Raw genomic sequence first — 142,202 nt, 5'->3', positions numbered from 1 at the left:
ACAGGTTTCTGATACAAGGCCCATCTGTAGCCTCCTTAGCATTATGTTTACCCCTGGAAAAGAACAGCCAAGAACATTTAATTTGTTTTAACAAGAATAACTGTTATTAAATGTGACATAAAAATGCAAATAACAAAACGTCAATATATACAATAGCATGTCCAGTGTCCAGTATGCATCAGTTTCACTATTCATGTTGACGTCTGGTAAATTCACATTGTCATCTCTATCATGCAATTCAATTGTTCAGTTTCAGTTTGTTCTAAAACTGGCTTTACATTTTTTTTTTGCTTACACACCATTGTGTTTTAGTTGAAGGCTCCACCCTTCTCATGAATATTGATGAGTTACCATTTAGTGGCAAAATGCATAGAAATATTCATACATTTTTTTGTAGCAGTAGATGGCAGCAGACTAATTTTCCAAGTATTGTTCACTATACATGCAAACAATATACCTTAACTCGAGATGTTTGGGCTTAACCATACTTACATAGAATTCCAAGCCAGAGAGAAGGTCGGGGTTAGCAGCAAAGAGGAGAAGTAAAATGGCCACTGTGGTGTCACGGTTTTCAAAAATAAAGGCAGAAATGTGGGTTCCTTAACAATGTCTACAACAAGATGAAATCAAAATAATGACAATTTATTTCTAAATAACAAAATCACAAAAATCCAAAATGAAACCTTGAAAATAACAATGATGTCCATATGATGCTCTCTATGGATGTATCCAACAATATTCTCATTAGAAATGTCATAGAAAATGTAACAGTGCTGGGGCATTTAAATCAAGTTTACCGTAACCATATCTGTCATTATTTGGTGTGATTTTGGATCCTCAAAGGCTTCCAGTGTTTATTTCCATCGTTAGGTCTTTTTTCAGCGTTGTTAGATGCATGGCCTCTGAGGTCGGGACCCATGCGCAATCGATGCAATGGGATGCAAATCCATATCTGATATGCAGATACCAAATCTCGTAAGTATTCCAAGTTTACCGTTATGCTCTTTTCTCTTGTGTCACTTCAGTTTTGACTCGGTTTTTCTCTAAACCACAATTATTGTTTCTCTTATTGGGTTTTGATTTCAGTTTGCCTTATTTATTTTTTTGTTTTATTTTTTTACATGCATCTACTGATTTTTGCTGAAAAAGTTTATCTGCCAGTTCGCTAGAATGATACCAATGAACAAGATACATTACACAAGATTCAATAAATTGAAAAATATAATACTTTTATAAGTCATACAATGGAAAAAAAAAGAATATTGGAATCTGTTAGAGCATACCGAAGTTAGAAGACACAATACATGCTTATGGAAATGAATATAAATTGAATATAAAATTCATCCATCCATCCATCCATTTTCCAGCCCGCTGAATCCGAACACAGGGTCACGGGGGTCCGCTGGAGCCAATCCCAGCCAACACAGGGCACAAGGCAGGAATCAATCCTGGGCAGAGCGTGCCAACCCACCGCAGTGAATATAAAATTAAGTTGTAGAAATAATTTATCTAATTTTACACAGTAATTAAGTTTCTTAATTTCATTGTACCATTTTGTGAAGTATTTTTTGTGGTTGTCACCATTTTTTTGTACTGGTTTCCATAGATGCCACCATGTCATTTGTGGCAACAACTCTCTTATTAGTCATGTGGTCCACAACATGTAATGTCATCACACTGCCCCATATAAGATGTCAAAGTGTATAGCCTAATGTTTCATAAAGGAAGGACTCTCATAATTGAATAACTACTGTGCTAATTTATGAACAATTTGTTTATAAAGTTGTTGCCTCTGATTTGACTCTGATCTGACTCTTTGGCGTTGTGTCAATTCTATTTGTAGTTATTAACCCTTGCTTGCCTGACAATACTTTGTAAAACCCCTCTAAACCCAGTTTATACAACACTTCCACCACAAAATTTTCTGGAAATCCATCCTTTATCTTGTCAGGAGGGAGTTACCTTCTCTCCTCACCACTTCCTTCCTCATCATTTCCTGGAAATGCAACCCTCTAGTTTATACTGAACATGTAAACAATACACAGGAAAAAAAACATTAATAACACTAAATTTTGAGTTGTGTAAATTAATTTCTTTTATTATATTAAAATCTGACAAGTACATATACTGCATCTAATAAGAGTATCTCAGTTTTGGAAAGCTGTTTATTCACACATAACTAGAGCTGAGTTCCGAACCCTATCTCAACAACAATGGGCATGCAGCACAAAAATACCACTTACATATATATGCAAAAAGAATCAAATATTTGGACAGTGCGAGAAACAATGGAGATTATAATGCCATTCAGTTCCTAAAAGGACTGTCTAGTCATTTTTAATAATTTAATCAACTTTATCCCTACTAAATTCATCCTTAATTTCTCTTATTCTAAAGTAGGTCAAAGACCCTGAAAAAATGTGCTATCACCCAATAACATTATGAACACAGTCAGAAAGTTAATGACCAAATTCATGGGAAAAAGTCTTCAAAAGATAATCCACAAATAAACTACAATTGATACAGCCATCCTACTTCAGAATGTGCAGAAAGTTTTTGACTATATGAGAAGGAATTTTTTGGGAATTCATGATTTGGAGACATCATTATGAATATGGTTAAGATATTGTTGTCCTCACTACGTGTCTACTCTTAACATTGCTCCATAAGCTCTCACTTGAGCTCCTTGCTATTCACAGCTCACACCAAACCTTATTAACCCAATAACAGCCAATAGTTCATTTCATAAAAGTCCTCACAATGCAGATGAAGTTTTGCTTTTCCTAGGAAATGTTCCACAGACTAACTTTATATTCTCATATTTGAATCCTTTGGTAAACTGTCTGGGTGTAAAATGAGTTGCTCCTGATTGGCTCTGTTCCTATTAAATTCCTCATACACCAGTTCTATCTATCTATCTATCTATCTATCTATCTATCTATCTATCTATCTATCTATCTATCTATCTATCTATCTATCTATCTATAGATGCACCATAGGGCTATTTTGCACTCCTCTCTTTTTCCACATAAAAATTCCTAAATTTGTTTTTCAGAGCAGGATTTGCATTGTTTGCATTTATGTTAATCTGCTCTTTGACTTAATGACCATTTTTTTTCCAGAATATTTCTTTTTTTTGCCATTTTGCAGTGCAAAAGATACAAAAGTTCCCTATCTATTTTTGTAATAAAACATGAAAAAAAGTTAAAAATTGCAGTTATCTATGGGAAGACATGTAATTATTAATTGATACATAATTATCTAAGAAGTCAACAACCTTTAAAATTGCCGATCATGTTGCTCCAAAAAATGCCCTACAAGGTCTTAACCTTCTGATTGACCCGTCACTGAAAGTGCACTTGCTTGGAGGTGCTTAAATAACATATTAAAATCTCATCCACGTCACTGATTGCTTTGATTTTTTTCACAGTTTGTGCAGAATATCGATATGTTTCAGTCTTCCATTGAATTTTGTTGTATATTTTTTAAGTCATTAATATTCTTGTTTTCTAATGAGGTGTACATAACATCAGTGTTTTGAAAACTGCTTTATAATGATGTTGCCTGAAGAAGGGGCCAGAGTTGCCTTGAAAGCTTGCATATTGTAATCTACTCAATTAGCCAATAAAAGGGGTCATTTTGCTTGACTTCTCACTACACACCTAATACTGCAAGTTAAAATAAAGCCATTTATTACTCTACAGTTTATTCTCCCCATTAACATTCTAAGAATTAAAATCATCTGATTATAATCACCATACAGTCTCTACCAAAGGCATTTGTTTCGTGTTTATAAAAATTTTGGCTTTGAGAAATTCTGTCCATGATAGCTGCCATATTATAAGGCCACAATATCAGGCCTTTATGTTTGCTATAATTTTATTAAATGTAAATGGTCTTGCTAAGATGCAATTGTCATTCTATACAAAAAACAATATTATTTAAGTAACACTATATGTTGTTAATATAGTAAAATTATTTTGATTGCTAAAAATAAAAAATGTAACGTAAATCATTATTTTCATATCATTTATGTTTTATAGGGTGTGTTTACTGTGTAGCCTTGAATTTGAGTCTAAATGATTGTGTTGCGCATGCAGATCTGCTTGTTGTATTTCAGAAGGTTTATGATGTCATATTGTATTTTAAATGCTCTAACATGAACAGCAGTGAAATAAGAATGCATAGTAATGTAAATTCTAACCCAAGGTTAGAATGCAAAACTCAATTAGCAACACATTAAAAATTCTTACCTGAATACTATCAATAATGAAAGTAAAATAAATAAATTGTAGTAATATGTAGCTAAGCATAATTATGATATTACAGCAATAACAGAAAGCTGATGGGGATGAGCAGAACACGGAGGGGCAGGTGTTTAACAGGAAGGACAGACAGAACTGAAAAGGGGTGCCGGGGGGTGTTGAAACTCAAGGCCTCTTCATTTGGACGATAAGCCCACCTTAGTGAGGTCATCTGGATTTGTCTGGAAAGCATTCAGGGATGAGGCCTTATTTTAGGAGTGTGTTATAGACCCCCCAATGCAGACAGCAATTTAATTTACTAATATTAACTAACTAACTAACTAACGTAATCAGTGACTGCTTAATAAGCCATCAGTGAGGGGGAGCCTGCCTGCCATTTGTAATAATCTCTATATATAATCTTCATTTGGATCTTGATCTTTGTTTGTCCGCGAATGAATTAGAAGAAGACACACTAGATGGCAGTAGAGAGACAGCTAAAACATAGGCATTGCATTAAGAATCTCCTCCAGGCTTATACTACTGAAGACTGTAGTACTCCAGTCACACCTCAAAACATAGACATTCAAACTAAACAAATTGTTGTGCTTTAAATTAACTAAAGAGATCTTCATTTAGATCTTGATCTTTGTTTGTCCGCGAATTCCACACATGCGTAGACCACCTTCCAGTTTAGTACATTGTTGTTACTCATGGATGTCAACAATGTGCCAGAATAATGAAAGGGGTGGTGGACAGTGTTACGCTGGTTAGCTCCTGAGGCCTACTTAGAGAATGAGATTGCCGAAGATAAAAGGTACGTGCCTACGTAACATATGAATGAAAGATAGACAGTGGGTAAAATGAATGACAACGTAACAGCACGTTCCGGAAATTATTATTGTTACGTTGTAGCCGGCGAGTGCTGCGCATCTCACAGTTGTACCGTGGCTTGCTCACATATCAGTGAAGTGATCCCTACGTATGCTTTAAAGAGCCTGGATACCTATGTGTCCCCCTTTTATAACCATTGCTCCGTGTATATTGCCTTACTCTTTGGATTGCCACAAAGCAACCTGCGAGATTGGAGAAAGGTTGAGAATACATCGTGAGAGGAAACGATAGCGTTGTGAAAACAAGACAGATGGTGAACGGACAGAAGCAGAAATGCTCCTACACCACCACATAATTACGATTTGGAGAGTGATTCTGAGTAGGCCGTTCCTATCGAATCAATATCCAAGGGGTTTTTTTTGTAATTTTGTTTCCCTTATAAAAAATCATAATGCTGTGCGACGAAGGGCTCAGTTCATGACTGGCAGCCGCGTTTAAACAGGAAGCCCTTCAAAGACAACTTTAACATGCGCAACGTAGTTGGGCGCACATGGCTAGTCAGATATATGTTATTGGACCACTGGGGACAGGTGACCAGCATGCCATTTAACTCTCAGTGTTCTGGAAGAGTGAAGAGAAACAGATGTGGCAGAGCATAAAAGGAATAAACTGGAATAAGCTTTTAGGTGTGAAGACAGAGCAGTGGAGCCGCTTTAAAAACATTTACACAGGACGCAGGACAAGTTCATCCCAAAATCTGGAATTAGAAAATATCAAATACTTTCCTGTTTTAAAAAAACAATCTTTGTGGAAGATGGTCTGTGAGTGTCATTACTTCATGTGTAAATTGCATCAAAAGACGTGTCTTAATTTAAAATCAAGAAAAATTCAGCATTTTATCTAATGAATTGTGAATCATTATTAGTGTATATGCTTTATTGAATACTTAATTATTTTTGTCCTGCTTATTCCCTCCCACTCAGTATCAAAAGCACGAGAACTTGTCTTTTCAGCAGTCACAGACAGGGCAGCCAGACTCCACCTGCAGTCACATGTGCTGTTCCAGTTTGAAGGGACACTTAAAATGAACTGTCACAGCAATGTGGTACAAAAATCCATACAGACATATGGGGGACATGAAAATGTGCTAGAGACAGACCTACAAATCAAATAACTGCAAACTGTCAGGAATAAATGGTCAAAATGGGCCACTAGCAGCCCATCGGAATGCCGGACCACAACAGTAGTGTTTGGTCAGTGCTCTGTGATATTCGTCTACCATTTCTGTCTTCTGATTATTGATTTTTGTAAAAAAAAATCACATTGACTGGGAAGGCCTTGGTCTGCTGAGTTTCTGAGCCTACTGTGGGAACAATGGGCTTAAAATAAATGTATAGGAGTGTTAGGAGGGGAGCTGACAACAAACCTGTACAGCTATCTATCTATCTATCTATCTATCTATCTATCTATCTATCTATCTTATTCTCACCACCAATCATATTGACTTAAATATTTGGACATTGATATTTCCCTTTTAATGCATGAAAATCTATGCACCAAAGTTTTGAAAGTTTTAAAGAATCCTTTTCTTTCTGGTTCTCCTTTATTGGCCAGGAACACTGTGTACTTGGAATTGGTCTTCATCGTATTGATACATCATACAAGGACAACAAAGAAGATAAAATATAAAATGATAAAATATAATGCAGCATAACAACAAGGGCAATACAAAAAATAGAGAGATAGTAGGATTAAAATGTCCAGGCTGTCCAGTGTACAGGTTGTGAATGGAACCCGGGCACATACAGGCAGACATGTTGTTTTCCACCACCACACGTTTATTTACAACAATATATACAAGTTAATAAGTGCTCACACAACCCCACAAAGTCCTGGCCACACAATGCCTTCTTCTTCGGGCCACCTCCACTCTCTCTTCCTGGTGTGGCGGAAGTGCTGAGGTCCAGGGCACCCAAGGCATCGGGGCGCCCCCTGGCGGTGACCACTGGCCCCTACAGGTTTGGACTTCCAAGCCCTTAACCCGTGGCCCCCAAAGCAACCAGGGTGGTGGCCCCCACATGATCCCAAGTGGGCGCACACCCTCTTCCAGTCCCTCAAGGCGTCCCGGCCGGGTCGTCGCCCTTGGCATCCCTGACAAGGTATACATAGATACTGAGTTGAAGCTCAGACCTGTTTAGTTAGAATAATTGCATGTGAAACAAAACTGTTTAGGTTTAGCTTTCACTGCAGAAAGATGTTTGCCGGAGGAAAGCCTTTAGAAAAGGTTATGCCTTGGGTGAGTCGGCTCAGCAATGATCTTTGCAGTCCTCTTCCTTACCCTGGACTCATATAGGACTTGAATGTGAGGTAAGTTACAGTCTCCAATCTTCTCACAGGTCCTGATGATGTGCTGCAGGTTGACCTTAGCCTGAACAAAGACAACACCAAACCGGTCAGTTATAGATGAGGTCAGAATGGACTCCATGATGGCTCTGTAGAATTGGACCAGGATTGCTTAAAGAAGATTGAATTTCCTTAGCTGATGCAAAAATATCATTTTCTGATGGACTTTCTTAAAAATACATGTGATGTTATTGTCCTGCTTATGATTTTGTGACAGCACAGTGCCCAGAAACTTAAATCATTCGTTCATCCCAATGGCCGAGTTATTTATAGTAAGTGATAGGTGAGCTGTTGACTGTTTCTTGAAATCTATGGACATCTCCTGACTTGTAGGCATGTAGCAAACCTTCTCGTGGTGCCCCTATTAATCTGCCCTACCAGACTAAGAGACCAGTTGCTACACTACACAGTCCACTGCACTCATCCGGGGGTGGTAAAAGGATAAACCCTCGGTCCTGAAGATGTCCAAGTTTAGAGTTGTTACCTTCAATGCTGAAGGCATGTGTGCCAACAAAGCGCAACTCCTTAAATCACTCAATGCTGATGTTATATGCCTGCAGGAGACCCATAAAACCACTGCACCTCCCACAATTCCAGGAATGGACCTTGTCATCTTCCATCCAACCTCGGTTCATGGAAGTGCGATATATGTCCGGGACAAATCCACCATCCTGGCAAGCAGAGATTTTACAAACGAGGGGATTGAGATACTGGCTGTAGAAATGGAACACCTGAACATCATCTTGGTGTAAAAGCCACCTTCAGCACCATTTAATTGGCCTCAGGCAGTCCAGCTTGAACTAAAAGCTCACCTCATAGTAGGTGACTATAATAGTTACAATACCATCTGGGGATACAATCAAACCAATAAAGATGGTGAAACTGTGGAAGATTGGGCACTTGCACTTGCTAATAACCTCACAATTCTCTACAGCGCTAAAGACAAGCCATCCTTCCAGGTTTTTGCCTCATCAAGAAACTAGCCAAACTTCGAAAAGTCCACCACAAATCCCATACCTAAATCCCAACACAGATCTTAATTGACATCAAGCCCATAATAAGAACAACAACAACATTTATTTATATAGCACATTTTCATACAAAAAATGTAGCTCAAAGTGCTTTACATAATGAAGAATAGAAAAATAAAAGACACAATAAGAAAATAAAATAAGTCAACATTAATTAACATAGAATAAGAGTAAGGTTCGATGGCCAGGAGAACAGAAAAAACAAACAAAAAAAAAACTACAGACGGCTGGAGAAAAATATTAAATCTGCAATGATTCCAGACCATGAGACCGCCCAGTCCCCTCTGGGCATTCTACCTAACATAAATTAAACAGTCCTCTTTATATTTAGGGTTCTCACGGAAGGACTTGATGATGATTGTCATGCAGACTTCTGGCTTTTAGTCCATCAATATTGGAGCATCATGATGCTTTGAGTAGATGGTGGTGGCGCCACCACAAAGAAACTGGAAAAAGAAACAGAAGAGAGAGTAATGGTTAGTATGGATTTTAGAGCCACCATAAATAGTTATTATAATGAATTGAACATAAAGAATATCAGGATTAAATTAAAGTGAAGCTATGAGAAGGCCATGTTAAAGTAATGTGTTTTCAGCAGTTTTTTAAAGTGCTCCACTGTATTAGCCTGGCGAATTCCTATTGGCAGGCTATTCCAGATTTTAGGTGCATAACAGCAGAAGGCCGCCTCACCACTTCTTTTAAGTTTTGCTTTTGGAATTCTAAGGAGATACTCATTTGAGGATCTAAAGTTACAATTTGAAATATAAGGTGTCAGACATTCTGATATATAAGATGGAGAAAGATTATTAAAGGCTTTATAAACCATAAGCAGAATTTTAAAGTCAATTCTGAAAGACACAGGTAACCAGTGTAGTGACATCAAAACTGGAGAAATGTGTTCGGATTTTCTTTTCCTAGTTAGGATTCTAGCAGCTGCATTCTGCACTTGTTGCAAACGATTTATGTCTTTTTTGGGTAGTCCTGAGAGGAGTGCGTTACAGTAATCTAGTCGACTGAAAACAAACACGTGAACTAATTTCTCAGCATCTTTCAATGATATAAGAGGTCTAACCTTAGCTATGTTTCTTAAGTGAAAAAATGCTGTCCTAGTGGTCTGATTAATATGCGATTTAAAATTCAGGTTACAGTCAACGGTTGCCTCTAAGTTTTTTACTTCTGACTTGACTTTTAATCCTAATGCATCAAGTTTATTTCTGATAACCTCATTGTAGCCATTATTGCCAATCACTAAAATTTCAGTTTTCTCTTTATTTAGTTTGAGAAAACTACTATTCATCCATTCAGAAACACAAGTAAGACATTGTGTTAGTGAATCGAGAGAGTCGGTGTCATTAGGTGCTATTGATAAATACAGCTGTGTGTCATCAGCATAGGTAGCTCACGTTGTGCCCTGAGATAATCTGACCTAACGGAAGCATGTAGATTGAGAAGAGCAGCGGACCCAGGATAGAGCCTTGGGAACACCATATAGAATATCATGTATCTTTGAGTTGTAATAACCACGACTAACAAAGAATTTTCTCCCTGCCAGGTAGGATTCAAACCAATTTAGGACCCTGCCAGGGAGGTCCACCCATTGACTAAGGTGATTTCTAAGAATATTGTGATCAATGGTGTCAAATGCGGCACTCAGATCTAAGAGGATGAGAACAGATAAATGGCCTCTGTCTGCATTTACCCGCAAGTCATTTACTACTTTAACAAGTGCAGTTTCTGTGCTGTGATTTGTTCTAAAACCTGACTGAAATTTATCAAGAATAGCATGTTTTTTGAGGTGGTCATTTAACTGCATAATGACTGCCTTCTCTAGAATTTTACTTAAGAAGGGCAGATTAGAGATGGGTCTAAAATTTTCAAAAGCAGAGGGGTCAAGATTATTTTTCTTGAGTAGGGGTTTAACTACAGCAGTCTTAAGACAGTCTGGGAAGACCCCCGTATTTAATGACAAATTTACTATGTCAAGAATATTATCAATTAGCACGCCTGATACTTCTTTGAAAAAACTTGTTGGTATTGGGTCAAGGACGCAGGCGGAGGGTTTCAGTTGAGAGATTATTCTATGTAAATCAGATAAATCTATCCTGGTGAAAGAATTTAATTTTTTTGTAACGGAGTACTGGGGCTTAGGAGGATCCACAGTTTTGGGGAGATATACTATGTTATCTCTAATATCATTAATTTTTTTGATTGAAAAATACAACAATAGCCTCACAGGTTTCACTGGAAGTATTTTGGAGGCATTCCTTTGCGTTACCTGGGTTTAGACGATCAATCATAGAGAATAAGACTCTGGGATTACTAGCATTGTCATTTATAATCTTAGAGAAATAGCAGCGCTTCTCAAGATGGATTGTGTTATTGTATTCTGTTATTTTAGCCTTCAATATCTCATAGTGGATAATCAGACCTAGAGAGACACAATCAAAACCAAGGTTTAACTTTTGGAAAGCCAACTGGGAGAAATTTACAGCAGACCTGGAAGCTAACATCTTAAATATCAGACCCATCGCACAGTGCTATGCAGAGCTCCAGCATACTGTTTGGAAGTGCTCTAAAAGTAACATTCCAAGGGGCTGTAGGAAAGAGTACATCCCAGGCCTCAGTGAAGAAAGCAAGGTTCTTTACAGAGATTACATCCAAGCATATAATGAGGACACGTTTGCTGAGAATACAATAGAGTTAAGTGTTAAGTGGGGAAAGGAAAGATCGGTGGAAGGAAGTCATAATGAACATTGATATAACTAGTAGTAGCAAAAAGGCCTGGGCTACAATTAGTAAACTAAGCTCTGATAAGAAACCTCCCATACATATGGCAGCTGTAACACCTAATGAGGTGGCTTACCAGTTGTTACTCAATGGGAAGCCACCAAGTAAGGAAAAATGTTATCTCAAAAAAATGAAAGAAGACATGGAATGAGTCATGGACACCAGTGACAGCCAGTATGTATAAAGAGAGTAGAATAGTGGGGAGAGGACATATCCCTGCGGTGCACCAGTAGTAAAGGTTAATGGGATAATGAGTTAGTCATGTATGTCTAACTGCACATACGTGGTCTGTCTATTAAATAACAAGTCTGTGTTTCTATCTCTTAAACAACCCAGTGTGAACTGATTATGAGCACTTGCCATGCAGGCTTAAACCCGTCTAAACTTGCACAACAATCAACAACACTTTCTTCCGTTAAGTTGATTGTCAACTACCGTTTAATGCAGTTGTGTTTCCCCTTGTGTGCCAGAATCATACTAAGTTTAAAAGTTGAGCAACGTGTCAATTTGAATTTTTTGGTAAAAATTGAACAAAACACCAATGGAATCTTTTCAAATGCTAACTGAGGCTTATGGGGAAGACTGCATGTCTTGTGCATGTGTTTTTTTTCCTAACTTGAAATCAGCACTTGAAGGAAAACATTTTGAGTCAATGGATGCAGTAAAGTTAAAGTTAAGGACTCTGTTAAATTAAAGACCATTCCTGAGACATTTAAAAAGTATGCATTTTAAAAATATCATTCTTTAGTTTTGGTTTTTATCTCTGAATTTAAATTCAATTCAGTATGCAATGATAGCTGGTATCTGGAAGTTGCACATGCACTACTAGCCCTGCAGATGTAGCTTATGTCAAGGCTACTGGTCCAGTTTGATTGACAGTAAAATGCCATGGAAATGAGATATCTTTGGAATACAGTACACTGTAAAAAAAAAAAATATGATAAAAAGTTCAGCAGCAATGGGCATCAATTAAAAACATTAAAATATTTTTAAACATAAAATACCCCTAAAATCACAGTAATTTCTACATCATTAAGTGGCAAAAGACTGTTAATTCACATAGATAAATTTCTGTTAAATTCTTTTTTCAAATATTAAAAGGTTTGACATATTTCAATGTATTGAAATCCTAAAAGAATGCATATCTTTTGTAAATATATCAATCTGTTAGTATAAATTTATAATACATCTATGTAAAAATATTAAAAATACATTTATATTTACAGAACCCATTCATAATTCTGCATATTTAATTAGATAAAAAGAGGTTCTGAACTTGTAACGTTACTACCAAAAATTGTAAAGATATTCTGGAATGCTCCTTATTTTTCTATCCATTCATTTTAAAACCTACTTACCCTGAGGATGGCATGGGGGGCACAGTGGTAGTGCTGCTGCCTTGCAGAAAGGGGGCCGCGTGTTGTATCCCACTTTCTCCCTGCGTGAAATTTGCATGATTCTCTAGATGCTCCGGTTTCCTCCGACTGTCCAAAGACATGCAGGTCAGGTGAACTGGCGACACAAAATTGGTCCTTGTCTGTGTTTGGTGTGTAGTTGTTTCCTCCTTGTGATTGACTGGCACTCTGTCCTGGGTTTGTTCCTGCCTGCTACCCTAGATAGGCCAATACTGCCTGCAATCAACCCTGGTCTGGATTAAGCAGGTTAGAAAATGACATGTCACTTACCATGAGCAGGAATCCTGGAGCCTATCCCATCAAGATGCAAGATACCTTTATTGTCTCTGTACAATACTATGAGCATCATGTATCAGGTTCAAGGTAAAGCTCCTGGAGGAAACCCACACGGACATGCCAACTCTATGTAGGGAATGCCCGGGACATAAACCCAAGTTCCCACATTGCTAACGGCACTAATCCAGTGCATGTTAAAGAAGACAAATAAGTGTTAGTGGATTGCATATTATTTTTTATTATTTTTCCCATGCCAAATTCTAGACATTCTTAATAAAAAAAAATAAGAAACAGGTCATTGAAATTGATACGCATTCATTGAAAACTTTTTTTTTTCATAATTATAGCAATGCACGGCTTTACAAGATGTGCCACTTTACCCTTCCCACTGCTGGATCTTTTCATATTTTAAATGCGTTCTAATAATTGATTTGGAATCCTGTGGAACTGGACGAGAATGAACTAAGGTGAAGACAAACATGAAACTTAATATGAAGATACTGTAAACAGAAACACACTAGTAAAAAGAGCCTTTTATGCTGTCTGTGATCTGGCAAAAGTGTTCCTCTGGGTGATGATGGGAGTACGTAAGTGACATCTGTCACAGCTGTATGGGGACACTGCCCGGATGGGACGCCTGGACAGTCCCCAACTAGGACAATACTTCTCCTCGGCCACGAGAGGGCAAGCTGCCCGGGTCTATTTGGGGGCCACAAAGACGGAGCTGGGATGCACGTGACAGGACGTGGCCACTGCCAGGGGGCGCCCGGACAGTTGGAGAATCCTGGATGGCAGCACTTCCACCACACCAGGAAGTGCTGCCGGAAATAATTCCAAGAAGGCCCGGAGTGCTTCCAGGTGCTTTCCTGACACTTCCGCCACACCGGGAAGTGACGTCAAGGGGAGCACCTGGGGCTCATCCGGGTCATGATAAAAGGGGCCGCCTCCTTCCAGACATCGAGCCAGAGTTGGGAGGAAGGAGACGAAGCTTGTGAGGAGGAGGAAGGAGGTCAAGAGAGAGAGAGAAAGAGAGAAGAAGAAGAAGAAGAAAAGAGAGTTGTTGAGAGAAGGCATTGTGGTTGCAGTGGGAAAATTAAATAAACAAGTGTGTTTTGGACATCCTGGTGTCGGTCTGTCTGTGTTTGGGGGTACGGTTTCCACACATCTTTATGAGATATCTGCCTGCTTTTTGGGTTTCAGTACTGATTTGAAGTTTTTAAAAACTGTTAATATGTGAAAAGCATGTTTTCTCAACAGAAATTTACCTTGAAAATACAAGGAGTATGTGTGAATGAACAGTCTCTCGCCACTTAAAGATGTAATAGAAATACTTTGATTTTAGGGGTATTTTATGGTTTTTTAAATACAGCAAATGATTGTGATTGTAAGGTTTTTGTTTGGCACCTTGTGCTGCCATAGTTTTTACTGCATTTTTACAATACTGTATTTACTGTATTGTGACAGACCAAATCTGTTAAATAACAAAGAGAATGTTAAACTGCAGGTCAATACTTTTTTAATACAATACACATATCATTTACTTGGAACAACAGGAAAATATTGTACATTTTACTGCAAAAATGTTTTTTTACAGTGTAGTTAAAAAGAACGGTGAAAGACAAACTGCAGTAACAATCAGGATATGAGATGTCTTTTATTATTATAGTGTTTTCTTCTTACTTTTTTTTGCATTTTTCCCTCTATCCTTAAACTTGAATTCTTTCGAAACAATGTGACATTAATGTTTTATATATTGTAGTCAGATCCACAGTGTTGTAGTGCCCTTCATGAAGTTTGGACAAAGACACATTTTTATTGATGTACTCCTTTGCTCCACTGTTTAAAATTGCAAATCAAACAATTCAGACGTGACTAAAGTGCCCATTACAGGCTTTAATTTAAGAGTATATGCATACATTTCAGTGACACCATGTAGAAATAACAACACCTTTTATATGTGGTCCCCCCCCATTTCAGGACACCATAGCATTTTGGGCATAGTAATAGCAGGTATCTTAAAGCAGTCATATTTAGTACGTTGTTGCATATCCCTTACATGCAATGACTGTTTGAAGTCTGCGATTCAGAGACATCACAGGCATTTACTGGAACCTGAGCAGGTAAGATGTTTCAAGACACTTAAGAATTCATTCTGCAACTGCTGTCAGCAGTTCCACCATCAATGAAGGCAAGTGTGCCAGTACCTGTGGCAGCCATAGATAATCAAGCCACCATTTTGATGGATCTTGCCTATTTCCTTTTCGTCTCCACACTCTGCTCTTGCCATCACTTTCATACAGGTTCCTCTTTGCCTTGTCTGTCCAGAAGACCATTTTGTGGTGTCCTGAAATGGGAGGACCATGTATAAAAATTTCATTTTTACATGGTGTGACTGAAATGTATGCAAATACCTTTAAATGAAAGTGTGCCATGTGCAATCTGAATTGTTCAATTTATAATTTTAAACTGTGGAGCAGGGGAGTAAATCAAGGAAAAACTTGTCTTGATTCCAAACATTACGGAAGGCACTGTTGTTAATTAGAACTTGTGCCTAAATTAAACAGTTGTAACTTTTTTTTTTTTTTTTTTGCTTGAAGGCTATATATTATTTAATGGCAATTTGCCATCCCACATTTTTGTATTGTTAAACTGATGAAGTCATAATTTTATATGTGCTATTAGTTCAATGGCAAGAAAACATGAGAGAAAAAAAGTGCTTGCTGGCACTTCCTGCATGTACTGTACAGTATGCTGGGCATGTTAAATCTTTCAGAAAACCCTACACTGGTACAGCAAAACACTGATTTTATCTGTTACATGGGAATATTTGTCCACTGAAAATGACTGCTTTTATAGTGGTCAGTGTTCCGCTTGTGTGATCATGGACGGACTTCCATGGCAAACATATTCATAGCCAGTGCCTATTGATGCTGGTGCCTGCTCCTTTATTTAAAGGACTTTTCATCTAAAGGTTATATGAAAAGAAAATTTCTCCTTGGGGATTAATACAGTGTGCCCATTACCAACTGCCAAAATAAAAGGATGCTTGCTTTAAAGATCTGATGCTGTTATGATTGGCTCAAGCACTTCCACACATGTATCGTGGAAAATAAACCATGTTCAGCAAATGTATAGGTTGACTAGATGGATGTGTTAGGGTATGAATATGTTCAGTTATACATTTGTTTGATTTTTAGGTAACGTGTACAATACGTAAGTAGTGGAATTTGCCAGCAGTCAGCTTTTTCTTGATCCCATCAATTTACAAAGCACTTAACTTGGTGTCTTGCCTAAATGCTTTCTTGTGTGTTTTGTAAATGACAGAATCTATTGTGGACACTATGTAATATAAAAGAGAATGGACTACTTATTATAGTCATTATTCTGGACTTGAAATGTGATAATGACTTTCAGAATACCGTTTGTAAATCACTTCTACTTCTACCCTTTATATTGTCTATGCTGTTCAAGTGTGCGGCCTTACTAGAGTGACTTCTACTGGAGTACTGAAACATGTCAAGACCTGGCAAAGAAGAAATCGTCCATTCTTTGATGTGTATGCATCAGCCTTCTACATCAGCAGTAGACATGATGCAGACGTGAAGACTGAGCTGGAGTGATAAGCAATAAACACACACAAGGCGATGTGTGACATGTAAGCAAGTGTTTGTTCTGCTGTCTCACTTGCAGATTTTTTGCATATATTTGGTATATTGGAGAAAAACTGGAGTTGCAGGAGAAAATAGTCTTCTAACAAGTCTGGTTTATAGTAGAATTGATCAGGACATAAAAAGAGCTAGAGAAAGTAGACGAGTAGTAAAGGGCCTCATGCCCTAGGGCACCCAAGTAGCCAATGAGGCTGGGAAACAAACATACTTTAGTTGAGTTTCCATATTGTGGAGGTTTGTTAGCTGTATCTGTACCTACACTACTCATCTTCTTTTAATAATGTTTTCATGTAGCATTTCACTTTTAAATATAGCATGCCTTATTCCCACAGCCTTTCAATCAAACTAAGGAACCAATACACTTTTTCTCTGAAAACCATTAATGCTGGGGTCCCTGTTTGGCTGGAAATTGCAGTGCATCAAAGTGTGAGTTATCTCATTATACCTGTCATTTGTGGATTTGTTTTTCATAAATTATCTTGAAACCTATTTCTTGATTTAAAATGTTATTAAACCATTATGTTAATTATTCCTGCATGTGCTCTGATTCACCAAACAATTCCAAAGGAGCTGTGCTTTCATTGGCCCAAATGGCCTGCTTATTGTTTAAAAGGAAGAGTTTGTGAAGATTGGTTCTTAACACAAATCAATGGCTATTTGAATGTAAGACTGTAGATCTTTATAAGAAGAACACTTAGCATGGTGATAAAAATGTCAACTCTAAAATGTTCTGTAATGAGATGATATAAGGATGTGAACTTGAAGGACTAAACTGTTTCAAACTGTCTCAAAAGTTTCACTTTAGGCCAGAATAGATGGCATTATTATAACTTCTTTAGAAAGCAGGTTGGCCCTTGTGGTAATACTTTAAGTTGGTTTCAATTATACAAAATAAGGAAAAATTCTTTGTAAGTCTTGGTGACTATATTTCAGATAATAAGCAAAGTAAACTGTATCATTTCTAGGCCATTTATTGTTCACATTTCACATGCTGATTTTTAAGTCACATAATTTTTAAACATAAGATAAAGTACCAGCTACATGTAGCTATACATATCTGTAACACTAGATGATGCAGAAATTAAAAGTTTTACATGCATATAGATGAGCAGTAATGTCTTTAAACAAGGAGGTAGCAGAAACTTAATCTATTGACTACAGCAAGACAAGGGTAAAATTTGATCATCTGGGGCCTCATGTGTAAATGGTGTCTACGCCCGTTTCCATGCTCACTTTGAGATGTATAAAACTAAACTCTGTGTAAAGCCACACACATTTTCACAGCTGCCTCCCCACTTGTGTACACATGTTTCTGCTCGGTTTTGCAAACTGGCGGCACTGAGCGTCAAAGCAGTGCTACTCTTCCTGTGGTCTGCTTTTCTTTTTTAGATTCACATCTATGATGTTGGATTTATCAAATACACAGAAATTAATTGCATATCGTTTTGATTGTAATCATTCTATAGCAATATAATGGTGCACGAAATGGCCAAACTATTCCAACTACCATGGCTGCTTTACCTTTGTTAGAAGACATCGCAAATGGAAGAATTAAAAGAAAGAGTGCATTTATAGATTATGATGACTGGCTTCTAAGTTGATTTCAATTTCCAAGAGTTATCCTCATGGAGCTGTGTGCTGAACTGGCTCCGGCTTTTCAAAGGCAGACTTTGAGGAATTGAGCTCTACTTGCTGCTTTGCAAATTCTGTCCACTGTCAGGTTTTTAGCCACAGGAGCTTTTCAAAGTGAACTTGCTGACTGATCGGGTATTTCTCAGTCACCACTGAGTTGCGCCATGACAGCTGTATAGGATGGTATTATCCGCTTGTCATGCAGATACATAAGATTTCCTTACACTGTGGTTGAACTGGGAAAAATCAATGAGCAATCTGCAACAACATCAGGTTTTCCAAATGTAATCAGAGTTGTTAACAGTATGCACATTGCTATTGTAACGCCGCCGGACAAGTTACATCAGCCAGGGATGAATCACCGAAAGAATGAGAGGGCATTACATCATCTATAGCTGGAGAACCTATTAAAACAGCAGCTATGCACAGTTGCAGGTGCTTTTTTCAATTAGTGCGGAAAAGCAAGCAGTCCTTTTAAGGATAAAAGGCAGAGAATTGATCCATTGTGGCACTTGGTGCCAATGCTACACTGTAAATGCGCCTTCAGAGAATGCCTTTGCTTATGTAAATAATAAGCATTTCAAATCTATTAATGTGCTGCTCTATAGTGCACAGAAAGTGTGTCGCATTGTGCAAGCAGGTAGCATGCCTCATAATGTGGCACACAATTGTGGCTTGCCCGTACCTGAAGAGATGCGGTGTAATGGACACATGATGCTTCAGCAGGGCTTGAATCACAGTGTTTGAGTGACTTTTATTTTAATAAGTTATTGAAGGTCTTTGGTTTACATAAGTAATTGTGCAGTTTTTGCCGGGAATAGGAAAGGAAAATGGCGACATATGGGGTTAACAAACAAGCACCTCTCTGAAAAGTGAACAATGTATTAATTTCTCTGTGTTATATGTAAAACAAAAGTTATAAATGTTTATGTTACATTATTTACATGCTTTTTATTTTGTACTTTGCCTTTATGACTCTTACGGTGTGTTTACGAAACAAGGTCTCGTAAACGGTAATAAATATTCATAAACCATCGGTCTGAGAGTTGACCATCATTCAGCCGGGGTCACTACAGTAAGTGTTTGACCACTCATTGTGTCCTTTTGTCCTGCTGAATTGAGGTCGCGGGTGAAGCGTTGGTGATTCGCACCCATCGTAACAGAAGTTAAAGGTGAAACGATGGTGATTCATCTGATTTGCAATGGAATTTAAAGGTGAAACGGTGACACTCAGTTTCCACTTTACACAGGAAAAGAAAGTACAGTTTAAGAATTTTAATATGAGGACTTCAGCAAGGGATTATTAAATATTAACGGCTGCTGATGAATGGATTTTGGTGCGATGGCCAAATTCAGGCATAAATGGTTATAACGTCACCGTGAGTACTGTTAACATTTTAAAAAAAGAGGCTGTATATATTAGTAAGGTTAAGAGAAAAACGGTTTATATATGTGTGTATATGTATGAAGTGGGATTAATCCTGAACCTTTGATAGAATTTGGCTTTAAGGACTATTCTGTAACCTCTGTTTAAAGGTTTAGTGTTTGCTCTTACAAGGGTACTGTGAATATCTGATTGATTATTGTTCATTTGTAATTTTTTGGACAGTTTCATAGTTAATTCAAAGCTTTTAAAATTGACATAATTTTTTTAACAGTGTTACTAAGAGATATTGATTTCTTTGTATTGTATTGGGTTTATTTGTGTATAGAAGTGTTTTGTTCTCAAACTGAGCGTAAGATGACAGAGCCAGGTCCTATTCTTTCAAGTGTAGGAGCATTGCAGGAGCAGATTGGTATTCTCCAATTAAAGGTTTTAGATGAACATTTAGATAGTTTGCTTCAAAATGAAGAAGAGAGTGCACAGAGAGATTGCTTAGAAGAAGTGATTCAAATTTGTGAAGTGATGCAGACTAGCATTCAACAAAAACTTAAAAGGGCTGACCCTTGTCGCTCTGGTTGTGAATGAAAGCCCACAGAAAAAATGGTTATATTTCAAAGAGAAGAAGATCAAAGGAAGGAAAAAACACTAAACTGTTTGTATGATCAGTGGAAGTAAGAGAACAGCTTAAGATAGACATTACACAAAGCCAACTATCTGTACTGATTGTTGAACTTCAAAAAAGAAAAGATGATGTCATAGCCATTTATGTAGCAATTCGAAATAACATCACACCATCTTCGGATTTAAGACGCAGAGTAGATGCATGTGAAGCAGTGATGGCTGATATTGCCAAAATTTCAGTTTAATGCTGAAAGAGAAAAATGTTGTCTTCGCCAGCTTCTGCATCATGAATATGCTAGATCCATTTATGGCTCTACAGTCTCAAGAGTAAGCAAAAGATCTGGCAACAATTCTTAACTTCATGCTTGGCAGCAAAACGGGCAGATGCTGCAGCAGAGTTAGCAGCAAAGGAAGCTGAATTTACAGTTATGCTGGAAGAAAAGAGACAGCAAGAAAGAAAACGGCAAATAGAAGAACACCAAAGAAGGGAGCTAGAGACCCACAAGTGTGAATTGGAGCGACTGCAAGCTGAAAAGGGTTTGAGAGTAGCATGTGCTAGGCTGGAATTTTACAACCATGAGGCTGCAATAGAGGCCAGCATCCTGCCAATTGACTACAGCATAACAGAACAAAGACACATTCCTGCATCAGTCACCTGTCAGTCCTCCAATGAAGTAACATCTCCTCATGAAAACACAAACTCATTTGTGCAGGCCTTACAAAACATACATAACACTTAATAAGCTTCCAGTGCCAGAGCCATCTGTTTTCAGTGGAGATCCACTTCAATTTATTGAGTAGAAGGCCTCCTTTATATCGCTCATTGATGGAAAGAATGTTTCTTCAGCTCATAAGCTTTACTGATATCCTCTGATGAAGGAAACTCCACTGTAATTATGTGGTTGGACTTAAGTGCAGCATTTGACACCATTGACCATTCTATTTTAAGCACAGGCTAGAAAGTGATGTTGGGCTTACAGGCCCCGTGCTCGCTTGGTTTAGTTCTTATTTATCAAATCGATTCCAATATGTACAAAAATGTGCTGACAGTACTCCATCATTATACACAGAAGTTCAATATGATGTCCCGCAGGGCTCAGTACTGGGACCTTTACTGTTTTCACTTTACATGCTTCCACTGGGATCTCTCATTAGGAAACATAATGTTAATTTTCACTCATATGCAGATGACACCCATTTATACCTTTCATTTAGATGAAATGAAGTTTCTCAAATGTTGTCTTTAATTAGTTGTGTTAGTGAATTAAAGGAGTGGATGAATGAGAACTACTTGTCTTTAAATACGGATAAAACAGAGATATTAATTGTTGGAGGGAATGACGCTCATCACAACAATAATTTGTCATCATTTAACTCAGTTGGAATCCCAATTAATTTTACTGAATCAGTCCGCAATCTAGGAGTTATCTTTGATTCTAGCATGTCATTTAAAGCACATATTACAAAGTTATCCAAAACATGTTTCTTTCATCTTAAAAATGTTAGGAAATTAAGGCGCTTTCTAAATAAACAGGATTCTGAGAAATTAATTCATGCATTTACCTCTAGTAGGATTGACTACTGCAATGCGGTGTTCACTGGATGTTCAAACTGTTCTCTATACAGCCTCCAGTTAATCCAAAATGCGGCTGCAAGAATTATTACAAGAACAAGAAAATATGAACACATAACTCCAGTTCTTAAATCCTTACACTGGCTCCCGGTTAAGTTTAGGGCAGAGTTCAAAATCCTCTTTTTAACATATAAAGCATTAAATGGCCAAGGTCCGGATTACTTGTCTGAACTTATCATGACTTACAAACCTGAGCGCACATTAAGATCTCAAGATGCCGGTCTGCTTATGAGTTCAAGGATTAATAAAATAACAGTGGGAGGTCGAGCTTTTAGTTACAGGGCCCCTAAACTGTGGAATGGTCTGCCTGCTTCTATAAGAAATGCCTGTTCGGTCTCAGCCTTTAAATCCCGGATGAAGACTCACTACTTCAGTTTAGCATATCCTGACTAGAGCTGCTGATTAACTGTACATACTGCATCTCTGTTGTTAGTCATTAGCACTAAAACATAAGTAACACGATAGTTATAATTGAATACTAATCTTCACCTATTTTGTTTCTCTTCTCGGTACTAAAATGTGGCACTTGGTACCATGGCCCACCTGTCAAGTTGTTTTGCCTGCCTATGGTAAAGTCATCCCTGATGGAGGATCGCAGGAATCATGGGAAAGAGGGGTCCTTTCATTGGATTGGCTGGTCCAGTGCTGTTTCAGCCATGGAATGACCAAATGGGGGAGGCAGCTTGATGGATGAGGTCTCCAGGACTCTAAAAATATCCAAATCTTATTATGTGATATCATCTACTGTTAAATTCTGCTCCGTACTTCTAAAATTTTTATTTTTATGCTGTAATGAGGATTTGTTCTGTTCTGTTTATTATATTGTATTGTATTGACCCCCTTCTTTTGACACCCACTGCACGCCCAACCTACCTGGAAAGTGGTCTCTCTTTGAACTGCCTTTCCCAAGGTTTCTTCCATTTTTCCCTATAAGGTTTTTTTTGGGAGTTTTTCCTTGTCTTCTTAGAGAGTCAAGGCTGGGGGGCTGTCAAGAGGCAGGGCCTGTTAAAGCCCGTTACGGCACTTTCTGTGTGATTTTGGGCTATACAGAAATAAACTGTATTGTATTGTATTGTATTACTATCTTAAGAAACACATAGCTGGTCCAGCTTGTAAGATCGTAGATGGAATATTTTACAGAAGTGATGCTGAAGCTTATCAGGATGCTTGGAACAAGCTACATCATTGTTATGGTTAGCCATTTGTCATCCAGAGAGCATTTAGAGAAAAACTGGAAAACTGGCCAAAGATCCAGTCGAAAGATGCTATTGGACTTAGGGATTATTCAGATTTTTTAAATGCTTGTCAGGATGTGATGCCTCATGTTAAGGGTCTTCAGATATTGAATGATTGTGAAGAAAATCTGAAACTTTTACAAAAACCACCTGATTGGGTAACATCTCGGTGGAATCGTCAGGTTACACTAACCCTAAAAGAGACTCAACAGTTTCCAGGTTTTAAGGAATTTGCAGCTTTTCTGTCAACAGAAGCAGAGATTGCTTGTAATCCGATAACCTCTCTTATTGCTCTTTATGCTTCGGAGCATAAGGGTGAGAAAAAATCTCAGAGAAACCAAGAGAAACATGGCCAGTGTCCTTAACACTCAAAGTGTTAGTGAAAACAATGACAGTCAAAGTTTGACTAAAATCAATATATGATCTCAGTGTATGTTCTTCAGTGATGATGGTCATCAGCTCCATAGCTGATTAGGGCTGATGTCCAAGCCTTTCGACGAGCGACAGAATTTTGTGCAAGAAAGGAAACTGTTACAGGTGTTTGATGCCTGGACATAATGTAAAAGAATGCTGTGCTGTTGTCATAACTCCTGTAACCTCTGTAAGAAAAGGCATCCCACATGTCTTCATGATAGTAGCTATGTGCCAAGGGCAAGAACATCAACTTTTGAAACCTCAGATGACGTTAATAGCAATGAAACAACTACTGCAGTACCACTCACTGTGACAGAAGGAAGACAGTCTACAATTACCTCAATGGTTGTGCCAGTCTGTGTGTCATCATGTAGCTGCCCAGATGCTGAAAAACCTGTTTATGCTCTGCTTGATACTCAGAGTGACACAACATTTGTAGACCAAGGCATACGTGATGCACCAGAAGCAGATACATTTCCAGTGAAACTAAAATTGTCTGCAATGATTGGAAGAGACACACTTGTGAAGAGTGAAAAGGTCTTTGGACTTCGTGTGAGAGGTTACAACTTCCAGGTTTAAATTGAGCTTCCTTCTGCATACACTAAAGAGTGCATACCACTAAACTGTTCCCACATTCCTACATGTGAAACAGCACGAAAATGGAACAATTTTGTCAGAAATTGCAAATGAAATCCTGTCACTGCAAGACTGTGAAGCTGATCTTCTTATAGGCTATAACTGCTCAAGAGCATTAATGCCTATGCAAAATAATTGAGGGTGAAAATGAAAAGCCTTATGCAGTGCACACTGACTTAGGATGGAGTATTGTAGGGCCCTCATCACCACATATGGATTCACCTAGCAATATACATCTATAGAGTCACAGTTAAAGAGCTCCCCCTGATGACACCCGCAGATGAAATTTGTGTTTTGGAATCAGATTTCAAAGATACCAATGAGGAGGAAAAAAGGTCTCTCAAGATGAGAAAATTGCAAGAAGGCATTAAGAAAAACAGCCTTAACCACTATGTAATGCCCCTGCCATTCAAGAAGAGACCCAGTCTACCAAACAACAAGTTACTTGCAATTATTCGGCTTGATCATCTAAAGAGGAAATTACAAAAAAATGATATGTACAAGGAACATTATGTGAGTTTCATGGAAGACATCATAGAAAAGGGTGATGCAGAGGAAGTTAAAGATGAGGGCAATGAAGGTGAGACTTGGTACATTCCGCATCACTGCATTTATCATCGTAAGAAGTCAAACAAATTACGTGTTGTGTTTGATTGTTCTGCGAAATATAAAGGAACAAGTCTCAATGACCATCTTTTCACTGGGCCTGATCTAACGAACAGTTTGGTTGGAAATTCTGAGGTCAGAGTATCACAAGTGCTAACCACAAAAGCCACAGAGCAAGAAAGCCTCATAGATCATCTGATCAGTTTTTCATCCTGGTCACGTGCTGTTTAAGCTGTTGCCACATTCTTAGAAGAATTCAAAAGGACAAATCAAATGGAATTTCCACAGTAACAGAAAGGCAGAATGCAAAGAGTCTTATAATAAAAACAATGCAGAAACAAGTTTATGGAAATGAGCAAAAAAATACTTGAAACAGGAGTTTAACTTCCTTCGCATTAACAGATTGTTTTCTCTTGAAGCCTTTATAGATAAGGATGGTGTGCTCAAGGTGGGAGGAAGACTTAGTAGCTCTTCTCTTCCTGATCCGCTGAAACATCCCACAATTCTGCCCAAGAATCATCTCATCACAACTTTGATAGTTGGTCATTGTCATGAAAGGATCAAGCATCAAGGGAAAGGTCTTACAATTAATGAAATCAGATCAAATGGTTTCTGGATTGCTTCCATCAGTCAGGTAGTAACACATCGTATTTATTAGTGCATTACCTGTAGGAAGCACAGGAGACCCATGGAAGAACAAAGAATGGCCGACCTGCCTTCAGGAAAGTTTGTTAAAGAGGACATGTACGCAAGAAAAAGATGGCAACATGTTCAATATCTTGCAGAGCAATTTTGGAACAGATGGCGGAAGTAATATATTTTTAACATTGCTCTCAGACAGCACTGGCACATAACAAGAAGAATTTTGCAAATAGGTGACATAGTGATAATGAAAGAAGATGATCTGCCTAGAACTGAATGGTGTTTAGGTAGAATAGTAGAGACCAAAATTGACAAAGATGGACTTGTAATGAGGGTCAAAATCCAACTTGGAGACCGAAAGCTAGGTAAAAAGAACGGCTCAGCAAACCATCAGTAGTTGAATGCCCTATTCAGAAGCTGGTCCATTGTTGGAGACTGGCTACGATCTGCTCCCCAACTCTTCCACAACTTGACCTTCACCTCTTCAATTAGTTTGCTATTCCATTGAGCTTGATATTTAGTTTATAAATGCTGTCATCAATTGCCTGTCAGTGTTGAAATCATTACATTTAAATCTGTAATGATTTGGTGGGCGTGTAAAGGACACATGATGCTTCAGCAGGGCTTGAATCACAGTGTTTGAGTGACTTTTATTTTGATAATTTATTGGGTGTCTTTGGTTTACATAATTAATTGTGCCATTTTTACCAGGAATAGGAAAGGAAAATGGAGACATATGGGGTTAACAAACAAGCACATCACTGAAAAGTGAACAAGGTATTAATTCCTCTGTGTTATATGTAAAACAAAAGTTACGAATGTTTATGTTATTTACATGCTTTTTATTTTGTACTTTGCCTTTATGGCTCTTACGGTGTGATTATGAAACAAGGTCTCGTAAACGGTAATAAAAATTCATAAACCATCAGTCTGACAGTTGACCATCATTCAGCCGGGGTTGCTACATGAGGTATGATGAACCAGACCCAAGCAATCAGCCAAATCAGACAGCGTTACAACTTTGTTTGAATGTAATTAGCAGAATGTAAAAACAGATAATCAGATGAAGCATTTACTTTTTAGCTAATTCATTTAATTTGTAGTCAAAATCACATAGTACAGCCCTTATATTCCTTAGTTCATTGGTCACATCTCTTACAGCTTCCACTATTGCATTTTGTGACTCAGAACAGCGTCTGCCAGCACACAGCCAGGTGGTTGCCCAGCAATTTCCGAGGCAGGGGTGTGTGTGTGTGTGTAACCAGCTCCTGAAGATTTGCTCTGCACAGCATTACCATCATGCCCTGAACATCACACGAGGGTCACCTTTTGTAATATTGTCTGAAACAGAATAAACAGTTTGTGGGCTGCAACTCGCCTTTTCACATTGACTGTGATATCTGACCACTTCTTTTTTATTTTGGGCACTGTGTGACTTTCTGAACTTGAACTTTCGAGTGTCTCTGACACGTTTTTGTTGCTAATACTACTGCGTAAGCCAACAAGTTTTGTCTTGCCTTCCCTTTGCATTCGCTGAAATTTCTTTTTTTTTCATGTGCTTTTGCATTTGTCATTTAACCAAACACTGAACGGAAGGTGATATTTATACTGATTTGCATTGTTTTTTTTTAACTTACTAGATTATTGTAATGCACCTCTATTATGATTACCAAGAAGAGATTTAAATTGACTGCAGCTTGTTCAAAATTCAGTAGCAAGAATGTTAGCTTAAAAGCTCATATTAGCATCATGGCTCCCCATTATAATTCCGCCAGGGCTGCTCCTCTGGCTGGGGTTCAGTTTCTTTTTTTATGCCCTTTTTTCAATTTTGTGTGTTGCTTATTTATGCTTATACTTTTGTTAATTAACTGCTTTGCCGTCTATGCCTGTGTTACTGTATGTCCCGTGTGTTTTGTAGCTGGTCCCCCAAGCTGTAAGGCCACTTGCCTATCACTGCAACGGACTCAGCCCTAAAAAGGTGGGGCAACTCAGAATTCCTTGCGGTTCATCAGCGCCGGGGAGTGGTGAGTATTTCTTGTGATTTTAATGTGCCTTGTTGTTTTTGTGTTTTGCTGGATATTTGACCATTTTGCTCTTTATTTTGACTCCACCTTGGATTTTGTATTGAAGCTTTGTTCATGTAAGACTGCCTTTATTGTTCCAGGCAATTCTTTTTCCTTTTGTGGTCCACAGGGCTTTCCATTGTACATCAGAGTATTTTAATGAAAATAATGTTTTAATTTTTTAAAGATCCTGTGTTTGCTGTTTTATCTAGCTAGGGTTTGATGGCAATTCCTCCCATAGTGTTTTTGGGTTCTTTGAACACTATGTGAGCCTTTAATGGCTGATTTTAAAACAATTTTAATTTGCTATAAGGCTCTCAACATATGTTTTATGGTGCCTTTCCCTACACAACCCTAACCATAATCTTAAATCTTTGAGCTTTGGTTCTCTCAGTGCTCTGAGAGTAAGGCATAAAAAATGTGGTGATGCACACTTTCCATGCCACTACAACATTGATAATACTGTTGAACATTTAAAAATACTGCTAAAACTTTGCAATTTGGCTTTTTCATTCTGTAATTAATAGTACATTTAAGTGCATGTCTGCCTACCTATTGACCAATTAACATTATATACAACCAAAACAACATCTGAAAGGGGAGTGGATCAGATATGTGGCATGGCATTTCAGAGCAGGACAAGAAGCCATAATTGCCCATTTGCTCTGAACTTTATCCCAGGTCTATAGCTTCTGATGACCAATCAATCATGCCTGTACTCTCCACTTCATCTTTTCTAGCTATTCTTTAGTTTTACTGCTGTCAACAGTATTGTAGTTATTCTGCACAAAAAATGCATATGTATATGTGCATCATCAAATTCAATCAAGTATCTGACTACTAGAGCAAAATGCTAGGTTATAATTTACCATTTTCCTTAATTAGCCAGGAAAAGGAACAGGTTTATAGCAATATCTTGGAGCCTTCACCTTTGTGATCCTGATGAAGATGAGGAAAATGCAAGAGGGAAGTGAAGAAAGGGGTATGATTATCTCTTCAAGATAACGTCTCTGTGCTCACAGGTTCTTCAGTCACATACAACATCCATCCAACCTGGAAGAGACTAATCTCAACTGATGAGAGAATGGTTCCTTTAAATGCCATTAAAGAGAACCCAAATAAATGGGACTATAAAGTGTTTTAGTTGCATACTCTTGAGGTTATACTTTGAACATTTTTGTTTATGAAGGTAAAAGTGACCTTTTAACAAGAAATTGACTAAGTTATGATTCAGTAATGTCACTGTTGGACTTCTCATTACAGTACTTGGAAGAAAATAATTTGACAACTTCTACACAAGTCCATCTCTTTTCTAAGACTTTGTGAAGATAAAAAGTGGGGTGTATGTGGGATAATTAATAGAAACAGAAAAGGTTTTCCACAAACCAAACAAAATAATCTTCCCAAAAAGGCAGAAAGGAGTTGGATTGCAACTTTTATTTCAAAAGCTGGAATTCATGTCATTAGCATTAGAAACTGGAGCTGGGAAATCAAGCTCAAGTTGAAAGATATTGTGACATATGGACACACTCAATGTATAAAAAAACAAGTTTTCTTTTAATATTGGTAGAGTTGTACATTCAAGTAATGTGATCACTACAAAACGGCATACTCAACTTCAGCACAACCTCTTTAGTCCCAATACCTGGACTCATACACCAGGCAGTATCGATAAGTAGTGGTAGGCAAATGCCAACCTCGCCTTTAAACTTTACTAAAACACTCCCGTTACAAAAAGCTATAACTCAACATTAAACACAAGAACTATTTTAAAATACAACATAAATTTAAAAATAATTAACTGTTTAATTTTAGCTGCAGCACCACAGAGCCTGCTGGGACGTCAGTGCCATTTGTCGTAACAATATGAAAGGCATGAAAAGCACAGAACACAATAAGACCAAGAGATGGTCCTAGGACAGGTGCAGCTTGGTCAAATTCTGATTGTAATGAATACGCAGGCGATAAACTGTCTTAAAGACATTTTGTTACTTTAAAAAGAGGCAAAGAGTATAGCAAACTCATGGCACATTAGTTTACTGAAAACACTGTTTTTGTAGATCACTCTTGACATACCTCAGCTTTGATAGCCTCACTGTCCACTTTAAGTCTGTTATTTGTTAGAAGAATCTGGACTGGCCTCGTGATTGTCTTGCTATCATGGAATAATGATTTACTTAAACTGTCCCTGCTCCTCTTCCCCCCAGCATTTCCTGGTGTGGCGGAAGTGCTGAGGTCCAGGGTTGTTCAGGCACTGGGGCGTCGCCTGGCGGTGGCCACGGGCCCCTGCAGGGTTGGGCTTCCAAGCCCTCTACCCGTGGCCCCCAATACAAGAGGGCAGCACTAATTGTGTAACTTACTTGGAATCTACTATACTGACTTGTTGGAGTCACGTAAACTTCCACACTATTGAACTGAAGCTTTAGTCTTTGTAGAACAATATGGTAGAAGGAATTCATCAATGTGTTTAAGAACAGGCACATAGTTTGGCAAAAAAAGCTATATTATGACATAAGGTTCATGACTGGATAGGAGCTCCCTATTAAATAAATCATATAGTGGACTAACATACTACATATTAGTTTTAATATTATAAAAAGGGAGCACAACTTAGAGTTCTCTCTGACTAGATTGAAGTTTGAAAGTCACTGATATATGTAACATAAAAGGTTTATTTAAAGTAATATCAATGGAACAATTAAGAAGTGATACAGAAACTAAAATAAAATGCTACATACCTTCTGGGTCTCCCTTTGACAAGGCATCATGCTTACTAGAATGGATGGCTTCTCCATTTTCAAACCTGATAAAATCAGAAAAGAAATACTCCCCCCACTCCCCTCCCTCTTCTCTCTTCATACAGTATTTTCTCTCTTCTGGCCTCAGTTCTTTTCTACTCATGAGCCTTTACTCACTCTTGGCCCAGTAGCGATATAGTAGAGAATGGTCTTCAACTTTTACAAGATGTTTCTTCTGAAAATTTCTCATTTTCACTTCTGGTATCTGAGAGGGCCTAAAAAAATCTGCTTCCACTACCCTGCCCTGCTTTTTAACAGTACATAGGATATTTGAACACTTGAACCCTTGAAGAACCAGGTCTGCATTGTGTCATCTGGTCTGTTAGCCTCGTGTATTGGGTTACAAACTATTTAACCTGCCACCTGCTGGTGTAGAAGAGCTCCACTGAAGCCCAATAGTGTTCAAGGGCTTCTCATTTGCTGGGGTATAACCAGTTAGTTCTGAGGCACTGATAGCACCGAAAGGGCTGACTGACCCCAACTGCCCCCATCTGATTTGCACTATAGTTATCAGTTTGGACATTCCTTCTTTCTCTTCAGTCCCCGTCCTGTGTGACTGTAATTGCCATTTATAACCCTAACATTCAGCTGTCATCTGGGCAACCCTAAAAAGAGGCATTATAACCCCGTCTGTAGCACACAAAAACAAGTTGGTATTCTTTGATGTGAAGCTTCTTGACAGTTGAAAAGGGCTTCTCGTGCTGTAAATCAAACTATATTTGTACAAATCAAAGTTTGATGAACAGCAGCAAAAGCACTTTCCACGTATCGCCAACTGGTTCTTCTGAAATCACAATGCATTCCTTTTTCAGATCTCTGCATACATTGGCATTTGACCAAATGATGTAATGATGGGAATGTCACACACAGACCTGAGACCTCCATAATGTATCTAAACTTTAGCACTTCAGAGATTTTTAATTGTATTCTCATCATTTGAGATGGGAAAAGAATTAAGCTGATCATTACTATGATGAAAACTGTATTAAATACTGTAAAGAGATTCTTCTTCTGTTTCAAAACAACCCTCTTTTAAAATGTGAGTTAAACAATTCACTGTTTTTTTATGTCCCATTGACCATTTTCTTCAGATCTGAAGATGATTCATCTAAAATTACACAGAAGGTCAGAAGTGCATCAATTTGATAAAATAAATAGGTGAAACAAGACCATAAAGGAAGATCCATTGGAAAAGATTAGTATGTACGATTCTGAATATCCACCAGAACTTTTCATCTCTTTGAAATTTTAAAGCAGCTTAAGTTACTAAGGACAGAGTTTTCTTTTCAAGCCTCTTGAGTTTTATATTCATTAGGCACTTTACATATTTTCAAAATATAATTTACCACTTTTACTAACGTAGAAAGGTATTTAATTGTATTTGTATTCATTACATTAGATTCTGCTTGGTTTTTAGTTTAGGCAATGCTTTACTTCTAAATTTTACTCATATAATTGTTAGGTAATTTGCAGTTATTAAACTGCCGCATTTATTTTTTTTTCTTGATACATAGTAACAGAGACAAACAATAGATAGATGGGACACAGTTAAGAAATTACTCAGGTGGGTTCCGATGCTTCTTGACAGTGAAAAACGGATATTGTGACACCACATCATTCTGTAAAATTGCATAAATTGACTATTGGTAGTTATGAGAATTTGAGGTTTCCTAAGTCTTTCTAGTAAGTCATACTTTTGATCTCTATGCAATTATATTTAATACATTTTTTCCATTTCTATATACAATATTTACTCACAATTAGTTTAATCACTCAATCGTCTTTCCTTATCTTAATTTATTGCAAGTCATTAGTCATAATTTTGCTTACTCCAGCATATATAATAATTCACCCAGATGTGCCTCATCTCCATGTGCTTCTATATATTGCATATTAAAATATCTTGCAAACTTTAAACAACTTTTAGCTTTATGCAATAACTTGAACGATGGCTTTCTATAATTGGTTGATATGATTACATTATACCTTTACATTTGCAAAGGGTTGTGATGCAGGTTATTCCTATTTAAGACTAGCTCTCCCCTGTGGCTCTGCCCACGTAGTTGTGAAACAGAACAAACTTTAAAAATCAATAAAAAATCTTTTTAAAAATGTATTAATTTGTATCGAGAAGAATTTATATTGATAGCTTTTGTATCTGAGGGCCTCTTGATACATAATATTTTTGGTTTTGCTTTATCAGAGGTGAGAATGTAGTTGTGATCTCTTTGCCAAAAATGTAAAAAGATTGCAAGGTATCTCTGGCCAAATGTAAGGTACATAATCTCTTACGTCAAATGTTGCCACTGTATCTGATAGTGTTAAGCTCTAATTGGAGAGCATCCCCCATGTGGGGAGAAAACACGTGGCCGTGACATCTCTGTCAATGAGCAAAACACACATAGCTGTGATTTTTCGCAAAATCTAGTGGAATGTTCAAGCAAATTATAGAAAAACATCAGATCTAAATCCATTAAGTAGTTCTTTTGTGAAAAGCGGACATACAGACAGACAGACAGACGTTGGATTTTTTTTTATATATATATAGAGATTGTATATTTTTATTTGAGAGTGACCATGCAAGTAATGATTTAATTGTACTGCTGTACATAACACTGTAAGCTAAAATGAACATTTTTCATACAAAAACTGTCCCTGCACAGACCCACAAGGGACACCATTTTTCGCTTCACTAATTCAGTATATGTTCCTTTCATTATTAACAATTGCATTTTGAACCCATGTGCTCACATCTTCCCAAAAGCTCACCTCTTGACTAGCCTCTCATGCATTACTTCATCAAAGTCTTTATGACAGTCCAAGGACATTCTGCTGTGATTAAATTATTTTGTTACATTGTTACATATGTTTAAAGCTTCATCACCTCAGTTTACAAGCAGTATATTTAATATAGATTCACAATGCCTTTGTCTTATTCCTTTCGGAAAATTTGTAATTACACACCAATTCATATGACAAACCAGCTTATTCAAACTCAAGATCTTTGACAATTGTGATTAAGAAATTTATTTTAGTATCAGTTACAACCCAGCATTTTACATGCATAAAACTACCACATTTACTTTGTTAAAATATTTCAAAATATGAACATTAGTATGAAATGATAAAGTCTTTTGTACAATGACCTGAATTCTGCAGGCACATTTATTCAATAAATTTGTCTTAAAATTTCTTGATCCAGAGGCTTCCACATTAAATGGTCAGAAGGTCCACCAAGCTTTTGGCTACATAATCACACTTTCATCTAATGAATTAGATGTGGAATGTTTAAAGAAGAATGCAAAACAATATCACACATATCTAATGAGAACATACTCTGAGTGACTTTAAATTGTGGGATAACCTTTAAACTATAGTCGTCTCAGACCAAAAGCTAGAACTCTAATCAGCATTGACTAGCCAGTTTTATATTAGCAACCCTGTTATAGGTCTGGTATATTTAAATTTGGAGCATGACAATAGTTTAGTTTACCAAGTATTATTTGTTTTGGGACATTTAGTTCATTTTAATGATACTTTTCATAACATCTCCTCGCCACAATTTGTTATTCTGAACACAGACACTACCATTTTGTGTATGTTTTATGGTGCTGCACCAACTTTCACTTATTGAGACAGAACTGTTGCCAGTCTCACGATCGCTGCTTCACAACATCATCTACCATTTCTTATAAAAGACGGAAATGTGTTGCACCCTCTATCCAAGCTTTGGAATTAATCTAAAAGACTAAACTAAACTTTGTCAGTTTCTGAAAGATTATTAGGGAACAAGTCTAGTCTTTGTTCTTTGACTCACAATTTTTGTCTTTTGTTTTGGTCACTTAATTTTTGTTTGCAGACTACTCTTTTGCCTTGCTTGTTCTTCCTCCTGATCCATCCATCCATCCATTTTCCAACCCGCTGAATCCGAACACAGGGTCACGGGGGTCTGCTGGAGCCAACACAGGGCACAAAGCAGGAACCAATCCTGGGCAGGGTGCCAACCCACCGCAGGACACACACAAACACACCCACGCACCAAGCACACACTAGGGCCAATTTAGAATCACTAATCCACCTAACTGACATGTCTTTGGACTGTGGGAGGAAACCGGAGCTCCCAGATTAAAATAAATTTTTGTCCAGCTTCGGCTTAATTTATCTACCTAAGCAAACTAAAAGGCTGGATTATAAATAAAATCAGTGACCCTGAGTTTGCTGAAATTAAACAATTCAGTATGGCCAGAATGCACTGCAAGGACAACTACATGAACTTTCTTCTACTGGTCAACAACTTATTTTGTAGTTTAGTACCTTATTACAACAAGTGGAAAGTTTAGGACAAGCTCCCCATGAACTAAGTGCTTCATTTACAGAAGTTGCTTTATTACACCCGGATTTTTTGGGGGGTTTCCTCAATTAGTGCCATTTAGTTTTTTCCTAGCAACCATTAACTTATCAAAATGATTAGGCAAAAATTGCCTTTATTATTTCTTTACTCTCGGGCAAGCTACATGAATGGTCGTTTGCTGCATTTTTTAATTGCCTATGCTCCTCAAGATTACATTTCTTCAGTCATGCATTTAAAGCAATATTTGACCTACCTATAAATAAATTAGGTATCAGAAGATCTAGAAGCTTGGTTTTCAGAAATCACTTACACGTATTAAGTCACAATCTGAAAATATTTATGTCATTGAAACCCTGTGTTTTGAATATTCAGATTTTAAAGATATCTTTAGTAAACAGAATTATTACCAGATGCTCCCTCAACAAAAGTAACAATGTATGCATTATAACCCAGAAACTCAAGAAATGGAGAAGTACACCAAGGACATCTTAGACAACACGTTTATTATGATGTCTTCTATTCCCATTTAGGCTAAGTTTTTATTTGTGGAGAATAAAGATAATTTACTCAGACTTTGTATCGAAGCATAAAAAAATCACAATAAAGAATAATTACCCATATATATCCAACTGTTAAATCAGATCAAATGCACAATAGTATTTACTAAGGTAGATTTAAGAATCACCTTATTATCTCATTTGTATCTGTACAGGTGACAAATGAAAAATTGTGTTTAACACCACAAATGGTCATTATGTATACTTCATAATAATCTTGTGGCACCAAACATAATTCTAGAACAGAATGCACATCTGGGGACAATTTGTTAAACTGTTTGTAATGAACAGTGGAGAAATCCAGAATTGCAAAGGCTATGCCAACAGGGCTTCTTCCTAAAACTCACTCCCCCTAACTTCTCCTATCCATGCACTTTTTAACTTCTGATGTTCAGAAAGAGAGTAAGAAGAACTGAACAAAAGACTTGATGGTGAGAGAAATAAGAAGCTCAGTAGCACAAGGTAGCTGAAGCTTAATAATTAATTGGTGGATTTTAATGAGCATTGTGACAGAGAAGACCACTGCAGCTAGTTGGCTCTACACTGAGAAGTGCTTTTGTATGCTACGATGTCCTTTAGTCATTTTGATTATTGCATATGTCACAACAGTGAAGAGAGTCTAGGAAAATACTATGGAAAATATGGAAATACTAAGTGTTAAAACACTGCAGCTGTTCTAGCATTGCTTGTTTGCATTTCTAATCAGATAGCAATGTTAACTTTCTTTAGTTATTCATTTAGACGTGCATTCATAAAGTAGATGCTGTGCAGCAAAATCTGCATCTCCTGTTGCACTTCATTATCAACTCTCTTAATAGTAGTCCTTTTCACTACCTTTAGAATGGATATAAGACATTGTTTACATTGAATGCACATTTTGTGAGCCATATGTCCAAAAACATAGCATCCAGTTCTTTCAATTGACTCCTAAACTATCATCGTAGCAGAACAACAGAGAGTACACACAATGCTTGCAATAACAGATCATTCAATTCTACTAATAGTCCATTGTTGTCTTCAAATTACAATGTATAAGAGCGACCAGAAAGATTTCTCCCTTGCAAAAGGTCCTAATCGGGGATCCTGAGGTGGTTGTCATGTGGTGGATGAGGCAATGTACTGTATCAGTGCATGCTCCTAACCTGTCCTAACCTCTAAAAGGTTATATTTATTTTTAGCTTGTGCAGTGTGCTCTCTGCACATGTAACACACATTTATATGTTTAATAGGGGTCTTTGTAGGAGAGTTGTTAGACAGTTTATCATAATCAGAAGCTTGCTCTCTGTTGGACAAAGTTAACAAGAGCACCTCTGATCGTTGCAGTTCAAAATCACCACCTTACTTCGAACACTGCCTTCATGAAGCATTGGATTGGTTTAGAAATGTGACCCTCAATGAGAAGTCTAATTATTCCCACCCAGTTTTATGCATTATACATCTGGCTCAGTGAGACTAACTTCGGAATGACTTATGGATTGATTAATGCTCCCACAGCTTTTCAAGATTTCATGACAGGTATTATCCTTAATCTAGTGAATATTAATGTTTTAGTGTAAATTGATGTTATCTCAATTTTTTAAAAGGTTTTTGGAAACCTACATTTTAAACATTCTGGAGGTACTTTAATCATCTTGGTGAGAATGAGTTGTTTGCAAAATTATGGAAATGCAAATTTCATAAATACTGTGTCCTTTTCCTGGGATACCAAATTTCTCATTTTGGGTTAAGTATGGACAATTCTAAAATTAAAACAATCATGCAATGCAAGGTGTCTGTCTTAGTCAAATAGGTTAAGAGAGTCATAGGATTCACAAATTATTACCAAAAATTGTAATTAAGCATTTTAGTGATTTTTTACAAAAATTACATTCAGATTCTGTTGGAAAAAATATTCTTAAATAGCATTCGAAAAGCTGAAAAGAAGCATTTACCACAGCCCCTGTTCTTAAACATCGAGATGTGTCTTTACCATTTATTGTAGAAGTAGATGCTTCAAATATAGGGCTAGGGGGCATACGTTTGTAGTTTAATTTTATAATTTCTTATAGAGAAAAAGACAAAAATCTAAAGACAGATGTCCTTTCACAACAGTTTGATGAACCAGGCTGAGAACAGCAATTTATTCTTCTGAAAATAAATTTTTAGGCATTAATATGACTGAGAAATCAGAAACTCTCAAAGAACCATATGTCTGTGAAACCTCACAAACTACTGTCTTTGAGTATAAACCCCGAGGAGTTATATTTGTCCCAGGGGACTGTAAAACGTAAGTACTATTTTTGGGCCATGACTCTTTATACCTTGATCATCCAGGTATCTCACATACTCAAGAGTTTATTAAGAGTCATTTTAGTAGACTAATACAGTTTGTCCAGTGAAATTGAAACTACCTGTGTGCTTCTTAAATCTGTAGTAGATTAAACCAGCCTCTCGTTGTCTGTTAGGGCTATTACAGCCATTCCTTCACCTAATAGGCCTTGGTTCTTTCACATGGTTACCACCAGTATTATAGTAATTGTTAACTGTTTTTCAAAGACTTTGTGCCCCTAAAATATTTTCTTTGGACAAGGAATTTATGACTATCTATTTGATATGTATGGCCTAAAAAAATTGATAGTCTCCAGTCATGGTCTACAGTTCCTTTCCAGACTGTGGAGATTTTTTCCTGAAACTATGGATTCATCTCAATCTTTCAAAAGGGCAATAAAGTTAAAAAGAAACTCTGTCGATATGATTCCAACAGCTAAAGAGCATGGAGTCATTGTCATCAAGAATTAAAAATGTGAAACTTGAAAAAAAATGAAAGACAGAAAAACATAAACAAAAGCAGATGAATAACTAAATTAAGCAAACGTGAATAAAATGGTAACCAGCATTCAAATATGCACTGGTCAAAATTCATAACGGTGAGACAGAAAACTGTAGAAAGGTTAAAATACTAACCAAAAGTAAGAAGATTCTGCTGCGGAAAACCAAATTAACTCAGTCTCAAGTGACTCAGTGAACAAGTTGTGAATGAAAGTCAAAATATTCATATACTATATCACAACCTTTTCAATGTGATTGTTTTGAGACAAATCAAAGTGAGAGGTTTAGACAAAGGCAGGATGATGATATAGTAAGCCTTATGGTCAACATCTTGTTGAACAGGGAAGGCAAGGCTGAAGAAATGGGTGTAGATTTTGATGCAGATTTTGGACTTTTATACAATGGCAATTTATTGCATCCTGATTTGAAATTATTCAAAAACCAACTTAAAAAAGCAAGCCCACTGTGCTTGGTATTTTATAAGCTTTAACAAATACAATCAAATTTGCTTCAAGTTACACTCAAAGCTATATTGCTATAGGTGTATAATATAAATGTTTTCTGATTCACAGAGTGAAATTGTTGTGGTGCTACACATTCAGTCTCTCATGTTGAACTCAGATACTGTAAAAATTCAAAAGCATCTATTGTATATAAATATTATTTAAAAGATGACAGCCAGATTGTTATATTTGATGAGTTTCACAAAGACATTATACGTCAAAAAAATGGTTAACTTTTATAAAAAAAGCTATTCCTCTTAAAATATTTTATATATACAGTATATTGTATATTTTACAGTGAAATGGAATAAGCCAAATTGACTATAGTATGGTGCAATAAATTTCACATATTTGCATAGCTCAACATTTTCTGCTTGTATTCATCCAGTATCTCTGTGTTCAGCTGGTTTTCTGTTGCCTTTCAATGTTTTATTTGGCTCAACTGCTAGACATTAAGAAGAGCCATTTGATTCCCACCTTGATCTTCTTTTTGCCTGTAATTTGGCTGCATTTATTGCTCCCCTTCTTCATTTCCTTCAATCAACTGTGGTGAGGAACGGTTTTGCTCTGAAATGTTGATGCAGTCCACATCATCATAATCATCCTGTAACTGCAACTCCAAAGACATCTGGTTGTCACCTATTAGACAGCAGTACACACAAAAATTTATAAAGATGCCTGTCCTGATGTGGAAAATCTTCAATTTCTGAATTGCACACTGTGTATATTAAGTTGTAATTATTTTGCACAAATGAACCAGGATGAACAAAATTTACAGGACATTATTTACATCCTGAACAGACAAATAGACAGCCATGGTAGAGTATTATATATAAAGATTACATTTCAGCATATAACAAGTTTTTTTTTTTTAAACAGCAAAACATGTTACCTGATGTTATAAAGAAAATAACCGCATTGTTTTATACTCCTTGTAGATAACCTTTGCTCTCTATGGTGGTGGATTACTTACCATCCTCATCTAACTGTGTTTCCTGGTCAAAAGCTGTCTCCTTCATAGCAATATCATCCTGAGACCCCTTTGCAGTATCCTTCTGTTCCACTCTCTTCTCCATTTCCCCGTCAGTGTCAAACACTGACCAAAATGTCAGAACACAAGAGACAACATGTCAAAATATGTTTTCTGGTCTTAAGTTTTTGAAAGGCGGATCATTCATCATGGATAAATTAATGGAAGCAATTATTATGGCAAATATCACACATCACAAGGCAAAAGCAGGTGTATTAGTGAGTAGTTAGCATGAATTTAGACATGGAGATTGTGTTTCAATGATGTGTTGAAATTTCATGAGGAACCAACAACAGCATACAATCAGAGAGGTGCATGTGATATTATTTATATTGATTTAAAGCAAATATTTATAAGGTCCCACAGGAAAGGTTAAGGATAAAAATAAAACAGTTGGAACTGAAGGTGGGGTGGTTTGGAATGAGGAACTTTTTCTGAGTTAGGTAACATTAAAGTTGGGTCCCACATGATTAGTTCTTGAGTCATTACTCTTTTTAATATACATACATGATATTGCTAAGAATATAAATCACCAACTGGTTAAATGTACATATAGCACTTAAAATAGGCAGAAACCCCAATAATATAGGGTCAGCCAAATATTTACAGAGAGATCTAGTCAAAATACATCTTGGGCAGAGTAGTGGCAAATGAAACATTATGTAAACAATGTAAGTATTACATGTAGAAAGTAGGAATGTTAGATTTAAATACAGAATGGAAGGTTCAGAACTTCAAAGAACACCATATTAGAAGGACCAAGAAGTCATAGTGAATTCTTCATTTTCTACTTCCAGGAAGCACACAGAAGCAATTAAGAAGGTTAATAGGAAGTTAAATTATACACTGTAGGCTTAGGTCATTGAGTGCAAGTCAAGGGAAGTTATGATTAAGCTGTACAACACACGTGTGAGGCTTCAGCTAGGGTATTGTGTTTTAGAATTAGCTTGAATTTGGACATGGAGATTGTGTTTCAGTAATGTGTTGAAATTCTGTGAGGAACCAACAACAGCATACAATCAGAGAGGTGCATTGTGCTCTCCACATTACAAAAAAGACAAGGCAGTGCTAGAGAGAGTCCAGAGTAGTGACTGGGTTGACTCTAGGACTGCAAAGTATGAATAATGAGAAAAGACGGAAGAAGCTGAAATGCTTTGGTTTAAGCAAGGGGAGAGTAAGAGGAGAAATGACTGAAATGTTTAATATTATGAAGGGATTTATTATGGTAGATCCCAGCTGTTTCTTAAAGATTCGTTCTCAAACAAGAAGAGAGAAATACAAATGGAAACTTGTTAAAGGTAGATTTCTCACTAATATCGGAAAGATTTTCTTCACAAAGAGAATTATAGAAAAGTTACCCAGTAATGCACAAGCAGGTCTTGGTTTATGGCAAGATACAAATGAGTATACAAAGCAACAAAATTTTCCTTTTCAACTGAATTTCAATAGGTAGTTAGATTGTACTCTATTAGAGCCAAGGGAAAATTTTGGTATTACAGAAGCCCTGGAAATATAAAAGCATTATAAAAAACAATAACAACTCCCTCAAACACACACAAGGATTACAAAAAAAGACGGACAAACTGCTTACTTTGCTAAAGATAAAAAAGCAGTCACAGTGAGACATTTTGATGGCATATTGCTGTAGGTATAAAGGAGCCCCAGCAGCTTTTCATGACATGCGTCTGTTGAACAATTCATTGGTAAGAAGAACTCAATGCTAGTGGGTGATAGGGAGGTGAGTAGCATTGCTCATAATTGCTCATAGCCATTAGCCATCCATTTTGACTCTATTCTTATCTTCACTACTACTTGACCAGTGGGTCGAATGTGCATCCCAAAATTATATCTGCATTCTTAATTAGTTTGTTGATTCAGTAGGTGTTCCTGAACAGATGTTACGGACTCACAATATTACAGTGTAGATTTCAATTAATATTCATCTATGGCACTTCCATTTTTTTACTTACAAAAGACAATTTTTCACATAGATAGATACTAACAGCCGTCACTAATTGTGAGGAACAGTACTGCATAATACAGACTTTGTTAGCATTTTCAACCATTATATGATTTTGTGCTACTAAAATGGAATTGTCAGCACCAGCAGTAAGCTCAGTCACAGGTAAACGGCTGGCTATGTAGCTGGATGAGTACAGTTCACTGCTTGTAATTCCCAGTGTCCTAAATATGAGTCCCAGCTGTGCTGTTTCAGGGGGTATTTGCTTCTGGAAGGGGAAGTAACACTCAGAACTCTCCCAGCAAAATCAACATGTGTCACTGAATGTGTAAAGTAACATGCAAAGATGCACAATAAGCTCACAGGTAAGCATCTGGATAGGCAGCTTTCTGTTTAGCCAAAGAGAGGCAGAAAGTGTTGTAGGTAATTCTCTTGATTATAATTTCACATCCAAGCTTTGCTGTTTCAGGGAGGGAAAATACCCATAGCACATCCCTGCTGAGGGATCAGTCATCAGTAAATGGTGGGTTTTCATGCCATCATTATGCCTTTTTCAACTCTATGAGGTTCTCTTTAAGATGTTTAAGCATAAGGACAACATACTATACATATCTGTGGTTCATTTTAGTTTAAACATTTTGTGTTTTGTAATTTAAAGTACAGTAATTTTGCTTCTCCTGCTTTGAGGCTGATGTTTCCTGAGATGGGCTCAAGTATCCCCACGGCCCTGTTCAGGATAAGTGGGTTTGAAAATAGATGGATGGATTGATAATACTGCCATTTTTTGTGCAAGATCCCACTTACACACAAAACTGCATTATGGCAGGAATGGAACTCACTTTTAATCCTTTGGGCACCTAAAAAACTTTGTTTAGTGTTATTTTGGAGAAATTAGGTGAATAGGATTGGCAAATTTTTTGGATGGAATGGCCAGTTCTCATCTAAATTGTTCTAATGCTCTTTCACAGCAGAAATAGCCATATAAAACATGGATTTGTGCTAATACATTATCAATAATAATAAAGTTATGAAGCTAGGAGTGGTTAGTCATGATGTAGGCTTAAAGTGTATTGTATGCATGGTCTAGAGGGCTTTTTTTTGGTGTTGTCACACGCATGCCCATAGAGGACAGCTGAAAGGCTCTGGTCATGGTAATTCTACCACCGCACCAGGGGTTGACGCTGTACCCTAATGCCTTTCTCTTTTCTTCCCATTGTACACCATATGATTGATAGCTGTAACAGCACTGACTTCTCTTCCGGTGCCATCCACTTGAACCCACCCCTTCCTGCCAAAAGGACTGAAAACCAGAAACTCTGGAAAGGTGCATGTTTTCTTTTTTGTTTTGCAATCCAGTTATACAGGGTTAGAGGGTTGGTACCCCAAACTCTTTAACATTGGCCTTTGTTTCTCTTACAGTGTTTTATTCATAGGAAAATCTGCCATAAATTCCTTAGCTTCTCTTTTCTTCTTTATCACAGATGTCTACAACTGATCCAAAATGAAGCATACCTAGTAAGCTATACTTATATCATCAGTTCAAGTTAAATAAAAATCACTTTTAAAAGAAGTCTATTGCTTCCAAAACAGAAATCCTACTTAGTTAAAGAAAGAATTTACTTTTCCTATCATTAATAGATTGATTACAATGACTATATAAGCACATACAAAAATTGAATCTGTGGAAAAAGCATTAAGAAAAAACATGTAGAAGTCATAAAAAAACTTACACAAGTATGAGCTGTTGGCACTGAGGCTTGATTTTTCAAGTTTCTCTTTCTCTGTTAAATCTGGCTGATTCTCTGCAGAATCAAAAAAAATATATATATATATATATATTGTGAAGCCTGGCCCCGGCACAGACAGACGGACAACATTGTTTCACCCAACACACTTTTATTTACACTATATTATTTACAATTCGTGCTCACGTGCACCCCCAGTGCCTTCTCGCACCGATTCCCCAAGTCCAGGCCCACAGTCTCTTGTGCCTTCCTGGCCGCCTCCAGTCCTTCCTCTTGCTCAGTCCACTTCCACCCGACTTCCACACACCGACTGGAGGGAGGCGGCCCCTTAAATAATGCCCCGGATGAGCCCCAGGTGCTTCCGCCATCTGTTCCTTGGCCACGCCCAGCGTGGCGGAAGTGTCGGCTGCCTTCCTGGTAGCTCTCCGGGCGCCACATAAAGTCTTCCCCCCGGCACTTCCTGGTGTGGCGGAAGTGTCGGGCTCCCGGGATACTTAGGCATTGGGCGCCGCCTGGCGGTGGCCACGGGTCCCTGCAGGGCTGGGCTTCCATGCCCTGTACCCGAGGCCCCTGAACCAGGACGGACGCCCCAACTCTGTCTGGAGGAGGCACTCGCCTCCTCACGCCCTCCAAGGTGTCCCGGCCGGGCTCCAGCCCCAGCCGCGACCGTGCACGGGATAAACCGGCATCGGAGCGCCGCCTGGCGGTGACCACGGGCCCCTACAGGGCTGGGCTTCCATGCCCTGTACCCGTGGTCCCCAACAGAACCAGGACGGACGCCCCCTCGCGGTGTGGAGGAGGCACAAGCCCTCCTCTCGTCCTCCAAGGCGTCCCGGCCGGGCTCCAGCTCCGGCCGGCGACTGCATGGGATCAACCGCATCGGGGCGCCGCCTGGCGGTAACCACGGGCCCCTACAGGGTAGGGCTTCCATGCCCTCAACCCGTGGCTCCCAACAAAACCAGGACGGACGCCCCCTCGCGGTCCGGAGGAGGCACAAGCCCTCCTCACGTCCTCCTGGGCGTCCCGGCGGGGCTCCAGCCCCGGCCGGGGCCACAGTGCCCCACCGCTAGCGAGGACACGTGGGTCCGAACGGCACAACCCGAAAGGGCAGCACGTCCCCGGTGAGGGTCCTACTATGCCCCCAGGGTCCAACACGGCACCCTGGGACATCCGTCTTCGGCACCCCCGCCGGCGCAAACGCGCCCCTGTGGTCTGCGCCGCTCTCGCCCCCGCTGTTCCCCGCAGTTGGGACACTATTGGCCTCTCGGCGTGGAGCCCTCCCGCGGAGCGGCCCGTTTCAGGAGGGCAGGTCCCTGACGACGTCGTCCTCAGCGCTCGTCGGGCTTCGGGCCTGTGGAAAAGGAAAAGAGGGCCAGAAGCACTGCCAGGACACTCACCCGAGTGTCCTGCCGGTCTCCGTACCGCAGTGCTCCCGCCTCCAACAGCCCCTGACTTGCCTGCTGAAGTCCTCCGTCGCAGGTTCCATGCCCGTCCGCCTGTTGTCCGCGGCACCGCTTTCGCAGGCGGCTCACCCAGCCGCCCAGGGGATCTCCTCTGCCCGCACAGAGGACGGCCCTTCTCCGGACGCGCGCACCCAGCGCCGCGTCCTCTCCTATCGGAGGAACCGGCATTCACCCTTCGGTTCCTCCTTCTTTTCTTGGACGCGCTGACGGTCTGGGTCTGAGCACAGCAAAAGCTCAAATCCAGCCCCGTCTGCGTCCAGGCAGAGCGACAGGAGACAGCTGCAGGCTTGGAGCGCAGGGCGCTAGGACCCAGGGCACTCAGCAGCCCCGATCCTCCCAGCCCCTGCATATTCGAGCTCCTCGCCGCGCTAGCCGTCTGCACCGCGGCGTCTGCTGTCGGGAGGTTGCTTACTTGAGCTGATCGTCCCGTAAACGGTCACAGCCATGTTCGGCAAACCTCCCCACTTGCTCTACGGGAACGGCAACACTCACCACTCCCGCCGTGTTCTGCCTGCCTCCGGTTCCAGCGCCGCGCCGATCCTCCGTCTCACTCGGTGTCTTTCTCGACGCGACCGCCATCTCCATCAGCTGCTCACACTGAGCGGCGAGAACACGTAGCAGCTCCTCTAAAGGCGGCTTGGCGGGCGAAGGACTCCTCCGACCCACGCCGAGCCGCTGGTGGAGAGAGAGACAGACGTCGGTGGGCTTACCTGTCCATCAGCTCCACGCGACGCCTGCCTCCTCTGGGCCACTCCCTCTGGCCCAATCGGGTCTCGGTTTGGCACGAGACTGGCATTCCTTGGGCCCGCCTCTATCCAATCATCGGCGGGCCCGCAAGACACACGGCCAATCCCGTGCCTGTCAGCGGGCGGGACCACCGGCCCGCGGCCATCTTGTCTCCCCTGCGCTGGGTACGGAGACGTGCCTCCTCACCGCGTTGTAGCTGCAGCGATTCCTCGAGCCGCAGCGGCTCCGATTCCGCAGCCTCCTTTGCTGCCTCCGCAGCCGCACTGCCGACAGCCCGTGGCCCGCGCGCTCCTGCCACAGACGCGGATCCGGTCTGTCCCTCCCTGTGGAAAACAAGGTATGACCGACCCCGAAGGGCCGATTACTGCAGGGCAGGGTACTCACCTCCCGGATCCCGTCTTGCCGAGGCCCCCACCTCGGTGTGGCCTTTTGCGTCGCCACGCCGGCCTGGCTGTCCGTGTCGACAGCGCGACTTTCGGAGCCCGCTGCGCTCCAGCGAGGCCCGCTCCTCCTCCGCACCCGGGGATGGCCTCTCTTCATTCCGCGGCGGTTTCCGGGTAAACGCTCCGCGGTGCGTACGGCGCTCCCGCTGCCAGTGTGTGGGTCCGCTGCTGCGCGGGCCGTTCACAAAATATTTATCGTTATGGGGCCCCCGTCTTGCACCAGACGGATGGCCCCACGTTGGGCGCCATTGTGAAGCCTGGCCCCGGCACAGACAGACGGACAACATTGTTTCACCCAACACACTTTTATTTACACTATATTATTTACAATTCGTGCTCACGTGCACCCCCAGTGCCTTCTCGCACCGATTCCCCCAAGTCCAGGCCCACAGTCTCTTGTGCCTTCCTGGCCGCCTCCAGTCCTTCCTCTTGCTCAGTCCACTTCCACCCGACTTCCACACACCGACTGGAGGGAGGCGGCCCCTTAAATAATGCCCCGGATGAGCCCCAGGTGCTTCCGCCATCTGTTCCTTGGCCACGCCCCAGCGTGGCGGAAGTGTCGGCTGCCTTCCTGGTAGCTCTCCGGGCGCCACATAAAGTCTTCCCCCCGGCACTTCCTGGTGTGGCGGAAGTGTCGGGCTCCCGGGATAATTAGGCATTGGGGCGCCGCCTGGCGGTGGCCACGGGTCCCTGCAGGGCTGGGCTTCCATGCCCTGTACCCGAGGCCCCCTGAACCAGGACGGACGCCCCCACTCTGTCTGGAGGAGGCACTCGCCCTCCTCCCGTCCTCCAAGGCGTCCCGGCCGGGCTCCAGCCCCAGCCGCGGACCGTACGGGATAAACCGGCATCGGGGCGCCGCCTGGCGGTGACCACGGGCCCCTACAGGGCTGGGCTTCCATGCCCTGTACCCGTGGTCCCCAACAAAACCAGGACGGACCCCTGCGGTGTGGAGGAGGCACAAGCCCTCCTCTCGTCCTCCAGCGTCCCGCCGGGCTCCAGCTCCGCCGGCGACTGCATGGGATCAACCGGCATCGGGGCGCCGCCTGGCGGTAACCACGGGCCCCTACAGGGTAGGGCTTCCATGCCCTCAACCCGTGGCTCCCAACAAAACCAGGACGGACGCCTCGTCCGGAGGAGGCACAAGCCCTCCTCACGCCCTTCCTGCGCCCCGCCGGGCTCCAGCCCGGCGGGCCAATATATATATATATATATATATATATATATATATATATATATATATATATATATATATAAAGGGTTGATAAATTACTTACATAAAAGACAGCACTCTCTAATCAACCAAGACCAGAGGAAAATTTAAATAAAGATATAAACCAAAGGTTTTGAACTTTTTAACTCTTTAACCACCTTTTGACTCCTATGCTACGTAAAACTGAAATAGTCTGTTATATTTGAGGGGATCTCAAGTATTACAGTGTGCGTGTATTCATCTGTTTTATATTGCGCTTGTCCTAAAAGGATAATAGTGAAAAACACCTAAAATGCTTACTTCTTATACAATATATTTGGTATATTTTTTTGAAAAACCTATCATTGAAATGTTTACTAGAGCAAAGGTGCTACCTACCTAACCCATGCCGTACCATAGGAAGTTCATCAGGAAAGCCATCTTCAATATCTTCATAGTCAGATAAACTGCCATTTTGTATTGAAAACCTTTTATTTGTATTTTCTGATGACATAAGAAACATACTTTAATAGATGATAGTAGATATTTAGTCAAAGAGAAGTTTCTGCCTAAATATATGAAGTGGTCTTTTTGCATCCTTGTATAATTTCTTTGAATGCCTCTATTTCTTCAGATAAGATGGATGCAATAGTGATATAATACTATAAAATATCTTTTTAATTTTGAACAGTAATAGTGTTAGTTTGATGAATGTATAAAAAGTATCACAAATTATGTATATTACCAAAAGCTGAATCATTAAAGAAATCAAAGATGCCATAACATAATAGCAGTTTTGGACCGTGATACATATATTTTATACTCATATTTTAATACAGGGTCATGCTTTATAACAATATACTATATAAAATAGCTCAAACCTATATACTGTAAAATATACACTATAGTATTTTATAAACAGAATTCATAGTATATTTAAAAATATGTTGTAATATCATATGCTTCACACTGTTTTATTCCTACTACTTTAAATGTATTGAGGAATATATATTTTCAATTTTGAAAAAATATTGAAATACATAAAAATAATTTACATGTTTTGCAATAAATTTCAGTATACTGTGATATATTGCAGTATATTTATCCTTGAAGTATATTGTAACATATTTTAAAATATATCCATAATGGAAGCAATATATTTTGAAAAAAAACTATTTTATTTTTGTAAGAGATTAGAGCAACCAAATCCGCGTGTTGAGTAGGATATTCAAATATGATCCATTCTTCTACTATTTACTTTGCAGACTTGATGGCAGATTGTTTCAATTTTAGCCTTTGGTACTCTTGTGTGATACGTGGAATAACCTGATGGCCTGGTAACTTCTCATTCATTAGGATTTTATTATATTCTTTACCTAGAACAGCAGAGCGTTGAAGATCTGGTGGTAGGATATTACCTAATACTGGAAGCCACCAGATGGGTGTTTTTCTGTATATTTCCTCTTATTTGTTATATCCTTTGGTGTAACTGAACATCAAATTTCCTAACATATGCAGTAAATGTCCAACAGGTGTATAGTACTCCACCATAGAGAGTTGTTGCATTCGCACCCCATGATGTCCTGGCAAGTTTCATCATGATATTGTTGTGTGCTCTCAGTTTCCTGTCTATGTTCATAAGATATTGTTTGAACATTAAAAATCTATAAAGTGTTACACCTTGGGCTGGAACCTCTACCTAAAGCCAATGCACATGCTGGGTTTAACACCACTAGAGGACTGTTATTTCTGTAATACCATGTGTGGGACTTCTTTTGATGCTAACATGGTCCTCTCTCTCTTTCTGGATTTGTTCCACTACCCTATAAAAACAAGGTCTACAGTCCCCTGGTGGTCGCTTTGTTTCCACAAATTTCTTTCCCCAAAAATATTTTTTCTCTCTTGCTCCTTTTCAGTATTTTTTGAAAACTAAAGCTGCTTTAAAGTAATCAATAATCCATACATCACTGTGACTTTATGTGTGGATAAATTAGTTTGAGTTATATTTACAATTTTTTAATATATTTACCTCATATTTATAAACACAAAAAGTAAACTCTTGTATTGAAAAAAAAAACAACAAAGTGGTTAGTGTTACTGCCACACAGATCCAGGACCCTGATTTAGATCAAGTGGCTGGTTGTTGCCTGTGCAGAATTTCCACATTGTCTGTCTGTCTAAATGGATGTTCCTCTAAATATTCTGGTTTTCCTTCATACATCCCTAAAATTATTTAACATTTTTAGTCTAATTGTGAATTCCAAATTGATCCTGTCTGAGTGTTCATGTGTATGCATGAACAGGCCCAGGGATAGCACAAAATCCAGGAATGGTTCCTGCCATGTGATCTATGCTGCCAGGAAAGACTACAACCTCCCTAAACTTAAGAATGTCATGTTAGGAAAAGTGATTTATTTAATTTCATATGCTATATGAGAATGCTCTCAAAGATTAAAAAGAGAACAGTCAGGCATGAGGTCTTCTTCATAAGCAAGAACTTGCCAGAATGTCCAGTAGTCTAACATGAGGGATCATTTAATGGTAAGAAAATCACTATGGGTTGTTCTTCCCTAAATAAGTAAATAAATTTGTAGTGTCATAAGAGGCATTGACCACTTCCTACAAGTGCATTATTGAAAGAGTTTTGGCTATCTTTTTGACCAGACCATGAAGCACCTATAGATAGTGGTGTGCATCATTTCTAAAATAATTAGCTACCATCTCCCCAGTTTGAATTTATTCAGCTTTTGCACAGTGAAATGTAAAGCCATTCAGATCACATACCACATCTGGTAAACATCTTTGTTTAATCAGGAGCAGCATTTATCCTTAACTTGTAGCTGTATGAGCTTAACTATCTTGACATTTACTGTCTTCTACGGCAATTAAATGAGTATTAAATTGTTTGAGAATAATGATAACGGTTTTCTTTTTGTTGTATTTTTGTAGTAATGTTTTGTTTGTGTGACAAAACCGTATAAATTCCCATGCAACTGATGTTGTTATAGCAATAAAGTATATTTTCTAGTTACAGGCTAATGCAGCAAAATAATGGGCCATTTAGAGTTATGATATAATTACAAATCAAGCTAAGTGCTTATTCTCTTTAATGTTCAAATGCTATTTTTTTTGCTTGCACTTTTAAATCTGTGCACTAATAGTAGGGTGTGAAAAGAACAATCTGTTTTTCAGGAAGAATACATTAGGACAAAATACATTAAGTGTAGTGCGTATATTTCTTATTGAGGAATTTAAATTAAGCATACACATCTTTAAAAAATCTTATGCAGTGTCTGGCTAATTTCAATAGTTGTTTAACAATAGGAGTTTCAATATTTATTAAAACAAATGTATTCATTAGACAATAAAGAAAAAAACTCAGAGCATGTCACCTGGTTGTTTTTGCTTTCTACGTCTCCTTAGCCAAAGCACAAAGAGTACAATGCCTGCAAGAAGCAGGATGGGGCCAATCGACAAAGCTGTAGTAAGTAGCACTGGTACTCCCGAGTTTGGACTTAAGTAATCTGTAATCAACACAGAAAAAAAATCACACAGGGGATTCAGCTTTTAGCTTTGTCACTGGATTCACAACTTTTGTTGGTCTGTTCTGAGAGAAATGTAAGCACTTGTCCAGTTTTTATGAGTTTACAGGTTTGCTAATGCTTACTTTTGCAGTTCACAGTATACATCAGTGTGATTTCACTTTAGTGTAAGAATTTGATTTAATAAATGTAATCGATTAAATCTTTTGTGCTTTGAATTTTGTGATAATTATGTAGGTAGTTTTGGCCTTCTATACCTGTAAGATAACTACAGTTCACAGTAAGATTCTGGTAAGTTTCCTGAACCTCATGGAACTGCACTTAATAGTTTATATGTGTGTCAGTTTTTTCCCCTTTTCCTTCGTAAATTATGCTTTATGTTATTGTACAGAAGGTTATTCCTACCACATAAAAAAATAAAAATAATAATAATTGCAATATTATAAAAAGGTATTGAGTTATTTTGCAAAAGTATTACATTATCTGGCAATAATTATTGCTTTATTTGGTAAAGATATTGCTTGGTGCAGTTGATATCCTGTGCATGCTCCGGCGTCTTGTGATGGTTAGTGAGGGACAGATTAAGGGCATACATACAGTCAAATGACAAGAACTGAATAAAAATGTCAAAGATATACATTTAATCTTGCATATGCTGAGGGGTAAATTCAATCCGCCCAGTTTAAGGTAACTGAGAGCCAGTGATTATCGCAGCAGAACTGGGTATAAAGCAAGAAGCAGACATGGTAGATTGTACACCTTGCACGCACTTGGGGGGAAAGATTAAGCACACATAGAATGCAATGAACTGACATGCAGAAGGAGAATCTGCAAACTCCATGAAGACCTAGTGCCATGAGTCAGGAATGCTAGATCTGTGTTACCAGTCTGCCTATGTTGAAACATCTGTACTAGCTTACTAAACTTTAAACAGAAAAAAAAGTAAATTAATACCTAAAACTTCTGTTAATGTATTGATTGCAAGCTATGTTCATGCTTAACCACTATTTCCATGCATATGCATGTTACAGGCAGCAGCAGGTTGCTTCTTGCTGTACACTCACTGCTGCTATGCTAATCACTTGCTCCCTATGACTCTAAACTGGGCAGATTAAATTTACTACTCAGCACATGCAGGTTTAAAATGTATACCTGCAATTTTTTTTCAGATCTTGCTTCTTGATTGCACACTATGCACATCCTTAATCTATCTCTCACTAGCCATCACAGGATGTGTGGAGCACACGTGTGCACGATCATGCTGACCTCACCTGACAATATCTTTCAAAATAATGGAATCCTTTTGCAAAATAATATGCTAAAGTATAAAGAGCAAGTATGAGCACCATGGTGTATAATTTTACCTTACCTGTGCAGAACAGTGTAATATATTTATTCTTAGGGCATTCCTTGCGTTTAAGGCACTTTGGGAGTTCCTTTTCATGATTACAGTTTAGAAGTACTTGTGGTTTTTCTTGAGGAGAAGCATCTTCTGTACTGAAGGACTTCATATTTCCACAATGTAGTTTCTGGCACACCTTATCACCTTCATTCTTTGTAAACCCTTCAGGACACACACCATTTGGGTGTCCATGTATTATCAGCTTGCCTCCACAATATGAAAGGTCTACATCAAATCCCTCTGAAATTGAAAGGTACATGTTAAAATGGTAAAGTAGCCGAAAATCTTAATTCAAAAATATTATAATTTGAAAGCTTTTTAAAAAAATGTATTCTGTTTTGTCCTGATAACTGGTATGTGCTTAACTGTGATCAAGACCAGGAAAAAGTCAGTTGTGGAAAATGGATAGATGAGTCAATAAAATGCTGGAATAAATATGAAGCTCCTGTTCCGTTCCGTCACTTAATTTCAAAGGTAAGAATTTCAGATGCCTTAGCTTAGTATGAAGTGCCCTGTTTTGCTAACTGATACCACTGAAAAAGTACATTTGACCCTGCAAAATATAATGTTTGAACCTTGTAATCTTTAATTAGAGATTGAAGTTATACAATTAATGTTAACCAAAGACATGTTCATATTTTAAACCTATTTTAAACTGCACTTCCTGAAAATGCAAAAATTTCATTATAAGGGATAGATGACAAAAAGATGGACGTCTCAGTGTAGTTACCTATTTTTTCTTCTCTTTTATACACATAAAAAATTGAATAAGAACAACCCCTTCCCTTCCTTTGTCAGGTCTCTTTAAGCCAGGAAAATGAATTGGTGACTTTAATTTCTAAAATGAAACCTACTACTTGTTCCCTAGATCCAGTGCCAACAAAACTAATAAGAAGTGCAATGGATGTTCTTGGAGCACCTATATTTAGCATTATTAATAGCTCATTATTGCATGCCGCATTTCCTGATACACTAAAATGTCATTTATCAGACCATTAATTAAAAAGTCATACTAAGACCCACACATATTTAATAATTATAGAACCCATATCAAATTTACCCTTTCTCTCTAAAGTACTTCAAAAAGTAGTCACCAATCAGCTTCAGTCACACCTTACGCAATTTATAAGAGAAATTCCAGTCTGGCTTCTGCACTGGTCATAGTACAGAAACGGCACTAACGCGGGTTGTAAACGACTTTCTGATGTCCTCTGATGAAGGAAACGCCACTATAATTATGTTGTTAGGCTTAAGTGCAGCGTTTGATTCCATTGACCATTCTATTTTACTACACAGGCTGGAAAATGATATTGAGTTTACAGGCAATGTCCCTGCCTGGTTTAGTTCTTATTTATCAAGTTGAAATGTGCTGACAGTACTCCATCATTATACAAAGAAGACAGATATGGTATACCGCAAGGATCAGTACAGGGACCTTTACTGTTTTCACTTTACATGCTTCCACTGGGATCTATCATTAGAAAACATAATGTCAGTTCTCACTTGTACACAGATGAAACCCAGTTATACCTTTCTTTTAGACCAAATGAAGTTTTATCTAATGTTGTCTTTAATTAGTTGTGTTAGTCAATTAAAGGAGCAGATGGATGAGAACTATTTCTCTTTAAACACAGATAAAACAGAGATTTTAATTATTGGAGGGAATGATGCTGATTGCAACAATATTTTTTCATCATTTAACTCAGTTGGACTCACCTTTAATTTTACTTAATCAGTCTGCAATCTTGGTGTTATCTTTAATTCTAGCATGTTATTTAAAGCACACATCACAAAATCGTCTAAAACATGTTTCTTCCATCTTGGGAAAATAAGGCATTTTCTAAATAAGTGGGATACTGAGAAATTAATTCATGAATTTTTTTTTCTATTAGGATTGACTTCTGCAATGTGGTGTTCACTGGGTGTTCAAATTGTTCTTTATACAGCTTCAAATTAATCCAAAATTCTACTGCAAGAGTGCCATGTGATGTCTTGAAGAACCTAACCGGTTAGGTTATATAAAGTACATTCACAGCCTTTGCTCAATACTTTGTCGATGCACCTTTGGCAGCAATTACAGCCTCAAGTCTTTTTGAATATGATGCCACAAGCTTGGCACACCTATCCTTGGCCAGTTTCGCCTATTCCTCTTTGCAGCACCTCTCAAGCTCCATCAGGTTGTATTTGAAGCGTCGGTGCATAGCCATTTTAAGATCTCTCCAGAGATGTTCAATCGGATTCAAGTCTGGGCTCTGGCTGGACCACTCAAGGACATTCACAGAGTTGTCCTGAAGCCACTCCTTTGGTATCTTGGCTGTGTGCTTAGGGTTGTTGTCCTTCTGAAAGATGAACCGTCGCCCCAGTCTGAGGTCAAGAGTGCTCTGGAGCAGGTTTTCATCCAGGATGTCTCTGTACATTGCTGCAGTCATCTTTCCCTTTATCCTGACTAGTCTCCCAGTTTCTGCCGCTGAAAAACGACCCCACAGCATGATGCTGACACCACCATGCTTCACTGTAGGGATGGTATTGGCCTGGTGATGAGCGGTGCCTGGTTTCCTCCAAACGTGGCGCCTGGCATTCATACCAAAGAGTTCAATCTTTGTCTCATCAGACCAGAGAATTTTGTTTCTCATGGTCTGAGAGTCCTTCAGGTGCCTTTTGGCAAACTCCAGATGGGCTGCCATGTGCCTTTTACTAAGGAGTGGCTTCCGTCTGGCCACTCTACCATACAGGTCTGATTGGTGAATTGCTGTAGAGATGGTTGTCCTTCTGGAAGGTTCTCGTCTCTCCACAGAGGATCGCTGGAACTCTGACAGAGTGACCATTGGGTTCTTGGTCACCTCCCTGACTAAGGCCTTCTCCCCCGATCGCTCAGTTTAGATGGCCAGCCAGCTCTAGGAAGAGTCCTGGTGGTTTCGAACTTCTTCCACTTACGGATGATGGAGGCCATTGTGCTCATTGGGGCCTTCAAAGCAGCATTTTTCTGTAACTTTCCCCAGATTTGTGCCTCGAGACAATCCTGTCTTGGAGGTCTACAGACAATTCCTTTGACTTCATGCTTGGTTTGTGCCCTGACATGAACTGTCAACTGTGGGACCTTATATAGACAGGTGTGTGCCTTTCCAAATCATGTCCAATCAACTGAATTTAGCACAGGTGGACTCCAATTAAGCTGCAGAAACATCTCAAGGATGATCAGGGGAAACAGGATTCACCTGAGCTCAATTTTGAGCTTCATGGCAAAGGCTGTGAATACTTATGTACATGTGCTTTCTCAATTTTTAAATTTTTAATAAATTTGCAAAAATCTCAAGTAAACTTTTTTCACGTTGTCATTATGGGGTGTTGTGTGTAGAATTCTGAGGAAAAAAATGAATTTAATCCATTTTGGAATAAAGCTGTAACATAACAAAATGTGGAAAAAGTGAAGCGCTGTGAATACTTTCTGGATGCACTGTAGCATGATGTGTACAGTACAAGTTCAAGAAGGTTATGCATAAGCTTTATAATGCTATGGTGAGGCCTGTTATGGAGTACTGTGTGCAGTTTTGGTCTCCCGGCTACAAAAAGGACATATCAGGTCTAGAAAAACTCCAGAAAAGAGCAACTAGGCTGATCCCTGGACTACAGGGGATGAATTATTAAGAAAGATTAAAAGAGCTGAGCCTTTTCGGTTTTTGCAAAAGAAGATTAAGAGGTGACATGATTGAAGTGTTTAAAATTATAAAAGGAATTAGTACAGTGGATTGAGACTGTTATTTTAAAATGAACTCATCAAGAACACTGGGACACTATGGGCAACTTTTTAAGGGTAAATTTCACACAGGATTTTAGGGACTTTCAAAATTAGACTTGATGTTATTTTGGAGGGAATAAGTGGACAGGACTGGCAAGCTTTATGGGGCTGAATGACCTGTTCTCATCTAGATTGTTCTAATGTTCTAATCTAAAATCCAGTATTCCACCTTGTACTATTCAGTCCCTATTGTGTATCCACTTTCCCAACATTAATTTATATCTGTTTAAGTTAGCCAGTTTCTTTTCCTATGTGTTTGGATTTTTCTGGACTAGATATGAAAGTTCAGCTGTGGTTTGGAACATACATAGTTTTCAGGTCTGAGGACTGCATTGTTGTTTATGATATTTCTGTCTATCTATCTATTGTCGCCTTTCTAAAGTAAAATAAATATAATGTGTGATATTCACTGAATCAGTTTACAGTTGACCGTGAAGCTGTTGGTGTTTACAACATCATTGAAGCTAGAGGAGATTGCCCCATGCTTTGGTGGAGCTTTGAAAGTGGTAGGCTTAGTTAGGAAGCAGTACCTACAATGTCAGATGAAGCACCCCAATTAACCTACATTCCTACCATCACCTATGATCACAAGCTACAACTAAGGTAATAAGATTGCAGCTACTGAAACATGAATCCTGCTCAAAACAGCTGAGCACATTCTTCACAAGGATCTACATAACTTTATTGTTGTAATGGACATCTGCTCTGGTGTGTTTAGCCAAGTAATACAGTAACAGTCCCTAGGAGATGAGACAAAAATAATAAGAATGGGAAGCTCTAGAGTGGAATTTGTTATTTGTCCCTGCATCTGCACTTCCTTATAAGAATTAGAGATCCATTCTTGTCACATTCTCCAGTTCAGAGTCACAAAGAAATTAGACATTCTTTTAAAATCAATTTTGAAGTCTCTGAGAGCAAATACTGTGAATAAAAAATCTTGAACAAATTCTCTTGATTTTGTCAAGGGAAAACACAATAAAGAGAAATATTAAATTAATTTTGTTAAATTCAACTCAGGCCATTCAAAACTAAGAGATGTATCCATACCATGTAAAATGTAATTGGCGTTTACTTGCATGCTGCAATACCTTCCTTTTCACACTAATAGAAGGCACTTAACTGAACACTATGTCTGATTTGGCCTCATATCTTTGTAATAAAACCTAGATATGCTCTTTAATACTGAAGGTAGAGTGTTTCATTTGAGTCAGGCATTGGCAATTAAAATGTTACTTGGCCTACAGCAAGGGTAAAGTGGGTGACATCATTATACCCCAGCATTTGGTATCTTCTTTGATTTCTGAATGGGTTAATCTCTGTGTTCATCTTCCAATATCTTTCTAGATTTTTCATCCTGGGATTTCAGTTACTAAGGACATACTATTAATTTACCCATCCAATCTACAGTGGTCGAGTGTGCATGAGCTCTTTGTCTAGGACTGGCTTTGGGAAAGACCCCAACTCTCTGTTTATTTGAAAAAAGCAAGTTCAGAAGATGATTCAGAATGAATGAATGCAAGGATAGAAAGATAGATTAAATATTTTACCTTCGCACACAACCATGGTTTCCATTGTTGGCATGTTACGACTAACGTTTCCAGATAAAATTTTGCCACACTGCCACAACTTATATTCATTGTTTAAACACTTAATATGGTCCATAACCATTTCCTCTTGGTCTGAATGAACTGGCATTGGTAAATTGCTAGTTTTCAGTGTGAGAACTGATCCACAATTCATTTCTTTGCATAACACATTTGCCTCTTGTTCTTGTAGGCCTTCACCCCTCAGTCTGACCTGAGTACCATTTTTGGTAATGTGGAGAAAGCCTGAGCAACTGTCTTCATTGTATTCATCTTTTAGTGATATGTTGACTTCGTCTAGTGGGGAATAAAAAAAAAATTTAGAGATGTTTAGGATTATCTTTGTATAGGAATATTAATCAATTTTTTTAAATATTCTTGATCCTAAATATTGAACATGTACACAAGAGTAGCTATAATAGATTACTAGAAAAATGCAGCAATGCAGGATTGGTAAATGAATAGAAAACCCAACCCAAACTGTACTATAGATATATGATTACTACAAAGCTTAAAGCTTCACTCTTGCCACAACATACTCATACAGCATTTAGAAACTGTAGCTTTGAAAATGAGAAGAACCATTAATTCCAACTCTATCAGAAAGCAAATGACCATAATTACACCTTTCAGGATAAACTCCTTGAGGGCAAAAGCTTAGAACCAATTACAGTTTTGATGCAGTATACATGCTTTGTAGTTAGTTCTTTCAGCATTTCAAGATATAGTATTACAATGATCTTTCCATTTTATCTGGGGTATTAATAAGTAATAATAAAGTGAGTAAACTTCCCCTAGGGGATCAAAAACTATCTATAATGGAGTGTTGCAAGATTCCGTTTAGATTTGAATACTTTTTCTTTGTTTATGCATTCATTTCTACAATACTTGCCACATGAAATTTGTAATGGTGGCCAAGAAAAAAATGTACTTTCATGTTTTCAGGCAGAAAGAAGAGAAAGAAGTATACGACATAATAGAAGCCAATAGTTAATAAAGTTGTACAATGCCAAATAATTTGAAAAATATTCATGGAAAAGAGAAAAGTGCAAATAAATTGGTGAGTGGGGTTTTGGCCTACACACACTCATACGCACATTAACAAAAAAGAAGGGGCATCCCCTTTGGGGTCTCTGACACGGACATGCATATGATATTGAGGAACAGGGTCCATGTGTTGCTTGGGGTATTGGTGTGAATTTGTATGTTACGGTAACTTTGATCAGCGGCTTCATTATATATGATACATAAAACAATCAAGGGCTGGGTGCAATGTGTCATATATATGATGGAGAAAAACATCTGGGGTAGGGCACCGTAGTACAGGGGCTTGAGTCCTTGAAGGTCTCCCTCCCTTCCAACACCACTGTCCAGTCATAGGGTAAAACATGAAAACGAATGTTTTTTTTTTTTGCTAAAATACTTCTGTAATTATCAGTGGACAACATAAACAGAAAACCTAAAACCTCATGGGAAGGACTTTTTGAATTGAAGATCTACCTCTTTCCCTTATTCATTGGTCTTCAGGTCAATAAGTCCTTCCATCCTGATTATTTGTTGACATTTGTTGTTAATAATGCTCTACTCACAGCACTGATAGTGATTGCATAGAGTAATGGATTGTGCCAGTTCATTCAAGGGAGCAAAGTGAAAGGAGGAAGGTTTATCAAAGCTCAAAGAATAGTTAAGCAAGTGCTTGCTAGGCTGTGAGCACAGTCAGTTTTGCACAACTTATCCAGTAGGAGGCTCTGGTTAAAAAAAACATCAAATATTGCATACAGAACAGTAAAGACTGATTGTAAAGTTCTGCATTCATGGGAAGCCCCAGGAAATTACTTATAAACAACAATGGATCTAATCCAGTAAATCCTTAATTAATTGTTTAATCAGGGTAAACAGTGAATAAGCTCCTTTTTCCTTTTCAACTCTTCCTACTTGTATGTGGTGCCCATGTACCTGATCAACCTTCTCCATACAACATGATCCTGCATCTCCTCTCCAGACCCTGTTCCTTTAAATCATCTTTTACTTTATTTTTCCCTGTACTTCCATTTCCATTACTCTTTTGCCTACATATAATAATTGTCTCTCCTCCTTAAATGTTCATACCACTTCAATCTACTTTCCTCTACTTTCTTAGGTATCTCTCTTATTTTTGTTGTAACTCTGATTCTCATGTCTTATTCTGTCCTTCTTTTTAACTCCACACAACCATCTCAACATTCTCATTTCTGACACATCTAACCTCTTCTCCTGCACTCCCTTTACTGTCCATATCTCAGTTCCATACATCATTGCTGGTCTTACGATTATCTTAAAAACCTTACCTTTAACTCTCACTTTGACTCTTCCATCTCACAATACACCTTATAACTTCTCCCAATTGTTCCAACCACATTGCACTCTATAGGTTATCTCTGCACCCAGTTCTCCATCGCGGGCTTCCACTGATTATTCCACTATTTAAACTTGTCCACCTTTTTCATCATGTCTTCCTGCAGGCTAATTTCTTATTCCTGATCATAATTAAATCTCAAATATTCAGTCTTCATCCAATTTATCTTCAATCCATAAGTCATTTAAGCTGGACAGTTTGACATCCACGGGTGCTGAGCAGGCTCCTGTCAATAATGGAAAATCCACTGCATCCACTGAACAGGATCATCTCCAGACAGAGGAGCAGCTTCAGCGACAGACTGCTGTCACTGACATGTTCCACTGACAGACTGAGGAGATCGTTCTTCCCCCACACTATGCGACACTTCAGTTCCACCCGGGGGCGTAAATGTTAATATTATGCAAAATTATTGTCTGTCTGTTACACCTTCATTGTTATCACTCTTTAATTTAATATTGTTCTTTATCTGTATGCTGCTGCTGGAGTATGTGAATTTTCCCTTGGGATTAATAAAGTATCTATCTATCTATTTCCCCCACACTATGCGACACTTCAGTTCCACCCGGGGGCGTAAATGTTAATATTATGCAAAATTATTGTTTGTCTGTTATACCTTCATTGTTATCACTCTTTAATTTAATATTGTTCTTTATCTGTATGCTGCTGCTGGAGTATGTGAATTTCCCCTTGGGATTAATAAAGTATCTATCTATCTATTTCCCCCACACTATGCGACACTTCAATTCCACCCGGGGGCGTAAATGTTAATATTATGCAAAATTATTGTCTGTCTGTTATACCTTCATTGTTATCACTCTTTAATTTAATATTGTTCTTTATCTGTATGCTGCTGCTGGAGTATGTGAATTTCCCCTTGGGATTAATAAAGTATCTATCTATCTATCTATCTATCTATCTATCTATCTATCTATCTATCTATCTATCTATCTATCTATCTATCTCTCTATCTATCTATTTAATAATGGGAACTTTGTAAACAGTGATTAAATTAGTCTTTCACTGTTAATTGGAGCAGAAGAGTGGTAGAAATGGACAATAATCATGTTGTGAAGCTCCAAGAGACTGGATTTGAATACCAGTTATTATCCCATCTGTATGGAGATTGTATTTCCTCTCAAGTCTGTGTAGGTTTTCTCTTGATAGTAAAGCTTCCGCTCTCTTCTCAAAAATGTAACTGGTTGAGGATTAGTAAGAGAGTATGTGATCACAAGTGTAGCCAACAATGAACTGGCGCCCTGTCTGGGGTTAATCCCAGCCTTGTGTCTTATGCTGCCAAGGTAGACCCCATCTCATTTTGACTATAAATTTGAAATATAAGTGTCAGAAAACTGAGACAGAAAATTAATTGTCCTTGGAATTCAATTCCAATTTTTCATGCTGTTGTGTTGGGACTGATTCAGATTCTTTACTCTAATAGTTAATTCTCTCCTAGTTTGCAAAATTCCCAGAATATTGTTATCAACGTAAGATGTATAAATCATAAAAGAATTAGTTTTGATCTACTTTATTTTATTCCTGTTAGCAAGTAGTAAATAGTATTCCTCTCCTTTACCATGCTTAACAAATTAATGGTCATACATAGGAGAATGCTTTAACATCACAAGCTGGCTATTTTATAATTCCTAATAAACCTTTAATAGCCTATAATTGAAGCTGGCTTTTATATCAGCTCGTTTGAGATGATTTACTTAAAAAAAGCAATGCCCCATTAGAGTCATTTTTTTAAATGAAACTGAACACCCACATTGAAATTATAGTCTTCTGCTAGAGCTAATAGATCATCTTGAATTATTATTATATGTTTTTGTTAATATCAACATTTTAAATATATAGTTTATTGTTTGTCTTATTGCTAATATTACTGTAGGCTTAACTGAATTTTTATATCTTTCTTCTAGTCTTTCAGAACAATATCAACCTTTGGACAGTCAATGTCTCATACTTTTGAGACATGACTTTATAGGACATGAAATAGATATATCATTATGGTTCAGTCCTATAGATGCACCAGTGCCACACTGGACGTTTTGAAAAAAAAGTAGTAAATTATTTACCTTTTTTAACATAGCTTGCTCAATCCTATTCAATGTCAAAGGGGGCCAGTGACTCTGTGCGAACAGCAGCAGGCACACAGCAGAAAATGGTCTGTAACAGGACGCCGATCAATTGCAGACCCCCCCTCACAGATACTTCCACATACACACTCAGACACATCAAAATGTCCAGTGTTAAATTAGCTGTTCTAGTGTTAAATTATACCTTTAAAGTTTACATATTATTTACATGTATACCCCTTCATGTGAAAATTCAACACTATCCATTTTGTTGTCCACAAGACTAATTTAGAGTTGGCAGTTAACTTTAGCTGCATGTCCTTTGGGGATGTGGTAGGAAAAATCCAAGAAAATCACCCAAAGAGACATTGGAAGAACGTTCAACTCAATATAGAAATTGGCTGGGTGTGGGATTTGAACATAGGACAATGGTTTCGTGATATGGCAGGGCTAAGTACTGCTGTGTGCTGTGAATTTTGAAATTATTTCTATTTTTATTATTTTCCTTATTGTCAGTTTTTCTGTTTATTGCACTCTTCTACAGTATGTGATATTTAAAAACATCAGAAGCACAATATATAAACCCTGCTATTTCTAGTGTGCAAATGGCCACCTGAACAACTTATTTGTGTTTTAAATACTATAATCATGTATTGAAAAACACTTCAGAACATTTTAGGGTTCAAAACAGTAATAGAGTTTACATGCAAGATTATTTTTAGTTAGCTAAAATTACGTTTCCAGTGTCTTTGCAGATTAATTTCAGTTTCAACACTGTTTTAATTTACATATTCACACTTTTGTTTGATAAGAAATATACTAAAACTCATTCTTTCCTTTACAAGTTCATATGATATGTACAATATTTTCAGGAAAAGACTTATTTCAACATTGTCCTCACAGTTCAAAATGTCAGTGAACATGTTCTGCATTTGACTTAATATTAGAAGATTTTGAAAATGCTTAACATGAATCAACATTTTTCCTGCTTTAATAAAGACATACCAATTGTTTAAAGTGATGCAATGTTTTAAATATTAACTCATTTGACATATCAATAAAAATATTCTCTACCTGTACAAGTCACATGGACAGGTGTGTTAATGATGAGATTCTGAGTATAAGTTTGGCAATCCCAGATACTGCTTTCATTGCCATTACATTTAAACTGAAATTCCATCCAGTTTTTATAATTGTGAAAGTTTCCAGTTTCCTCTTTCACATCTAATAGCTTTCCACAATGCAGCTGTCGGCAAAGAACTGTTGCTTCTGATATGTTCCATCCCATGCTGACCACTGGCTTCAGTCTTTTTTGATACCTTATCATCACTCTTCCAGAGCAGGGGTTTTTGCCACTTGAGTCCTGAAGAATTATGTCCATATTTTCTGTTAAAGATAAACAAATGAATAATTTAAGTGCTGAATACATCTCTGAGATTTAGCGTTTAATTTTTTTGCAATTGTTTCATATTTAGAAAAAGCATAATAAGAAGATGGACACATTAATCAATGGGGAAATAGGCAAAGTCCAATATTGTTATCATTACCAATGCTATGTTAACAATCCACCTCATTTTACTGATATCCCTCACATAACATTTTTCCATACTAAGGTTTTAATCATGTCATAAGAAGAGAAGATTTTAATTGACCTCACAAATTTGCAAAAATAATAGTCGAAATCAAGAGTTCTTAATTTGAATCCACGTGGAAGAAGTAAATCACCACAGTAACAAAAGAAGACACTCTCCTGCACTGTTCCGGATCATGGGAAAATCTATGGCAGTTTTCATGTTTTTCCCCTGTCTAAATAAGACCAAAAAATGTTTTCATGATTTCCAGTCCATTCCTTGTGAATATGTTAAAAAAATTTGATTGGAAAAAATGATAACCACAGAGCAAGACTCATCAGGTACATATGTGAAAAATAAAGTGTATGAATTCCACAAGATTTCATCCATCCATCAATTCCTAATACAGGAGCCAATCCCACCCAACACACAGTGCAAGGCAGGAACAAATCCTGGGCAGGGCGCCAGCCCACCGCAGGAGACACACACACACACACTAGGGACAATTTAGGATCGCCAATGCACCTAACCTGCATGTCTTTGGACTGTGGGAGGAAACCCACGCAGACACGGGGCGAACATGTAAACTCCATGCAGGGAGGACCCAGGAAGCGAACCCAGGTCTCCTTACTGCGAGGCAGCAGCGCTACCACTGCGCCACCATGCCGCCCACAAGAAATCAGGATATGAAATTAATAACAAATTATTTTCCATTTTCTAGGTCCAGGCCTGGAGGGATACCCAGGTTATCGATTTCTCTTTCCCAGGCTAAGGTATGAGTGATGTGGGGGAAATGGTGACCTTAGGGCCATTAAGATTCACCCTGCAGTTTCAGATCTCTGGTCCAAGCACCTGGTGTTGAAACTTTAACAGGTTTGGTTACCAAACAGTTGTCTCACAGACCTGAACTGAACATCCCTAATCCTGCAATGAAACCCCTAAGTTGACAAGCCCCTGTCTGAATCTATGAGATCAGTAAATGTAATGATCTAGACCAGGGGTAAACAACGTCAGTCCTGGAGGGACGTAGTGGCTGCAGGTTTTCAGTAGATCCTTGCCAATAACAGGTCTTATTTGATTAAATACCTTGTTAGTGCTTTAACTCTACAATGTCAGGTCATTTTTATATTGTACATTTTTTCCTTTGTAAGGATATTGCCCAAATGATTTGAACCCTAAAACAGATGAGTAGTTTTCAGTTCTTCTCTTTTTCATGTTCAGTTTCCTTTAAAGTATCTCATTTAACTAAACAGTTCATGATAAACACACATAGGATTAGCGTAAAAAGAAACAAGCTAGATGGAGAACTGCTGGCTTCTTGGTCATTTGCATATTATTGCTAATAAGAAGCAATTAAATCAAAGAATGTAGCTGTTTATGATTAAAATAAGCAGTTAAGGATTCAAAACCTTAACAAGCGAGTCAACTAAAAAGAAGCAGAAAAATGTCACTTGAGCAATAACTGCTAACTAGCAATTATTGACTTCTCATTAAGCAACTGGGTTGGAACAAAAACCTGCAGCCACTGCTTCTCTCCTGGACCACCATTGCTCAATACTGATCTAAACCTAATTAATATCACTGGTATATTAAAAATAAAAAAAATTGTTATTATTTTATGTGATGTTTATATTTTTTGGGTGCTGAATTTAAAAATCCCTCACCAATGAGGGCAAACAAACCTCAGTGTGATTCAGTCAGTTGATCACTGCACTTGTAAATAATCAGTTTAATTTTTTTAGTTGTAATTATAGTATGGTCTCTAGTTATTGTGTGAATAATCTCAATGCTTTTTGCTACACTGGTAGAAAGTTTGCAGTGAAAAAACACAGACAGAGCATAACAGATTTTGTGTAAAAAAAATATTTACTCCTACTTTGAAAGAAAAGTTGGTGACCAGAGGGCTGTTCCACGAAGCGAGCTAACCTCAAAATCCAGGTTTATTTCGATAATCCCGTTTTAATTTCTCGAAATTCGGTTCCACGAACGAGGCTAACCTGAAGCTCCGCTTAATTACTATGCCAACATATGCTCTTGGACAAGCCTGCTCCGTGGCAGGTTAGTTGTGAAGCTTAGCTTAGCTTGATGAATATGATTGGACAAGCCATGTGATGTCACAGCACGACATTCTGCGGGGCTGGGATTATTCTCCTGCTGTTCACTCCCTCTTTTGCACACATCGACCCTCCAATATAAAATTATTACAGATTACATGCAGGCGATTCTAATTACTTAGAAAGTATAAAATGACAAGGAGTGCATTGAAGGCTTTTACATGAATAACCATGGCGTGCCCATTTATTCATAATCCAGTTGATGAGGGAGCGAGGCTCATTCGTAGAGCTTTAAGGCAACAGGTTCCACAATTACTTCGGCCCAGGATAGATCCGTTGCATTTTGCGGATGATTATTTAAATGAGCGCTATAGATTTAGTAGACACAGTATTGCATATTTGTGTCAGTTATTAGAACCTTACATTTCTAAAAACACACGTCGCTCTAAAGCCTACGGTTGCACAGTCTTTGTGTATCGCTTTGCGTTATTTTGCCAGTGGTTCATTTCTGTACAGTGTGGGGGATGCTGAACATTTAAGCAAAGCTACAGTGTGCCGTGAAATCAGGAAGGTTTGCGTTGCATTAAAGTCCTTTTAAATATATTCATTACCTTTCCTGGCCACCGAGGAATTCTTGCCATTAAGGAAACTTTCTTTGGAATTAATGGTGCTTAATCTTTAAACATCTACTCATTTACAGCACATAAATCATTACCTGATAAGTAACTGAATTTAATTTGTCAGGCTTTCCTAACGTCATTGGAGCCATTGACTGTACACACGTGAGGATAAAGGCTCCAGCAGGTCCAACAGAGCCTGATTACATAAACCGCAAATCATATCACAGTATTAATGTACAGGTAAGTACTGATAATATCTCACATTTATATACAAGAGGTGAAAGTGTAGTCGTCCAACATTAGCAATGTATGTCATTACCATTTCCTAAAATGTTTCAGATGGTATGCACTGCTGAACATCTAATTTCAAACATTGTGGCAAAATGGCCAGGATCAGTACATGATGCCAGAATTTTTCGCGAGTCTTCACTGGCTCAAAGCCTCAGACAAGGCAAGTCAACTAAAATTCACAAATATACTATAGTTTATTATACTACAGTCTAATGTGTCTACTTTCCATTATAGGAATTTTTCCTGGTGTGCTGCTTGGTGACAGAGGATACCCATGTCTACCGTTTCTTCTCACACCATATACAGATCCTGCAACACAAGCAGAAAGACATTTCAACCATGCCCATTGTAAGACAAGGGCACGCATTGAAATGACATTTGGACAGTTAAAATCCAGGTTTAACTGCCTGTGGCATCTCAGAGTTACACCAGACAGAGCGTGTGACATTGTAGTAGCCTGTGCAGTTTTGCATAATGTGGCAATACTGCAGCAGGAGCGTATGCCAATAATGACGCATTCTTCACTTGCTGCCAGGACCTTTTCGTTCCACTCATGTTGCTCCTGAAACCAAGCATTATTAATAATTATATTAAATCGGCACAGGCGAGCATTTTATCTCAGAACCGGTTTGACCCTCTCGCGTCCCCATTTCGCCTTCAGCACCTGGTGATGTATTAGTGGTAGGTGATTCCATCGTTAGAAACCTTAATGTCGCATGCCCTAATGCAAAATCGTTTGTTTCTTGTTTTCCGGTGCTCGTGTCCGAGATGTAATGAAGCGTCGCCAGCAGTCTACGAGAAACACAAGGAGAGGGCAGTTGGATCAATCGTCTTGCATGCGGCGTAAACGATATAAGGCACCGACAATCAGAAATCCTGAAGGCTGACTTCGCAGCTTGATTAGAGACACGAAGGAGAGGACCCCATCGGCAAAGATCTTCGTTTGGTCCACTACCTCTCGTCAGACGATCCAACGAGTACTACAGTCGTCTGCTAGGGTTGAACAACTGGCTACAGGGTTTCTGCAAGAAGAAGGATGTCGGTTTCATCAACAATTGGAATCTCTTTTGGAAAGGCGCGTCTCTTCAAGCGTGATGGCCTGCATCCGAACAGTTTCGGCCGGGTCCTCTCCGAAAACATATCGAAGGTAATTCGTTTTCTTGACTATCTATCTCTGCTCTTAACCCCTTCCGAAATAATACTGCTGTGCCAGGACATGATGAATGTTTAATAGAGTCTTCCGTTAAAGTTCACACCATTAATACTGTAATAAGCAATCTCAATGCACGTAGAAAACCTAGGAAATACGGCATAAACTCCAATAATCTAATTAAAATCACTATTTTAGAGGAACAATGTATTAAAACTATAAAACAGATCACAGATTAAACAAAAATATACACAGAGCGGCTAATAATAATAATTTAGTTCCTATTCCAAATAACAATAGCACATAGTACTCATCTCTGCACCTCCGAAACATTAAATATGGCACTATTAAATGTTAGAGCTTTAACTAACAAAACGTTTTTTATCAACGATCTTATTAGTGATAAAAAAATAGATTTTATTGCACTAAATGAAACATGGCTGAATTCAGATGCGCGTCAGTTTTAATCGAATCTGCGCCTCCGGATTACAGTTTTACTCATTCAAACCGCCAGGGAAAAAGGGGGGGCGGATTGGCTAACATTTACTCGAGCGATTAAAATGTAAAGATGTCAGTTTTGGTAAGTTCAAGTCCTTTGAGTATCTCGCCGTTGTTATTCATGGAGATTCTCAAGTTCTAGTACTATCCGTGTATAGACCTCCTAAATATAACGCGTCGTTTTTTGAGGAATTCTCTGACTTAATGTCAATTTTAATTACTAATATGACACACTCCTAATAGTTGGCGACTTTAATTTTCATATAGATAATCAGTGTGATCTAAAAGTAAAAGAATTTATGAACCTCCTGGATTCTTTTGATTTGAGACAACTCATAAATCAGCCTACACATAAAGCAGGTCATACATTAGACTTAGTGATTACTAAAGGACTGAAAGTTGATATAAAACAGATCATTGATATTGGTCTATCAGACCATTTTCTTCTACTTTTAATATAGAAATAATGATAAAAAACACTCATGAGAAGCATATTGTTAAAAAACGCTTCTTTGATTCGGCAGCAGCTTTAAAACTTACAAACATTTTAAGCAATCAGTCCGTTTATAGTGCCAGCTATAATAGCGAGGACAATGTAAATAGTAAGGTGGAAAGATTTAATTCTAAAGTGAGAGCTGCTGTTGACATAGTTGCACCTGAAAAGACAGTGAAAAAATCTTCTAGCATTGTTATACCATGGAAGACCCAAAGAGTGTCTGATTTAAAGAGAACATGCCGTAGAGCTGAGCGTCAATGGAGGAAGACTAAACTTACTATCCACCACGAAATATTAAAAGTCAAAATAACAGAATACAATAACACTGTCCGTCTTGAGAGAGCTGCTATTTCTCTAATATTATAAATAACAATGCTAGTAATCCTAGAGTCTTATTTTCAACAATTGATCACCTACTAAACCCAGGTAGCTCAAAGGAATGCCTCCTAAGTGCTTCCAGTGAAACCTGTGAGGCTGTCGCTGTATTTTCAATCAAAAATTAATGATATTAGAAATAACATAGTATATCTCCCCAACACTAAGGATCCCCTAAACCCCAACATCCTGTTATAAACAAATTAAACTCTTTCACTAGGATAGATTTACCTGATTTACAAAAAATAATATCTCAATTAAAACCCTCCACCTGCGTCCTTGACCCGATACCAACAAGGTTTTTCAAAGTATCAGGCGTGCTAATTGATAATGTTCTTGACATAGTAAATTCGTCACTAGATACTGGGGTCTTCCCAGACTGTCTTAAGACTGCTGTAGTTAAACCCCTACTTAAGAAACATAATCTTGACCCCTCGCTCTTGAAAATTTTAGACCCATCTCTAACCTGCCCTTCTTAAGTAAAGTTCTAGAGAAGGCAGTCATTATGCAGTTAAATGACCACCTAAATAAACATGCTATTCTTGATAAATTTCAGTCAGGTTTTAGAACAAATCACAGCACAGAAACTGCACTCGTTAAAGTAGTAAATGACTTGCGGGTAAATGCAGACAGAGGCCATTTATCTGTTCTCATCCTCTTAGATCTGAGTGCTGCATTTGACACCATTGATCACAACATTCTTAGAAATGCCTTAGTCAATGGGTGGGCCTCTCTGGCAGTGTCTTAAATTGGTTTGAATCCTACCTGACAGGGAGAAAATATTTTGTTAGTTGTGGGAATTACAACTCAAGACACATGATATCCAATATGGTGTTCCACAAGGCTCTATCCTGGGTCCGCTGTTATTCTCAATCTACATGCTTCCGTTAGGTCAGATTATCTCAGGGCAACGTGAGCTACCACAGCTATGCTGATGACACACAGCTGTACTTATCAATAGCACCTGATGACCCCGATTCTATTGATTCACTAACACAATGTCTGACTAGTATCTCAGAATGGATGAATAGTAATTTTCTCAAGTTAAATAAAGAGAAACTGAAATTTTAGTGATCAGCAATAATGGATACAATGAGGCTATTAGAAATAAACTGGATACATTAGGATTAAAAGTCAAGACGGAGGTAAAAAGCTTAGGGGTGATTGTTGACTGTAATCTGAATTTTAAATCACATATTAATCAGATCATTAGGACAGCATTTTTCACTTAAGAAACATAAGTAAAGTTAGACCTCTTATATCACTGAAAGATGCTGAGAAATTAGTTCAGCGTTTGTTTTCAGTCGACTAGATTACTGTAACGCACTCCTCTCAGGACTACCCAAAAAGATATAAATCGTTTGCAACTAGTGCAGAATGCAGCTGCTAGAATCCTAACTAGGAAAAGAAAATCAGAACACATTTCTCCAGTTTTGATGTCACTACACTGGTTACCTGTGTCATTCAGAATTGACTTTAAAATTCTGCTTATGGTTTATAAAGCCTTAAATAATCTCGCCCCATCTTATATATCGGAATGTCTGACACCTTATATTCCAAATCGTAACCTCAGATCCTCAAATGAGTGTCTCCTTAGAATTCCAAGAACAAAACTTAAAAGAAGTGGTGAGGCGGCCTTCTGCTGTTATGCACCTAAAATCTGGAATAGCCTGCCAATAGGAATTCGCCAGGCTGATACAGTAGAGCACTTTAAAACACTGCTGAAAACACATTACTTTAACATGGCCTTTTATAACTTCATTTTAATCGTAATTTAACTTAATCCTGATACTCTGTATGTTCAATTCATCATAACAACTATTCATGGTGGCTCTAAAATCGGTACTGACCCCTACTCTCTTTTCTGTTTCTTTTTCCGGTTTCTTTGTGGTGGTGGCCTGCGCCACCTCCACCTACTCAAAGCTTCATGATGCTCCAACAATGATGGACGGATTAAAAGGAAGAAGTCTACGTGACCATCATCATCATCAAGCCCTTCCGTGAGAACCCTAAATCCAAAGAGGACTGTTTCATTTATGTTAGGTAGAATGCCCAGAGGGACTGGGCGGTCTCATGGTCTGGAATCCCTACAGATTTTATTTTTCTCCAGCCGTCTGGAGTTTTTTGTTTTTCTGTCCCCTGGCCATTGAACCTTACTCTTATTCGATGTTAATGTTGATTTATTTTTTATAATTATGTCTTTCATTTTTCTATTCTTTAATATGTAAAGCACTTTGAGCTACTGTTTGTATGAAAATGTGCTATATAAATAAATGTTGTTGTTGTTGTTGTAATAATTACAATTATATATCACTTTTTTTTTATCCAAGATGAACCCATATAATTAACATGCTGTCCTGTTTATCAATGTGTTAAAATAACCTTAAAGTACCTTACAACTGGTAACAAAATGCATATGTAAAAGGAAATTTTAATGACTATACATTTTGAAGGCTTGAAACTGTTCTCATTTAGTTGTTAAATAGTTTGACATCCTTAACACAAAAGTTACTAAAATCATGTTCTTATGCATTTAACTTGTCAGCTATTTTCTGCCATGCAGCCTCACGAGCTTTGATAATACAGCTCGTGTTCCCCTTTCTAGTTATTATAGCTTTGTTGTCCTCATAGGCTTGTAATAATAATTCTTGCTCCTCCTGCAAAAAACGCAGCTCTTTCCTTAGTTTCCATTCTTACTTATCCAGCATCGATTAACAAGGCTGCCTTTTATATCGCGTGGACACGCACGAGCCTCGCTTATCAAGCTTGGCTTGAATTAGCGGAGATTAAATACACCTGAATTTTGTTCGTGGAACTCAATGAGCCTGAAGTGAACTGTTAGGCTAACTCAAGCGAGGCTATTACAAATAATCCTCGATTTTATAAACTCGCTTTGTGGAACAGCCCCCAGGACAAACAGTGGCCCCTCACAGTGTCTGTTGTGTGTGTGTTGAGGAATTAAGACAACGGACGAAAAGTAAGCAAAAGGTGCTTGCTTTTAGCACTCTGATGATATGAAAGAAGCCCAGAATCACAGTGACAATTGTTACTTCTGTTCTTGCAAAATTCAAGGCTAAACCAAAAAAAAAGAATCAGAAATTTTATCTTAATTTTCCATCAGCAATAAGACATGATCTACCAATCCCTACTCTACCTGACAGTCCCGAATCTGTAAAAACCCCAACTGAGGAAGACAGTACTTCAAGTGATGATGAAGAATTTGTCCCAGCACATGTTCAGACAATGAGCAACAACCGCTCACTCCAAATGAACTTCATGATTTAGTAAGAGAACAAGGCCTTCCCAAAAATGCTGCAGAGCACTTGGGGTCCCAGTTAAAAGATAAAAATGCATTTGTTATCTGGTGGGTTTTGGATTCAGTTTTGCTGTTTTCCTTTTTTTAACTTTGATATTGTTTCTTTTCTTTGTAATTTTTGTTTTTGTAGTTTTAGCTTTCTTGTTTGTGTTCGTGTCTTCACTATGAAGTCATTTGTTTTATATGTTTGAATTGATTATATGCAATATTATTTTATTCAAATAAAACAAAATGTAAAAGATTAAATGAGATTACAATTTATTACATTAAGATATAAATTTTAATTGGTACGGAAACAGAGAAGAAGTGCTTGCAGCCTATTTCAAGAAAGATGGATCCTTGATTTACTGCACTGAGGGAGGAGGCCTAATGCAGAAACTTGGCAGAGATCACCATGCAGATGAAAGAGCATACAGTAAAGGTGATGGGGAAACCAAGAAAGATATCTTATCTTGGGAGTAATATATATCTCTGTGAACAACAACTGGCAGTCTGATCAGAGGTGCACGATTCTGCCCTCTGAGAATAGATATAACTCTAAAGTTTGAACCAAATTAAAGTAAAAGAATGTTAATGTCACTGTAATGAATAATGTAATAAGGCTAATACACCACAAAAACTTAAGAACATTTTCAAACTGCTGGAGCAACTACAGCACAATGTGCTTATGAAATTTTCAAAAACTGGTCAACTACTATGTTTTACCATGCCCTTCATCTATGTTTGTCTTACGATTTAGTACATATTATATCATTTCTTAGATGCTATTTACAAGGTGGACTATATGTGAGATCATTTGCTACAGAGAGGAACAAACAGAATTCCACAAGATGACAACTATGTAGCTACTGTACCCTTAAAGTATCAAGATGACTACAAAAATAAAACAATAAATTGAATTTATATACCAGAACACTGTAGACCAAGAGCGTAGGCACCACAGGACTGCTGGCTCATCTGTAAACAGTCAGAGAGTGTTTTAACGTCTCCAGCACACTCTTTTTTAACTTGTAATGCATTTTTTTCTTTTTTGGTGACGTAAGTAAAACTTTGATCATATTCACCACATCTTAACTGCTTGCATAATGCATTTCCGAACTGTGTATTAAAGGATTTACTGCTACACACTGACTGCCAGGTTCCAGCGTAAAAGATTTCCACTCTTCCAGAACATCGGTGTTCACCATCCACCAATCGAGGCTTCACACTCTCTGCAATACAGATCAGAAATGTGATGCAATAAGATTTCTATAATTTCATGTACAGTACAGAATACTAATGAAACACATGTACCAATTGGTGGGGAGGTACTGGAAACAAATAAATGAAGGATTAAAAAAGAATTTTATTCATGTTAATCAACCATGCAATTATGTCTATTAATCCCACAGGTAAAGTCACAACATTAAGTAAAATATAAACAGTGGTGTCTCTAAATTAGTGGAAAGTGGGGCACTGTCCTGAATCTACCACCAGCAGGTGATGTTCTGTAAAAATGAAATACATAGTAAAGTCACTTCCAAAATATAATGTCCAAGTGTTTATAGTAGGGCTGCTGTTCGATTAAAAATGTAATCTCAATTAACTGAATAATAAAAATTTGAATTGAAATTAACTGCTTATTAATTGCAATTTTTGTATTTCCTCCATGCATATTAATATTTTTCTTAAAGCAACAATAACTCAGTGATTCATTTCATTTAAAATTATGGTTCAACTTTTATGCATAATCAGCACTGTTTTAGCTTATGTTGTGTTGAACTGCGTGTTACACACGTGTCCACAGCTCCACAGCTGTTACCTAGAGAGGAGAAGTCATGTATTAGACTGAAAATATGTATAGACTAGGCTGACCCGCCTTTTAAGGCGACGACTTTTAAGTTGACCACTTCTTAAGTCAATTCAATATGTAGATCAATTTGATATTTTATACAAACTCATTAATTTGGTTATATTGCATTTGAGCGGTATTACTTTAATACTCCTAGTTTCTGTTATTTTTGTGATGAAATGTAAACTTTTTTTCTATATTGAGGTCGCCCTTTTGAACCCCCCTGCTATTTACTACGCGGTGAGGCATTTGTACTCCATCAACATTAATTATTTCCAGAGACATAATTTTGTCTATTTTTTACAGCTCATCGCACACAAAAGCAAGGGAACGATGGGAGCACCAGAACTCTGCTCACATCCTGTCACTTCGTACCGCAAGCTGCAAGTAGTAAGTCTGTGATAAGCGGAATACCGCTACGCTTTCCACTCACGGGACGGAAGGACAATCCCGACCGCTTTTATATAGTAAGAAAGAAGAAGAAGATATCGCACAGTCTGGAGTAGAAAATCATCTTTTACTTGGAAAAAAGAAACTACAAATCCCATCGTGCATTGCAAAATGGAGGAGACGTGTGTGAAACTCCACGCCTGCGTAGCACTCACGGGACGGAAGGACACCCGACTGCTTTTATATAGAAGGATTATAAATCGCAAAAAATGCCTCATTAAGTGTGAAGCACAGTCAAAGTGACCAGATTAAATTAATGCATTTAGGGGTTGTGTTAAAAAAAATCTAATGTGTTAATCACACACGTTAACAACGATTTCTGTTACTATGAAATGTGTGCTTCATCAAGAATATGCCAAAACATATAGAAACTGGTCATGGATAAATTTTTTTGCAAAAGTTATAAATTGTGCCTTCATACAGAGAATCATAATTATATGGTAAAGCTACCAATTTATGTTTTTAACAGTAGTGCATGAATCACTTTCAAAACTCTTCTTGATTTTTTTGCAGGGGTTAAGAGAATAGAGAATGATGAGTTATGTTGGGCTGAATGGTCTGTTATTGTTGTAGCCCGTGGTAAATATTTGAATGAACATAGAAAAAGACATTAGACATTTATTAGAGCTCTCATTGTAATAAAGTGCTGGTAGAATAAAAAGGTGCGAGAAAGAAATCACTCCAGTATGGAAGTGGAAACGTGGGCATGGCTGAGAATGCCGAGAGAAAGGAGACAAGAACACTAGCAGATTAGTTTTGGATTGGCTGCAACGGGGATTAGAAGAAACACAGTAAGTGGCAGTATTATATTTATATTTGTGAGGTACAATCTGGAGAACTGTGCACAGCTTTACTCTCTTTACTGCAAAGAAGACATAGCAATTTTTTTTTAGTAAAGATACTTTTCCCTCTTCATTTTGTATGTACTTTATGTAAAGAAAAGAGACACTGTTAAACGAATTTTGGGTCCGTGTATTTTTTGGTATTTGAAATTTCATTTTAGAAGCAAAAACGAAAATGAAAGGAATTTTCAGATTTTTATTTTTGATTAAAGAATAAAATGAGGGAAAATAAGGTTTTTTTAAAATTCTGTGGTAACAAATAGCAGTCATAAATTTAAAATTACACATACTTTTCTGGATTCATTTGTGATTCAAATAATTAAAGTGTAATAGCTCAAAAACAACAAAACAGACGCATTTTCGTTGTCTGAAACCGGAGGCATTTCTTCTTCTGCGCGATTTCTGACGAGACATGCGAACAGTCCTCCTCACAACACATCGACCGACGGCCTTGAAGTTACACTGCATGGCATCAGCAGAGGATGAACCATCACGTTGTTTTTCGGAACAGTAAAAGAGCGACACTCCGGGACGAGGACATGACTGCAGAAAAACTGAGTCGCATCTTTCCGGTAAAGAAATACAAGCTTTGCAAACTTTGCTTCATTGATGTAGCAGTTGTTTTATGAACGTTATTGTTGTTACTTACTGTGAAACAGCTAACATTTGGTGATTTCATTTACTAACACTACAGTTGGTCTGGCAATTTTTATAGTGCTAACATTTTGAATGGCTGCTCATTGACAAATTAACACATTTTAAGAAAACTTTCTGTAAATCACGTTGCTTTCCTAACGTGTTACACTTGTGCGCATTGTTAATACTCGAAACGTTTACTAGCGATAGCACTATAAAAATGGCCAGACTTAGTGTTAGTTAATGAAATCACCAAATGTTAGCTGTTTCACAGTAAGTAACAACATTAGCGTTCATAAAAGAACTGCTACATCAATGAAGCAAAGTTTGCAAAGATTGTATTTCTTTACCGGAAAGATGCGACTCAGTTTTTCGAGAGGGGTCTGGCTGCAGCCACTGTGGAGCTCCACAGCAGGTCGGAAAAACAAAGTGACGGAAACCGCGCACGTGGATCGTAAAGGTTGGGACAGGGTTATTCATATACAAATGTGACGTTAGTATATGGGTGAATAAAACCATTGACATGAGACGAGTCTGCACACAAACAGCGGTGTGTTATGTTGATTGAACTTGTAAGAAAGAATATCACTGCCCTCTGTCCACATGCTGTTCATCATAAACTGAACTATTTCATGCTCAGTTAGTGGAGAAAATTTTATGTTACAGCTGTTAAATTCAGTTCAGTTTTATTATATTAATAGGTAAGTTGGTTTCTCAGGGTGTTTTACAAAGATACCTTGAAATAACATTAAAAACATCACTAAGAACAAATGTATTACAAATATGAACTATAGCAGCAAGCAACTTACTGTAAAAAAAAATGATCAAATAGATTGGTTCAAGTGATAATAGCTCATTTCCTTAATTTAAGTCTGTGGATATAAAGTTAAACTTCTTTGTAATATTAATAGCCATTGGAATAAATGAGTATTTGAACCAGTGGCTTTATGCTCTTCATTTCTTTGGCATCTGACCTGATTGCACAACTCAGAACGAATTAAAGAATTTTAACAAGTGGACAGTAACAGCACTAAGGACAGGGACAGTCAGCGACACAGTGTTCTTTTCTTTTTTTGAAAAAGGATCATATATTTCTATAAAAACTGGTTTGATACGTTAGGTTTTATAAACCTGATGCCTTAAGACAAATGGCAATTTTATTAATAATAACTGATGTCTAAAGATATTTTTAAACAAACACAATTTGCTCATAAGAGGGAAATTGCAACAACAGATAAAAACGGAAAGGAAACTTTATATGATTTACGTGAGTGGGAAAATAAAAACACTACATACTTTATATAACATATATACACTGCTCACAAAAATTAAAGGAACACTTTAAAGAAACACATTAGATACATTAGATCTCAATATGAAGTTGGATATCTATACAAATAATGACAGGGCAATGTCTTAGGAACAAAAGGATGCCAAGTCTTTTAATGGAAATAAAAGTTTTCTGCCTACAGAGGGCTCAATTGTGTAGACACCCTAAAATCAGAGTGAAATGAAGATGTGGCAGGCTAGTCCATTTTTTCAAAAACTTAATTTCTGCTACTCAAAATGCTTTTCAGTATCTTGTGTGGCCCCCAAGAGCTTGTATACATGCTTGACAACGTCGGGGCATGCTCCTAATGAGACGATGGATGGTGTCTTGTGGCATTTCCTCCCAGATCTGTATGAGGGCATCCCTGAGCTGTTGTACAGTCTGAGGAGCAACATGGCGGCGCCTAATGGACCGAAACATAATGTCCCACAGATGTTCTATTGGGTTTAAGTCAGTGGATCGTGAAGGTCATTCAATTGTTTCAATTCCTTCATCCTCCAGGTACTGCCTGCATACTCTTGCCACATGAGGCCGGGCATTGTCGTGCATTAGGAGGAAACCAGGACCTACTGCACCAGCGTAGGGTCTGACAATGGGTTCAAGGATTTCATCTCGATACCTTATGGCAGTCAGAGCACCTTTTCCTACGCAGTAGATATCTGTGCGTCCCTCCATGGATATGCCTCCCCAGACCATCACTGACCCACCACCAAACCTGTCATGTTGAACGACGTTGCAGGCAGCATATCGTTCTCCTTGTCTTCTCCAGACTCTTTCACGTCTATCACAGCTGCTCAGGGTGAACCTGCTCTCGTCTGTAAAAAGTACAGGGCGACAGTGGCGGACTTGCCAATTCTGGTGTTCTTGAGCAAATGCCAGTCGAGCTCCGCGGTGCTGGGCAGTGAGCACAGGGCCTACTACAGGACGACAGGCCCTCAGGCCATCTTCATGAAGTCTGTTCCAGATTGTTTGGGTAGAGACATTCACACCAGTGGCCCTCTGGAGGTCATTCTGTAGGGCACGAGCAGTGCTCAGCCTGTTCCGCCCTGCACAAAGGAGCAGGTATCGGTTCTACTGATGGGTTGAGGACCTTCCACGGCCCTGTCCAGCTCTCCGAGAATAACAGCCAGTCTCCTGAAATCTACTCCATGTTCTGGAGATTGTGCTGGGAGACACATTAAACCTTCTTGCTGCAGCACGTGTGGATGTGCCATCCTGGAGAAGTTGGACAACCTGTGCAACTTCTGTAGGGTTAAGGAATCGCCTCATACTGCCAGTAGAGATAATTACTCAAGCCAAAACTAGCACGAGTGGAAAACCAGCCAAAAAAGATCAAGAGGGAGAAACTTGAAATGACCTCCACATGTAAAACCAGTCCTGTTTTGAGGGTTTTCTAATTTTTGCCACTTTAGTGCACCTGTCGTTAAGTCCATGAACACCAATACAGCTGAAAGTGATTAACAATGACCTCAGCTGCTTAACCAACCAGAAAATTATCAGACAGGTTTAATTGATTTCATGCCAGGCCCAATAAAAAAAGTGTTCCTTTAATTTTTGTGAGCAGTATATTATTTGCAAAACTTTGTGACATGGAAGCCATTGAACTTGTGCATTCAAAAAGGTTATTGAGAAAACTTCCTGAAGTCAAAATCTTGCTTAAACATTTTGGTGATTTCAAGATTTGAAAGTCAAAAATCTGAACTCTGTTAAATCCAAGAGAGTTTTGCCTGCCTTTAATAAAGCCAGATTTCAGACAGAGATCTCAGATAAGATCAAGAGTTAACATCTTAAAAATGAGATTCAGGGACTAAACTTGCAGATTTGTCGTTCTTTGCTGACAATGTGTATATTGACATGTCTGTGTGAATCTGGCCTTTCTGCAATTAACCTAATCAAGAGCAGCCAGTATAACCATCTCATAGGTGAGTATCTCACGCAGTGACCGTATGTCGTACTTAACTCTCATTCTCCCATTTCTACAAGCTTGCTATTGATGGTAAAGGTTAGTCACTGGAAGAATGTTTAAATATTTTAGCACGTATTCACAGTTTAATTGTTAAATCTTTTCTCCTTTGGCTTTCAAATATCCCTTGGCTTTGTAACTGTAAAAGAAAATAGAAAACACCATTGCATACACATGCAGAACAATTTTTTAAAAATATTTTGGCCTTATGTTGTTTTTTCAATAAAAATTACTATAAAATTCCATATGGATGGGAATCCTTCTGACTCTTTATTATGTTTTTCATGTTAATTCTTTACATGTTTGTAGTTGTACCTACTGGAGCTTGAAGATATTCATTTTATAATTTTTTTTAGAAAATAATGTTTTCAGTGTGTCACAAGAAAAATTAAAAAGATCAACTTTTAAACTCGGGGTGGCACGGTGGCGCAGTGGTAGCGCTGCTGCCTCGCAGTTAGGAGACCTGGGTTCGCTTCCCGGGTCCTCCCTGCGTGGAGTTTGCATGTTCTCCCGTGTCTGCGTGGGTTTCCTCCGGGCGCTCCGGTTTCCTCCCACAATCCAAAGACATGCAGGTTAGGTGGATTGGTGATTCTAAATTGGCCCTAGTGTGTGCTTGGTGTGTGGGTGTGTTTGTGCGTGTCCTGCGGTGGGTTGGCACCCTGCCCAGGATTGGTTCCTGCCTTGTGCCCTGTGTTGGCTGGGATTGGCTCCAGCAGACCCCCGTGACCCTATTCGGATTCAGCGGGTTAGGCGATGGATGGATGGAACTTTTAAACTCATGGTAAACTAAAAGTGCTCTTTTCTGCTTTATAGATAGTAGAGCTATTGTTAATTATGTGCAATGTAAGCATATCCATTTAGTGAGCTTGTGTTTAAGGGTTAGGATTATGGTTAGGGTTAAATGGTTAACATACTGTAAAGGTTTTGCTTCAAGACCTAGTGGACCATTTTCTCACTCTACGGACTAGTGTGTTCAGTTTTTAACTCCATTGGAAATGTGACAATTGTGACTTTGCAGCAATGATTTCTAAAGTTGTGCGACAATGTAATAGAGCTTCACTGAATAACCAAGAAACTGTACTGTTTAAGGATTGTTTGCTACAACATCAGTTTCACTAAGACTTGGCTCTGGTATCATTTAACTTCTGTGACATTTACATAAAACAAAAGTTAAAGGTAATAATTTAGATCCTTATCAAACCTTTTTGAAACTGTTGATCACAGGTACACAGTCCAATTAATTATAGTAAGATATAATTTTATGTATCATTTGCCATTAGCCAACAATGATATCATAATCAGGAATTAATGTTAAGAGGCCCACACAACATTTTTCCTGCACTTAAACATTCTTCTGAGCTCCATATCTCCATTAACAGGTACACAGGATACAGTTACAATATATGAGTGTTATTCTGCTGTTAAGAAAAGCTTTCATGGTGCTTATTTTAAAATGAGCTTTAGAATAAGCCATGATAGATGGACATTATTGCAGTAGAACAGCTACTAAAATTCAAGGTTTAAAAAATGCATAGGAGGGTTTTCAGTTCCCATAGTTTGGACATTTAGATATATTTTAACACTTTAAACGTGACCAAGTATTATTACAACTGCTGATCAGCTTATTTTCTTTTTCATACACTTGATTAATCCATTTTTTATATTGACTGTAAAAACATGCACAGTATTTAACAATAACATACATCATAGTAAAAGGTCTCACCAGTATCACTCTTACCTGTGCAAACTACATATGCCTTATTCTTTTTTTGGCATTCTGTAGCATTATCCATAAAGAGACAATGACCAAAAAACTTCTCATCACCGTTACAGTGGACAGATTTTAAAGATTGCCCATTTTGGGCAGTTTCTGTGTATGTGTTCACCTCTACTGGATTACCACATTTCAGTTCTCGACATATCACTTGACTTTCTGCTATACTCCAGCTGTCTGAACAAAGAGGGTGACAAGTTGATCCAAAGCACACCTCCACATATCCTAAGCAGTTACTCATTTTTCCATCAAGTCTCACTGACACTGTATCTGCAACATAAATGTATATAACAAAATTAGGAAACATGATTATGTGGCCATAATTCAAAAGAAATTTGTTTACAATCAACAGAACACATTCAAAAGATTAGCTATTCAATGAATACAGTACTTTTAAAATGACTTCAAAAGCTTGTAATAATTTACTCCATTATAATGTTTTTCTAATCTTATTTTCTGTAAAAAATACATGTCATGTGCATGCACATAGGGGACAGCTGATGAGCTCTAGTGACAGCAGTTCTACCACCGCTAAAAGGGATGGCGCTGTGTGCTAATGTCTTTTTTTCTTCCTCCCTCTGCAAACTGGATGAATGACAGCAGTAATATGTCTGATGTCATTTTCGGTGTCTGTTCACCTGGACCTGCCTCTTCTTGCCGGAAGGACTGAACACTAGAAGCTCTGCCATCTTTGTAAGTTCTATTCTGAGCTCACATCAGTAAAGACATTTCTGCAATTATTGCATGGTTTTCTTTTGCTTTGCAATTCAATTATACAGGGTTACAAGTCTGGTATACCCCAGCTGTTTATTATTGTCATTGTTTTTATCTTATCAGTACCTAAAAAAAGCTTCTTATTTACAAAAAGGCAACAAAGGGGAAACGTTAGTATACTCCTTCCTTCCAGTAATGATAAACAAAAAAAGTGTTCCGATATCAGTAGTTCCTTCAGGTGATTATTATTTGGTGTTAAAATTAAAGTAATAAAAAAATAATAATATAAAAAAAGCTCACTGCACAAAAGAATTAGTCACCGCCCATGTAAGAGGTTATATTCAGACATCCATTCTAGAAATAGCTGTCTCATGTGCTACAAGGTTCGTAGAATGAAAAGCAGTAGGAGTTTGCCATGTACATTTGGTTCTTTCCATGAAAAATCGGTTGCATGACAGATGTGAATGATTGGCATTGTTCTCAGTTCAGATTCTTTTCATGTGTAGTTCCTGACTTGTGGAAAGAGCTGCCCATCTCCATTCATAACTCTGACTCCCTCAATGGGTTCAGGAAGTGTTTGAAGACTGTCTTGTTTGTTGAATTTCTGTCTAACTGATAACTGTTAGGTTTTGTTAATCGGCTGGGATGCCAGCTAGATGGAAGGACCGGGAGAGAGCATCCACAATGCACTACCTTCCCTGGGATGCTAGAGGGCAGCCCTCCAGGGCAGCTCTGGCACCACGGATTCCCAATGGGCATGCTGGAAGTTGGAGTTTAGCACAGACCTGCTGTTTAGGGGGCGCGAGGGGAAGCTGTGGAACCCTACTTTGGGTTTCCATTACACCTGGGAGTAGTTCTGGTTAATCTTGATGAGTCACCTGAAGCAATCCCAGGTGTAACATAAAAGGAGCCGCCTTACTCCATTCAAAGAGCCAGAGTCAGGAGGAAGAGGGATGGAACCTGACCATGGAGGAGTGACGGCGGAAAGGAGAGGAAAAGAAGACAGTAGGGACTGCTGATTTGGTGCTCTATTGTACTGTGCTATTATAGGGAGTGAAGGAAAAGCACTTCCCCACTTATAAATAAATGGATGCTGTGTTGGAACTCATGTCTCTGCCTGTCTGTATCAGGGTTGAGGTGGCTGGAATGCCCCTGGTTTCCACAGTCGCTCATATTTTGTTTTGAGCTTTTCACTTGTGGAAAACAGTTTTGCAACATAACATGTAACTCAAACAGTCCCCAGACTGGTGTTACTCAATTATGTTGACCTCTTTATAAGTTGCTTTGGATAAATGCATCTGCTAAGCAAATAAATAGAAAAGGAAAAAAGAGGTTATTGCATTTGGCTGGGCCAAAGGCATAGTGTACAGGATGTTTCTAACTTTGTGGGTGTGTCTAAGCATACTGTCCAATGGGTCTGGAAGCAGTGGCATTGCAGTTAACTCACAGATTGCAGCAGCAAACAATTTCTATAGGTGTTCTAAGTTTGTTGATTACTTACAAACTTTATGCTTGTGTAAAAGCAGTGTTAGAACAAACTGTGCTAAAACTGTTGTATGCACTGGGCTGGAATTGTATGTGAATTGCCTGAAGAACATTCTGAAGCATTCTTGCATCTTGACTGTCTCACAAAATCACCATATTTATGTCCTGTGTAACTATTTGGAGCAATAACAAAATGCCAGTGACCAATCTGGCCAAACTGCGAGATTTAGTGCAGGAAGAGTGAAAGAAAATTGATGTTATCTACATCCACAAACTGGTGGTATTCATGCTAGACAGAATTGCAGCTATTCTTTGTTCTTATAGCAGGATTATATGCAATAAAATAAAATATAGCAAGGGTAACTAATTTTTTGTCTATTTGAGCTTAGCATATTTGATATGTGGAAACCTGACATTATAAAACACTAGCTGAAATACCCAGTGTTGCCCGGGAGGAAAATAAAGTTGTTTTTTGTTTTAATTTGTATGAGAAAAATATTTAAAAAAACATAACTTAACAGATTCATTTTTGTTTTGTGGTATAGTAATAAGTTTTTACATGCAGAATTTTTGACGCCGAAAAAAAACATCAATTAAATAAAAATTATTGTTAGGTTGATTTAATTCTATTCCCACTACAACATTGTTACAATAAGTATAATGCAAGATGAAAATATTGTTAAGAAAAACAAATACTGAACGAAAAAAAAATAATACTACAGATTTTTCATGATAAAACTGTTGGTTGCTTTTACAGAGCATCCAGCGTCAACTGGATGATAACATATATACAAGACCTTAAGATTTTAACTAAAACAAACATTAAACAAGAAAGAAATAATACTACAGATATTTCATGATAAAACTGTCGATTGCTTTTATGGAGCACACCGGAAACGTTCCGACCATTAACTAGATGATAAAAATATCATTAAAGAAAAGCACAACTTGACAGATTAATTTTTGTTTTGTGGTGTAGTAATAAGTTTTTACATGCAGTATTTTTGAAGACAAAAAAGTCAATTAAATTAATATTATTATTAGGTTGATTTAATTCTATTACCACTACAACATTGTTACAATAAGAATAATGCAAGATGAAAATATAGTTAACAAAAATAAATATTAAACGACAAACAAATAATACTACAGATTTTTCATGATAAAATTGTTGGACCGTCAACTGGATGATAACATACATACAAGACTGCAAGATTGTTACAGCCTGCTTTATATATAAGATTGTGGCAAATTGTTGGAGAGGTGTTCATTGGAAGGTGCTTTGTGGAATAAAAACTCTTTATTGTATTTATATTCTTATATTGTGGTTGCATGGCTGCACTCGGGTCTGAATCTGGATCCTGAGTTGGTTTGTCGTGTGACGGGTGTGGCAATGCTCTGTATCAGTGTGTGCTCCTAACCTCATCATCAATGTGGCCTGCATTGTGGTGTCTTGGGCTCTCTGGGGCCCCCTTGTGGTTACTAAGTGTCAACATGATAACATACATACAGGACTGCAAGTTTGTTACAGTCTGCTTTATATATAAGATTGTAATGTTTGAGTAGATGAGTAGATCTGTGTTAACATGCAGACAGAAATCAAAAATAGCAAAAAAATTGTAGTCTTCTGATGCAGTATATGTCTGTAGAATGATGTATTTAATACAGGAATATGTGTATTTTAATAATGGGAAAGATTTAAAGAAGAAGAGAAGAAATATGGTAGTAAATAATAAGATGATAAAATTGTATATTACTTGTTCAGAGTTTTCATTTCTGCTTGTTAAAAAGTATAATTATTGGGCTATCTTTATAGGAACCTCATTAAAGGAGACACATTATAGGGAAAGGTCATAAACCAGAAGGATAACAGTTCTCTGCCTAATCCAGACATCTAACCTGAGAGAAGGAAGGAGCAAAGGAAAGCACCGACCTGACCTGAACCACTGAAACAATTTTATGGATGTTGACTTTTGAGGAAGCAGGGACATATTTCTACAGAGACAAACAGATTAACAAGAATATTGTAAAAAATGTTGACATTGTGCTGGAACATATGCCTTACCTTAAGCCCTTTATAACAAGAAACAGGGTTCAGGTTCTAATTCTCTGACATACATTCTGAGATATTTTTTCATGTTTGAATACCACACATGTTAAAGAATTAAAGATAGTGTAGCCTTTTTCTTAATGATCCTTCTTTTAAAAACCCTCACACTGTTCCAGTGTGGTGCTGAGGTGTCACCTGTTGCATGGCTGCACTTGGATCTCAATCCATGTGGTGGTTTTGGCAACGTGCTGCAATCAGCGCATGCTCCCAACCCCTCTCTCTCTCTCTCTATTCTTTTAATAATGCCCTTGATCATATAATAAAAATAAATACAGTCATACCTGAACATGTCACTGAAGCTGACATATTTTGTTTAAGATGATTTTGTATTACTTGACAATCAAATAAAGATTTTTCATTAGAAGTACATCTGAAGGTCTCATCCCAGAATGGCACTGTGCTATTTTCTTCCTTTCTTTCTATACTCAGGGCTGTTCCACATTGCAGCTGCTGACATACAGCTGTGGCAGCTGACAGGTCCCAGAGATCTCCTCTCAGTCTTTTCCATGTGTCATCCTGAAAGATCTCAACAAGGCCAGAGCAAGAGTTGTTGCCTTCAGACAGTTGTAGCCTCTTGTGCTCTATATTTGATTTCAGAAAAATAGTTATTATATAAAATATAGTAGCTGTTTTGTTGCATGTAAGTCAACTTTAAATGACATGTTATGAAAAAGAATAATGACTGAGTAGTTTTTACATTTAGTTGAACAAGCAATAATAAGGTGTAGCCATCCTTGTATATGTGGCAAAAATAAAGTTACAATTTGAATGCTCCTAATGTAAATGAAATGTAAAACAAATTATTTAATAAATTGCAGGGGCACAAGATTTTTCCTAAGAAATTAATAAATGCAGATTACACACGCTTACCATTTTCTCTGGCTATATATCCATTTACCAATGAAGTGTCTGAACCATGACAGAGAAAAGACTTTATGTGTAAATCTTAAATCTTTTACACAACATAAAACTAATGAGACATAGTAGCCTTACTTTCACAAATGATGCCAATGTCTTCATTGCTATTGCACGTCATCTTCTTGTTTTCTTCACACAGCTCTGACATAAAGGTACAGATATCCTGATTTGTTCTTGCACCCTTTCCGAACACATCCTTTTTTTTAATTTTATTGCCACATTCCAGTTTTTTGCACAGCTCATTATGGTTAAGCTTATCGCTACATACTGATTCCCAGTTACCCTTCACAGACACCTCTATCCTTCCAGCACATGTCCAGGCATCTCCTTTAGCAAAGCGTAACTTCACACTTTCTGTATGAGAAATAAAAACTGTATCAAGTCCTTCTTTGTAGACACTTCTGTATATATCATATAGCATTACATTTTTATGAAGTCATGCATTCAACTCAGGATTGCTGGGAGCTGAACCCTAATCTACTGTAGATGAAATGGTGAAAGTCTGATTAGCCCATCCTAGGTGTTCCTACACAACTAGTGTCAAGATTTGTTTATTGATTAAAAATTTCGAGAAATAAAGCAGCAATCTGCTGCATAAATTGTCTCCACAGTGAATGAGTAACTTCCATGTTGCTGAATTCTTATAGTACAGAAAGGGCCAAAATATTGGTACCCTACTACTATTTACAGAGGAATCACAATTTTCTGTGAAAAAAGTTGAAACGAACAAAAGTAATTAGCATCTCCCATTTTTTATTTCATATTCTATACAGCAGACTTTTTGCTTTTCATTTAGGACTTAATGGCATGGACAAAATTATTGGAACACCTTAGAAGTTAAGAGACATAAATGATTTATTGTAGTTAACATAGGTGCCATCTTATGAGATTAATTGGGGGTAAATAATTAAGAAAATTATTTATACATATACTGTGGGGAACAGCCCAGAATCAGACAGGCAGCCATCCTTAAAGTCACCACATACGCTTTATTTACAATATTTACAAGACAGTAAACTACACACAACCCAGTGCCCCAGCACCAATCACCCTTCAGTCCAGGCCTTTCCAATGCCTCTACTCTTCTGGTCCACCTCCACTTTCCTCTCCTCTGAGCTCCATCCTCTTCCACCTGACTCCAGCCACCGAATGGAGGGAGCCGGCCCTTTGACCCTCACCCAGACATTCTCCAGGTGCCTCCCAATGATCTTCTGCCAGCATTCCCTGGTGTGGCGGAAGTGCCGGCTGTGTACCCGGAAGCACTCCGGGTGTCCCTGGTCTTCGTCCCCCCAGCACTTCTGGGTGTGGTAGAAGTGCTGAGGACCAGGGATCTCTAGGCATCTGGGCGCCCCCTGGCAGTGACCACGGGCTCCTATATAGTTGAGCTTCCATGCTCCTTTCCCGTGGTCCCCATGGCCACCAGGGTGGTCGCTCCCTTGTGGTCCGGAGGAGGCGTAATCCCTCCTTTGGTCCTTCCGGATATCCAGGATGGGTACCACCCCCAGCCACTTGCCGCCATATACAGTATATATATTTACACAGACATACACACACACATATATATGTATGACACAACCAAACCACACAGGTTCAAGGAAAGATGCATCCATATATTTTCCAACCCGCTGTATCTGAACACAGGGTCACGGGGGTCTGCTGGAGCCAATCCCAGCCAACACAGGGCACAAGGCAGGAACCAATCCCGGGCAGGGTGCCAACCCACCGCAGTCAAGGAAAGATAATTTTAATAAGCAATATAACTTTTACAGGTGTGATCACCTGGTAAATCAGTCACAATTCCCTTTCTTTCCCTTTCCACCTCCACTGTCCTCTGAGCAAACTTTGTCCACATCCTCCAAAATCTGACATTCGGATGAGGCAGAGTTGCTGCTTTTCAACCTGAAACTTAAGAGTACTTCTGTTGCAAATGGATTGGCACTTAGAAGCACTTCTGGTGGAATCTCTCCATAACAGGGGAGTCTGCTCCCAACAGGTCTGCCTAGCAGTACCCAAACACCCCAAAAGAGCTGTCCAGCAAAACTACAACTCCCATGAAGCACTGTGGGTGTCCAAACAGAAGCTATACCAGAGGGATACTGCCACCCAGTGTAATGGGGGAACACACAGTCCTGGGAGGCAGTCTCTCTCTGTCCTTCCCTTTTAATTGCCTTATGACTGGGAAAGGTACCACCACTAAGCCAACCCCTGTCTTCTATAACTTTATACTCATACACCATACTCATACATATTGCTATTACAGAACAGATTTCCTTTAACCTCACCTAAAGCATGACATGACTTGAAGCATGTGAAGTTTAGTTTTCTAACTTTCCTATTAACATTCCACAGTCTATAGGATAATTTACTACTTGTTACCTGTCCTTCATATCTGCAGTATGTCTATATAGGACTAGGAACTTCTTTGTCTAGTTAGTGGTTAAAGTAAAATGGACGGTTCACTTGCTGTTCTCCAAGTAATCAATTGAATTAATCAATTGAATTGCAATAAATATATACATATACCCTAGCCCTTTGCAGAGTGACTTCAAAATATTTATTTAAATGTAGTGCATAACACAGCCTACGTAAGAGTGACATCCATGTAATAGAGTCATGGTTGGATCTACCATTAGGGTGACACAGGTGAACACCCTGGGGTCCTACATGAACAATGGCCTTTGCATGTGCAAGAAAAAAAAGCCTAATAACAGGAAAAGCTCAGGTTTTCATTGACAGACAGTCGCAGGAACACACTGTCCAAAACCCTCCCTCCTCTACTCCAATTGCTTTATTATAAGCCTGTCCAATCAAAACTAAATAAAAGCATTTAAAACAAAAAGTGTAGTGGGCAGGACATGATCAGAGCAGGTGTCTAGTGGATCACTTTTATGAGACTGTACATTTGATATATTACCATGCTACAAAGCAGAACATGGATGATCATTCTAAGCAATAACCCATATGTTTTTTTATTTTATATGCCCATTTATATAGCTGATTTATTTTTTATTTTATATTTGTATAAACATTTTAATACATGTGTTTTACATAGCAAAAATAAATACTAAAAACTAACCGAATAAAAAATACTTTTTGGCTAAAAATGTGGTATTTGTCCTGCAGTTCACTCAGGTTTTGGAAGTTACAAGCAAAGAGCACTGAACAAAACTGCCCTAAAAATGTGTTCACATTCAAGGCATTGCTCTGACTTTACCATCAGGTGTTCTCATGTTCGTATTTGAAAGAATACCTGTGAATTGTTTACCTAGCGGCACAATCTGTGGCTTGCTTTATTTCATCTCGAAAAGTGACAGTGGTAGAAGGCTAATGAGAAAGCAACGGCAAAGGCACATGAGAGACTGAAACAGGAGATGAAACAGGCCAATGAATGTCTGCGACAGGAAATCCAACAGGCAAATGAAAGGCTTCGTCAAGAGGTACAGCTTGAACTTCGACAGGTGCTGGGTAAAATTGAAGAGCGCATTGAGGAAAACTCGGCTAAACTGAGCACGCTTGCTGATCGATTGGAGCATCTTAGTGAGACATTCACGAATCGGATCGAAATAGCCGAACATCTAGCTGCCAGTGCCGAGGAAAGAGCAGTAAATGTCAGTTCGGAATGTAAAAAACTCGGAGAAAAACTTGGAGACAGACTGGCTGCTTTAGAAGATGGGAATAGAAGGTATAATGTCAGAATTGAAGGCTTGCCGGAGAATCGAGAAAGTTTAAACCCGGTGAAATTCGCAACTGAACTTTTTTCTAAAATAATCGGGGGTGACTTTAAAGCAGAATCTGAGATAGCAGCGGCTTACAGCGTCTGGATCAAACACCGTCAGACCCGACCAAGATCTTTTATAGTCCGTTTTGAACGATTATCATTTAAGTTAGAGGTGATGGAACTCCTCAGGAAAAAAAAGGAAGATATTATATATGAAGATTGCCAAATTCGCGTCTTCCCTGACTTCTCTCCAGCAACAGCTATCAAACGCCGCCTTCTATAATATTAAACAGCTGCTACGGCAAGCCAATGTCAAATACGGCCTCCTGTATCCGCAAAACTGAAAGTGGAATGGCAGGGCATTTCTATGTTTTCGCTAGCAAGGAGGAGGCAGAAAATGAGTTAAGAAAGCTGATCCGGGACTATTCTGATACATAATTGTGAGTCATGGCGGTAAATGATAAAGCTAGGATTAATAATCTACTGTCTGATCTATTTGTTTTAAAATACGGGTTTTTATCAGCATATATTCTCATATTCTTATATTATTATTACTTACTTATTACTTATCATTACTTAGTATTACTAGGGCTAAATGTTTGTGTTTTATTGTGCTTAATTACGTTTTCCTCCTCTTTTTTTTTTCTTTTCTAATTATTTCATGTGTACCCTAAATGAGACTGTTCAATATCATACCCTTGGTTTGCTGTTATTGCTATTACTGCATTAAGACTTGTTATGCTTGTTTTGGACACATCTTTAACACCATCACCTGGGTTTATTATCTGGGGATATCATCTTAATGCACTAAAATTGATGAAGATTATATGTATGTATGTATGTATATATATATATATATGTATATGTGTATATGTATATATATATATATATATAAGTGCAAAATTCTTTTCTTTCTTTTTCCTCTTTTAAAGACTATATTGGTAACAGATATCTCTATCTTTTAACCTTAAAGCGCCACTGCATGGGGGCTTGATGTGCTTTGGACGTGCTCTGTCTCTGGGTATGTCAGAGGACTGGGACTGCATGAAGTGGGTTTTAGCCTCACCTGGGGAGGCAAAAAGGGAGGGTGGGGGTTAAGGGGGGAAGAGAAAGAGAGCAGGCTTGATCTATATCTAATCTATCATCTCAATCTTTATAATTATAACTATCAACGTAATAATAAGCTGCATGGCAACAACTCTTGGGGAATAGGAAATTAAGACCTAAACTATTTCACTTCCAGTTAAGACTATAATATGACACCAAAACTCAGAATCAGTGTCTCCATGATGGGACAGTTAACCGTAAGCTGGAATGTTAAAGGCCTGAATCACGAATTAAAGAGAAAGAAAGTACTTTCTCACCTAACAGGTCTAAATGCTAAAATAGTATTTTTACAGGAAACCCACTTACTAAGTAAGGATCAGTTCCGGCTGCAAAAGACTGGACTGGCCAAATGTTCCATTCTAGTTTTACAAAGAAAACTAGAGGGGTGGGAATTCTCATACATAGAACAGTACCATTTGTAGCATCAGATGTAGTATTGGATCCTGAAGGGAGATATGTGATGGTCATGGGAGACTTATCTAACTGTAAAATGATTTTGATAAATGTTTATGCACCTAATGTTGATGATAAGGAATTTATACAAAATTTATTTGCATCCATTCCCAATCTGAACACTCATAAACTTATAATGGCTGGGGACTTTAATTGTGTTCTAAATCCACTTTTAGATAAGACTTCCTCCACAGGGGGAACGGCAACTAACACCGCAAAGATAATTACAAAGTTTATAACTGATCACAACTTATCAGATCCCTGGAGGTTTTTAAACCCAAATTCAAGAACATATTCTTTCTACTCACCAGTACATCATTGCTACTCAAGGATTGATTACTTCTTTATAGATAATAACTTCTTGCCTAAGATTAAATCTTGTAAATACGATGCTATTGTTATTTCAGACCATGCTCCGATGATCTTGGAGCTGAAATTACTAAGCCCCATACACTCACCCGCAGATGGCGTCTCAATCCGCTTCTATTAGCTGACGAGAATTGTACTGAATTTATATCCAAACAAATTGAATTCTTTCTAGAGACAAATACATCCCCTGAGATCTCTGCAGGAACACTCTGGGAAACTCTTAAGGCCTTCTTAAGAGGACAGATTATCTCATATCTTTCCCACAGAAATAAATCCGAGCGAAGAAAGTAGCAGAGATAAAAGCGAAATTACTAAAATAGATGAAGAACATGCCAGACTACCAAGCGAGACTCTACATAAGAGGAGGCAGGCTCTACATTCAGAATTAAACCTCTTGACAACTAAAGAAACCGAACAACTAATTTACAAATCCAGACATCATTATTATGAACATGGAGAAAGCTAATAAGCTTTTAGCGCAACAAATTCACAAGCAAGAAGTGCGCAACGCAATCTCGGTAATTACTAACACGAATGGAGATAAAATCATCGAACACAAAAATATAATGTACACTTTTAGAGACTACTATAAATCCCTATATACTACTGAGTTTAAAGAAGACAATATACAATCTAATGCATTTCTGGATAAATTACAGATACCACAAATTGGCGCTATTAGTGTGGAGGAGCTCGATAAACCTCTGTCATTATCAGAATTACTGGATGCTATAAAGTCACTCCAAGGTGGAAAAGCAGCAGGCCCTGATGGCTACCCTGCAGAGTTTTACAAGAAATTCTCCGCTCAGCTAGCTCCCTCCTATTAGCAACATTTACAGAAGCCAGAGATAACCAATCTCTTCCACAAACCTTTCGCCAAGCACTAATCACTGTCTTTCCAAAACAAAATAAGGACTTATTACAATGTGCATCATACAGACCAATTTCACTTCTGAATAACGACGTTAAAATACTCTCTAAAATCATAGCTAGAAGGATGGAGAAAGTGCTCCCCTCAATAATATCACAAGACCAAACTGGATTTATTAGGGGCCGACACTTATCTTCAAATCTTGACGCCTGTTTAATGTAATATACTCACCAACTAAATCAAACACCCCAGAAATATTATTATCATTGGATGCAGAAAAAGCATTCGACATGATTGAATGGAAATACCTTTTTACTATTTTGGAGAAGTTTGGGTTTGGCCCGAACATTTGTGCATGGATTAAATTACTGTATACTAACCCAGAAGCTTCAGTTTGCATCAATAACATTTGCTCAGACTACTTTAAACTAGAGCGTGGCACAAGACAAGGATGCCCTTTGTCACCACTGCTGTTTGCAATTGCCATTGAACCACTGGCAATACATTGTCGAAATACTGATCAGATAAAGGGGATTAGCAGAGAAGGACTGGAACAGAAAATCTCATTATATGCAGATGACATGGTACTGTATATATCGGACCCAGAAAATTCTGTGCCTGCAGTCTTAGCAGCACTCACAGAATTTCAAAAGCTCTCTGGTCTCAGAATTAATCTGAATAAAAGTGTACTCTTTCCGGTGAATTCGCAAGCATATAATATTAGATTAGACACCCTTCCTTTTATCATTGCAGAACAGTTTAAATACCTCGGGGTAAACATCACAAGTAAACATAAAGCTCTTTATCAACAAAATTTAGTCGTCTGTATGGAAAAAATTAAACAAGACTTGCATAGATGGTCAACCCTTCATCTCACACTAGCTGGAAGAATTAACACTGTTAAGATGAATATTCTTCCTAAGCTCCTTTTTATTTCAAAACATACCAATATACATTAATAAATCGTTCTTTAAGCAATTAGATTCAACAATAACCTCATTTATTTGGAATTCTAAACATCCACGCATCAAAAGAGCGACCCTACAAAGACAAAAGGCAGAAGGCGGCATGGCTCTACCTAACTTCCAGTTTTATTACTGGGCGCAAATATACAGTCGATAAGAACCTGGACACAAATAGAAGAACATACACAGGCATGGACCGCAATAGAAGTAAAATCCTGCAGTACTTCTTTGTATTCCTTGCTTTGTGCTCCAATAAACACACGTTATCGGCAATACACTAATAACCCAATTGTGCTCCACTCACTTAGAATCTGGAACCAATGTAGAAAGCATTTTAAGACGGAGAAGCTTCTTTCTGTGGCACCCTGCAAAAGAACCACCTCTTTCAACCCTCACAAACATATGCAGTTTTAATATCTGGAAAAATTTGGAATTAACTTGCTTAGAGATCTTTATATAGACAACGTCTTTGCATCCTATGAACAATTACGTTCCAAATTTAACATTCCAGCTACAAATTTCTTTCACTATCTTCAAATCAGGAACTTTGTTAAACAGAACCTTCCAGATTTTCCTCATCTTGCACCCTCATCCACGCTGGAAAAATTATTGCTCAATTTCAAGGAGTTAGACTCCATCTCTACAATATATAAAATCCTTTTACAATCCCTTCCTTTCAAAGATCCAAGAGGACACTGGGAAAATGACCTCTCAATTAATATATCAGAAAAGGAGTGGAAAGTAGCAATGCAGAGAATTCACTCAAGCTCCATATGCAAAAGCATACAATTATACAACTCAAAATTATATATCGAGCACATCTGTCTCGACTAAAACTCTCCAAAATGTTTCCAGGGCATGATCCAACCTGCGAGCGTTGCAACCAAGCCCCAGCCTCACTAGGTCACATGTTCTGGGCCTGCTCCAAATTAACATTATTCTGGACAAAAATTTTTAATTACCTCTCAGACAGTCTTGGACTCACAATCCCTCCTAACCCATTAACAGCTGTGTTTGGGGTTCTTCCAGAGGGTCTTAAAGTGGAGAAAGACAAACAAACTGTGATTGCATTCACTACACTGTTGTCACGCAGACTTATTCTGATAAACTGGAAGAACCCAAACTCTCCTCTTTTAAGTCAGTGGGAAACTGATGTGTTATATTATTTAAAATTGGAAAAAATCAAATACTCAGTTAGAGGATCTGTGCAGACTTTTTCAAAACATGGCAGGATCTAATCAGTAATATTTTGAAATGATTTTATAAAGCACAGAGAATTTGTTGATTTAGGTATTTTTAAAAGCCTTAAATTTTACACCGTTTGGCTTGCTCTCTCTCTCAAGGGTGGGGATCGATCTGTTCTTAGCATAATTCTTTTTTTTTTGTAAAAACTTGATTGCTATGTATTGATTGTAATAAAATTAATAAATAAATAAATAAAAAAAAAAAAAAGAAAAGTGACAGTGGAAAAAACTTTCAGACAGTTCTGAAGGTCATAGGTCCTCCAGTAGGATAACAACCTAAAACATACATCTAGAACCATTCAAGAATAGTTGGGGTGGGGGGGCGACACTGAAATGTTCTGAAGTAGCCTGCAGTGAGCCCTGATATGAATCCAATTAAACATCTGTTGAAAAAGCTGAAATTTGCAGTTGAGAGAAGGAAGCCATCAAACATGAGAGAACTGGAGCAGTATGGTCAAGAGGAACGGGCTCAATTGCCAGTTGAGAGGTGCAGAAGTCTCATTCAGAGCTACAGAAAGAAATTGAAATGCAGTTATTGTCCCAGTCCTCCCTGTGTGGAGTTTGCATGTTCTCCTCGTGTCTGTGTGGGTTTCCTCCCACAGTCCAAAGACATGCAGGTTGGGTGCATTCGCGATCCTAAATTGTCCCTAGTGTGTGGCTGTGTGTGTGTGTGTGCATGTGCCCTGTGGTGGGCTGGCGCCCTGCCTGGGACTTGTTTCCTGCCTTGCGCCCTATGTTGGCTGGGACTGGCTCCAGTAAACTCCCGTGATAAAGCTGGTTGGATAATGGATGGATGGATGGATTATTGCCCCAAAAAGATGTTCTACCAAATATTAGGTTAGTTACTCCAATACTGTTTCCCATGCCATTTTCATTTGTTTTAATTTTCAAAATAATTCAAGTCCAAAAGAAAACTGCTTATTATAGAATACGCAATGTTGGCTGCCCATTCAGCTGGGTGTCAGTTTAAACTGACTTCACAGAAAATTGTGATTCTTTTTTATATACTTTTGAAAGACTACCATTAATTTTTGGCTGTATCTGTAGAGCAATTATTAACTTTGCTAATGGAATTTTTCTGACACTTAATTGTAATTATAGTTAATAAATGAATATCTCACATTTCATCAGCATTTTTATATTTTGAAATAATAATACATTTTTAAATAACATTATTGTTAAATTAAATTAGTCATTGTTTCTTATACATTATTTCTACTTTTGAACATTTTTCTTAGTTGTACAAAACATTTACAAAATAACTTGTTTGTGATTCCCATTGACAGAACCCTGAAATGACTTAAAGAGCTGCAGCTAAACCATTAGCTTCCAATAAAGTTTGGTTGCTTAATAAACCATGGCAGGTAACCTCTGAAGTGTCTGCATGCTTATAAAATTTTCAAATGCAGAGAAAGCCATTATATTTTTACCACGGAATGTCAATAATGTGGGTTAAATAAGAAGAATAACCTGCAATCCTTTTGTTGAGCCTCAAATAGTGACCATACCACCACCTCTGCAACATCAAGACTTCTCTAGATATTTAATTGATGTCCTTTGCTTTGGACATTGATATCACACAGCCACTACATTAGATATATTCATTTATTTACCACTATACCTATAGGTTTGCCAAAACTACAGTGATGAATCAGTATTTACCGTTGCACACCACGGTGGCTGGTCTGCAAAGCTCTTCAGGTGGAGGCTGAGAACCACACTCCCACAGACCTGACTCATTGCCAGTGCAGTGAAAGTAGTCACGTATTCCATGTTCCACTCCTAGGGCTGGGCCAAAAGAAATAACCGTGCCACAGTCAAGCTCCTTACAAACAACTTGTGCATCAAGTTTGTCCCATTTGTTGGAACAAACTGGCATCATTGTATGATTGATTGATGCATAAACTGTGCCATAGCACTCCTTGGTAGTGTCCCGTTCATTCCTTAAAGACACTTTCAATTTTTCTAACAAGAAAGAAAGAAAAATGAGAAATAGTACAGGTGCTCCTTAAGATATGAGTTCAAAAGGTATTTCAGAATTATTCATACAATTTACTTTCACTCTCTAGAGTCTTCTTTTTTTTACTATATTATCTTATATTAAGTTCTCAGTAGAATATTATAAAAAATTATTACTTGAAATAATATTCAGTAATTCACATGTGCTCCACTGCTAAGGTTATTGTCCATTAATGTTACTTGGCAGTATTAAGGCAATGTAAAGAGGCTTCTTATATGCTTTCAAGTGAGCCCTTTTGCATGGACTGATTTAGGGGGTACATCATGGAAGGGTTACCTGTTTTTGTTTTCCACCCACAGTCAAGCAGACTTTGACCTAGAAGAAGAAGAATACTGACCACATCCCAGACAGCCTAAACCCACCTCTTCTGACAAGTCCAAGATACATAATAGACACAAGAAAAATATGGAATCAGTAGTGGAAGACCACTGAGAAAGGTGCATCATTGTTGGCCAACTTGTTGTTGTTTTTTTTTTTGGCCCTTGAAAGCTATTCACCTTTATCTAGAGCTAGTAAACAATTCTAACTAATTATCCCTCAGTTGTTGTAAAAATACATACAGGTACATGTATTAAAAGCACTTCCCAGAGGTCATGCCTTGAGGACATCACATGATACAGGATGAGGTGTACAGTGCAAGAGAACACAGTATAAGAAAAGAGGAGAAGGAGTGTTTGTGTTGTAGCCAAATCTATCACAGACAGCAGGACAGTTGGCTCACTGCTTTCAATCAAAAATAAGGCAAAAACACACAAAAGGTTTAAATAACATTCCAAGAAACAATCCAATATTATTATTACAGTAATTATAATGTCAAACAAAACTGCCTTATTATGCAAGTACAGGGGGTCCCCGGTTACAGTCACAGTTCCGCTCCTACAACAGTGATGTAACCCGAATTTTGGTGTAAATCGAAACACACTCTAACCTAAGTCACTTACCTATCCTAACACATTTGCAGAATCATAATCTAGAACAAGGGTTCCCAAAGTGGTTGATATTGACCCCCTGGGGTCGATTTGAACTTTCTAGGGGTCGATAGTTTCTTTAAAAAAATGAGGGGGTTGACGACAGCAAAAATAGACCCCCTTAATACTGCTATTTGTTTGTTACTTCAAAATATCTATGATTCCAATAGGTACCAAATTAAGATGTAAAATAATTCAAAGAAACTCTTTTTTGATGAAAACACATTACGTACCAAAGTTACGAACGAAAAGGTAAAATGTGTCATTAAAAGAGTCACACGTAAGAATGCATGGAAATACATGTAGCACAAACATGTCTGTGCATTGTCTTATTGAACGTATCAAAGCAAGTGCGGACATAAAAAAACGTTGCATGTCCGCACTTGCTTGAGGTGGGACGAGACGACGGATATTCGATATTATCAGAATCTATCAGTCTTGTCATGCTTTCATAAAACACTAGAAATTGGTTCGCTTGATGTGACATGTACTTATTTGTGATTTGAACTTTAATTATAATTACTTATTGAGGAGCAGTGTTACGAAAAAGAAAATCAGAGGACACCGTTTATTTATTCAAGTTTGTACAAAAATCTTTTGTTTCAAGTAAGTACATACTTTATTGTTTTTTTTTTTATCACAGGGGCTGTCGAAATTGTTTGTTAATAAAAGTTTTTATTTCATCAGATAATAATATGACTCAACCAAAAAAGAAATGCAGACAGTACAGCTTAGACTATTTGTACTTTTTTTGAATTTGCATATTTATTTCATAAATGTCAAAGATGTAAAAAAACTCCACTTGTATTTTTTTGCTTTAATTTTCGTTAGTGCAGGTTTCGATATTAAATGTTGCACAAGATAATGCCATATTCTGTAGACCTTTTATCTTTTTCAATCATTATTTACAAGTGATTAAAATGAAAAGTTTGATATCTAGAGAAATATTTAATATCGAGTACTGTACAAATTTATTAATTTGAGTAAGTAAAGTAAATGACTAGGGGGTCGACGGTTTTAAAAGTTTTTGGTAAAGGGGTCTGCGGCTAAAAAAAGTTTGGGAACTCTTGATCTAGAACATAAAAACACAACTAAGCCACAGAAAAAGGAAAACGACATAAATATACTGTACTGTACACTGTATTGTAGTAACAGAAGAAATGAGTGTAAAAAAAATTCCGTACCTTTATTCCTTCTGATCTCTTTACAATGTCTAATTTCATTTCCATCGTGATGGCTTTCCTCTTCTTTGAAGCACTACCATCTGAAGACTCTGATTTTCGTTTAGGAGCCATGATAAGGGCCAAAAAGTCACCAGACAAAGCAACACAAACAGAACACTTGTGCCGCGCACAACCAAACTAATTTGCCAACTTCCTCACTCATACGCCACGTTACTGCGTATTCTTCCACTGTGTGCAACCAAACTAGTTCACACACGTAGTCTATAAGTATGACTCTAACGGCGTAAGCCGAAACACTCATGTCTCAATTTTTTTAAGTTTTCATGAGAGTGAGCATTGTAAACTCGAAACGTCATATGTCGAGACGTTGTATCCCAAGGACCCCCTGTATAAGAAATCTGTACCTTTACTTACTGAACAACCCCAAAACACTCAAACTTATGAAAACATACTGTTCTTAGATGTAGGTTGCCACCCCAACAAAACCCTGTTCTTTGAGATTCTTCATACTCTTTCTGCGGCTGAAAGGGATGTTCCACAAATGCTTCCAGTTCAGCAAAGTTTGAAGATAATTTTAGATTCAATCTAAAATATCCACTCTTGTATAGCCCATACTTGCTCTTGGTAATGTACAGACAGAGTGGCAATCATGAATGTGAACTGTGTACATCTGTGCACAAACTCAAAACTTTCTTCTCTTATGGGGAGAGCATGCAAACTCCACACAGGGAGGACCCATGAAGCAAACCCAAGTATCCTCACTGCGAGGCAGCAGCACCACCACTGCACCACCATGCTGTCCTCAACAGTGGTGGGAATAGCAATTTTAAATAACATTTTTAAATTTCATGATGATAATATAATATTATTTATTTTGATTTTTCAAAACACCTTTCATAAACCAGCTAGTGAGAGGCTACTAAATTATAATGACCCAGTAATCTTCTGATCATAAATCTGACATACAACTGCAGGCCAATGTTCATCAAATGCTTTTATTATTTTTCTTATATTTCTTACCTGAGCATGTAAGATTGACAGACTCCAAGCTGCTGTTCTTCATAACACTTACAAACTCACATTTCTTCTGTGAACAATTAGTAGTATGATCTTTAAAGGTATAGTTAGCAGGCAATGGCTTCCATTTACCATTTTCCAACACTTTTAATGTTCCAGTACAGTCTGAGTTATCCCCATCCAATATCACCTTCGTAATGCCTGATATTTAAGACATAACATTTTATGTTTTTCTGTTTATGACATTTAATTAAATGATCATTTTTGTTCTGTTTATATATATATATATATATATATATATATATATATATATATATATATATATATATATATATATGTAAATAGCAAATTAAAAAAATTATGTTCCATATATATTTCAAATGTTCCTCCTTGCTCAAAGGAGCAGATACTGGTCCTGTTGATGGTTTAAGGACCTTCTAGGGTCCTTTTCAGCTCTCCTAGAGTAACTGCCTGTCTCCTGGAATCTCCTCCATGCCCTTGAGACTGTGCAGGGAGACACAGCAAACCTTCTGGCAATGGCACTTATTGATGTGCCATCCTGGAGAAGTTGGACTACCTGTGCAACCACTGTTGGGTCCGGGTATCGCCTCATGCTATCAGTAGTGACACTCACCATAGCCAAATGCAAAACTAGTGGAAAAACAGTCAGAAAAGATGAGGAGGGTAAAATGTCAGTGGCCTCCACATGTTAAACCATTCCTATTTTGAGGGTCATCTCATTGTTGCCCCTCTAGTGAACCTGTTAATTTCATTAACACCAAAGCCATCATTTGAAATATATATGGAACATCATTTTTTAAAATTTTCTATACACTTATTTTGTCCATTTATTATTAAAGCATCTCTTTTATGAAATTTTCAATAGATTATGCAGCCTTTCATCCTAAGTCAGAATCACTAACACGAAAATGTAATTATTCAAAATTAGACAAACAAGACAAAATGATTACATTAATTATTAAATTAATTATTATTATGAGGAGAACCCAAACAAAACAAGAATTAAACAAGCCTTTTGTTTTCCTTTGTGTTGTGCTGCACTTACTTGTACTGTCTATCAAACCTCATCCAACCACCCACCAGTAATCATTGCTGAGATGTTACTATACCTTGTTTGGTGCCAATCTGTGGTCAATTCAATTGTTTGGACATGTTTGGGAAAGGCACACACCTGTCTATGTAAGGCCCCACAGTTGACAATTTGTATAAAAGCAAAACCTAAGTCATGAGGTCAAAGGAATTGCATTCAGAGCTTAGAGTAAGGATTGCGTTGAGGCACAGATCAGTGGAAGGCTACAAAAAAATTCCTGCAGCATTGAAGGTTCCCAAAAGCACAGTTTCCTTCATAATTCTTTATTGAAAGAAGTTTGAAACAAACACAACTCTTCTTAGAGCTGGCCATCTGGATAATCTGAGCAATTGTGGGAGAACGGTCATGGTAGGAAAGATGATTAAGAACCTGATCTATGGATACTCTGGATGAGGTTCTGAGAACCTGTGTGGAAATGGGTGAAACTTCCAGAAGGACAACCACCATTGCAACACTCTATTGATCTGGGCTTTATGACAGAGTGGCCAGACAGAAGCCTCTCCTCAGTAAAACACACATGGAAGCTGTGATAAGAATATAAGTTTAATGTCACTGTGCTCTGTACAATAATTATTCTATAAATCCACTCACAAGTACAGGCCAGGCCAAAGTTAGCACACAGGAGCTGTCAGCATTTAGAACTGCTAGACAAACATTTGTAAAGAGAAGGTACAACTACGAAAATAGGCATTGTACTATTTCTGTATGTTAGAGATGAAATGGAATCCTCTCCTTCCCTTGTTTGGAAGCTAAGTAAGGGCCTGCATGTGGAGAAGACACTATAAAAAGACTTGGACAGCAGCTAAACACTTTGGGTGATATCATCGTCCGTCCTGAAAAGCCTTCCAGCACAGTGATGAAAAATGGCAGACTGTATAGATCAAGATCCCACCTTGGTATTTGACTTGCTATGGCTTCCCGTCTGTAATGCCGCATAATGTCAGTAAAGAAAGCTAAGTTATTTTCTTTTATGTGATTTTTACAGCCGTATCACTAAGCGAGGGATATTGCCTTTTAAATATCATTATCTATATAGTTTTCGGTTACTTAAAACGCCGCAATTACAAAAGAACTTATTCCAACTAGGGAGCTATCGCCCCCCATAAAAAGGAACAGAAGCCTGCTTGGAGTTTGCAAAAAGTCACCTAAAGGACTGTGAGTAGTAATATTCTGTGGTATGATACATTACCAAGATTAGTATCTTGTCTGGAAGAAACTAGGCACTGCTCATCCACTGTGCAATACCATTTCAACAGTGAAGCATAGTGGTGGTAGCATCATGCTGAATGGTTGTTTTCCCATTGCAGGTAGTAGGAGGATATACGTGAATTGAGGGAAAGCTTAATGGAGCAAAGTTCAAAGATGTCCTTAATAAAAACCTACTCCAGAGCGTTCTCAAACTCAGACTGAGACAAAGGTACCAAGAAGACAATGACACTAAGCACAAAGCAAAAACAACACAGGAAGAATCTGTAAGAGAGTCCCTGATTTTGTTATGTTTCAGTCAAAATGTATGTTTTTATTGTTTTGGAGTTATGTGTCATATTTTTGTGCATAGTCTGTTATTTACTGTACTTTTCACTGTGCCTTATTTCTTTAAACTTTGTGGGTGATTCCCCAGAGGTGAGGCCAACCTGATGTCACTACTCCTGAGCATCCTTCTTGCTTTTTATGCCAAAGAACCAGGAGTTCTAGCTGCTGATCATTGCAGTCGCTGTAGGAATATGGCTGGATAATCATCATGTTTATTGAATTCTGTTTCCTAGATTGGGACCTGCTTGCTTGATGTTTGCCTTTCAGCAAACTCCTTATTTCCCCTTTGAGCACCTTTTTTTAACAATTTTGCAGTGAAGAATGCCAGAAAACCCTAAATCAGGGGTGGCGAACTCCAGGCCTGGAGTGCCACAGTGGCTACAGGTTTTCATTTTAACCCTTTTCCTAATCAGTGACCAGTTTTCACTGCTAATTAACTTTTCCCCCATCACTTTAATAACCCTGTTAGAAGAGTTTAGCCCTCTGAATTAATTCCTTTCTTCATTAAATGACAGCCAAGCAGAAATGAGATGTGAGTTGGGTGGTGGCCGAAGGCGGGGGCCTTGGCGGTCTGATCCTCGGCTACAGAAACTGGCTCTTGGGATGTGGAATGTCACCTCTCTGAAGGGGAAGGAGCCGAAGCTAGTGCGAGGTCGAGAGGTTCCGGCTAGATATAGTCGGACTCACCTCAATGCACAGCTTGGACTCTGGGACCAATCTCCTTGAGAGGGGCTGGACTCTCTACCACTCTGGAGTTGCCCCTGGTGAGAGGCGCAGAGCAGGTGTGGGCATACTTATTGCCCCCCGACTTGGAGCCTGTGGATTGGGGTTTACCCCGGTGGACGAGAGGGTGGTCTCCCTCTGCCTTCGGGTAGGGGGAAGGGTCCTGACTGTTGTTTGTGCGTATGTGCCGAACAGCAGTCTGGAGTATCCACTCTTTTTGGAGTCTCTGGAGGGGGTGCTAGAGGGCATACCTTCTGAGGACTCCCTCATTCTGCTGGGAGACTTCAATGCTCACGTGGGCAATGACAGTGAGACCTGGAAGGGCGTGATTGGGAGGAATGGCCCCCCCCGATCTGAACCATAACGAACACCATGTTCAAGCATAGGGGTGTTCATATGTGCACTTGGCACCAGGACACCCTAGGCCTCAGTTCGATGATCGACTTTGTGGTCATGTCAACGGACTTGCGGCCACATGTCTTGGACACTCAGGTGAAGAGAGGGGCAGAGCTGTAAACTGATCACCACCTGGTGCTGAGTTGGCTTCGATGGTAGGGGAAGATGCCAGTCAGGCCTGGTAGGTCCAAACGTGTTGTGAAGGCCTGCTGGAAATGGCTGGCAGAGTCCCCTGTCAGAAGTAGCTTCAACTCCCACCTTCGGCAGAACTTCGACCACTTCCCGAGGGAGGTGGGGGACATTGAGTCCGAATGGGCCATGTTCCGTGCCTCTATTGTTGAGGCGGCTGACTGGAGCTGTGGCCATAAGGTGGTCCGTGCCTGTCATGGCGGCAATCCCCAAACCCGTTGGTGGACACCGGCGGTGAGGGATGCCGTCAAGCTGAAGAAGGAGTCCTATAGGACCTTTTTGTCCTGTGGGTCTCTGGAGGCAGCTGATAGGTACCGGCAGGCCAAGCAGAATGCGGCTTCGGTGGTTGCTGAGGCAAAAACTTAGGCATGGGAGAAGTTTGGGGAGGCCATGGAGAACGACTTTCGGACGGCTTCGAGGAGATTCTGGTCCACTGTCTGCCGTCTCAGGTGGGGGAAGCAGTGCAGTGTCAACACCGTATATGGTGGGGATGGTGCGCTGCTGACCTCGACTCAGGACGTTGTGGGTCGGTGGGGGGAGTACGTCAAAGACCTCCTCAATCCCACTAACATGCCTTCCAATGAGGAAGCAGAGCCTGGGGACTCTGAGGTAGGCTCTCCCATCTCTGGGACTGAGGTCACCGAGGTGGTCAAAAAACTCCTTGGTGGCAGGGCCCCGGGGGTGGATGAGATACACCCAGAGTTACTCAAGACTCTGGATGTTGTAGGACTGTCTTGGTTGACACGTCTCTGCAACATCGCATGGACATCGGGGACAGTGCCTCTGGATTGGCAAACTAGGGTGGTGGTCCCCCTCTTTAGAAAGGGGGACCAGAGGGTGTGTTCCAACTACAGAGGGATCACACTCCTCAGGCTCCCTGGAAAAGTCTATTCCGGGGTTCTGGAGAGGAGGGTCCGTCGGATAGTCGAACCTCGGATTCAGGAGGAACAGTGTGGTTTTCATCCTGGTCATGGAACAGTAGACCAGCTCTACACCCTTAGCAGAGTCCTGGAGGGTGCATGGGAGTTTGCCCAACCAGTCTACATGTGTTTTGTGGACTTGGAAAAGGCATTCGACCGTGTCCCTCAGGGAATCCTGTGGAGGGTGCTCCGGGAGTATGGGGTACCGGACCCCCTGATAAGGGCTGTTCAGTCCCTGTATGACCGGTGTCAGAGCTTTGTCAGCATTGCCAGCAGTAAGTCTAGCCCATTTCCAGTGAGAGTTGGACTCCGCCAGGGCTGCCTTTTGTCACCGATTCTGTTCATAACTTTTATGGACAGAATTTCTAGGTGCAGTCAGGGTGTTGAAGGGGCCCGGTTTGGTGGACTCAGGATTGGGTCACTGCTTTTTGCAGATGATGTTGTCCTGTTTGCTTCATCAGGCCGTGATCTTCAGCTCTCTCTGGAACGGTTCACAGCTGAGTGTGAAGCGGCTGGGATGAGAATCAGCACCTCCAAATCCGAGACCATGGTCCTCAGCCGGAAAAGGGTGGAGTGCCCTCTCAGGGTTGGGGGAGAGATCCTGCCCCAAGTGGAGGAGATCAAGTATCTCAGGGTCTTGTTCATGAGTGAGGGAAGAATGGAACGTGAGATCGACAGGCGGATCGGTGCAGCATCCGCAGTGATGTGGGCTCTGCATCTGTCTGTTGTGGTGAAAAAAGAGCTGAGCCGTAAGGCAAAGCTCTCAATTTACCAGTCGATCTACGTTCCTACCCTCACCTATGGTCATGAACTATGGGTAGTGACCAAAAGAACGAGATTGCGAATACAAGTGGCTGAAATGAGTTTCCTCCGCAAGGGTGTCTGTGCTTTCCCTTAAAGATAGGATGAGAAGCTCAGTCATCCGGGAGGAGCTCAGAGTAGAGCCGCTACTCCTTCGCATCGAGAGGAGTCAGATGAGGTGGCTCGGGCATCTGATCAGGATGCCTCCTGGACGCCTCCCTGGTTAGGTGTTCCGGGCATGTCCAACCGGGAGGAGGCCCTGGGGAAGACCCAGGACACGTTGGAGGGACTATGTCTCCCGGCTGGCCTGGTAGCGCCCTTGGGATTCTCCCAGAAGAGCTAGAAGAAGTGGCTGGGGAGAGGGAAGTCTGGGCCTCTCTGCTCTAGCTGCTAACCCCGCAACCCGACCCAGGATAAGCGGAAGAGAATGAATGGATGGATGAACGAGCTAACAGATGACCAACTAAACTGGGGCTTCAAACTCCAACCGATTTCACTCCAATCACTTTCTTAATGAGAAGCTGATTCTTCCTGTTAAATAAACCCATTATTTAATTCCATGGCTTGTTGCTGCTCTCATTCTGCCACAGCACACATTTCGAAAACTGTTGTTTTTTTGTTCTTTCTAAGAGCACTGTCAAAATATTTTGGTGACCGGAGAGATCATCCTTTCCAAGACCATTTAATTTCAGATATTGTGTAATGGGCACAGAGGAGCTGGTCATGTGGTGGCTTGTTTTATGTCTCATTATTGTTTGGTTGCTAATTAAAGAAAAAGAAACAACTATGGGGCCTGAGTCAAGTTAATTAAAAGAAGTAATCAACAGCAAAAACTGGTCACTAATTAAGAAGATGGTAAGAATGAAAACCTGCAGCCACTCGCCATCCCTGCCCTAAATCCAAGTGTGTGAAATTTGTTGCATCATGCTGAAGAAGACTAAATACTGTAATTACTCCCAACATTGCTTCAGCTGAGTAGAGTAAAGGGTCTAAGTACATGTGTTAAAGGATTATTTTTCAGTGTTTTATTTTTAAAAAGAATTTCAAAACTTTCTAAAGCCCTGTTCATGCTTTGTCATTCCGGGACACTTAGTGATCCTTTTTTTTTTTTTTTACCGTGTCCTGTTCGGCTGTGAAGCAATCAGAATTGATGTCTGAATGCTGGCGACTAGCCTTACAGTTTTTCTCTCAGGTGGAGCGTTACAGCTTCTGCTGACGTCACGCCTGATACCAAAACTTTATTAAAAATATTTTTAGATGTTTTTAAGATTCGAACCGGACACGGAGACAAAAGTGAAAGAAAAGAAGAGAGAGAAGGAAGAGATGGAGGTAAAGGGGGAGGGGGGGTGTCGTATAGAATAAACAATAAATGAACCAGAATCCGCTTCTAGACCTGCAGAAAGAGAGGGGAAAAAAAAACCACAAGACAAAAACATTGCTGCATCAGCTACATGAAGATATATAAAAGTAAAAATGTTTGCTGACAATCATACAGTAATTATTACTGAGGCATTTAAGGCCACCACAACCTTAGATCATGTGCTGAAGATGTCCAAGTCATACTTATGAAATCACCATGTGAGCACCTGTGTGTGTATGCACGCTTGTATGTGTAAGGTTTCTCTATAGGAGCATCCAATAGTGAGTGTGAAGGGCCACAGACCTGCCCCCAAAAACGTGCGGAAGATGGAGGGAGTTCCAAGCCCAGAGATCCAGAGGTCACCCCAGAGCGCGGAGACCCTAGGGAGGCCGTCACCAGAGAAGCCCCAACCCCCACCGAGAGGCGCAGAGGATCACCCGGGGTCACAACCAGCAGCCGGCAGAGTCCCGGAGATATCAACGGCAAGCCCTCAGGCCCGCCCAGCCGCTCTCCCCGAGTCGGCCGGGCCCGGAACCCAGCAGCCCGGGACCCGAGGCGACCCACCCCGCCGAGGATCCAACAGAGCCCAGGGAACCAGATCCCACCAGGCAGCCACCGGGAGCGACCAGACAGATGCTTAAGGCAGGGGGAGGGTAGGCAAAGATGTTGTAGTATTGCCAGATGTCCCAGGAGAGGGGAGGAGTCCAAAACCCCACCTGACATATACAGTCACACACAAACACAGTCATACACTCCCTCCCTCATGCTCTCACATACACATACAACCCAAGACTTACAAGGATGTACGCCAGACACCCATTCACACTCCCCACACACACCTACCTAACTCTGGTCCCGTGCTGCCGTACCTGAGGTACAGCCATTCCTGGACGTCAGAGTTAGCCCCGTTCCGCAGGGGTAATAGTGAGCAGGCACCCCCATCCAACGTAGAGCAAAGCAACCCACCACTCCAGACCACAGGCAGACGGCCAGCTCCCACTCCTAGCCTCCAGCCCGGGCAGCTAACTGAGAACAGAGTGTGATAAGACCTCTAGTCTCCCTCCGCCTGCTCTAATGTAGTGTTGGTGTGTGCTGATAAGGTGCATTTTGTGGTTGGGGCGCAGGCGGTGCCGGCACCATGTGGCCTACACCAGCTGATGCCAACACACAGCCCCACCTCCCCCCCAAAACTCTCCGTGACTAGGTGCAGTTTAAAATTGGAAGTGGACACCGCACTGGAGTGAGGCTGAAATTTCCCCACCGGATGCCGTTGAGTGTGCCCACTCCCAAGGCCCTAAGTGTGCATTTGTGTGGAATGTTTTTTGTGGAAGTGTTTAATGTGCAAATAAAATTGGGGTGTAGGCTGCCACAGGACTGCGGAAACGGGATCCATACCCGCACCCCCTGACTTACCCACACCCCAAGGCCCTATGTGCATGTTTGTGTGATGATGTGAAGGAGCAGGAGGAGGGAAATGTCTGAGGATGGGGAGGAACGGCTGAGGGGCCTGAGCCCTCCAGGGAGCCAGCTCCCCTACTGGCCCCAATAGGCACCTCCGTTCCCAAAATCCACCCGGGCACGGAGGCCCCAGCCTATCTAGCCATGGCCCGAAGCAGCAGCATCACAGAGCCCCACGGAGTCTGAGGCCACCAACCCACACCACCCCAGCAGAATATTTACTCCCATCCCCACATTTACTCAACATTCAGATTAAGTAAGACATAAGACACCCAGGATAAAGCTGGATCCTCCCTCCCGGACATCCCTCCCCATGGTGGAACTGCCGCACGTTCCGCCCTCTTCCCGGCAGCGTACATGCCAGGACCCAATCCCCAAGGCCCCACCCATATCCCCATCCGGGGACGGCCGCCCCCAAACCCTAAGCCACCAGGCCCACACCCAGACCAACCCAGGGGCATTGCGCCACTAGGCAGCGACCGCAGCCACCGCCAAGACCCCCTAAGGCCCTACACACAACCACCAGAAGCCCACCCCGAGGTAACCCAAGCACCACCAGAGTCGGGCAGCAGCCCCCCAGCCCAAGACCCCCCTAGTGAACCCACCCCAGGGATCCTCCAGATACTCCAAGCTCAGACTCTCCACCACATCAACCACAGCATCCCGCAGGACCATATCAATGACCCTCCATCATCGCTATGTGATGGAACCGATCAAAGGAGCCCAGAGAGATTGATTTGAAGTGGAGGCAGAGGCTGTCTCAAGTGTAATATGATCCAATAAAAGATTTCTATACTGGTTAATGCAAAGATTATCTTTGTTTTTCCAGTTTATGAGGATAGTTTTCTTAGCGATGCATATGGCAGTGAGAACCACGTGAACCAAATTTGTTTCAATCGGGACATCCTCTAGGTTCCCCAGCAAGCAAAATGAGGGGGAAGTTGGGATATCACATTTCAGACACTTTGACAGGTCTTCACATACTCTATACCAGAATCCTGAACAGGTGGACATGACCACAGTGCGTGGATATAACTGTCAGGAATGTTGTCTGTGCAGTGTGTGCAGGTGTCAGATGGCACAAATCCCATCCTGAACATCCGATGACCTGTATAGTGTACTCTGTGTAGAATTTTGTATTGAATTAGTTGTAAATTGGGGTTTCTGATCGTTTTAAAAGTTTTTAAACAGGTTTGGGACCAGAAAGTCTGATCAAAGCTAACTAATAGATCCTCCTCCCATTTGCCTATAGGAATTGCTATTGTATCATCTATTTTGGTCAATGTTTTATATACTTTAGACAGTAATTTGGGGTGTTTGAGATTACAGAAGTCTAATACCCTTGATGGTGTTTGTAATTCTACTTTAAGCTTAAATTTTTCTTTAACTACTGATTTAATTTGGAGATATTCTAAAATCTATTCTTGTCTATCCCAAATTGGGAGACTATTCTGTTAAATGGAATGAAATCCAATCCTTCAACTATGTGTTCCATGTATAGAATTCCTTTACTTTTCCAGTATGGGAGGTTCATCATTTTATTGTTTTGCAATATGTCAGGATTATTCCAGATGGGTGTGCGTCTGCATGGAATTAGTGAAGACTCCGTCATTTTTAGATATTCCCACCATGCTGTCAGTGAGGTACTGATATTAATACTTTTAAAGCTTTCATGCTTTCTTATTTTTGAGCTAATAAACGGTAGGTCCGAAAGCTCTATAGTATTGCAAAGTGTCTGTTCTACATCTAACCAGGACTCATCCAGCGGGTTATGTTGCAACCATCTTGGTATATATTGGAGCCTGTTGGTTAAGAAATAATGATAGAAGTTGGGTAGATCCAACCCTCCTCTATCTTTGGTCTTCTGTAGTGTTTTTAAGCTAATTCGTGGAGGTTTATCCTTCCAAAGGAATTTAGTGATGGAGGAGTCCAGGGATCTAAACCAATCAGATGATGGCTTGTTTGGGATCATAGAAAATAAGTAATTGATTCTTGGTAAAACCATCATTTTAATTGTGGCAACCCTCCCCATAAGTGATATCGGTAAGGATTTCCATCTAGCAAGATCATCTTCCACTTTCTTTAATAGTGGGATGTAGTTTAGTTTAGTTAGATCTGCCAGCCTGGGAGACACATGAATGCCCAGGTATGTAATATTCCCTGATTCCAATTGTGTATTAAGGGAATTGACAAAAGAGAAATTAATTGGAAGAACTGTGGATTTTAACCAGTTTATTGAATAATCTGAAACTCTTGAAAAGGAGTTTATTAGTTCAATTGCCTGGGAGAGAGAGGATTGAGAATTCTGAAGATAAAGTAACACGTCATCTGCATAAAGACTGATTTTATGTTCTATGTTCTTACACTTTATGCCTTTAATAACTGTAGTTTGCCTGATTGCTGCTGCTAGTGGTTCAATAAAGATAGCAAATAGCGAGGGGGAGAGAGGGCATCCCTGCCTGGTCCCCCTCTGAAGACAGAAGCTATCTGATGTTTGGTCATTTGTCCTGACGCATGCTGTTGGTGAACTGTATAAAATTTTTAACCAGTTTATGAAGAAGTTTCCAAAACCAAATTTATGTAAAGTTGCAAATAAGAACTTCCAGTTAACTCTATCAAAAGCCTTTTCTGCATCGAGAGATAATATACTGGTTTCCATGTTTCTGCTATAAGAAAAGTCTATTAAGTTGAGTAATCTACGTGAATTTGTGGATGAATGTCTCCCCTTAATGAAACCAGTTTGGTCTGGATGTATTATGAAAGGGGTTACCTTCTCTAATCTTTTTGCAAGGGCTTTACAAATTATTTTCAGGTCAACATTAATAAGAGAAATTGGCGATAGCTGGTAGGAAATATAGGATCTTTGCCTGGTTTTAACAGGAGACTAATGTTGGCTGAATTCATGTTTGGCTGTAGTCTACCATTTTCTTGTATTTCACACATCATTCTGAAGAATGTTGGCGCCAGAATGATCCAGAATTCTTTGTAGAACTCTGCTGGAAACCCATCTGGACCTGGAGCCTTCCTATTAGGCATGGAGTTAAGAGCTTCCTGAAGCTCATCTGATGTTAATGGCGAGTCCAGGACTGTAGCTTGGCTATCTGATAATTTAGGAAGTATTATCCTGTCTAGAAACTCATTGATCTCATTATCTGATGGGTTAATCTGTGGTGAGTACAAGGTTTTGTAAAAATCTCTGAAAGTGTTGTTTATTCTTTCAGGGTCATATACTATATTCCCAGTTGAGTCTTTAACAGCAGATATGGCAGTTTTCTCTTTGTTTATTTTTAACTGGTTGGCTAAAAACTTGCCTGATTTATTACCGTGTTCAAAGTTTTCTATTCGTAGTCTTTGTGCTAAAAATTGTGTTTTTTTGTCAATAATTCCTTTAAGTTCTAGTTTACTTTTACGCAATTTGTTTTGTAATTCTTCTTCTGGGGATGCCTCTAGAGACTTAATGATTTCTTCTAATTCCTGAATACGTTTGTTTTCTATTTTTTTCTTATGTGATGAGAAGGAAATTATTTTACCTCTCATCACTGCTTTCCCTGCCTCCCAGAGAACAGATGCTGATGTTCCAGGAATGTCATTGTGTTCTAAATATAAAGCCCACTCTTTTTTATAATATTCCACAAAACCTTCATCTTTAAGCAGTGACGTATTAAACCTCCAGTTTTTACCTGATGGGATTGTTTTCTTATTTAACAGAGTTAAAGAAACTGGAGCATGATCGCTGACAACTATAGGGTGTATCTCAGTGTCTGAAATGTCAGCCAATAATGAGCTGCTGACTAGAAAATAGTCCAAACGTGAGTGAGAGTGATGAACATGTGAGAAAAAAGTATACTCTCTACGGCTGGGATAAAAAGATCGCCATGCATCACAAAGCCCATAATCACTCATATACTGTTTGACTATATTAGTGGAATGCCAACTGCGCTGAGTCCCAGCTGTACTGAGCCTGTCTGAAGTGATCCTTGATGTAAGGAAAAAAATAATTTAAAAGATTTTAGCACAAGACTGCAAAATGTGAAGAAAGTGCACAGGGTCTCATGTTAACATTGTTCTAACATACACTATGTAAAGAAATCTTAGCAGATATGTTTTGTATACAATTATATACACAATACTGTATGTTGCAAGCTATTTTATTCTACTTTGTTACTATATATAATTTTGAGTTTGGTATAAATTGTCAGTTTATCTTACTTCTATCATTGCAATTAATGCTAAAACGTTATACTCTCTATACCTCTTTTACTGAGGACACATGCTGGAATATAGCCTCTCAGCTTTGCATTCTGAATATTCCTGTTTAGTGAGTACTCTATAATAGTTATGTGCTGAATTACATGTAACATACATTAAGGTAACTAGCCTCTGAGGTTTTATGCTGAAACACAAGCTAAAGAATGGCACTGAGCCTCTGAGGTTGCATATGAAATATTATTTATACAACACACTTTAAGATCGATACTTAGCCCCTAAGGCTTTATTATAAAACAACATGTTAGTATAAAAGTATTAATCTCTGAAGTTACAGATAAAAAGTGTCTATTTTGTATTGCATTTTACAGATATATAAACCAAAACTATGCAAGCAATATAAAGTCAAGCTAACTTATCATAAAGATAAAATTGGTATTTTTGACCAAAATAAATTATCTGAAGTTAGAGTAATGGTCCACACTCCTATTCCCTGGAGTTTTCATTCAGAGGGCAAACATTTAAAAAAAAAAAAATAATAGAATTTAAGAAAGTGCATAGAAGCACTCCCACAACATTTATTACAGACAAGACGGTAAAAGATCCTGCTTCCCAATTTGTTATTATAGCAAAAGGACCCCACATTTATGGCAGGAACAGGGCTTTGCTAGTATTAGCTTGCTATTGAGAAGTTTGTTCACTATGGATGACATAGGTGTAGACAACCCTAAACAAGTTATACTGAGAATATGCTGAGGGAGTTCCACACATGGTGAGTTATCATTTTCATCTCTCTCTGTGTTAATATATATTTTATATCATGCCTACAAAATCCATTGTGATGTTTAAAACTGTTATTGCTTTTATTGTCTGGTTGTTTTTTATGTACTTCTTTGGTTAATTCTAGTTATTAGTTCATCTGTCTGCCCATAGTGTCAGTGACTTCTCTTTAATCTAGTGTATTGCTACCATTTATTTCATTTACATATTTTTATATTAATGCTTTATTAGAATAGTTCTAATAACCAAGACATAATTAAGAATTTGATTTTAAACTGGAAATTTACATTAACAAGTGCCTGCTGACAGAAATGCCCACCTTAAGACTTTGTTTGAGTGATTGGTCAGACACAGAGAAACAATCTGTAAAATTTAAATTATCGATTAGTGTCTCAAATTTTGCTTGGGAGAGGTTATTTCAACTTGTATACTGTATTTTATATATAGCATCTTCTACACTTGTGATAGCAGCTCCAGTTGGCAAACATATCCTTAGCAGTCAGTACAATCTATTGAAATGGTAGGAGATTCATGCCTGTGCGTACATGTCTGTGGCCTGTGTGTGTTATATGAATGTATTGCCTATATAAACAAAGGGACAGCTGTCTAAGCAAATCTCTATCACACATAACACATACAGCCCCCACTATAAAATATTTAATTAAAAATGTGCATGGGTCTGAAGTAAATAAAATATGAACAGTGCTCCAGCTTCAGTAAATCCATTACTGCTTTTATATACTTAGCATCACCTTTTTTATTAAGAGATGAGGTAAATTGGTAATTACTTACCTTGTCACTTAGGAAGATTAACAGAATTATACCTGGCAGGTTTGTCAAAAAAATTCCTGGATTATCATTTCACGGTGTTAAAATTAAATTGTAGTTACTACAACATACATGATATTTCTATCATTTTTCTTATTCTGTTATTCAATTACTCAGTCTGCTCGATCCAGCTTAGTGTTGCAGGAAACCAAAGCAAAAGACAGGACCTATCCCTAAAATGGGCCTCCTCAGTTGCAGAACATTTATAAATATTTGCTTTTTAAATTATTTATAAAAAATATACAGTATATGTACAAAAGCTAAAATGTATGAAATAAAAGTGTTCAAGAAAATAATTAAAATAAAGTTCCATAATGAAAGCCAATGATTTTAGTACATATGTTGTAGTTAATATTTCACTTGTAGATTTTTAACATATATTTACAAAATTATTTTGGAATCCCTAAAGGCATTGTATTTGATATCATTTCTATTTATTATCTCTAAAAAGTATTCTGGACTCTATGATTTACTTAGTATTTCAATTAATATCTTACCATTGCAAACCACACTGGCATAATTAGACTGACATTGTTCCGGTGTTTTTTTGCCACAGTGCCAAATAAAATCTTCATTTCCACTGCAGTTTAATGTATTAATCCAAATCTCATTTGGACCTTTGCCATATTCTCCATCTATGTATGCATTTACTGCAGTTCCACACTGCAATTCCTTACATACAATATTTGCTTCATTTATATCTGCAATAAAAAAATGCCCAAAATAATATTCTGCACAAAAAATCAAATGTACATAATATTACATTTTCAAACCTGCCTACTTCCAATTCAGGGCCACAAAAACTCTAGTCCTGAAGTGCTATGGTGGCTGGAGGTTTTCATTCTAACCTTTTTCTTAACTAATTACTAGTTTTAGCTGTTGATTAACTCTTTTGCCTTAATTTTAATTGACTTACTATTCAAGACTCAGACCCCTTAATTCTTTTTTTTTGCTTAATAAGCAGCGATTGTGATGCCCTGTACATGAGCACCTTGCACCTACCTCAGACTGTAGTTATAACTGAGTGACCAAAGTAAGAGGATAAAGAGAAACAGACAGAAAGAAAAATACAAAGTCATTTACTATGTTTATGCCAATTTATAGTCTTGTTGCAAGCTATAAATTATTAATAAAATCATTCCTTTTGCACTGACACAAAAGTAAAGATAAAAAAAATAAAAACCTCTCGAGTTCTTTCATTTCATTTTAACGCAGATGACAACCAAATGTATCTAAGCTGGTTGCCTTCCACCTTTTCCTCTTATAAACTGCCTCAGGGATATTAAGCACATGATAACATCTAATTTTCTTATGTTAAATAAGGATATGAAAAACATAATGTTGATAGAGTCCAAGGCTGCTCTTTAAGATGTCAGTGATATTTCTCTCAATTTAGATTGTCCTGCAGATACTCTTTCTGATATTGTTTGTAATGTTGGTGTTATTTTGGATTCCACACTCCCTTTTTAGACACAAAAAATAATTATTTAACTAAAGACATGTTCTATCACCTATGTAACATTGTCTGTCTTCACTCCTCACTTATTTTACATGTTGCAGAGATCCTAATTCGTGTTTTATTACCTCCCATCTGAATTACTGTAATTCATTATATATTGGACTTCTTGTCAAATCTCTCATTAAACTGCAATATACCCAAAACTCAGTAGCCAGGCTTCTCACCCATAACAGAAAATCAGCATTCCTGTTCTTTACTGGTTACTCTGGCTTTCTGTACTCCTTTGTGTTCAATTTAATCTCACAACTACATTCAAAGCACTCTTATTTTTCAGTTGTTCTTCGACGTTATATACACTAGCTTGTTCCTTTAGGCCTTCTGACATCGGAATTTTCTGTGATCCACACACAAAACTGTTTACCGTTGAAGCAACATCATTTAGTGTGGTTGCTCCCAAACTGTAGAATACTCTTCCTCAATCTCTCACCAACTTCACAACCTTTCCTCTTTTAAGTCAGACCTTGAATGATATGTATTCAGCAAATATTTCTTTTCCGTTATAATCACCTAAATGTTATTTATTTATTTTTCTCTGTAAATGTCTGATATTCATTGGTATTTGGAACAATGTAACACTTAAGTCATTCTAATCAACCCCTTACCCCAATTTTTGTCACAAATGATTCCTTTCTTCTCTTTGTATGTAATCTCCACTCGTCCTTCACAGGGATGATCACCACCAGAAAGACTTAAGGACACTTGTTCTGTAATAATCAAAGTTATATTAGTTCTATTAATGTAATCTAAATCATAAGAGATTTAGAGAACAATGATTAAAAATCTAAACATTTTATAAAGATCCCACAATATTCAGGCATCAACAATATTCCTTGGAATTATACTTTATGCCACTTATTGCAGTCCAAGGTTTTACTTTTCAGACCTTTAGAGTATATGTATCTTAAGTGATCAGATAATCAAGAGATTCTCCACAATGTCTTTGGAAACTGTTAGCAATCTTTGAAGTTTTATAAACATTTAAAACTCTTCTCCTTTCATATACTCAATCATTTTACAAACTCAACTAGAGGATATTACAGCAATGAAAATAAAAAGGTAACATCTTGTTATAAAGAAATCATGTCATCTATGTACATTATTGATAAATCAATAAAAGATTACTGCATTACTGGATTGTTTAAGAGTTTTATATCTTTATGAAATGGGCAAAACATAGATTCAGGTTTCCATATGAGCTCATTAAGTGCAATTTTACAGATGTTACAAATGAAAATACAATGGGGATCATTATGAAAATATACACTTTTTTAAATTTAAAAACACCTAGAGTTCATATCAAGACTTTGGAGGTCTGAATATGTGTTTGAAACCCTATGGTGTAATGAATAGAAGTGAACTGATCATAAAAAACTCAAAACCCCAGAGATAAATTGTAGAATATCTATCATCTCTACTGGACGTACTCATACTTTAGAACTTTGTAAACTGAGTTAATATACATGTAAATTAACAAACAATGCATTATTAGACATATTTCATTACAGTTTTATTTGTATGTTACCAGGAATTAATCTCTTTTTGCAAGTGGCAGACATTATTTTTATATCAACAAAAACTGCAAAAAAAAAAAAAAAATACAAAGAAGTATGTAATGTAAAAAATAATGCTAATTAGCTAAATATTAACAAAATGCACTGTCATAATAAGGATGCTGCAATAACAATAGAAAAAAACAGAGAATATATTACCTGAGCACTTTATGTTAACATGATTAAAGATGGGACTATTTGTTTTGATTTTCCAGTTATTATTTCTGCATTTGGAAAGGGATTCTTCATCACCATTGCAGTTGACATCCGATTCAAAGATGTTATTTGGCAATTCAGAATCAAAGTTGAGACCAAACTGTGTTGTTACTTCACTACCACATCTCAGCTGTCTACAGACAACTTCACTGTTTTTTTGGCTCCATTTACTCTGGAAAACAAGTCCCCACAGACCATTATAAAATACCTCCAATCTTCCAGAACATGGGTTGTTACCATTTTTAAAACGAAGTTTATCAAGCCCTGTGAAGACATATAAAAGAAGCAAAACTGATATTACTTCATCCATTCTTTCATCTATCCTTTTTTCCATTCATATATCCAGGGCATTTTCCTATTCTATGCATCTACTGTAAATTACTTGCATCTGTTCATAATGAATAATTTAAATTTTAATGTTAACTTTTTGGTTTCATTCTTATGCTTATCAAAACAATGAAATACTGCACAGCTGCACTCTTAAAATTAATAGCAATATATAGTTCCTTACAGGGTCATGTCGTTCTTTGTAGAACCATTGCTTGAGAAAGAACCATTTAATTCTGAGAAAGGTTCTTTGCATATGATGTTTGTTCTTTGTGCTTTGAAAACTTTGTGGAACATTGGTATTTCACACATCTGTTATCATCTATTCAAAAAATTATAGAACCTGTTATGAATCTAAATAAAGGTTCTTTCTGGAAACTCTGCCACCTTTATTTTTAAGAGAGTACATGCCCTGCACAGAAACACACATTGCTAAAGGCTACAGAAAAATGACAGGTATTCTTCATTTTATACAACTAAGTGTAATACACCAAATACTGAGAGTATATTAGGCATATTGTGATGGACAGCTGATGTTTTTTTAGTCTGGTCGGGATGTCCCTCAACTAAAAACAAAATAGCCTTTTAAGGGCACTACATCCCCCGGGACCCTAGATTGCAGCTCCCATGGATGGAAATGGTTCCCCGGATTCCCACAGGGCAGCATGGGACATGGAGTCCGTTACTTCAGCCCTGTTGGATACCATGGGTGCTGCCAGGGGGAGCTCACCAAGAACCAGGGGACTATTACGGTGGCGTTAACCTGGAAGTACTTAGGAATTGCAAGGACGGAAATCCGTAGTACTTCCTGGATACCTGAAGAAGGCGTTTGACCCGGAGGCGGAAACCTTCTGGGTCATGGACTCTAAAAGGATTATGGGAAACCCCAGCAGATCGAGTTAGGTGGTAGAGGACGGAGCTGCTGGGAGTAGAGGATTGTGTTTATTATTATTGATTATTGTATTGATTTATTACTGGAGAATTGTGAAGTGTGCAGTGCTTTGTGCACTTTATTGAAGAAAATATTAAAAGAATCTTTTTGTGCTTTTACAAATGTGTCTGGGACGTCTGTCTGGTGGGTTCAACAGGGCAACAGCGACCCCTAGCATCCACTATATATATATATATATACAGGGTGAGTCAAAATTATGTTAACACTAATGGTACTGCTATGTTATATACAATTTATGTGGCACATATGGTACATGTGTTGAACATGATGGGGAACAGGTTCAGACATTCCTGTAAATCATCCTGCACATATGAAGTATGTTTTGTGAATAAATTGTGTTATTTAAAAACTTAACATAATTTTGACTCACCCTGTATATACTGTACATATATATATATATATATATATATATATATATATATATATATATATATATATATATATATATATATATATATATATATATACTGTATATGGGCTATATAGCTAAAGTAGAACCCAAAATAACAAGAGCTTAATATTACATAAACGGGGTATGCCAAGTGTTGCTTCCAACTACTATATTTTGCTTGGAGGTGTTGGGTCATGCTTGATTGAAAGTGTAAGTGCAGTTTATAATTCAAATACTTTAAACTCTACTATGAACTGTCCAGCTTGAACTAAAAGGACAAGTCTGACATTCATGGTTGGAACCCAGCAACTAGTTACTGCAATTCTGGAATCCAATCAGATGCAGCTCAACACAAAGGAAAATCAAAGGGTTATTGTTTAACTCCTGCTTTGTCAGATTTCTTCATAATTTCAGCACTATGAATTAGTCCACCTTGAACTAAGTCAGTCCAGCTAAGACTTACTGCAATTTTGGAATCCAATTGTACCCAAAAAAAAAGAAAAATTCTTGACTTATGAGAACGACAGGATGACAGATGGGACAGCCAGCAATAATAACAGGGTCACCATTTTAAAAAACACATAAACCTTTGCTCTCTTTCCTTAGCCCATTTTACAAAAATACCCAGGCAACACTGGGTACTTTGGCTAGTAATAAATAGAAAATATGTCTGAGTCAGAGTTAGATAAGGATAGGCAGGCAGTCACAACTGGCATTTTTGGGACCAGTGAGACAGGCAAATCCTTGAGATCTTCTTAATTTACCGTATATGCTTGGCCAGGCGGGGTTTTTTTTTTTTTACTACTAATGCTGTTAAAAATGGTTGCCGACTCAGCAACTCATTTAAGTCATAGCTTTAGAGTAGGCTATCATTCATATGCAGATGATACTCAGATCTATTGTAGCGTTAAAAGTGAAAGTTCCTCAGGGCTTTCTTACCTCACAACTTGCCTCAGTGAAATTAAAAGAAATTAAAACATGGATGAAATATAACTCTTTAAAATTAAATTGTAACAAAAGCGAAGTCCTGCTAATCGGCATCAATGCTCAATTTAAGAACATGAGCTCCTTCTTAATCACCCTTGCTGATGATGTTATCAGACCTTCTTCTTCTGCTAGTAATCTTAATGTCATTATTGATTCCTCCTTTTCTTATTCTACTGACATTTATTACATTAAGAAACTTTCTTCTTTCCACTTTCATAACATATACAGCACCATGTTCATTAATTACTCTCCTTTTCCAATGCTGAGTAACTTGCCCATGCTTTATTAGCTACTGGCAGGCACCTATTCTAATTTGTTCTCGCAGTTTCAGTTGGTTCAGAACTCTGCTGAAAGAGACCCACAGCAGCGAGCATATAACACCCTTCCTGCTCCACCTTTAATGACTCCCTATGTCGTATAGGGTTGAGTATAAAATTCTAATAAACTATAAAGCTTTAAATGGCCTTGCACCAGAGTACATTAGTAACTTCCTCCATCACTATGGTCCTGTCTGACCACTAACACCAACCGATTCTGGCAATATCATTGTGCCCCTGACTAACCTGCATTCTATGGATGACAGAGCCTTCAATTCTACACTGCCCAGACCTTGGAATGACCTCTATAAATTAATGAGATCAGCTGACTATCATCTGACCAATTCTTTCAAATAACAACCTAAATCTAATTTGCTCAGGGAAGCATTTAACTTACCCTGATATACTGACATTTCTTTTAGTTTAACCACTCTGTTCAGATGTCCAACATAATTTATGCTTGTATCACAAATTATATTATCTGTTCTGGTTTTTCCTGTACTACAATGGAACCTCAATTATCCGGTTTAATGACCAGTGCCCGTCATCCGGATAATCAAAAATCACGGATAATCAAAAATAATTTTAAAAATTCACAAATGCTAGAATACAGTAGGTGCTGTACAGAGAAATTCTTATCTTTCTTGTGTTGTTTATGAAATTTTCTTGAAAAAAATCAGACAGGAGACGCTGCTTTGTGTTCTTGCAGTGCTTCAATTTTATTGAGGTGCAGAGTTTGAGAAGTGTTAGGATGTAACTAAAATTTGAATCCGCTTCCTGCTCAAGAAAGTCTAGCAATGCTTCGGCACAATTTAGCGCTTCTGCAAGCGAAACTTTCTTTTCTGAAGGTTCGTCTTCAACCGCATCTTTGTCTCTTCTGGCAATTCCACACTTGACTTCACTTCCACAGCAACGGCGGTGGCATCTTTCACTTGATATCCAAGCTGATCATTATCAGAGAGTAGCCATTCTTCGATGTTTTCTCTGTTGACATCTTCATATTCATTTACATTTTGAATTTCCTCCAAAACCGATGCCGCTGTTATTTCTTGGCTTTCACTGCCATTGACATTTTCAACACTATCCATCACATCAGGGAACAATTTTCGCCATGACTTTCAAAAGGTTAAGTTCAGCATGTCATCCACACTCTCTGAACATGAGAAAATTACTTCCTTAGTTGTCCATTTCTTGTAAAACTCACGGAGATCTCCGTCTTCTTCCAAGACTGAACAGAGTAAAGATTTCCTGTAACGACGCGTTTTTCCTTGAACTTTTCGAACACTGCTCTATCCAGATCGTCAAATTTTTAACCCTTTGTTGTCTTGTGCGCACTCGTCCCGTTAAATGTATTGGATGAAGTTACAAACTTGTAGAGTTCATCTTTCTTCCAAACAATTTCACACACTGTTTGATTTCCGATATTACATTCTAATGAAAGCTTAGCAATTGATTCCCCCTTTTCAGCACATTCAACAATTTGCAGTTTTGTAGCAATTGACAAAACAAATCTTTTTCTTTTCACTCCCTCACTGGACCCCAACATTTCGGCACAAACTTACACAAAGCTGCTTTCTAACCTTGAGGTGCGGACGCCAACTGAATGAACTCGGAAGCAGGCGTCACCTACACGGACGGTGCGACCCATACACAATCTATTCCAAGAAAAGCGTTGAAGCAGAAGACAAACGTCAAAACTTATTGACGAATGGCAGTCATCGGAATTGGGAAAAAGGGGAGGGAGAGTGTTCGGAACGGGTCCTCTGCATCGGATTAAGTCTAATGGTTTTTCACAGCAAGGGATCACCTGGCTGGTGCACAAATGCTATACTTTCAATCCTTTTAGAATAATTCTCAGAAACCCATCGACAAAGAAAACTTAGCTGTGACACATGTAGTGTAAATTCCTGTAGTCGGAATTCTTGGCGGCGAAATCTTGGCAGTCTTGTGATGTCTAGCAGTTTTTTTTTTTTTTTTAGGTGATCCCAGATAACCGAATGCATGGTTAATTGAAGACCGGATAATCGAGGTTCCACTGTATTTATGTTTTTGTATTTTATTCTGGTTTATTGTTGCTTATTCTGTTTAAATGCTTTATATATCCTGTATTTATCTTTATTTGGCATTCATACAGATATTTTTGCATCCAGTATTGTATATGCCCTGTTGTTCTTAGGAATTTGTGTGAAGTGCTTTAAGGATGGGAAAGATTTCATATACTACTCCAAATAAAAAAATGTTGGGACGGTATGGAAAATACATATACAGTATAAAAAATGCAGTGATTGTTAAATTTACCATGATGTTTATTTCATTGCAGACAGTATGAAACCAAGATATTTTATGTTTTGTCTGGTCAACTTCATTTAATTTGTTAATATAAATCCATTCTTGAATTTCAGGACTGCAACACATTCCAAAAAAAGTTGGGATGGAGCAAATTAGGGCTAGTGAGGAGGTAAAAAAATTAAACAATGATGTGATTTCAAATAGGTGATGTCGACAGGTGATTGTAATCATTATTACATACTCCAGGGGATTTATTTTTAGTTTCAGAGATTTTTTTACTGTAATTGTTGCATTTGATTTATATCTCTTTCAATACTTTAATACATTAGGAGTGATCAGTTTATATTTGATTTACAAACATTGCAAAAGTATGGTTTGCGTTAATATAAATTGAAAGGTGAAGGAACTCAAAGATAGGCCAAGCAAACACATGCAGAGAGTGCTAATTCAACATGGATGATTGTATCAGAAATGTTACAGAGGCCCCAGTGCTAGAGCTGCTAGCTTTGTTGATAACTTTCTTAGATTCTAGGTATCCAAGAAGGCCACCATCTTATAATTTAATGGTGGGCTAATAATAGTACAGGGTGTGGACACAAGATTGCGATGGCTGTTTTGTGACAATATGAAAGTGAACATGGAACATGTTCATATTGTCAATTTTTGTGTTTTTTTTGGTGGATTCTGCTACTAATGTTTATTTAACTAAGTATTTTAAAACACCTTTTCAATTTGCTCTTTTATATTTTAAATATTTTTTCTTTGTTTTTATACAGTTTTGTATTGTTTCTTATTTTAAGGCTCTTGTAATAGGGAGGTGTTTACATCCATTATGTGTTAATTAAAATAGGCATATGTTCTACACAGCTCTGCCCTTCAGCTTTCCTCGTCAGGCTAGTGATGTGACATGCTGGGGCTTTACACCACATGCTGTCTTCTGCAATTTGTCTCCTTTCACTAACTGAAAACTTACTGACTCAGTAATATGTGCTTGTCAGTGCATGCTTGTCGTTGGGGAAGCTATAAAATTGTACTTCTGTCCATTATTCTATTAAAAATTTGTACAGCTCCACTGGAAGAAGATACTGTAAATGACAACAAGATATTTTTGCCATGTTCAGATGTCACTTAATTGCAGAGACACTGTTCACAAGCAATTGTATGTTTGTGTTCTGGAAGAATGACAGACAACGGGCAAAGTGCAACTTGCTGCAATTGTTTTTATTTTTGTGATTTTACTCATTGTTGCTGAGATTATTCATTGACAAATCTAATCTAATAAGGAATAACAAGAGCTTTCTAAAATGTAATTATGTGACTACAATATATATGAGACAACTGGGCAATAAATTTTGGCATTATTAATATGGGTGACTATGAATATGTAGCTTCCCCAGTTTCTTCTCAGTCCTTTCACATGTCTAGTGTTACTAATTAATATTTCTTTTCATACACATATGTATTACTGGTATATTTTTACAAGATTTGCAATACCAAAGCACAATTAAAATATATAAATAAATAAATAAATAAATAAATAAATAAATAAATAAATAAATAAAAACTCGGATGTGAGCATCAGTAGGCTTTATGTCCTAGGAACCAAGTTACCTGAACTATTCTATAACATTTCAGTATATTTACCACTCTGATGCTGATCTTTCTGATCATAAAATAGATTATAACATAACAATATAGCAATTGACGAGAAGAATTCATAATTAATTGCAGAATTACGGTATTTTAGGGTTTCTCTAGAGTAACTCTTTCTCTTGCATGATTTGGCTCAAAAACTAATCACCATATCTTTATTTCATACCTGGCTTAAGTTTTGAGTTTGGTATTTTTCCATCCAGCAGTTTTTATCTCTACACCATCCTCAAGAAACTGTGACACACACCCATCATCAAGATATCAATGTTTTTGGTATCAGGGGAACCTAAAACATTGAGATCCGTCAAAAACTGGAGATCAAACTTTTTGACGACTCTAAAGCTTTTGCTCCTCCCCAATAGACGATAGGTTATGGTGGGGGAGGGCGAAAAGTAAAAAACAATGAGTAAAACAGTTATATTTCGTTGATAGCTTATCAAAAATTATTTTAATAAAAAGGCTTAAACCCAAGCAAAACTTGATAATTGAGGTACTGCAAAAATGTATATTATGGGCACAAAATATTAGAAAAAGTTCAAATGTATTTTAGGAACAAAATATTAGGGTATCAGTAAGCTACAATATTTAAGATATTAGTTGATTTCCTTGACTATAATAGTTTGAATTACTAAATGCTTAAAATATACATCACTCCAATTTCCATTCCTGCTTATTTCATTAAAAAGCTGTTGGAGACATTTTAAATATTTCTCCCTTAATATAAGATTTACCATTAACAGTTAGATGGAAATATATTCACCTTCTTTTAGAGTTTACAAATCTTTGCACCTTTAAAATGACTCAATATTTTAATATATTTGGAGCCTAATAACGGTTGAATGGAACATGAGCACAGCAAATTTCAAGGATGATTTACTGTAATTTATTTATAACCTTATCATCCCATACAAGTCAGAAAGGCTATACCACCTGTAGCTACAATAAATACACAAATACAAAAAATGTATTAAAATTTGGATCAAGTGTTACTCTGGAAGGATTTTGGCCACTTACAGCTTAAGTGATTTAACGTAGGAAGGGTTTCTATCATAAATCTGCTCATATTCAGTGTTACTTCAAGATTTGTGCCAGTTTAAAGCTGAACTTTGAATGGGAGTTTCCATAGCATAATGCTTTTGCACTGTAGACTAGCAAGGATATTTGGAGCTGTTGCATGACAAAGATACTTCAGTTTAACTACAAGGAGGTTGTCCACAGATGTCCACGGTATCTTTATCTTTTTACATAAAATCTTCTGATAGAGTATACAATTCATGATTCTGTTAATAATGACATACTATTCTGGTCCTGAGTAGGCCAAAATATTGCAAATTATGATAAACTCTAAAAATATCTAATTCACCAAACTTTAGAGCTTATTTATCCAGACCTGGTGCCTCATGCATAACGCCGTGCGTAGAACTCGCACTATAACATGACGTAAGCACAAAAGTCGAAATGTGCTTACACACAGAAAAATCCAGATGCAGGAATCTGTGCATACTCCAACTTCTGTGTTCTTCCGCTCCATAAATCCCGGTCAGCATGAAAAGTAACGCGCGCACCTTCTGTCCCGCCCTGTTTCCTCCCAGAATTACACCTCTTTGAATATGCAAATCAATATAAATAGCCCTTAAGGTCAGCATTCTGTGAAAAGGCAATGGCAAAAGCATGGGGGAAAATATAAGAATTTCAGCGAATACCAAGTGGAGGCAAATGAAAAACGTACTATTTGTTGATTTAAACAGTGGTATAATCAACAAATGGAAGTTGATCGAGTGACATAGCGTGTTGGAGAAACTTGAAAGCACAAGTTCACAAAGTCACACAGTGCCAAAATAAAAAAGAAGTCACATATCAAAGTCGCCGTGAAAAGCCGAGTTGGAGCCCACTGTCTGAGCTTATTAGGGTACAGACAAAAAAAATAGGCACACAGTGGGAAAAAAGCACGAAATATCAACTTTAATCTCGAAATTTCCACTTTAATCAAGTAGTTTATTTTGTCATTAAAGTAGAACATCATAAACTTCATCTTAAATTCATTTAATATACTAGTTTCTCAAATCCCATCGTAACTAAAGTAACACGTTAAATGCTTTATTTTGTATTTGATCATCAATGTGCTCTATGTGTGTGAATCACTACATGCTTCCGTTCTTTCTCTTTCTCTGACAGGTACAGAATCCATTACATTCGTGATATTACAGCTCTCTGTATAATTAAAATACTGAGATGTATACGTGATATAATTTTCATGATGATTGGAATGAAAGCATGTTATTAAACATGGGAACACGGTGGTGCAGTGATTGGTCATGTCTCACACAAGATGCTGCTGTGCCATGCGCGACCTTCGATGAAATAATTTATTGTAGCAGTACTGTCTCTTTCAAACATACTAACCTCCAATTACTGTCGTTACTTTTCTTTCCCCAAATACCCAATCACCACACAATCAGCTCTGTAATAGACGTTAAGCCATCTGTAAGCTTACAACGATGATTCTTCAAAACTTTTAAGGAACATTGAAATATCTTCTATCCATCTATCCTACCAGTGTCGCGCCAGCCTTAGCAAATATACAGCGTGCAAGACAGGAACAATACGTGAACTTGCTAGCGCTGCGGCACTGTGTCCTCACATGTTTAATCATTAACAATACAGATCATTTAAATGAAGTTAAAGTTTAATCTGTATAATATAATCAACATACTTTGCTGCATTTCATCTTAAAAATGATATTGTCATGATATGTAAATACGCGCTTTATGAAGTGGCGCAGGTTGTGCAATATTATAACTGTAGTGCAAGTTTACAGTGGGGTAATTGTACTTATAAGTACAAACAGTTCTACAAGGAGCAATTGATTAAGTGCGTTTATAGTTCTTGGGATGAAACTGTTTCTGAACCGCGAGGTCTGTTCAGTAAAGGCTTTGAAACGTATTGCCGTGGCTGAGTCGGCGTGTGCTTGATGCTGAATGCTGATAATTCTCTTCCCGATCAGCTGCTGCTGTGATTCCCCAATCAGACACAGTGATATAAATATGCTGAGTGGTGCAGTGAGAGTAATATGGAAAAAGATGATCCGCTGTGGCAACCCTTAAAGGGAGCAGCTGAAAGAAGAAAAAGAAGAACATGGTGCAGTGAGAGTAACAACGCTAAAGCAGTTATGGTATTTGGAATACTATGGCTATTCCCTGAGCCATTATATTGTTACAGGTAATCTACAATCAGATGCATTACACTAATAAACAATATGCGGTTAGTTTCAGTGTATTTATAAAGCCGCGTCAGAAATGTGGTTCTAAGAAATAAAGGGTAACCACACAGGAACAGTAGCACTGCTTTGACGCTGGGTGCCTCCAGTCTGCAAAATCGAGCGGAGAACTTGCGTATGACAGGGTATGTGGTACCGTAGAAAAGTGCGTGGCTTTACGCCAAGTGTAGGTTTTATGCATCACGATTTGAATGTGGAAACGTTCTTACGCAACATTTCTGTTCGTACACACCGTTTATGCATGAGGGCCCTGCTTTCTTTATTACTAGGAAGTATTTGAAGATTGAATTCAATCCATTGTCTGATATAATGAAAGATTTACAAAACTGAAAATAAGCCAAATATTAGGGCAGAAAACTACGAGCTTTCTGTGATTTGGCTGTATACAAGATATTATTAACATTAAAAGTTTTCAACTTTAATTTAATTTTAATTCATAATTTAGAAAGAGACCATAAAACAGAAACCTGACCATGTCAGGGTTGTAGGTAGCATTTTGGAACAAGGCAGAAAGCAACCCTAAACAGGAAAGCAGTAAATCGCAGTACCCACCAACTGACACACACACACACACACACTTATTTAACAATTAACTAAACATATGTGTCTTTGGAATCTTGAAGAAATAAAAGGAAGAAATAACAATAGAGACATGAGCAAGACATGTATACTCCACACAGACATTGACACACTTTGTTTTTTTTACTCAAGAAACTAGATCTGTGAGGTAGCAATTGTAACTGCTGAGGCATCTTGTCTAAATGAAACAACTACACCCAATGAAGTGTGTGCCATCCATGACTTAGTGTTAAATGCATTGTTTGATAATGAATTGATGAATTATGGTATAGTGGTCAATTTTTAATGAATAAAAAACTGAATTGCTCGCTTGATTTCCGTGGGTGTGCATTCTCACGCTGCTGCAGAAAGTTGGTGAGGTGATTGAGATGGAGCATGCCTGCATGTAAAGAGTGTTTTGTCTTAATTGCTCATTGGCTTTCCATAGTTCGTGATCAAAACAAGGAAGATTATAGGGAGCCAACACAGCAGAAAAAGGGGAATGAGGAATGAAAAAAAGGAATAAAAAACTGAAAGAATAGTGAAGAGAACTATGACAATAGCATGGTGGTGGAGAGGCAGGATGAGTCAGCCAGCCAGCCAGTGCAGTGAAGGGGAGCATGGGTGTGAGCCCCATGAAGGAGTGAAGGATTGGCGCTTTAGGGGTGGATCGTCCTCACTGAATATTGGTGAGGAGTGGGTGTGAAAGGGAGTTATACTTCAGGGTACACCAGGAGAGTGAGAAGAACTATGGGAGGACAACCGACCCTGACCAGTCTGGCCGACACCACGCAAGGTAGCTAAGACGGAGGTTGGAAGGTGTGGACCATGGCTTCTAGTGCCTCCGGCAAGTGGGAGAGTAATGGGTAAGCTGGGGAAATGAAGAAGGAGTTGCACTGGGCTCGTCTGACAGAGCTTGAAGGACCTGATAACTGTTGGTTTGCTCTGGTTTTTCATTCTGAATTTTAATCTCACGGATTGTTACCTGTTTTTAAGGATTATTTATTTATTGAAGAGAGCACTGTACTTTTTGGACACTATTTGCTTTTCATGGTTTTAATAAAAACACTATGTTCACTTTTGTACCTAACCCTTGCTTTGAATGAGTATCCTCAGGTACGTTATCGGCGGTAGTGAGTTCAAGAAGATCCTGAAAGCCAACCTGCACCGTTACTTTATTAAATGAGAATTTAAGGAACTTTTATAAAAAGGTAAGGCTAGCAGTTTTAAATATGAACCCTATGCATTGTAAATTGCCATATTTTCAACACTTCTAGGTATGAAGAAATAGAGATGTTTATTTATGGTAGGCATATGGTTATCCTTAACAATTTTACAATGGATTTGCATTTTTAAAAAATACTGCATTTCTCTTAGTGCACCTTGGTACATGAAGAAAAAATGAGGCAGCTCAAAAACCTGTGAACATTATGAATGGGTTATGTAAAAATACATAAAACGCAAAACAACATTTGCCACTGCACAAAACATTTTTAAAATTCTGCTCTTACTACACCCATATGGTCACCCATAATAGGGTCTCTTTGACACAACAACTGGGAAAACAGACAGGTCAGACACATAAATAGAGAGGGGAGGAAATAAAAGAAACACAACTTGCTTTTATTAATCTTTTGAATTAGTCAAATGAAACAGATTACATAATCTGGAATTCAATACCGAGAAAATAAAAGATCTTGTGGAAAATTCTTAGAATAGCATGGTTTTTTTGCTCATAAATCATGGTGCAAGAGAGCAACAGCACAGTATGCTGTTACATGTTGATTAGCGTGTGTAAGTAAGAATTTTACTGTAATCTATACGTCTGAAAAAAATGACCCTATAAACCCGAAAAGTTTGAAAACGAGAAAAGAAAGCACAATTTCTTCCTTTATAAAACAAGAGTTTTTCTCATTTTTTTTAAATCACCTTTTTATAATAACATTTGGATATCAAAGTAATTTGTACAGTATGGTACTTGCTCTTCATGGTGATCAAAACAAATATTAAAAAGCAAATGCATCAAATAAATGTCAGTCATGGTGGAATTGGACAGTATGTATTTTTTTAAGCTTTGAGTTTTACTTATGAAAGATCTGCTGAGATCATTATCTTATTTTTGGAATTTTTTTGCTTACATTTCTTATCTTTTATAGATAAGCACTAAACAGCTAAAAATACAGTGATACCCAGGTTTCTCCGGAACTTGTCCACTCCTCCAGTGGTAATGCTTAGTACTAAATACATTTTCTCCACCATTTGAAGAATTTAACTAACATTGCCAAGCTAATAATTTATTTTAATTTAAAAGCTTAACACTAATATAATTTTTAAATAACACTTCCATTAATACACCACATTCTCTTCCATCCAGATCTCTTTGGTTCTTTTGTTTCTTTACTTCATTCTCAAAATATCTTTAAATGATTATCATCAGCATCAAGCTTGGTTACATCAGCACAAAAATATAGCTTTATTAATTATTATTCTGGAATTTAATTTCCAAAATGTTAAACATGTGTATGGAAATATTTATGTACACTCACTGGTCACTTTATTAGGTGAACCTGTTCAACTGCTTGTTAACACAAATGACTAATCAGCCAATCACATGGAAGCAATCAATGCATTAAGGGATATAGACATTGTCAAGATGACCTGCTGAAGTTCAAACTGAGCATTAGAATGGGGAAAAAAGGTGAATTAAGTAAGGTGACTTTGATTTAATTAATGTTTACTTGATTAAGTGATTTGATGGTTGTTGTTGCCAGAAAGGCTGGTCTGACAGAAACTGCTGATTTGATTCACAGTCAACAATCTCTAGAGTTTACAGAGAGAAAGTGAGAGAGAGAGAGAGGTTGGGAGCATGCACTGATACAGTGCAAATTTCTATCAAACAGAATAAAATGAAAAGTATTAGGAAAGTGGACAGATTTAATTGAAGGATAAAATCACCCAATCACTGGGACCCTCCCCTATCTGTAAAGAACATTATGCAAGGGCAGAAGAAATGAGTATAGAAAGCCAACATGATTAACCAAAGAGGGCAGCAGTCCACAAAGACACCAAAAAAGAAAAGGAAGAGAGGGGTCTGAGTTCCCACTGTCACCGACCACCTGACATCAAGCCACCCACAACACTGGAGACTGAAAGCCATTTCCTGATGTTGAACTTAAATGCACCATTGATCCTTAATCCCAAGATTTAAAGGGGAATCAGAGTATAAAAAGCAGGTACTCAGGACACAGCAGAGAAAGAGAGATAGGGGCTTTCCAGCCAGACACCACCTGCAACTCACTATGTGACTCTAAACAAGTCACTTAACCTGCTTCTGTTAACAGCAATATTCAAGTGCTGTATTTGTTCTGCCACTGCCATTTTCTATCCACCCATTTTCTAATCCACTAGCTCCAAGTTAAGTGTTTTGGTGGGTGCTGACCTATTTTGACAGCTTTGGCTCCTGGGCAGGGAGCATATAAAGGGTACATGCATGCATACACCTACACTCACTAAAATTAACACTAATACATTTTCCAATTAACCCAACATGTGCATTTTTGGGGAAAAATTAAAAAACCTGGAGAAAACCAATACAGAGAGATGAAGAATTCCAGATAAACAAATCACCATGCTAGTGTTCAGACTAATCTCCTAGAGAAGTAAAATAGTACACTACAGCAGTCTATACATTTGAAAGCATACTGTACTCAAATAACAAAAAGGATTTTGGATGCTGGATCATTTTTTTACAAGGGGGAAGGTTAAGTAAGTAATCTCTGAACAGAATCAATATCAAAAAACAAGCAGAATGTCTTATCAAGAAATTGGCACACACAGCAGGAGATAAGTGGAAATGTGTTGGAGAAAGCATAGGTTGACAAAGCACCTTAAAATATGAGGGAACATGAACTTATTAGATGGATTTGCCAGAATCAGAATGAGTAACCCATAGTAGTTTTCCATGCAGCTGTTCGAATGCATGGGGTAACAGAACAGACATAATTCTCAGAGGTAGAAGATTCAGGCACACAGTTGGTGTTATGTGAGATGAGCTAGTCACAAAAACCAACAATAAAAACAGTCATGCGTTACTTTACACACAGCCAAGTGTCATAGGAGAGTAATAATTTTCTAGAAATTGCCAAAACTAGATGCAGTAATAAATCTTTCTTTATTACTATTATTATTTCATGGGATTTCATATATTTTCTGATTCTTGGTGGGTCCTTTAAGGTTTATTTTGATCTTTACTGCTGTACACTGCTAATTCTTAAGCATTCTGCTAGCATTGTCTTCCTTACATTAGTGTTTCTCAACCTTTACAATTACAGTAGTTTTTCCTTTTTAAACTCAATGACAACCTAGTAGCAACTATTGCATACTGCCCCCCTCCTCCCCAGTGAAACAAGTGCAATTGGGATCCCCCTTGATGAAACAAGCTCACTTAGACACTGCAAAGCATATTGCGCAGTGCTGCTGATCTCTTTGTGACCCACCATGGCCTACCGTGACCCACTCACAAACCAACAATGACAACCTACGACCCATTGGCAGCAACCCAGCTCATAATCCAGTGGTTGAGAAGCACTGGCTTAGGCAAGTCACCACAACCCACTCGCAAAACAATGACAGCAACCCATGACTCACCTGTGGCAAGGCCAAGTTGTTGAAAAACACTGCCTTACACAGGCATGTGGACACCAACACCAAGGATCAGTTTATGCTACTCCATACTGGCAGTTAAAATGTGCCTACCTATGACCAACACCTGGCCCTCAGAGCCTCAGTTGCAATGACCTGTACACTTTGTAACCGATATATGTTTAATCTGACATACAGCCAAATGATCGGTCCCAAATTGGAACTGTAAGCTCTACCAGTATTTGTTCAGCTTGCATTCTGAGTTTCATCAGATGAAACTGGTGTTCATCAATGATGAGCTGATAGTTCTGCATAGGCTCCTACAGGCAAAAAGGTGCCTTGGTCAGGCACTAACGACTATTTTTCAACCATTACCAACCTTCATAGACAAAACTTTGCATCAGTTACATTCAAAACGCTGGGCATCTATGCATCCAAGAAACAATGGCAAACTGCACCTGTACCTTTGCAACTCAACATTAGCACTAGCTCTCTGTGTTTACCTCTGCATCAACTAAGCTCAGGTTCTGCTTCTTATTCTTAGCAGAACACCCTATTGCTTAGAGTGTGGCCTGCAATAAAGGTGGGTAGTTGATACATTTTCTTCTCAGGACACTGTAATATCCCTGTCAACACCCTGAAGGTTGACTAGTTCTGAGATGCACTTTTACAAGCTCAAGCTTTATGTCAGTGATTATGCCCAATTTGGGGCGAATAAGAAGCAGCATTACGTCATGAAGGAAATATCAGCTCTTAAACTCTACTGCAGAAGATGACACTTTTACCTATGAAGCTGTAAAGGATGAATTTAAAGAGCTCAACAGTACTTTGAGGAAGGCAGGCACTATACCATAGGTACGAAGGACCATGTTGGGAGACAAGTGCCTTTCAACACCAAATTTTTCAGTCAAACTCAGACTAACAACATGAAAATCCACATAGCACCAAAATTCATCTTTACAGGCTTAGTATTATAAAAATATTTATCTGTGCCAAAATTGTTTTTATTAAAACAGAAAACATTCTATTTTAACTTTGATTTCTATAAACCTTTCATGTATGTATGTACTGAGTGAATGGTGCTTTTTCACGTCCATATTGCAGCAAGCCAAGCTGTAAATGTTACTTCTTGTGAGATTTGTTATCATTCTTCAGAACACTGGGAAAAGCTCAATAATCTCATTCTGGACCAACTGACAGTGTCCATTCATTGGACCGATAACAAATTAATGTGCTATATTTTTAAATTGACGTATACAACAGTTTCTAGGTGTGCTGCAAGTATGTTTTGTGTTGATTAACACATGCAAATAAGCACATGCTCCATACTCTTTACATGTAACAATAACCTTATACACCCCTAAACCTATAAATATTTAAATTTTAACCCTTAATGTTGAAGGAATTACAATTTAAAGAGACAGAAAAAAACATTTTTACTGAATAACCTGACATCAAAAGAGACAATCAACGTTTATGACATGTTATTTTTATGCCTCTAAATAAAATTTGGCAGTAGAGCAAGGTTGCCATTTTCAAATGTACATGCTCATATTTTTAAAAATGCACTCATTCTTAACCAAGATTTATATTTAAAGACAAGAAATAAGCATTCACAAGTTAAATTAAACAAATTACATTTATACGGCCAATAGACAAGCTTGATGAAGTTTACTCATCAGACTTTTATATAGCACTTTTATAACATGCACCTCATGAAAGTTGTGTTGTTTTATAAATATTAAATAACAGTTTAAGTTAGATTGAAATGATTCTCTTCTTAACCCTTACCACATCCTTGGGTCAAATTTAACCTGTTTTTGTTTCTGAAATCAGTAAAAGCAACCTAAATGTAATCAGGATGAAACTTTGGGATTTTTCTCTTTTTTCGAGTCAGTTTTGACCCATTGTTCATTTTGATGGATTTTTCACAGCATAGTTTTCTCATATCCTATAAAATGTATTTTAAATGTCATCTTTTCAGCACGGAAATGTGAAGTATTTTTGTAAAGTGCCCAAGCTTCACAAAAAGCAAAAAAAAAAAGTGTATACTAAAGTGTATTTTGCCCTCCATTTACGATAGCTTGCTTGTTCATAACCTATAAAACCACATAAATATCATGTGTTCAACTGAAAAACATAGGATCATTGGGACATCTAAAATGGGCTATCAGAATTGGATCAAAAAAGAACTGTAAATATCAGCATTGAGTCAGCACTTAAAGACATTGTAAAAGTTTGCTATTTTACACTGGAATAATTTGTTTTTTCCATATTCTGCACAATATTTGTAGGCATGCCAAAGCAATATCTTGAGAGAGTTGGATTCTATTGCAAACAGTATATAAGATGTAAAACTTATGTATCTTAAAAACTGAAATTTAAAATTCATTTTATTTAAACTTTAAAAAGGAAATTTTACGACTGTAGTTCTCTATGGACCAAAATCATAACAATTTACTCAAATTAAACCAACTACAGTATAATCTTTAAAATGCACAAATTGGTCATCCAAACAAAAAGAATTCAAGGAACCTATATGGAAAATGTGTGCATAATTGCATAAAAGTGGAAGATGTGAACACACAAGACATGATAAAAAGGAAAGATAAATTCTATCTATACACATAGTGGATGTTCACTATAGCTACTGTATCATAATATTACCGATATGTATTAGTATGTTTCTACCTATTTCTCACACATGCTTTAGTTATCATAGTGATACATTAATAAATTATTCACAACACCAACAAATATATGAGAAACAAAGAATATGTATAATAATATCTGCTTAGCTGGTGTGTAGTCAGGAGAAGTTAAAATTTATGATTATAAAAAAAATTAAATGTCACTAAAACCCCAGGATTCACTTTATCATGCAAATAGCTTTCTTTTCACATCTATTATATTAATGGCTTTGATGACTAGAAGTAATTTGCTCAAAGTTAAGCATTTGCTAAACAATGTCCACATGTCAGTAGTAAATTGTGATAAATGTTCCTTTAATGCTCGGTTTGCTGTTATTTTCAGATTAGTTATGTGTTGCCCTGTTGTTGCAACTAGTGTATGTAGTATTTGTAAGCAGCATTAGTAATAGACTGATACTAACAAATACTGTAGCTTTGATGTTAGCACTCACATATGCCACTATAAATCTGCTGCCAAGGTATACAGAAGCATTGTATTGTGTATGTCTAATAACAGAACTCCAAAAAAAATGAAATACTATGTATTTTAAACAGCACCTTTCTGAAGCAAAGACTATTACTAATATGAATATCTTAAATAACTGTAGATACATCTTTTTTAATCTTGATAAACAGTTTAAGAGACTAGCTCAGAATCACATAGGTGGCTAACACTGGGAATGGAAACATAAGCCATGTGGTTTAGACTCTAGATCCTTATTAACAAGGAACCACACTATTACTGTTAAAGAACCTATTAAATAATTTTTATCATAGCGTGGTGGCTGCCTTGCAACAAGAAGACTAGGCTTTAAGATCTGGGTGATATTCATGTTTACCCCATGTCCATGTGAGCTTCCACCAACAAGCAAAAGACATGCAGGTTAGGTGGATCGAGCCCCAATGTGCATGCGTGTACTGTATGTGTGTTCACCCTCCAACAGGCTAGAGTCCTATGGGGGGGGTTGTTTCTGTTTTGTGCCCGAGTCTTGCTAGGACAGACTCCAGCTTCCTTGTGACTCTGCTCTGGAGAGATGATTTTAGAAGATGGAAAGATGGATGGATAGACAAATCTCCCCACCATTATATCAAAGGTTTAGTCCTTCCTCAGCATTTTAACAATCCCTTTAGGTCACAATAAATGCTGTCCTACTATTCAAGTTTTAATCAGGTAAAAAAGAAAAAAATAAGACAAACATAGTTCTGATTACTGTAGGTACTTATAACTATATACAACATTAAAGAATGATTAGTAAAATGTAATAATTTTTTACCTAATGAGACATTAGTTAAATCTTGTATTGCTATGACTTACAACAGTGGACGAGTCATCAATTATCCTTAACACTCACAACAACACTATAATTTATTTGTGGACAGAATTTGTGCAAATTTAACAAGATGCTGTCAATTTTTAAACTTTGCTTAACCTGTGCATGTTTAACACTGAACTATCCTCTAGCACTCATATTACTGCTCTTAGACATTCTTTTTCTAGCTAAGAAAACATAAGATTATTTATCATTATTCAAGACACAAAAAAACTTCATTAATACATTAGTTTTTAAGCAGAATTTGCTACTGTAATACTTTACTCACATACTGTTTAAATCATTTGATCATTAGCCTGCAGTTAATTTAAGATACCGATGCATATATTGTTAGCAGAAATGGGACATACACTTTGACAATATAGCTCCTGTTCTTAACACTGTTGGATTCTTGTTAAGTCTCAGCTTGATTTCTAAATTATAAATGGCTTTTCGGCTAAAGTTAACTTGTCAATGTGTACACTCCAGAGCATTCACCATAATTGCAGAACACAGACATTTTAGCAAATCCAAAGAGAAATAAATCTAGTGTAGATGGAAAGCCTTTAGCCACGTGGCCCCAAATATTTGACTGATGGGTCACCAGTCTCAGCATTTAATTGAGAACCTTTGGCATCAATTGATACAAATGCACAGATATTTCAGTTCTAAATGGATAAAACCACATGTGGGCATAATCTGTTCTTAAAATGTTGACAACAACCACACATATTTTTTAGGTAAAGGACTCTTTTCTCCTTTATTTAAATATATTTAAATGTGTACTTCAGCAGAATGATTAAATTATATGATAGATTTTTTTAAATGTTTGGATAATGCGGATCAATACTGTAGGACTGACATTTTCTTTAAAACTTTTAAAATTAGGAAATGCTGTATATATTTTAATTGTAAGGTTTTAGGACTGATTCCCATACAAATAAGACAGTTCACTCTGAGCGCGTTATGTCAAAGTATTCATACAGATACAGTATTCATTTTCTGCTTTTATTTGACAAAATAATATCCTAAAATAATTAGCTGATTAACATATTACTGGAATGCAACACTCTTTGTGCATGGCTGTAGGTAAAGTTTGAGTCTTTCCCATTATTACTTTGCTGCAGTGTATTATTTGAACATACTGCTCACTTCTCCATTTAGAGAAAAAGGCATGATTGTGGGGTTACAAGCTGAAAGTTGAATCCCCTATTACAAATACACAACTACAGTATTTAGTAAAGTAAATAAATATATAGATAAATTATTGCCTTGTCAGAAGATATCGCTAATGCATTAAGATATAAAGTTAATCAAAGACTTTGTTAAATGGTGCGACTCAAACCACTTACACCTTAACACCAACAAGACCAAGGAGCTGGTGGTGGATTTTAGGAGGCCTAGGCCCCTCATGGACCCTGTGATCATCAGAGGTGACTGTGTGCAGAGGGTGCAGACCTTTAAATATCTGGGAGTGCAGCTGGATGACAAATTGGACTGGACTGCCAATACTGATGCTCTATGTAAGAAAGGTCAGAGCAGACTATACTTTCTGAGAAGGTTGGCATCCTTCAACATCTGCAGTAAGATGCTGCAGATGTTCTACCAGACGGTTGTGGCGAGTGCCCTCTTCTACGGCAGCATAAAGATGAAAGACGCCTCACGCCTGGACAAACTTGTTAAGTAGGCAGGCTCTATTGTAGGATTAAAGTTGGACAGTTTAACATCTGTGGCAGAGAGACGGGCACTAAGCAAACTCCTGTCAATCATGAATAATCCACTGCATCCACTTAACAGTGTCATCTGCAGACAGAGGAGCAGCTTCAGTGACAGACTTTTGTCACCGTCCTGCTCCACTGACAGACTGAGGAGATCGTTCCTCCCCCACACTATGCGACTCTTCAATTCCACCCGGGGGAGTAAATGCTAACATTAATTTTATTTTCATTTTTTTCATTTTTATTACTATTTAATTTAATATTGTTTCTTTGTATCAGTATACTGCTGCTGGATTATGTGAATTTCCCCTTGGGATTAATAAAGTATCTATCTATCTATCTATCTATCTATCTATCTATCTATCTATCTATCTATCTATCTATCTATCTATCTATCTATCTATCTATCTATCTATCTATTAATACTACAATACACAGATAATTTTGTCACTTTAGAAAACTTTATATATGCACACATGTTATCTGAAAAACAGATATTTTAAAGAACATTTATTAATAAAAAGATGGGTATGGGGGATTCTGCAGCACATCCCAGCAGCTCTGGCCACAAGTCAGGAATGAACTTTTAGACCAGGTCTCCTCAATTGCATCATGGAGGGCTACAAAGGCTGCAAGTTTTTGCTTAATTAGAAACTGTTTATTTACTACTAAATGAACTTTGTTTTAATTAACTTGCTTGTTATGATTCAGAAATCGTATTGCCTATTTTAGTTTTAGCAGTTGTATTAAGGTTTTAATTGCTGCCTGTTTTCTTAACCAGCCACCAGTTAATAATGTGGTGCAAATGAGAAAGGACCCATCAGCTCTCCATTAAACCTGGGTATATGAATAATTAAATATCTGTGTTAATAAAATACTTTGAAATAAATGAGAGAAAAGGGAATGGCCAAGAGATAAAAATCTGTTTTGGACCACAAGATGTTCTCAGAAAGTGATAAAAAATGTGTCTTGAGAGTGACCATTTAATTAAATAAAAAAATGTTATCTACTTGTCCTAGCTTATAATTATAAAACTGGGAGGAACAAAACGCTGCACTCACTGTGGCCATCCAGGACTGACATTAAAAACCCCGACTTTAGACAGTGAGAAGTTCATTGCAGAATACACTCACTCAGAGATATGCTAGAAAGTCGACCTAACATTTGTATCTCTGGGATGTACAGGCAGTACCTTTAGACAACCTATGAAGAGATGTGGAGAACAAATTCCACACAGACAGAACTAAAGTCAAGATATAAAAACCAGGCTCAGATGCTGTAAGAAAACAGCGCTATATGAGTGTACTTATTATAAAAATGTTAGCATAGCATATACTGTATATTTAAAGAAAACTACAGTTACTAGTTGTATTAAACATGCAATGGCCTAAGTACAATACATTCATTTTAAATTAAATTAATAAATATACAAATATGTATTGGATTATTGTCAATTTATTGTCTGAAAATGATGTTTTAGGACTTACCTTGCTTCTGAGAATCTACCACTGCAGGACCTAACAAATGACAAAATGAAATATACTGACATAAGTGACCCCATGCAGCACTATATAGTTACTGCAGATTATAAAGAATATATAGAATGGTAGTTACTAGTTTTATTAAAAATTCAATACGTAAGGACAATACATTCATTTTAAAGGATTTATAGGTACAGCGGCATGATGGTTAATATATTTTTCCTAATACTGAAATATAAAGATGAGATGCGTTGTATATTAATGGGTATAATAAAAATGAATACAGAGGAGAAATTTTCTAGTTTAAAGAAGAATCTGAATATAACAACTTTAAAAAAAATCCTATATCTTCTTATGATCAAAATACAAATTTTTAATATATTTAATATAGATCATGTTTAATTAAATTTAATTTTTGTTATAATTCAATTTTATAATGTAATGGAAAAAGTGGGTCAGAAAATAATTGTGTAGAACAGCAAATAAAAATTGAGCCATTTATCCAATCTGACTGAAACAAATCAGAAAAAGTAAAGGTTATTCTATATAAAACAGACAAGAATTAGCAGGGACTTCATTTAGATTAACAAGTAATATGAAAGAGAAAATACATATTTTTAAAGGAATTATGCACTAGTCTTTATAAACACAATAATTTATGATATTCATTAGTCTTTTGTATTATAATAATTGCAAGTTGTAGAAACTGCAAATTACATTTTAATCATCAAATATGTATCTGATTACCTAAATCAAGTACTCTTTTTATTAATTGGTAGATTGAGAAGAAAATATTTGAACAGTGGATAAAAAAATAGATAAAAGGCCTTCTTACCGTTAGTAAGCCACAAGCTAAATGTAAGTTGAAAAAGCAGCATTTCAGTTTCTTATCAGTCAGACATTGATGTGTTTTTGAATGAGAATAAAACATAACATTTTGCACTAACAGAGATGCTAATATTCTGATATGTCACTAATTGTAATTTCCTGTGGTGTTCTCTTTACCATTTAAGGTAGAAAGATTTAAGTATAATCACATACTATATCAATAACAGTCTTGCAATGCACGTTATGACCATAAATTTCCATCCTAGAGCTCTATCATGCAACAATCAGCCAGCCTGAGTGGCAAGTTCTTGAAAAAAGTTATATGCATGTACTACAATTACATTTAGATTATGGATAAACCATCTGGTCATTTACACATATCACAGCCAGAAACTTAGTCAATTTCTCTCTCTCTCTTTGCTTTGTCATTCCAGAATATCCCTGTTACCATATTTAGAGCAACAGACTCTTTTGATCATCTTGGTGCAACTGCTCCCTTGAGTAAGCAACTACTCCTTCCCATCAAACTAAACATCTAAATGGTTGACAACTCTAGTTAGTATAAATGGTACAGTCAAATACTTTTCTTACGTCAGATCATCATAATTTATTTAATCCAGTATTTTCAGATGGTGTTTTTAAGTTCACATACTCTGTTGCCAATAATTTTCTGTCACATTAATTTCTTTTATATTTCAAAACTGTACCTATTTACTAAACTGATATTTTTAAGTTTGGCCTCTGGAAGCAGCTAATACAAAAAAAAAAAAAATTCTGTTTTGGTTTTTACGATATGTTAAAATGAGGCATGCGTACTTCTTCTGAAGTAATGTAACATGCTTTCTGGTGTTTTTATGATAATTTTTTTTTTAAAACAATCTGAATCTCTCTTCTGAAAAGTGCCCTGAATAACTTCTTCTTCTTTCGGCTGCTCCCATT

The 142,202-nt window shown here is 38.1% G+C and overlaps 1 protein-coding gene across 1 annotated transcript; it reads right to left on the bottom strand.

Annotated features, from left to right (window-relative positions):
* Positions 1-36,385: 36,385 nt before the first annotated feature.
* On the bottom strand, positions 36,386-141,348 carry LOC120542889 (scavenger receptor cysteine-rich type 1 protein M130). Its single transcript, XM_039775606.1, has 19 exons — positions 141,271-141,348; positions 140,442-140,471; positions 117,788-118,108; positions 116,681-116,782; positions 115,057-115,260; positions 100,258-100,455; positions 96,728-97,030; positions 86,414-86,692; positions 85,702-86,001; positions 81,076-81,381; positions 73,194-73,496; positions 62,989-63,300; positions 57,406-57,738; positions 52,030-52,302; positions 50,511-50,642; positions 47,518-47,622; positions 43,262-43,333; positions 39,515-39,637; positions 36,386-39,180 (listed from the first exon to the last, which is right to left on the bottom strand). Exons 1-19 carry the CDS (start codon positions 141,311-141,313, stop codon positions 39,053-39,055), a joined length of 3,867 nt encoding a protein of 1,288 aa, XP_039631540.1. The 5' UTR covers positions 141,314-141,348; the 3' UTR covers positions 36,386-39,052.
* Between the last annotated feature and the right edge of the window lie 854 nt (positions 141,349-142,202).

Source organism: Polypterus senegalus, chromosome 13, assembly GCF_016835505.1.
Source record: "Polypterus senegalus isolate Bchr_013 chromosome 13, ASM1683550v1, whole genome shotgun sequence".
Taxonomy (NCBI): Eukaryota; Metazoa; Chordata; class Cladistia; order Polypteriformes; family Polypteridae; genus Polypterus; species Polypterus senegalus.
Note: the sequence above shows the minus strand (reverse complement) of the source record. Positions and strands in the feature narration are given on the sequence as shown.

Excerpts from the sequence above, each read along its gene's own strand:
- LOC120542889 (XM_039775606.1), bottom strand. The coding sequence starts at position 141,313 with ATGCTGCTTTTTCAACTTACATTTAGCTTGTGGCTTACTAACG. Across the intron at positions 86,002-86,413 it reads CATTGGCATCATTTGTGAAA|AGCACAAGAGGCTACAACTG; the intron begins GTAAGGCTACTA and ends AATCAAATATAG. Across the intron at positions 57,739-62,988 it reads TGTCCATGTGACTTGTACAG|ACGAAGTCAACATATCACTA; the intron begins GTAGAGAATATT and ends ATTCCCCACTAG.